Below are 144,179 nucleotides of genomic sequence, written 5' to 3'. Positions count from 1 at the left end.
CTTTGAAAACGTATATAGCTTTAAAAATAATCAAGATAATTGTAGAGGGCTTTTGTTTAAACTATATTTATTTATTTTGAATCAAGATGCTACAGTACATTTGTTCACCAGAGAGCATGTCTTTGGGGAAACAAAAGGGTAGTTTAAGGAATGTATCAAATAAAAAACAGTTGTCTTACCTTTTTTCCAAGAACTTACTGGCATACTATGTATTCCCTTTAAAAATAAAGTATTTCATGTAAAATAAATATCTAATCCCATAGCTGCCTTATTTAGATTTTTGCAGTCCTATTCTGAACACTGATTAATATCAGGAATAAGTAAATGTATATGCCAAATAAAGTTTATCTAAACTATACTGTCATCATTGAACAGAAAGTCATAAAAGCTGCTTTTGACACAATTTTTACAGTTTAAAATAGTGTGGCTGAATACTAGATTTACCAATTAACCATTTCAAGACAAATCTAATTGTACATTAGCAGTAGAACCCAAATATACACCAAACTGAAATCACTTCCTAAATTCTAGATGGAGACACAGTGGAAGTGCATAGACAACTTAGATGTGTAGGTGGGAAATTAGAGTTATAGAGTTTAAGGCCAGAAGGGTCCACCAGATCCTCTAGTCAGACCTCCTGTAGATCACAGGCCACTATCACCCCCAACGCCCACACACTAAGGGCTTGTCTACACTTACAGTGCTGCAGCAGTGCAGCTGTGCCTCTGGAGAGTTTCTCCTGTCACTGTAGTTGCTCCAACTACCCTAGAGGTGGTAGTTATATCAATGGGAGAACCCCTCCCGCCAACATAGTGCTGGCTACACTGAGGGTTAGGTTGGCATAACTACTTCGCTCAGGAGTGTAGATTTTCCACACCCCTGAGCGACGTAGTTATACCCATATAAATTCATAGTATAAACCACGCCTAACCCCAATCATTAAAATGTGATCAAAGTATTACAACCCAAAGGAGACTAGGATAGACTAGCCCCACAGGCAGAGAATAGGAGCATTTTATGGACTCTGATTCAAGCCCAAAATCTTAAAACAACTACAAATTAAAAGCACACACAAAACGGTATGAAAGGTCTGCCCATAAATGTAACCATCCCAAATTTCAGCCTCAATATCCTTAGAAAAAAGATAGGCTTTTTAGCACATGTGTGAGGTTAACAAATCTGGGCTGCAGCGGACCCAGGGCATGTCTACACTACAATCCAAGGTGCGATTGCAGCTCAGACAGACAGACCCACCTGAGCTTTACCCCATGCTAGTGTGGCTAAAAATTGCAGTGTGTGCTAGCAACCTGAGTAGGTCCCCAGGGTTTTTGGCGTGCTTGTACAGCTTGCACCGCCATATGGGTGAAGCTACTGCAGGCATGTTTCCTATACTCACACATTGGATTGCAGGATAGATGTACCCCTGGAGGAGAATGAAACCCTCCATTAAGGAATGCTCAGAGATCATTGTTCCAGCATCCCCTTCCTGTGCACGTCTGCTGATCTCCACTGTGACTGTGCAGCACAGGCGGAAGCTCAGGGTAACCTGTTCCCAAAGCCTTAGTGCAACGCCACTGAAGAGCACCATTCTACACTAGCTTCAGCATCTGCATGGTCACAAAATGTATCCCCATGTAGAGTCCACTGCAGCCAACTAATCTTTAGGTCATAAAAGCAAGGATACTTGTGGTAAAACTCACACTGAAGAGAAAAGGTTGCCCTCTTCTTGTCAGGTATAGATGTCCATTTTGTCACTGATGAGGAGGAGGAGAAGGAAAAAAGGGAGCTAGCCCAGGTACATCTATCCAAGATGGGAATTTTCCCTGAAAGCTGCTATGTAGACATACCCTTAGAGGGCTACCTCCTAAGAATGGTGCAGTGGGAGAATTATCTATAAGAGTACATCCCTAAGAGTTGGGAGGGACCAGAAAGTTGTGAAGGAAGGTGTTTCTGGAGGAAAAGGGCAGGCTGTGTATCACTACTACATCACAGTCAGCAATATTAGGCCATGTCTACACTCCCACTCATGTCAGCAAAACGTATGTTGCTCAGGTGTGTGAAAAAACACCCCCCCCCCCGAGGGGCATAAATTTTGCCGGGGTTAAGTGGTAGTGTGCACAGTGCTATGTTGGTGGGAGAGCTTCTCCCGCTGACATAGTTACCGCCGCTTGGGGAGGTAGGTTTATTATGTTGGCAGGAGAGCTCTCTCCCATCCGCATAGGGCAGCTACACAAGCAACCTTACAGTGGTGCAGCTGCGTTGGTACAGGTGTGCTGCTAAGCTTGCTAGTGTAGACATGGCCTAAGGAAATGCAGAGTACATTCTATTGACTTCCCATGCAGACTTGTTCAAACATTGGTTCAGGTCATGGGTTTGTGGGTTTTGGGTCACTTATTTCCTCACATCTGGAGGCCTCATTGTAACTGGTGTTTGTGTGGATATGCAGAGAGAGAGCACAAGCCTCCACTACCCTTTCTTCACCCTCCACTGGTGACTGTGGCTGTGGCCAGTCACAATCACAGTCTCTCCCTCTGAATCCCCTAGGATTCACCTTGCCCAAAAGGTTGCAGGGAGGGACGGGGTCTTTCTTGCTCTTCCTCTGCTCATGCTCCAGATTAGCCCATGAATGACCCAGGATAAGAGCAGGCTGCAGTTTATGTAGTCCCCTGTACACCTACCGATAGAATGTGATGAGTAGAATGTATATTTTAAGTGTTGGGACATGTGAAAAGATGCCTGCTTGTCTGGCAGGGAGGGAGAACAGCCAGGTGAAAAGCTGAGCCAGCAACCTGATCAGGTGAACAACTGGGTCAGCAGTTCAATCAGGTGAACAGCTTGGTCAGCAACCTGATCAGGTAAACAACTTGGTCAGCAAACCAATCAGGTAAACACCTGGATTAGCAAACTAATCTTAATGTTAGGCAGAAAAGTGTTTATACAGTATGTAATGAATAACTTTGTAACCATGTATTTAAGGTAAGCACCTGAATGTGGGTGTGCGCTTGTAGTTAACCCTATGTTGTGCCCTGTTTCGGTGGACTGGTCACTCACTGAAGCAGGAAATAAACAATGTACATCTTCAGCTCAAGAGTGTGTCTGTGAACCTGTGTGTTCTGAGTAGCGGGGAAAAGAACCAGTCAACGTTTTCATTCAACTCCTTTTGATTGGTATAGAGGGGCTCAGCAATAGCCATCACTCCAACTTGATTTAGATGTATGATGTAAAATTCCAGTTGTTCTCGGCCATTTGAGACACATTGCCCTTGTGTAAGCTGTTCCACTACTGGTATTTTTATGAATTACAGAAATATCTGGTGGGGGGACAGGACTGTTTCATTTGTAGTCAAAAGCTTTCCCAAATAGCAAGAAGCATTTTAATTGGCTATGCATTGGTTCTGCATTGCATCATATAATGTAGGAATTAAACTTTGCTCTCCCTGCAGATATCATCTCCTCTGAAGTTTCCACATTAGCTTATGAAAAATACAAGATAAGCAGAGAGGATCTTTCCCTGAAATAAAGCATACCCTAATAGATGTTGAACTGTATCTTTCTTTCAATATTTTTCAAAGTACACTATGTTTCAAACAGAGGGTCACAGCTCTGAAGTAGAGCTCAAATTCTGTGGGCTTGTTTGTGCTTGATGATTGATGATTTAATACAAAACATTTTTGCCAAGAGGTTGTTTTGAAGCAGCTGGGTATCAGAAACTTGACCTTCAACCAAGATCATTAGGCTTGGCTTGTCTGATCAAACAATTATTTTTTTATTTCCCTAATGATTTACAATGCTTTCAGTAACTTGCATAGCATTCAGTTTGACATAGGCCATTAAAGCAGTTCATAGAATTTCTTATGGATTTAGAGTGTGTAAAGGGAGAATGCAATCATAATTTTATCCAAAAATGATTAATTATTGTATTAACACACAACCAGGAACAGTTAATAAATTGAAGCTTTCATCAACCACGAAGAGAGGTAGATTGATAAGAAAAAGATTAATACAAATCTGAACACTTTTTAATTATCTTGGAGTTGTTCATTATCTTTGAACTGAAACTGAAATTTTGGTTCAAAAGGGGGCCATGTGTATCTTTCTTCTGAACTTGTTTACCTGATTTGCACCCCACAAATTTTGCTTTAAGATTAATCAAAAAACTCAAAGTGAAACTCAGCCAGAATTGCCAAGCTTTGCTTGGCTTGGGGGCAGAACACAGGTTTTAATGGTTTCCTAAAACCATAAATTAGCCTAAATTCACTTGAAACTTGGCTCCCAGACTTGCTTGAATTTTGCCAAAAGGTTCGGAAGGCTTGGTCTAAAACCCTGTTCCCTAAAATGGTTATAGAATGGATTCTTCCATCCACTTTGGCAAGAAAAGATATATTATGAGATAGAGCATTTCCTATGTCTGTCCTCAGTTACATGGATATTCACCGATAATAATAAAATAGTTTACTGTGCCATTCATAGAAACAACTTTGCGGGCACATAATTAAAAAGTGTTGAACATTCCGTTTTGGAATACATCCTTTTGAATATAAATAGGAAGCTGATGGACTAATGGTTATTTTAAATCATTCTTATTCTCTTTTAAGAACTGTATTATGTTGATAAAAAGTATTCTCTTTTCGCTGGTTTCAGAGTAGTAGCCCTGTTAGTCTGTATCTGCAAAAAGAAAAGGAGGACTTGTGGCACCTTAGAGACTAACAAATTTATTTGAGCATAAGCTTTCTTGAGCTACAACCCATCAGCCAGATCTATATACATTTGCAAGAGATATCTTCACTCTCATTCATTCTTCACTGCCTCCAGCTATAGCTCCTTTAGCCTTCCCCAACCCCGGCACCATATAATCTGCATGTGATTGCCTTGTCTCCTTCCTTTGTAGGTGTCTGATGTTCCCTTCAGCCTCTGAATGGTCTGCTCCTCTAGGATCATTCCATGGAGAGAATGTATTCACTTCAGATTTTGGGGCATTGTTTTCCTGGTTCCCATGAGCTGTCGCATTCTAGACTGGAAGACTCCCTGGCTCCAAGCTTCCCATGCCATTAACCGCTGTTTATTTCCTTACCTCTTCTTCTTGCTATCGCAGTGGACTCTTCAGTGAAGAGAGACCTATTAAACTAATGACCCTTACCCAATCTGGCTGTGAATGAACACAAACAGTTGCAAAGCTTTCCACTGAGGCTATTCTGCATAACAACGCCCTACATCTCTGCTAAATTACAAATGTGTACATCTAGCATGAAGAGCTTTGATTATCCAAAGCTAGATGATAAATGGGCCCGCTAAGATCTGACACTGCAAAACAATAGTTCTTTATTTTGTATAGCGTTCTCAGTGTAAGCTGCATATCAAATACGTTACGGATATACCAGAGGGGGAGGAATATGAAGGGCTTGTCTTCTCTTCTCACTTAAGGAGAGCTGGTTGAAACATTTTCAGCTGAAGAGATTGCCCTTGGAAAATGCAGTTTCATTTAAATCATATTTTGGCAGGAATATGTAAATGTTGATGAAACCTTACAGAAGCATCAGCTAACTGGGGCGGGGGGGAGGGAGCTGGAGTTAGAAAGGGAAGAGGGTACTCTACGTTCAAGCTACAATCAATTCACAGGAAATAAGGTACATTAGGGCAAATACTAACTCTGTCTTTGGGCCTGTGAATGGGGCTGTGTTAGTAAACATTTGCCAAATCAGTATGACCTAAACCTGAGACAGCTCTTATTAGTTACAGTGGATGAGCTTTTCTTCACTACTGATGGATGACTGTTCCATAAATGAATAATATTAGCCTTTTGTTTCTATGTATTTTATCATTACTTATGAATACACGGAGCCAGGGTGCTTCCTGCTGTTTTAAAAAATTCAAAGGCATATAAACAGAAGCTCTGGCAATTAGCAAGGCAATAGACTGGCTAATTGCTACAGTTTTAACAGGTTTCAGAGTAGCAGCCCTTAGTCTATGCAAAAAGAAAAGGAGTACTTGTGGCACCTTAGAGACTAACCAATTTATTTGAGCATGAGCTTTCGTGAGCTACAGCTCACTTCATCGGATGCATACTGTGAGATACAGCTCAGTTTCCACCGTATGTATCCGATGAAGTGAGCTGTAGCTCACGAAAGCTCATGCTCAAATAAATTGGTTAGTCTCTAAGGTGCCACAAATACTCCTTTTCTTTTTGCAAAGACAGACTAACATGGCTATTACTCTGAAACCAGCCCTTAGTCTGTATCCGCAAAAAGAACAGGAGTACTCGTGGCACCTTAGAGACTAACAAATTTATTAGAGCATAAGCTTTCGTGAGCTACAGCTCACTTCATCGGATGCAGCAAATTATAAACTAGGATGATTTGGTCACAGCATACATACCCAAAACTTTTTTTTTTAATTTACAGCTTCTTTAAAATGACAAAAGGATGTTATTTTAATGAGACCCTAACATTTGAACATGAAAGGTTATAGTTTAATTCTGCCATAACTTGTATTATCTTTTACAGGATGTCTTGAATTGGATCATCTCAATCTGTCAAATCTCAAAGCCTCCAGATTCCTGAATTCCAGAAGTGAGTTTACTGACCTAAATATTTGCATTTGGAATTTTTTTTAAAAAAAGTTTCTCCCAAAAAAGGAATAAATCTATCATAGGAGACACAGAAATGAAAATGAGCAATGGAATGAGCATGATTAGATTCATGTGAAGTGGATCAGCCTTTACATGTAAAGTTACAGCATCAAGACATATTTTACTGTAAATTAGCTGCAAGTGAATTCACAGCATCACAAACTGCTACTGAATATTTTCAACTTCTTGCCACATAGCATTCCCCAGAATTACAAATCAAGAATTTTAAATATCTTATGAGCCATACAAAGCGATATTTACATGGGACAGATAGATCAAATTATATAATCCCATACAGAAAGTACCCATGCTGCTGGGAGAGCTGCCGTATTATCAGCACTTGGAACATGTTGCCAGCATAGTGCAAGGTATCAAAGTAAGAACCAGCACAGCATACAGTGGAGCTCTTCTTAGGCTTTATCTACATCTACACTACAAAGTTTTGCCACCCCCCACCCTAGTCAGCAAAGTGCCTAGTGTAGACACAATTATACTGACAGAAGAGTGCTTCTAGCAATACTGTATAGCTAATGTCATTTGGGGAGCTAATGTAGCTATACAGAAGAATTCCCTCTGATGACATATACTGCTTCTCCACTAAGGGGCTTTACTGACATAGCTATACCGGCATAGCTATACCAGTAGATGCTCTGTAGTATAGACAAGCCCGAGAAAAGTGTAAATCCGCCTTAACTAATGCCACTAACAGTTGCTGCTCACTGCAGCATATCAACTAGCTAACTGCGAAGTTGGAAATAGTCCCACATACACAGACTGGAGATTTGGCTGGATCTACCATCTAGTACACTCTGTTTCTTGCATGGAGGGAACCAGCTATCTATACTGTCTTTCCCTTCTTGCACGTCAGGACTGAGCCCATAGAATATTAACAACAATAACTGTTTTAGTACTAACTGGTGGTTGGACATTGAATTGCGAAGAGTTTACCATGGCCATGTAAATTGCAGTTATATGCTTTGCAAATGGTGGTGAAACATGTTAAAAGTTCATAGAAAAAAAATAAGAGAGGTTCACTTTGAGCATACAAACCTCCCCTGCTGCACAGTGAGGATATCATGGCTATATATCACATGAACAAGTGTATACTGATTCTATAATATGTTCATCCCACACACAAGTTTGATGACTGATTGTATTTCCTCTATATACTAACCTCCCTTGTTCTCTTATTATGTATTGTCGTAAATTAATGCATTATTTTTTTAATGAGCATCATCAGCATGGAAGCATGTCCTCTGGAATGGTGGCCAAAGCATGAAGGGGCACACAAATGTTTAGCATATTTGGCATGTAAATACCTTGCAATGCCGGCTACAAAAATGCCATGCGAATGCCTGTTCTCACTTCTTTGTCTTAGCGATTCGCTGAGCTAGAAGTAGGACTGAGTGGATTTATATGCTGTCAAGTTTTACATAGGTTTTTTTTGTACATAATTCTATATTTGTAAGTTCAACTTTCATGATAAAGAGATTGCGCTACTGTACTTGTATTAGGTGAATTGAAAAATACTAGTTCTTTTGTTTCTTTTTTACAGTGCAAATATTTGTAATCAAAAATAAATGTAAAGTGAGCACTCTACACTTTATATTCTGTGTTGTAATTGAAATCAATATATTTGAAAATGTGGAACCCCCCCCCAAATTTAAATAAATGGTATTCTATTATTGTTTAACAGAGCGATTAATCACACGATTAACTTTTTAATTGCTTGACAGCCCTAAAAAATAGCAATTAAAGATGCAAAAACCAGATGTTTGCATCCATTGCTCAGCAGTGTAACAAAAGCAACACACAATCTTGCTAAACAATAATCATTTTAATTTAATTTTTTCTAACAGTTTCTCACATCTTTGTACTTTGTTAATTTTATGGATAAAATGTTACCCACACCAGACATTTACAAGGTTGTTTTATACTGCAGTAATCCCCAAATCATTCTCTTCTTATTTTTAATATTTTCCCCCGTTTAAGGTCTATGTAGCCAAAGTGGCACATAGTTCACATATAAACCATAAAAAAAGCAATTATGAATTAAGGGGCTATAACCCAATTAAGGTGTTTCTGGTCACATCATAAATCATGAGATCAAAGCTTGAGTGGTTTGTGTAATCCTCTGAGATGGAAAGGCCCAGATACATTGGTATGCTCCAGGAATAGCCATAAACCTGCCATAACCAGCGGCTTTAGATGGTTTACATCTGCTTTGCATCTCTGGATCAGTGTGAAAGAGCTGGAGTGTGCCCGTGAATCTGGCCCCAATTATTCCCAATGTGTCTTTTATTTATTTTGTTACACTGTTCCAAGTACAACCTGCACAAAATCCCACCCCTTCCGATGCACAGTAGTGCTGCTCTCTGATTCAGAAGCTCCATTGCTACGACCACCTTTTTCCCATTCCCCTATTTCTATCCCTTTCCTTGGTCTTTGTTGCTGCTCATCTTTCCCCCCTTCCCCTTCTGTGACCATTTCCTCCTGCCCTCCCCTATTTCTGCTTCCCTCCTCCACGTGGTTCCTGCCAAAACACCCATTTTACTTTGCTCACTGGCAGCCTGGCTTTCCTTCAGCTCTAGTTGTGCCTCTTCAACAACGTTCTGATCCACATACAATAAGTGAGGGCTCAATCCTGCCCCATTTAAATCAATGACAGTTTTGCCATAGACTTCAATGGGATCTGGATTAGACCCTGAGAGCCTTTCCATTGACTTCAGCAGGTTTGCCTCAGGCCCAAGCAGAGCAGCTCTGTGAGGAGCCCCAACCAACCAAGGAAAGGTGCTGTGGTGACAGCAGCCTTGCAGAAATAATTTAGCAGAGTAGGACTAAGAATAGATAAGGAAAAATGTATTTGAAGAACTACCTTTAAAAATCCTCTCTTGTGCTACTGTTCCAACGGTTAAATGATCCCCTCCCTCCCCCCCGCCCTTTGCATTGACTCTTCAGACAAATCTGAAATAGAACATCAGTTCTCTTCCTCTCTGCCTCCCCATTCCAGGGCCCAAATTCATTAATTTTCTTCCCAACTCAATTATTTCAGCAAGGCTGCTGTCACCACAGCACATTTTCCTAGGTTGGTTGGGGGGCCTCACAAACTATGATATGGGCTGTTCTGTTGAGGTGTGAGGCAAACCCAATGAAGACAATGGAAAGGCTCTCAGGGTCTAATCCAGCTCTCACTGAAGTCTATGTGAAAACTGTAGACTCCAGTTCTAGAACAAGATCACTGAGCACAATAAAAATCATGGCCTAAATTTTCAAATGTGACCATTGATTCTGAGTGCTCAACCTGAGGCACCTTAAAGGGGCCTGATTTTCAGAGGGTAAGTGCTTCATGCTTTCTGAATAACAGACCCCTTTTGGACATTGCGAGTAGGGCACCCAAAAAATGGAGGCACTCAACATCACTAGTCACTTTTGGAAACTTGGACCCACATATTTAAGTACAGAAACCAAAAATGTGCCCAAAGGAAAAAAACATTTTGTTCTGTAAACCACAGAAGACACTTCTCGCGCCTTTCATTCTTTTTTTGCAGGAATTATAGTATGTTGCATCTTATTTGTGGTATCTTGAAGGATTCTCCAAGGTGTCTTGGAGATGGCTGATTTTAATGCGTCTGCTCGGCCATTTTACTCACTGGATTCCTTACTCCCCCCCCAAAAAATTGGTTTCCTAAATCAGTGGCTCTCAACCTTTCTAGACTACTGCACCCCTTCCAAGAGTCTGATTTGTCTTGCATACCCCCAAGTTTCACCTCACTTAAAAACTACTTGCTTACAAAATCAGATATAAAAATACAAGTGTTACAGCACACTATTATTGACAAATTGCTGACTTTCTCATTTTTACCATATAATTATAAAATAAATCAATTAGAATATAAATATAGTACTGTCATTTCAGTGTAGAGTATTTAGAGCAGTAAAAACAAGTTATTGTCTGTGTGAAAAGTTTAGTGTATATGGACATTGGGAGTGCTTTTTATGTAGTCTGTTGCAAGATTAAGCAAATATCTAAATGAGATGATGTACCCCCTGGAAGACCTCTGCGTACCCCCAGGGGTATGCAAACCCCTGGCTGAGAATCACTGTTCTAAAGTACCGTTGCATTGGAGTTGTGCCAGTATAAGAGGGAAAAAAAAGAAAACACATCACTAACCAAAACAATTATACAGTTACAAAATTAGTGTGTAGAAGAGGCCTAAGCTGGTTTTATTTACCTGCTGAAAAACTGGTATAAAGTGTAATTTAAATATATACTTTAATTTATCCATTCTTACACCCTATTATTTGCTTTCCTTGTTAACTGCTCTGTTTCGGTCCCTCAGCACGTGAGCTAGGCCATCTGAGAGTCTCTAAGACTCAACGGGCCTGTAGACGACTTGACTCACCACAAGCATGCCCACTTGTAGCTGGGTGTGGCAGAGCAACTCTTTCCTCTATAGCACCCCCGCTGATGGTCAGTCTGGTCCCAGGGTAGCCTGCCTCTTCTCATGACTCAGCCCTGTAGCCAGGTCAGATTTTAGTCCCATCCCTTCTTGAGTAACAAAAAGCCCATCAAATAATAGTACCAATCCTTTCATCCAGTCTTTGAACCAAGGGGTCCGAGGATCATGGGAGCCAGAGCTGGAGCCAGAGTTTTCAGTCATCCTTATCTCCTCTTCGGGGATCTCATGCCACCTTCCCCAGGGGCTGGCAGGGGAACCCAGACCCTCCACGCCAATCGGTTCCAGCCCGTAGGCGCTATACCCAACAACCAGGTCTGCTCTTCAGACTCCTTGCAGCTGCCTCCCTGGACTTCTTCCTACCATAGCCTGTCAGCTTGCCTCTCCCACAGTGTCTCTAGGTTCCCCTTCTTTCAGGGCCAGGATTCACAGAATCTGGCAATAAATTCCCAAACTTAAGACAAGCTCTGCCCTCCTTGGGCTTGACCTTTCATCTTTCTTACGTTTCCCTTATTCTGTTCCTCCACTGAATACCTCCCAGGATTCCCTCTCTGGAAGTCCAGATCCTGCCTTATTATCAGGGCTCACAACCAGAGCCTGCTACATGTCTCTCCTAGCCTCCTATCAAACTTTTATAGTCAAGAGAGGATCCCAAGACCAATGCTCCCTCTGGGTTACCTCCTTTACTCTGCCATTTTCTCCACTCTCTCATGCCAAGAGGAGGCCTGTGGAGCTCTTCCCTCTCTCCCGGTAAAGCCCTTTTGCTCTAGACTTCCTCTCATTTTAGGAACCACACAGCTTCTCCCACAATTGGGCCTGGTCCACCACCCAAGCGCAAGTAGTGCATTAATTGGTATGTCCTGCTCCAGCTAACTTTTTCAGAACTGGGATGGTGTATACATCCCATCAAAGGCTGATATTTAGAGATCATCATGTAAAGAGGGAGGCAGTATGAACTACATGTTAGTAAACTGATGTAAGTCTAAGGCCTTGATACTGCAATTGGATCCACCTAGCTACATCTCCACTGAAGTCAGTGGATCTCTGCACTGATCCGATTGTAGGATCAGGGCCTAATTAAATCTAGGGTGACTCAAAGTCAGTTTAACATAACATATGGGTGCATAAAGTGAAAGGAAGTATGTGTAAGTTACAGCAACTTAAACTCCATCCATACTCGCCTCTGAATTTGATCCTATAAAACTAAATAAGTAATTTACATCAATATAGACCTCTACACTCCTGTTGTGCTTGGCATGGGGGGACAGATTTAACTACTCATGAGCTCATTTGGACTTTTCCATTGACTGGGCTGTTTTCTCCTGGAGGTCAACAAACAAAGCACTTTTCATTTCTTTTGCTTTTGTTAGTAATTTATTTTTACTATTTTAACATCATTAGATTGTGAGTTACCTGGACTTGATGTAATTTATTTGAAATCATATGCTATGACAAAACTTTTAAATTCTTGACTATAAAATTGAGGTCCATTACTAGTCATTACCATGTTGAAAATGCTGTGCTTGAAAAAACTGATTTAATTTCATTAATGACTGGTTTGGCACATGTGTTTTCTAGTATAGATATTTCAGGAAAATGCAAAAAATAATCAAGAACTATAACATACGCATGTCCTTTATATTAAAATATATCTAAAAACCTATGTTAGACCAAGGTCTTAAATTTTCTTGAATAAATACCATAAGTTGTTTAATCTGAGCATTTCTATATTTTTGACATATGTCACATTATTTTATATAATCAGCTATGTTTTGGTTCATTTGTGGCCAACACAGAAACTCTCTTACTCTACATTTACATGTATGTGTTTCAACATCTCTGCTGTTAATCCTAAAGAAATTACTACTCTATTATCTTTAAACAGAATTCCTTCAATTACTGATAAATCTTGAATAAATTGAAGCTATGGCTTTGGTATCATTTTTTATTATATCCTTTTTCAATAATAGGCATCCTTTTAATAAAAAAGTGGCATCCTTTCAAAATTGGAAGTTAAATCCTACTGAGGAAAATAGAAAGGAGCATAAACTCTGGCAAGTCAAGCGTAAAAGTATAATTAGGCAGGCCAAAAAAGAATTTGAAGAGCAACTAGCCAAAAAATCAAAAACTAACAGAAAAAAATAAAAGTTAAGTACATCAGAAGCAGGAAGCCTGACAAACAATTAGTGGTGCCACTGGATCATCAAGGTACTAAAGGAGCACTCAGAGAAGACCATTGTGGAGAAGCTAAATGAATTATTTGCATCTGTCTTCACTGCAGAGGATGTGAGATTCCCACACCTGAGCCATTCTTTTTGGGTGACAAATATGAGGAACTGTCCCAGATTGAGATGTCAGTAGAGGAGGTTTCAGAACAAATTGATAAATTAAAGAGTAATAAGTCACCAGGACCAGATGTCATTCACCCAATATTGAACGCAGTTCTGGTCACCCCATCTCAAAAAGATATATTGGAATTGGAAACAGTACAGAGAAGGACAACAAAAATGATTAAGGGTATAGAACAGCTTCCATCTGAGGAGAGATTAAAAAGTCTGGGACATTTCAGCTTGGAAAAGAGATGACTAAGGAGGGATATTGTAGAGGGCTATAAAATGGTGACTGGTTTGGAGAAAGTCTCTAAGGTGCCACAAGTACTCCTTTTCTTTTTGTAAATAAGGAAGTGTTATTTACTCCATCACATAACAAAAGAACCAGGGGTCACCCAATGATATCAATAGGCAGGAGATTTAAAGCAAACAAAAGGAAGTCCTTCTTCACACAATGCATAGTCAACCTGTGGAACTCATTGTCAGGGGATGTTGTGAAGGCCAAAACTATAACAGGGTTAAAAAAACCCAAAATAGGTTCACAGAGGATAGGTCCATCAATGGCTATTAGCCAAGGTGGTCAGGGATGCAACCCCGTGCTCTGGGTGTCCTTAGCCTCTGATTCCCAGAAGCTGGAAGCAGACAACAGGGAATGGATCACTCAATGATTGCCTATTCTGTTCATTTCTTGTGAAGTAGCTGGCATTGGCCACTGTCAGAAGGCAGGTTTCAGAGTAACAGCCGTGTTAGTCTGTATTCGCAAAAAGAAAAGGAGTACTTGTGGCACCTTAGAGACTAACCAATTTATTTGAGCATGAGCTCATGCTCAAATAAATTGGTTAGTCTCTAAGGTGCCACAAGTACTCCTTTTCTTTTTGTCAGAAGGCAGTATACTGGGCTAGGCGGACTACTGACCCAGTATGGCTGTTCTTATGATTTAATACACTTTAAAATGTATTGCCTTCAAGCCAAACGTGATTAGTCAGAGCAAATCGTAATAGTCTCTGTTGCGTAGTACTGTGCAAAATGAAGTGAAAGCTTCTCTGAGAAGTTAACATATTAAATGAGACAATATGTTTGTCAATTAGAGCATTCTGAGCAGTGACATTAATATTTGCTGATCTTCCGCTTAGACACTGCTAGACACCTCTGTGGTGTTACTAAGGTCTTTACTCCTTCCTATAGTTTAGTTATTTAACTTATCCTGTGGTAGTGAGTGCCAGAGGTTACTACTGAGGTATATAGGCTAGTATTTTTGCAAAAAGACAAGTTTCTTCTGCAGATAAGAAAAGCATCATGAGCTACATTTGATAATATAGGTTTAAGAGTAGCAGATATAAAAATTATAAAAAGCTAGTAATCCTCATTGCTTAGGGCCTAATATTATTATCTCTGTTGAGAAAGGATTTCCAAACTCCCTGTGCCCTCCATGGGAGAGCACTGGGAAATTAAGTGCATTATCGGGATTTTACACCTCTGAGGCATCCAATAATAGACCACTGTAAGTGATAGACTACCAGACTAGATGGATTGTTGCTGTGCTCTGGTACAGCCATTTACGATGACTATTATTCTTCTGTCCCTAAGTATTTGTTTGGAATGACTGACTGAATTTTAAATACAGGAAATAACTTCGCATCACCAATTACTTTGCTCTCCACAAGATTAACTGAGGCAAAAATCTGTGTGTGTCTTCGCTGGTCTCACAAGCCTGATCTTGCTGAAGGCTCAATCATCAAGCTGCTCAGCATAACAATTCAGACAAAAGGGTAGAAGGGAAAAGGAATTACAGGAAAAGGAGCCTGTGACTCTCAGGCTTTGGTACACTATGCAGCTTTTAGGGACACAGCCGTGCCACTACAAGGCACGCATTGTAGCTGCTGTTTGTTGGCAGGAAAAAGTTCTCCTGCCGACCAAAAACTTCCACCCCCCACGAGCGGCAGTGGCTTTGTCGGCAGGAGAGCGCCCCTGCTCACAAAGCGTTGTTCACATGGCACTTTTCATCGGTAAAACTTTTGTCTTTCAGGGAGGTGTTTTTTTAACACCCCTGAATGACAAAAGTTTTGCCGATGAAGTTTCAGTGTAGACGAAGTCTCGGAGAAAGTAGTGGCCTATGTCTTAGTGTTATAGGCTTCCAGTAACTGCTTTCATGTAGTGTTCAAACAGACAGACTCTGAGCTGGCATTCATCCTCCATCCATATTCATTCACTTTATTTCATTCACAGCTTTACTCTGTTCATAATGCTTGTTCAATATATTGTGATTCCCTTCCACATTGTGGCAACCTCAAGTTACTCTTAGGGGGCCTGATCCAATTCTCATTGATGTACTGACATGGGGAACAAATATTTGATACGGGGCTCTTCAATCTAGCAGAGAAAGTTACAAAATGATCCAATGGCTGGAAGTTTAGCTGGAAAGATTCAGACTGGAAATAAAGTGTACACTTCTCGCTGTGAGAGTGATTAACCTTTGGAACAATTTACCCAGGGTTGGGGTGGATGCTCCATCACTGGCAATTTTTAAATCAAGATTGGATGTTTCTCTAAAAGCTCTGCTGTAGGAATTATTTCGGATGAAATTCTACAGCCCGTGTCATACAGGAGGTCAAACTAGGTGATCACAATGGTCCCTTTTGGTGTTGGAATCTGTCAGTTGGAAGATTCCCATTTACTTCATTGAGATTTGGATTGCACTCAGGGAGCATGCTGGACAGGTAGAACGTGAATGCCCTTACTAGATGCTGCAGTCTACCCTTCCTCACAAACCACTTTAAATTGAAAAATATTATTTTTTAAAATGGCAGAGCAATTTGCTTTTTCATGCCTGTACCACAGTTGGACAGAGGTGTCCAGCAGTTTCTAAGCAGAAGATCATGATATATTAACATCACTGCTCAGTATACTCTGATTACCAAACATATTGTTTCATTTAAAGTTAACTTCTAAAAGTAGGTTTCACTTCATTTTGCAGAATACAATGCAACAGAGACTATTAAGACTTGCTCCGACTAATCATAATGTTTGTTTTGAAGGCAGTACCCTCTTTGCTCACTCTGAATCATCATGAGAATTAAGTGTATTTAATCCTCTTATTGTCATGGGAATAATGTCTATGGCTAAATAGTTTTTAAACAGAGCATTTCTGAACCTAGAAAGTGAGCAAGAGGGAGAGAAAAATATATTGTATGAGTCAAGAGAAACCAACAGGCTGGTTATAGCTATGCCACAAGTGATACTGAAGAGGCCAGCAGGACATATGAGCTTCAATTCAAGGGTCACTGAATCTGAGACCACATAGAATCATAGAATCATAGAATATCAGGGTTGGAAGGGACCCCTGAAGGTCATCTAGTCCAACCCCCTGCTCGAAGCAGGACCAATTCCCAGTTAAATCATCCCAGCCAGGGCTTTGTCAAGCCTGACCTTAAAAACCTCTAAGGAAGGAGATTCTACCACCTCCCTAGGTAACGCATTCCAGTGTTTCACCACCCTCTTAGTGAAAAAGTTTTTCCTAATATCCAATCTAAACCTCCCCCACTGCAACTTGAGACCATTACTCCCCGTTCTGTCATCTGCTACCATTGAGAACAGTCTAGAGCCATCCTCTTTGGAACCCCCTTTCAGGTAGTTGAAAGCAGCTATCAAATCCCCCCTCATTCTTCTCTTCTGCAGGCTAAACAATCCCAGCTCCCTCAGCCTCTCCTCATAACTCATGTGTTCCAGTCCCCTAATCATTTTTGTTGCCCTTCGCTGGACTCTCTCCAATTTATCCACATCCTTCTTGAAGTGTGGGGCCCAAAACTGGACACAGTACTCCAGATGAGGCCTCACCAATGTCGAATAGAGGGGAACGATCACGTCCCTCGATCTGCTCGCTATGCCCCTACTTATACATCCCAAAATGCCATTGGCCTTCTTGGCAACAAGGGAACACTGCTGACTCATATCCAGCTTCTCGTCCACTGTCACCCCTAGGTCCTTTTCCGCAGAACTGCTGCCTAGCCATTCGGTCCCTAGTCTGTAGCTGTGCATTGGGTTCTTCCGTCCTAAGTGCAGGACCCTGCACTTATCCTTATTGAACCTCATCAGATTTCTTTTGGCCCAATCCTCCAATTTGTCTAGGTCCTTCTGTATCCTATCCCTCCCCTCCAGCGTATCTACCACTCCTCCCAGTTTAGTATCATCTGCAAATTTGCTGAGAGTGCAATCCACACCATCCTCCAGATCATTTATGAAGATATTGAACAAAACCGGCCCCAGGACCGGCCCTTGGGGTACTCCACTTGATACCGGCTGCCAACTAGATATGGAGCCATTGATCACTACCCGTTGAGCCCGACAATCTAGCCAGCTTTCTACCCACCTTATAGTGCATTCATCCAGCCCATACTTCCTTAACTTGCTGACAAGAATACTGTGGGAGACCATGTCAAAAGCTTTGCTAAAGTCAAGAAACAATACATCCACTGCTTTCCCTTCATCCACAGAACCAGTAATCTCATCATAAAAGGCGATTAGATTAGTCAGGCACGACCTTCCCTTGGTGAATCCATGCTGGCTGTTCCTGATCACTTTCCTCTCATGCAAGTGCTTCAGGATTGATTCTTTGAGGACCTGCTCCATGATTTTTCCAGGGACTGAGGTGAGGCTGACTGGCCTGTAGTTCCCAGGATCCTCCTTCTTCCCTTTTTTAAAGATTGGCACTACATTAGCCTTTTCATCCAGACATGAAAATAGTCTGTTCACTCACTTTCTTTCCCGCTCCCTCACTTTCTCTCACACATACTTGTATACACAGGAATGTTCAGAATATGAATATTGTATTCATCTTGCATTTGGCGTGGTATATAAAATGGCAGTATAAATTTTGAAACTGAAATTATATGAGACCTCACACACCTAGACTCAAAATAATCTTCCATGAAGGTAGCAGGTATCCAGTTACTGATACATTTGTGCTTCCTTCCATTGATATTAAAGTTTCAGCATATTAAATATGCTGGTGAAGAATTTGTAGACTTGGGTATCTATACTGGACTCTAACCACATGAATAACTTCAGCTCATGTCATTGGGAGTTCAATGGGAGATCTGTTTGTGGCCTGGATTTCCTAATATCCCATAGTGTATATGACAAGAGGTATGAAATATATATGGATGAAGTGTTCAACTTTGTGCCTCCAGAACTGAAGCTGTGCCAATTATCTCACAGCATACGCACATCCTGGAGTGCAAAATTATGCATGCAGACACATGGATGTGCAAAATTCTGAGCACAATGTTAGAAGACAGTTTAAAGTCTCTGAAAATTTTATTCCCATTCCACATACTTCACTGCAGCCAACAGGGGTATTTGAAAAGTCAACAGTTATTGAGTGCTAAAGAGCTGTTCGGGTGTGTGTGTGTGTGTATATATATATATACACACACACCCCAAAGCAAGTGTCAAATTTGAATTTGATGTCTATGAGATTATTTTGTTGTCCACAATTTTTTGAGCATACATGCTTGCAACTATTTCTTTCTTAACATCACTTCTTTCTCAATGGTGCTGCATGGGTTAGTTATACCTTCTTTATACACTCCTGCAATGAGGTAGCTTCATTATAGATGGTTGGCCCAGTTCCAGATATGCCAACAAGGCAGGTTTAATAACTACATTATACAACTGTTTGTGAAGGACACACGCATTTTAGACAATAGTTATATTTCAAGGAATCTCATTTTTGGATAGCATTATTTTAATTACAGAAGTGCTTAGAGGCTCCAAATGAGGTCAGGGTTCACTGAACAGACACCAAGTAAGACACCAGTCAAGATTTTACAATCTAACTTTCCTTTAATTTTCAAGTCACTTTAGGAGTATTCTGCTAATCCCCACTCTGGAGCCAGAAAAGGCTTTGCCCTGAAATAAAGGAATAATAGTAATTTGAAAAATTAGGGAGATTAACTCCCCCATATTGTGTATCCTTAATAAGATTAGAAAGTCCTGTGTGTGAGGGTTAGCTTGCCATGAAAAGGCGTATTAAGCTCCTTCAGGACATGTGTCAGTATTGTGCTGTGAATATAGTTGATTTATAAGGTAATAGCCTTTATAATTGCTTCTAGCCTAGTCTCATCATATCACATTTAAAGGGGACCACTGCTCTCCTGGCTGTCTCTCAAGGTGAGCCTATCTTCCTAATGTCCTTCATTCCAAGGGATGTCCACTATTTGTGTCCCAAATGTAAGTATGTTCCCCTCATCTTTACTGTTGAAAATTATTCATATCAGAAGTAAAAAAAAATCATGACACTAAGTGTATGTCTACACTGCAATAAAAGGCCTACAGCATGGCCAAGGCTGGCCTGGGTCAGTTGACATGGGCTTGCCGGGTTTGGGTTGTAGGGCTATACAACTGCTGTGTAGAAGTTCAGGCTCCGAGACCCTGTGATGGGGGAGAGTCTCAAAACCCAGGCTCCAGGATGAACCCAAACATCTACACTGCAATTTTTAGCCCCACAGCCTGAGCCCCATGAATCCAAATCAGCTGACCCTGGCTCTGAGACTCAGTGCTGCGGGTTTGTATTTTTTAAAACCACAGGGTAGATTTAGTGTGAGGTTATAGAAAGAATTATTTATACCAAATGAATGAATCCACTGCATTTTAACTTGCCTGACTGAATAATATGTTGTGTCCTTCATTTTGTCCCTTTGTCACATGCTGCATTCTACATTTGGGACATCTAGGAAACTAAAGTTAAATGCAAAGAGGGTGTTTAGTTATAAATGGCTATACAATTATTGTTTACACTATCCTGCTTCTGTAGCACTATTCAGATATCCATTATAGCATCCACTGCCATCAAATTTGGTTCCATTTTTTTTTGGTAAAATGTAGCAGCTCTTAAGAAGTACAGTCAAAGTCCCATATGCAATTGCATTTTAAATTGTTTATATTTGATAGTTTATGTCAGTGGTTCCCAAACTTGTTCCGCCGCTTGTGCAGGGAAAGCCCCTGGTGGGCCGGGCCGGTTTGTTTACCTGCCGCGTCCGCAGGTTCGGCCGATTGCGGCTCCCAGTGGCCGGGGTTCACTGCTCCAGGCCAATGGGAGCTGCTGGAAGTGGCGCGGGCCGAGGGACGGACTGGCCGCCGATTCCAGCAGCTCCCATTGGCCTGGAGAGAAAACTGCAGCCACTGGGAACTGTGATTGGCCAAACCTGCAGCCGCAGCAGGTAAACAAACCAGCCCGGCCCGCCAGGGGCTTTCCCTGCACAAGCGGCAGAACAAGTCTGGGAACCACTGGTCTATGTTATCTCTAAACTAGGTGAGTTAATCTAAGTTCATGATTCTGCTCCTTGTATCTGATTGCTAGTATGTCTAATCTGCTGCATGCAGTAATTTATATCAAGGATTTTTGAACCCTATTAGTCAGTATTAAGCTCTAATAAGTTCCTGAAATATTCCTCCACTCAAAGTGCAGTTGATTTTCTACCTTTTTGCTTACATAGATCTGGAGATATGTGAAAGTTTTAGAATTGAAGTATATGTGAAATGTGCTAATTCACCTCCACCCCACTACGAGGTATTCCAGACCTGCCCAAAGAGGAAAAAAGAAATAAAAAACAAACATTGAGCTGGGTACACTTTAAGCACTATTTTACCAAAACTGCTGCTCCCAAATTATGATAGATCCTCCCCCACTCTCCCATTTTTTCAGACCACTTTAAGCACTGTCCCCAAGCCGCTTTCCAATACAATATAACTTGTTTCTTCTATTCAATAAATACGTTGCAAGATGTACAGACAGAATTGCCAATTCTGAGATGCAGAAAACCCAGCCTAAGGCCACCCCACCGTCCAGCAACAAAAAAGAAGCCACTGGCCAGCACCTACCACCAACAAAAAAGGTCTTAGTGCCAACAATAGCAACCAATTACTAAAATGTGTTAGAGAACCATTTTACATACAAAAATTATGCAATTTGTGATTTTATCGTTTTTCATACCTGCTCCTAAAATGCCACTGCAATCCAGACTCCCTGGTTGTGAACTGTAGATGGTCTGACATGTCCCAAGCTGCTCACTGAAAGGAACACCCACCTTCCACTGCAGAACCTGTAGGTCTTTACAGGCAGGCCAGACACCACCCAATCGGAATAGACTAAAATATTACAACTGTAACATAAGTGAGGCTCGAACTTCATGTCTAATTGTATAGTCACCTTACAGCCATCACTTATGGCGGGATGCTAACACTTCCGTCTGCAAATATATGGCAGCGAACAAACCTGAGCAGACTGTGGTTTCACCACTGTGAAACTGGTGCTCAGGGCTTGTATCACTGTGCCCTGAAGAGCAAGTGCCATAGGCACCATAATATTAGTGCTATTAGAATTTGGATCATGGTGCTGCCGCCATCAGAGTTACGTTCTAATTGCAGTTATATTGAAAAGGTTCCAGTGGGCTTTGCTTCACAGTTGCAATACACTAGGTAGGCACTCTGCAATTTAGCATGCTTTGAATGTTTCATTCTATTTTCAGATTTAGTAAGAGACTTGTTTTAGAGGAAATGAAGAAACACAGATATCTGTTGAATATTTAACCTTAGTTCCTTTTGGCACATCTCATTCTAAACTTCCTTGGGAAAAGATAATATCCTTACAGACAATTTCTTTGTTCACAAAAAGCATTATAATCAATTACATGACCTGATGCCCTCATGGCTTATGTGGGATAAACAGTAGACTTAGAGATAGCTTTTTATGGAAAACCAGTTTAATAAAAGTAAATAGGTCAAAATGTATAGATAACCTGTTACATAGAGCCAAACATTCTTAAACAGAACTAAGTATTCAACAGGGTTTCTGCATGGGAAGTTAAGGTGACCATTCCTGCTGCCACTGATGTCAATGGAAGTTTAGTCATTGACAGCATTGAGGGAAGGACTGGGCTCACTGGGCCTGATTCTTCTCTTTCTTTGCCTTCATTTTGTCCCATTAGTCAGGGTCATTGGCTCTTGTCATTTGTCTCCAAGTGTTCCTTTCAAGCTGACACCAACCTCCTTCAGCATTTCAAACCACCTTTTTCTGGGTCTTTGTTGTGGTCTTTGTCCCACGATTATTATATCTAGTACTCTGACCAACATATCCCACATGTCATCATTTCACATGACCCAACCATTTCAGTAGATACTACCTCAGTTTTCCCTTGGGGGTGTCACTCTGAACTCTAGGGTACAGATGTGGGGACCAGCATGAAAAACCCCCTAAGCTTATTCTTACCAGCTTAGGTTAAAAAACTTCCCCAAAGTACAAACTTTGCCTTGGCCTTGAACAGTATGCTGCCACCACCAAGTGTTTTAAACAAAGAACAGGGAAAGAGACCACTTGGAGACGTCTTTCCCCAAAATATCCCCCCAAGCCCTCCACCCCCTTTCCTGGGGAAGGCTTGATAACAATCCTCACCAATTTGTACAGGTGAACACAGACCCAAACCCTTGGATCTTAAGAACAATGAAAAAATCAATCAGGTTCTTAAAAGAAGAATTTTAATTAAAGAAAAGGTAAAAGAATCACCTCTGTAAAATCAGGATGGAAAATACTTTATAGGGTATTCAGATCCAAAACACAGAGGATCCCCCTCTGGGCAAAACCTTAAAGTTACAGAAAACAGGAATAAACCTCGCTCTTAACACAGGGAAAATTCACATAAAACAAAAGATAAACTAATCCGCCTTGCCTGGCTTACCTATACTGGTTGCAATATTGGAGACTTGCATTAGGATGGGTTGGAGAAGATGGATTTCTGTCTGGCCTCTCTCAGTCCCAAGAAAGAACACACACATAAACAAAGAGCACAAACAAAAGCCTTTCCCCCCACCCCCACCCCAAGATTTGAAAGTATCTTATCCCCTTATTGGTCCTTTGGGTCAGGTGCCAGCCAAGTTAGCGGAGCTTCTTAACCCTTTATAGGTAACAGGATGTTGCCTCTGGTCAGGAGGGATTTTATAGCACTGTATACAGAAAGGTGATTACCCTTCCCTTTATATTTATGACAGGGGGCTACTTGTGTCATGGTTTGTGCCATTTCATTGCATAGTCTATCAGCTCTCATCTTCACAGCATCCACCTGAGCATTCATATTTTGGCAGTAGTTATTCTTCTCTTCCTCACTGGCAAGCATTCCAACCCTCTACATCTAATCATGCTTTTTTTTTTTTTTTTTTTTAACTTTGCTCTTTGGTTTACTTGGCATATTCTTATTGCAGACAATTCCCATCCTGTGAATCCTAACATTGGGGGAGCATGGATCAGCATTCACGTCGCACTCCCCGTCAGTACCTGGGCTGGGCCAGGGAAGCGAATGACCCAACCAGTGCACCAAATTAGGTGATGAATCCTGGTCATGTGCCACCTGAAGCACTTTGCACATATGCTAAGAAAAAGACTCCTAAGATCCATATCCACATTCCAATCATAGCTCAGCACTGAACCAAGGCATTTGAATTGTTGCAGAGACTTTTATTCTTTACCCTCTGGTAGTATTGGCTTCTTTCTGTCCCTCTCAATGCTACATTGCATGATTTCCATCTTTTGTTCGCTGAGTCGTAAACCATTTTCTTCTAATGCAGCCCTCCGTCGTTCTAGATTCCTTTCTGGTTCATATTTAACTTTGCAATACAATATAACATCACCAGTGCAAAGTATGCTCCATGGTCCCCTCTCCCATAATGTCCTGCACCAAGGTGTTCATTACATCACAAATAGGAATGGGCTTAACAATGATCCTCTTTGTCGACCTATCCTCACAGTCAATGGCTCACTGCAGTGTAGCTGCTTCTCACTACTGTTGTGGTACTCTTGTCACGCCCATGATAGTCTGTACATATTTCTCTGGCAGACTGTGAGCCCACCGGCACCGCCATATCAGTTCTCTAGGGAGTCCGTCATAAGCCTTCTCTAAGGCTACGTCCACACTACGGAGCTTACAGCAGCACAGCTGTGCCACTAGAGCTGTGCTGCTGTAAGGTCTCCAGTGTAGCTGCTCTTTGCCATCATTAAAACACCCCTAACAAGCGGCATTAGCTCTGTCAGCAGGAGAGCCTCTCCTTCTGACATAGTGCTGTCCCCACCAGCACTTTTGTTGGTGAAACCTATGTTCGTCAGGGGTGTGGTTTTCTTGACACCCCGACTGACAAAAGTGGTAGTGTAGACAAAGCCTAAATCTGCATTAAATTCCTTGCACGTCTCCCTGTACTTCTCTTGCAATATTTGGGCTGCAAACACTGTGCTCTTCTTCCACTCAACTGGCATTTTTCCAGTTTAGAGAATTAAGTGGAAGAAGCTCATCATCACCACCACTCCCTCTTCTAAACATTCATTTTACACCAGTGTAACTGCACTGACTTCTGTATTAACACCAGGGGAAGTGAGAACTGAATCAAGCCCTGTCAAGGTTCCTCCCCCACTCTGAACTCTAGGGTACAGATGTGGGGACCTGCATGAAAAAACCTCCGAAGCTTATCTTTACCAGCTTAGGTCAAAACTCCCCCAGGGTACAAAATATTCCCCCCGTTGTCCTTGGACTGGCCGCTACCACCACCAAACTAATACTGGTTACTGGGGAAGAGCTGTTTGGACGCGTCTTTCCCCCCAAAATACTTCCCAAAACCCTGCACCCCACTTCCTGGACAAGGTTTGGTAAAAAGCCTCACCAATTTGCCTAGGTGACTACAGACCCAAACCCTTGGATCTGAGAACAATGAAAAAGCATTCAGTTTTTTACAAGAAGACTTTTAATAAAAAATAGAAGTAAATAGAAATAAAGAAATCCCCCCTGTAAAATCAGGATGGTAGATATCTTACAGGGTAATTAGATTCAAAAACATAGAGAACCCCTCTAAGCAAAACCTTAAGTTACAAAAAGGATACACAGACAGAAATAGTTATTCTATTCAGCACAATTCTTTTCTCAGCCATTTAAAGAAATCATAATCTAACACATACCTAGCTAGATTACTTACTAAAAGTTCTAAGACTCCATTCCTGGTCTATCCCCAGCAAAGACCAGCATACAGACAGACACAGACCCTTTGTTTCTCTCCCTCCTCCCAGCTTTTGAAAGTATCTTGTCTCCTCATTGGTCATTTTGGTCAGGTGCCAGCGAGGTTACCTTTAGCTTCTTAACCTTTTACAGGTGAGAGGAGCTTTCCCCTGGCCAGGAGGGATTTCAAAGGGGTTTACCCTTCCCTTTATATTTATGACAAGCCCAGTATGTTAACTTTTACTAAAATTGCCATGTTTCCATCCTATTCAGTTATAATGAAACTTACCATGCCCATTGCATAAACCCTAATGGGCTTTGTGCAGAATGAACTAAATGGAGGCGGTGCGGGGCACATAATCTACTACTACCCCAGTGCTAGCCCTACAGCCTCTCCAACTACTACTCCCCAGCCCATGAAATATTGGCCAGGTCCCCTATGCACTCCCTCCCTCTTATTATATTTAGGGTGCCTAACACTTTCTATTATAAAGGACTCTTGCAACCTTTTCTTTCAGAATTATAGAGGGAGCGGGTATGAATTTGATTCAGCCCCTTGTGCATATGCACTATGATCTTTAATTATATGATCACAGCTGTTTTTTCCCCACAAGACCCCTGCCTTTTTCAGTATAGAAGATGGGCATGCAAAAGGGCTGAATTAAGGTTGTACAAGAAATCACAAATCTGACATTTCCTAACTTTTGTGTGCTTGATTTTGCAAACTAAATCACACTCTTAATGTAGGTTTTTGTATGTAATGTAATGTTTATATGGAATGGCAAACAATGACTCCAAACAGAATCAGGAGCAAATTGTGCTAGATGCTGTACGAACACAGGAGGACATAGTCGCTATTCCAAAGGCCTAACAGTTTAGAAAACCAGAAACAGAGGAAGGTCAGGGACAACATACAGGCAAAGTGTCCAGGGTGATAATGGCTCATATGTTGGGGTAGGAGGGCAGGGATAAATAGAAAATGGTGTGGAAAGCAGGGAGCAGAAAAGGGACATGGGGGAGGGGGTGTATCTGGGAAAGTTGGACGATAAAGGCAGGATGAGGAAAGGGGTGTAGCAGGAAGATTGTGTGTGATTGCAGAAGTGTCCAAGTGTAGGTACTCCAATATGTTCTCAGAAGATGGAGGGTCTGAAGACTGCTCCTATTGCTGCTGTTGGGACTGGCATCCCAAGACTGCATCCTTTTATAGGATGCTACAGAAGCTACCTGATCTGGTGCTGGCTATGTGGGTGGGTGGGAAGGAGAGAAAGGTTGGGTGCTGCTGGTACCTCCCAAAGGCTGCTGCTTGTGAATCTAATGCAATGTTCAAAGTCACCCTGGGAGAGATTTTTCACACTGGACCTTGGTTCAAGGATGGTCTTAACATTTTTAAGTGAGTCTGTGAAACACTATTTTTGCCCTACTCCAAAAGAAATAGACTCCTGTGTACTGTGCCCATTCTGCACAGGAGTAGCCCAAGGATTTGCTTGTCAACATTTAAAAGTGTTACAAGTAAGCGAGGTGGGGGGCGGGGGGAAAGGGGTCTGTCAGGCCTGACGTGATTTTGTGTGCTTCCAGTGAACATTAGCACTTATTTAACACTTTACAAACAGTAACTGATTACTTGTCACAACGAGAATGCTGGAAGGGAAAAATTACAGATAGGAAAAATCAAGGCACAGAGAGGTTGCATGACGTGACTAAGGATTCAGTGATAGCCAGTCTCAGAGCCAGGATTAGAACACATGAGTTCTTTACTTGCCACCTAGTGCTTGGTGAGTACAGCAGGGTGGTTCTCACACTATTTAACTAGTTTCATGTTGTGGCCAGAAGGCACACTGGTGCTCAACAGCCAGCTAGGAGGAGCTAAAAGTGGCTGTAGCATCATTAACATCAGTCGTGGGGACACCCTTCCTTTTCTTGGCTACAAATTGGTCTAGACTCTAGGATCTAGACCCTAGAGTCAGAGGACTTGTACCTCTAGGTTTCATGTAGCCCAGAGATCAGCTCTGGGCAGCCATAGGATGGTCTATGAATCACCCAGGATCTTGGGGATATCAGTGACAAACTTTCAACCCTAGTGGTAGCCTTTAAAAGGTAAAGCAAGCTCCTTATCTATAAAGAAAATTAAGATTATCTATCAGTCTCTAAAATATGTGCAACTCCACAAAACTGGGGCTTCCTGTCAGAGTCACCACTGTACCAAAGGAGCAAAATGATCATTTCAAAGCAAGCTGCTAAAGGATAAGCAGCTAATGCAAAATTTATTTTCTGACACAAAATAGCTAATGTTCAACTTCTTTTGTGAGACAATTTAATGAACAGAGCTCATGAACTGTGGGTATTGGACAAAATGATTATCACAAAGAGTTTTAAAATGCATTTTGATGTCAAAAAGGACAAATTATATAGAAATAAAAATTAGAATATTATTGTGATTTATGCAGTTAATTTTGGCAGCTGAAGTGTGGGAACTGTACTTCAGGCAGATGTTCAGCAGAGATTTCTAGCAGCTAGCAGGAATGATGTCAGAACATTGCATAATTTGCCTTGTTTGTAACTGGTTGGAATAAACAGTCACATCTTTAGGTCATTTATTAGTATACAAATTCCACCCAAAGCTGCTGTGTTAGGAGCTGAGCAGTGCTGTATATATTATAGTTCATCTCTGTGACCTTATAAGCATGCAGATTTGGGACATCTGATTTATTTGCATAGACAGTGAAGTGTCTTCACAGTATGTAGGAGACATATGCAGGTAGCAAAGTAATCCATTATCCATATCTGTCTGTGAGGTACCGAAGATTACCCACCTACACCCTGACCCTGCAGTCCTTACCGAGGCAGACGCCCAAACTGCAGCATCAGGCCCAAAGATTTAGTTTCCGACAAAGCTGCACTATTTAGTACCTTGCTATATAGGAGCTATTTTCTAGAGCTTACTGGCTGCCCTGTTTAATGATGGTACATTCTCACATAACTACTCATTTCTAAATGACAATAGCACTTAAAAGCCAATGAAAAATGAGAAGGTTTCTATAAAGTCAAACCCCATGTGCTTTTAACAGGGCCCTTAATCCCTCCCCTCCACCTAACACCTCTATCTCCAGCCTCAATGCACTCCATTCCACCTTTGTTGCACAAACCCACAGAGAGAGCCATGGGTAGTGGTGAAGTAGAAAGGTGGTGTTATCCCTTCTACAAAACATCTGTGTGGCCTAGCAGACCCCAGGGCAAAGGGAGCCTCTAGAGAGAGGAGCTAGTGAACACACACATTATACAGCATAATCCCCTTATTAAAATTGTGTATGTTATACAGTAAAAAGTTATGGAAAGCTGAAGTTAACACTCAGACAGCAGCTGTGGGATAGCCAGTAAATGACATCTAGCATGACGATGTTATGTTGCCACGAGCCCATAGAATGAAGTAGAGAAGGAGGGGGAGAGAACCAGTCAGATGAGAGCTCATTGGTCACAGCTAGAATTTGCATACTGTAAAAAGGACCACACAACTCCCTGCTGATTGTGAAGTTACTGAGTGTGCATATGCAATCAGAACACTTAGCTCTCCTAAGAAACACAAAAAGAAAAGGAGTACTTGTGGCACCTTAGAGACTAACCAATTTATTTGAGCATGAGCTTTCGTGAGCTACAGCTCACTTCATCGGATGCATACCGTGGAAACTGCAGCAGACATTATATACACACAGAGACCATGAAACAATACCTCCTCCCACCCCACTGTCCTGCTGGTAATAGCTTATCTAACGTGATCATCAAGTTGGGGCCATTTCCAGCACAAATCCAGGTTTTCTCACCCTCCACCCCCCCACACACAGACTCACTCTCCTGCGGGTAATAGCCCATCCAAAGTGACAACTCTCTTCACAATGTGCATGATAATCAAGGTGGGCCATTTCCTGCACAAATCCAGGTTCTCTCATCCCCTCACCCCCCTCCAAAAACCACACACACAAACTCACTATCCTGCTGGTAATAGCTCATCCAAAGTGACCACTCTCCCTACAATGTGCATGGTAATCAAGGTGGGACATTTCCAGCACAAATCTAGGTTTTCTCACCCCCCCACACCCCCATACACACACAAACTCACTCTCCTGCTGGTAATAGCTCATCCAAAGTGACCACTCTCCCTACAATGTGCATGTCACTTTGGATGGGCTATTACCAGCAGGAGAGTGAGTTTGTGTGTAGGGGGGTGGAGGGTGAGAAAACCTGGATTTGTGCTGGAAATGGCCCAACTTGATGATCACTTTAGATAAGCTATTACCAGCAGGACAGTGGGGTGGGAGGAGATATTGTTTCATGATCTCTGTGTGTATATAATGCCTGCTACAGTTTCCACGGTATGCATCCGATGAAGTGAGCTGTAGCTCACGAAAGCTCATGCTCAAATAAATTGGTTAGTCTCTAAGGTGCCACAAGTACTCCTTTTCTTTTTGTGAATACAGACTAACACGGCTGTTACTCTGAAACCTGTCATTAAGAAACACAAAGAACTTTTTTTGTTTACTGTCACACCCTCATCTTGTTATACCAATAAAATAAAAGCCAGCAGAATCTTATTAAAGGGAAAAAGGCAAAATGCCACATTTATTGTGACTATAGAAAGAATCATAGTAAGCAGTTAGTTGTAGCTATAACATTCCATTCAATTTCATATTTATTCACACATTCATTCATACACATACACACCCACACACACAGGTTCTGCAAGGTTGTTATCATATTTACCAGCCTTAGAGTTGCTCATGCCAAGCCACTGGCCAGGTGGCCTGGACATGAGGAGGGAGCAGGGCCTTGTCAGATGCTCATCTGATGCTCCTGGAAGTCTGGTTCGAACTTTCTAGAGTCCATTTTTATAGGAATTTCTTCCTATGCCAGTCTATGGGAATTGCTTCATCATGCTGTTGCTGAATCAATCAGCAGATGGCACATTCCTGACGGCTCCGTGCTGCCAGATGTTATCTTGTTCTTTGGTTCTCTCATTCTTGAGGCTGTTGGGTGGATTCCAGTCTCCCCTCTGGGGGTCCTCTGGTTATTTCCATTTGATGCCTTCTTCAGCTGATGGACACTGGATTCTTAGGCTGGCACCTCCCTGATCATTCATTTATTATCCACACCAAGCATCCATCCACATACATCCTCTATCTCTATTTTAATCACAATTGTTAATAAAGCGAGATGAATACAACAAAAGGGTGGGGAGTTTCTGGGTGCTGTTTCTGTTGTTACAGAGTATTGCTTTGAGTCTCTCTCTGTGTGAGTAGTAGTTGTTACAAAGAATTGCTTTGAGCACAAACTCTGTCTTAGAATGTACTAACACAATTAGCAGCTTGCAAGTTTCACACATAGAGGGAGAGAAACAGTACCAAAAACCAAGAGTCCTCTTAATTAGTAATACCCTGGAATTTAAACTATGGGGAATCAAACTCATTTGTGATTTTAATACAGAACTTCTTTAATATGCTCCAACAATCTTCCCACACAGAAACATGCTGGACAAAGTGGGATTGCTAGGCAAAGACCTGGGGGGCTGTCTCCAGTCATGTGCTCAATAGGTTGTAAATAAATCATTCTTGTTTCAGTTCTTAAGAAAACCTACTATTTATTTTAATAACCATCTTCGTATAATGCACACACACCTCTGTCCTCTCCTACACAGATCATGACCCTATGGAAAGCTCTTCACAGGGTCACAGAGCAGGGGAGATTGAGGTGGATTCCTTCCCTCCCACCCCCCAGTCTCTGCAGAAGAGATGTAATCCACAGGGGACCGAAGGGGGCACAATTTGGCCCATTACTTTTAGTTATTACTGTTACAAGCCCCAAACCTGTGCTAGGACCTCTATTGGACAAATATAATGACATAGGCACCTCTTAATAACTAGCTTGGGCAGGTGCCAACAGAGTGTCAAGGAGCCAACTGCAGCAGGGTCAGCTCCTAGCAACACACTGGACACAACCGATCCTGACAGAGGCAGCCTGCTTAACTGCACTTCTTGACTGGTGGCAGGACCAAGGTAGCTACTATTTCACCCAGCAGTAGCCAAAGCATGTTGGCTGCTCAGTGTGTTCCACACCCACAGCTGTGCTTGGTCCTGCTACTGCTCACCTTGCTGCTGTCCCTGCTTCACTTCCTGCCCTTCTCCATCCCTGACACCCCTGTCTGAGACCCCTAGTCTCCAGCTCAGCCACTGGTTCTGGCATTTGGCTTCTTATCCCTGGCTCTGACCCTCACCTCTGCTCTCAGCTGGTGGCCTGTGATCCTTATTCTTCACTTTAGCTCAGCTCCATTCTAACCTTCAGGCCTGGCCACCCCCATGGCTTTGACCATTAGGCCCTACCACCCATGTCCTAGTCATAGTCCTGACACAGAAAAACAAAAAGCAGGGAAGGGATGGGATAAGGACGGTAAAGACAACAGCAACAAGACCATCCGGTTACACAGTGACTATTCTTGGGGACAGCATGCAGTGATTGCATCACCTGAGAGATGAGAGGCTAGGGTATTATTGTTTTTAATCACTTATGCCACTAAATACGTCAATATTTTACCTAGCAATTAGTTCTTGGTTAATCAATGTTCCAAACAAAGTTTAAAAGTTCATTTGTTATATAATACCATTTACAAACAGAACACTTGACATATTGTTCGAACATAAGATCTTGATTTGTGTGAGCCCTTTTTTTGTATAATTCATAATCCCAAGAGCTCCTTAGCCCTCCCACCCTAACAGTAATTCTGAAAGTCATTAGTTCCTGTGATATTTTTATCTGTGGTCTGTCCATGAACTGACTTTTCTTGCAACAAACAGAAAATGGTTTAAGTGATAACCTTTGAACATTCTTCCTGGTTATGACAGTGGGGCAGAGACTTCTTCTGAGCCTTGTAGTCACCAGATTAGTTTGCTAAAATCAATCATTCTCTGAAGACAATAAGAGAGCTTTCCCTGAGGAAGAAACCACAAACCCCAAGCAAGGTCCATGGGTAGATCATGGGAAACAGGTAGTAAAGTTATATTTAACCATAACTACACTTCATCTATAATTCCTCTGTTGACAAGTTTAAAACCTGTACAATATACATTGATAAGCTTCAGGTCAAGTGTTAGATTTTAAAGGAAAACTGGAAAACAAAAAGGCTACTAATATCCTTTTATTATAAAGACATAACATTTTGGGACAAGCTATTTTGGTGCTTGAAAAGAAATGTCAGGAAAGTGATGTCTTGAGGGGGAAATTTAATTTTAAACTAAAAGTTCACAGTATGTATAGCCATCTTGCTGAACCACTGAAATATCCATCTTCGGCTGCAGCTCTCGTACTTTCAAATGCATTATCTAATTTATAGTTCAGATATACCAGATGCTGGGACTGGCCAATAGCGGATGGATCACTTGAAAATTGCCCTGTTCTGTTCATTCCCTTTGAAGCATCTGGCATTGGCCACTGTCGGAAGACAGGAGACTGGGCTAGATGGACGATTAGTCTGATCCAGTATAGCCATTCTTATGTTCTTATAGTTGCCACTATAAAATGACCTAAAACTCATGTAATCTGTTTTATAGAGAAGACAATAAAATAAATAATTCCCCCCCATCAGAAACAATTAGAACATTTTCATTATTAGATATACCACTCAGAAGAGCATTACTAAGGTTTTAGTCTTTTTTTTACTTGAGGTAAATATCTATCCCAGTGTCTAAAATCGTCTGTATATCAATACACTGGTGAAGCTGTGGTTTAAGGCCTGTGTCTGCCCCTATTCAAGTCAATAACAAAAGTTGCAATGAGTTAAGTGGTGCAGGACCAGGATCTTATTAAGGAATAGCAAGGAATTGGATACTAGAGTCAGCAAGTTGTTTGAAGATGTGGGTTCTGTGGTTGTGTGTTTTTGTGTCAAATTTTCTGCTGGTGTAAACAAGTGTGCAGCTCCATTGTGAAGGTCTCCTTTGCAGTCCCCGTTCCTGCAGGCCTGGAGTGCAGGGCTGGTCACCCAGGCCAGTATAAGTCAGAGAAAGCTGAAAAATGGGGCAGATATGGCAGTCAGGAATTGGTGAAGGAAAGCCCTGGCCACATTCCCTATCATAGAACCTTCTAACTCCATCTCTGTGCCACTAGTGGATCGCACCACACTTGTTATGCCAGTAGTGTGGTGCAAAATGACCGTATCTCTCATGGGACACTAGCCATATAACTCTTTGCCGCTCCTTATATTTCCCCTTTTTTAAATGGCTGCTGTACAATCTCATATTAAATCCCAGGCATGCTACAATAGACAGACTTCCCCCCTTCTTTTAAATGTGCTTACTATAAATACATGAAATAGATGGTTCAACAATTTCTAGTATAAATATTTGGTCTGCAATTTGTCGACGTACAAGCATAACATTAACTAGCATACTTTTTGTGGGTGAATGTATTTACATTAGACACGAGATAATGCCCTTTTTCCATCTCAGTTCCATCGATAGACACATACAAATGGGAAATGACTGCCTAGGAAGGAGTACTGTGGAACGGCATCTGGGGGTCATAGTGGACCACAAGCAAAATATGAGTCAACAGTGTAACACTGTTGCAAAAAAAACAAATGTCATTCTGGGATTTATTAGCAGGAGTGTTGTAAGCAAGACATGAGAAGTAATTCTTCCGCTCTACTCCACAATGATTAGGCCTCAACTGGAGTATTCTGTCCAGTTCTGAGCACCACATTTCAGGAAAGAGGTGAAGAAATTGGAGAAAGTCCAGAGAAGAGCAACAAAAATGATTAAAGGTCTAAAAAACATGACCTATGACTGAAGATTGAAAAAATTGGGTTTGTTTAGACTGGAAACGAGAAGACTGAGAGGGGACATGATAACAGTTTTCAAATACGTAACAGATTGTTACAAGGAGGCGGGAGAAGAATTGTCCTTGTTAATCTCTGAGGATAGGACAAGAAGCAATGGACTTAAATTGCAGCAAGGGTGAGTTAGGTTGGACATTAGGAAAAACTTCCTGTCAGGGTAGTTAAGCACTGGAATAAATTGCCTAAGGAGGTTATGGACTCTCCATCACGGCAGATTTTTAAGAACAGGTAAGACAAACACCTGTCAGGGATGGTCTAGATAATATTTAGTCCTGCCATGAATGCAGGGGACTGGACTAGATGACCTCTCAAGGTCCCTTCCAGTCCTAGGATTCTATGGTAGAGGAGGTTTGGTGAATGTCAAACTAGAATAAATTAAAAGGGACATACATTCCAAACTTCCTCTGAATAAATGCATTGAATATTCCTCACCTGGCCAAAGAGCGGTGTTTAAATCATTCTATGTAGCTAATGTATCATCATTATGAGATCACAGACCATATCGAAGAAAACTCAGGTGACCAGCCGCTCATCTAGCACTATCTATTTATCGTGCTCCAATCACCTTGATATCTAGGTGTCAGTACCTTGGGAGGTTAAGGTTAAGCAGTTAAGGTGCTAGTCTGGGAGTCAGAAGACCTTTGTTTAATTTCCTGTTCCATCATAGACTTTGTTTATTTGCTTGGGCAAATCACATAGGGCTCGATCCACATAGGTGCTTAGGCACCCTGCCACTTAGTGGCATTCTCAACCCCAAGATACGCCCAGGCTCCCCAGTATGGGGCAAGTTAGGCACCTAAGGAAGGGATCTTCAGAGGCCAGCAAGCTAAGCAGAGAGCTGACTAAGGTAGCAAGGAGTGAAATGCATAAGAAAGGAGGATATTTAGGTCCAGGTCATCAAAGATATTTAGCTGCCTAACTCCCATTGATCTGGGCCTTAGATGTCTGACTGAGGGGCCAGAGATAGGCTCCTCCCTCCACACAGGATTCGCAGCTGTGAATCCTTCCCAGGAGTTAGGCACTTAAGTCAGGTCAACCACTTAAGTAGCCCATGCCCTAGCAGCCAAAACCTTTCTTGCAAAATAACCCGCAAACAACCAGCCCTCCTCTTCTCCCCCTTCCCCTCCCAAAACAAACAAACAAACAAACAGAGAGAGAGACACCTCCAGGCAAGAGTAGTTAGTAGCCCACCACTTAGGTCATTCACCTAGGATGCAAGAAATTTGACTTCAACCCACATCCCAGGCTAATGATCTAACCACCAGGAGACACATACACACAGAAAAATTCCCCAATCTGCTTGCCCCTAGCTGTCTTTTGCAACAGATGTCAGGTCTGAGGCATACTCAGAGTACACCTACAGGGTCAGGTTCCACTAGAAAGATACACAGGTAATGCTCACTTGGAGAATCACACTTCAGGGAACCGGAGGCTACAGCTTGGGCAGCTAGTTAGATGTGGGGGAGTGTCTGCACTTAGGCAGCTTTGCGAATGCCGTCTAATGGAAACTTAAGCCTCAGGTGACTTAGGCACCTGTGAGGCTAGGTGACAGCTGAGCAGCAGTTCTGAGACTGTCAGTGGCAGCTAAAAAGTGAATTTAGTTGCCCAAAGAGGCAGTTGGATATCTAAATACTTTGGGGATCTGTCTCTTAGCCTCTCTCTGCATAGTTTCCCATCTGTAAAATGGGGCTAATAGCATTTCCCTAGCTTAAGGGTGGGGGGGTTGTGTTGTGAGGATAAATACACTAAAGAATGTGAGGGGTTTTGGCAATGAGAGCCATAGGAGTATATACCACAGCTAACCACCACATCCTATAAAATTTTGATGTCCTGGCTCTATCCCTTTTGCACTGCTCAGGTAGTATAAAGAGACGGAAAGCCACCTTAACAGGTAACTGCTAACAGGAAAACTGTCCTATCAGCTATTCTGCATAAGGAAAGCACTAGGCAGCATAAAGCTGGCATAGTGGGCAGGGCAGGGGTAGGAAAGCATTGTGCTCAAGAAATACTGACTCAAACCAGACCCAGCTGACCCCCTCAGTCAGAGGAAGGGGAAAGTGTTACACAGTAACCCCTTGGCAAAGGATCCACTGTTCTTTGCAAACAACGTTCATCTCAGCCCTGACAAACTCACTACACCAAATATATGTCTTGCAGGATATTTTCCATAAATAACAACATGTAAGGTATCTACAGAAAACTGATCATTTTTCAAGATTCATAATCATTGTGAGATGTATGCATGTGTAATATCTAAGGAATAATGCAGTTATATTGAAAGCATGCTTTACATATTTAGAGTAAAAATAAATCACAAGGGAATACAATGTCTCAGTGATGGCCCATTCAAGCAGGAGGGAGTTGTCACCTCACCCTGGTTAGCTGCTGATGAAGTGCAAGGCTCAATTGTCTAGCCTTGCTCCAAACCAAGACTTTCAGTGGGGACCCATAAGCGATAACTACAAACAATCAAAACCACTTCGAGGTAAAAAAAAGAACATTATAACAGATAGCGATGGCCCTGTCTATGAATAGGGACACATGACTGTTTCAGTAGAACAGAGTTGGGGAAAGGAACTTTGGATCGTTTCACTGAGCAGACATCTTGGGGAACAGGGGTGTTCTTGTGAAAAATTGGATTCTAGTTCCTGCGAAGCCGTACTGCGCTATACTCTGACCTAATCTGCTTTATTGGATAGGAATGATAACTGTTAAGTTTTGACCCAGGTTCACATTTTATGATTTTGTTTTGTATTGTAGCCACTTGTTTCCATCACTCTCCGTTGTTTCTAGTAGAATCTCTACCCTTCTTAAATAAACTTTCTTTTGTTTTGTTAAAGTGCTGTGAGTTTCACTTGAGCATGAATTTACAGTAAAACTGGTAAACTGGGGTGTGCATCTCCTTGGGGGGACAGAGGAACTGAAATTTCTGTGAGTAGCCAGTGTCGGGGCTAACACAGGGGTGGGCAAACTATGGCCCGCGGAGTGGATCTGGCCCCTAGGGGCTTTGGATCCGGCCTGCGGGATTGCCAACCCTGTGGCGCCGCGGGCCCTGCACCACTCAGGGAAGCGGCCGGCACCACGTCCCTGCAGCTTTTGGGGCACGGGGCTCAGCACACTGTTCTTGCCTGCGGGTACCTCCTCCGAAGCTCCCATTGGCTTCTCAGTCATTTATGATCTTTTGAATATATTCCCCTTCATCTATAAAATGTGGCAAATTTAATTTTCAAAAAAGTTAAATTGCACGGGAAATACTAGATCATTGGGGTTTTAATAATTTTTCCACATCAACTGTGTTCTGATAGGTGAAGTGGTTTTAAAATATGTGATTATTTTTTAATCCATTAGGAAACTCTGGGTGCAAGCAGCCTAGTGACATCAGGATAAACACCTCAGGACAAAAAGTTTATGAAAGTATCTACCCATATTCCACCTCTGATAACCCTTTACTAAAGCAGACACAGCAGTATCAATTTTTCCACTGATTAAGGGCTGATGAAGTTTGCAGATCATGCAGAATACTTCAAAATAGCAAAAACTAATGAATGTGAGAGATGCGAGGATGCATGGGAAAGCACAAGGGCAAATGAAATAGAAGTTGGATGCGTGTAAAGTATTACGCGTTGGCAAAATAATTTGAACTTCTTACCCGCGCTGCTGAGCTCGAACTTGCAGGTTCCTCTGATGAAAACAAATATAGGGATTAATTTAGGGCAGCTCAGTGCACACAGCAAAGGCTAATGCAGATGGGATGCTTAAAACAGAAAATCTTACAACAATGTTCTGGAAATAATGATACATCCTAACTCTGGAACTGCATGTCCAAATTTGGTCATCTCATCTCAAGACAGATATATTGCATAAAAAAAATTGAAAAGTTCCAGAGAAGACAGTTGAAAATGTGTAACTACTGGTTGGATTTATTATAATGAGCAATGGCAAAAATGGTATTATTTAGCCTGGAAAAGGAGAGGCTTAAAGGAGATTTGACTGAGGTATTCAATGTTCATAAAGGCATAGTTACTACTGTTTCATCTCTCCTTTTTTTCTTGTCACAGTATGAGACCGATGAGATACTTTATTAAATTCGAGTCGGTTCCAACTTCCATTGAAATCAACTGAAAGGAGTTGGATCAGAACCGTAAAGATCTAGCACATTAAGAATCAATACAAAGAAATACTTACCCAGGCAGCCCACAGGCCACCTATGAAATTCATTGCCATCGGTATTCATCTGAATACCGTGGATGGATTTTAGAAGTATAGGATCATTTCAGAAGTTTATTATTGCAAGAAAGGATAGTATACAAAGAAAATCTAATCCAGTTAACACAGAGAAACTTTTCAAAAGTATTAAAGTCCACAAGACCTCTTCGAGAAGAATAGTCACAATTTAAACACCTCCTTAAAACCTCTTCCCGCCCCCCAAAAGAAAAGCTATCCGAAACAGAGTTCTGACCCCATAAAGGGAAGAGAGCCAGAAATTCAATGAAGTTCACTAGGGATTCCGCTATTGCTGTTGATTTTACTTGGGAGGCACCAGATAAAACTCTAAGATAGACAGATAACTGGAAACAAGAAAATACAAAAATATCAATTATATAAAGTGATTTTTTTCACAAGAAATCAAAGTATATAGCACTCTCAAGTATGATTGTATATAGTTAGAAAAAGTTAGCTGCCTTACCCTTATCAATAGAGGTAGTCAAACAAATGCTGAAAATGAATTACTTAGATTTCAGACAAAGATTCCTTAGTGTTTTTTAGAGAAGTCACGAATGCTTTTACATTGTCATAATCAAAATATATACCAGTTGCAGTCTTTAACAAAATAAGTTTCATGGGAGTACAAAAACAGGATAGCTTATAGCAACAAACTCAGATTTAGGAAGTAAACATTTATTCTTATAAGACTGAGTGGGTTTTGGCAGATCAGAAAAAATATATGCTGTAGTGTAGGGTGCTGAGAAGGTATCTTTCCTGAGGTTTCCCCAGAGATTTTTCACATAATAATTGCTCCAACAATTGATGAAGCAAATACAGCAGTTAAAAAAAGAAGGAAGAACCATCAGAATATATTTCACAAGGACAGTATTGGTAATCTAAATATTGTGGATATCTGGAGTAAAAGGCTCAAGGGCCATGTACAGAGGTGAATTCTACCCATGACAAATTTCAGAACAGACATTCATTTACAATTTTTTCCAGGCCTCCACAACACCGGTGTTATCTTTACAGGGGCGGCGAGTTATATGGGCCTGTGGTGCCCAGGCTCCAGCAATATTCAGGGCCCACGGGCCCAGCTCCACCAATGTTTGGGACTGGGTCTCTCCCTGGCCCTGCCTGCCACCTCCACACACCTCCTCCAAGTGGCTCCTGGCCCCCGCTTGCTGCCCCTGTGCGCCTCCCCCGGGTCCAGGAGCATCCCTGCCTCTCCCGTGCAGTTCCATGCTGCCTCTGCTCTGCTGGCTCCCGGCATCAACGGCCACCAGAGGGTCCTAGCACCACCCAATCACTAGTGCTGCTGGTGGGGGTGAGGGCTGGGGAGACGGGGAGTCCTCTCTGGCCTGGCTGCACCCAAAACTCCTCATCCCCAGCCCCACCCCACCCCAGAGCCTGCACCCACAGTAAAAGCCCTCACCCCTCTCACCCCAACCCTCTGCCCTAGTCCTGAGCCCCTCCCACACCCCAAACCCCTCATTCCCAGCCCCAGCCAGAGTCCTCATCCCCTCGCACCCTAACCCTCTGCCTCAGCCCTGAGCCCTCTCCTGCATCGTGAGCCCCTCATTCCTGGCCCCATACCACAGCCCTCACCCCACACCCCAACCCTCTGCCCTAGCCCTGAGTCCCCTCCCACACCCCAAACCCCTCATCACCAGCCCCACCCCAGAGCCCTCACATTTTTACATTATTTTAAAAAATATATATTGGCTTAGAAGGCAGCAGGATGGGGAGGCAGGACTTGGACCTGTTCTGGACACCACCAAAAATTATACAAACCTGCCACCCCTGCTTTTGTATAGTTTTCAGCCATCTTTTTTGTTTGATTAAGAAAGATATTGACTTTAATAATGATATATATTTGTAGTAGCAGTTTTAGGAGAGCTATTGTTTTGTCCACAATAACAATTTTCCAAAATTCTCCTCCCATTGCTAGCACCAGCAGAAACACTAGGGTTGACTGGCTGCTGCAGTTTTTAATCACTGTCATCTAGCGCTGGGTTAGACAACACAATGGTGGCCCAGGTTTGGATGCAGATAGATAATACCTTTAAAAACTTTGAAACAATGGAATAGGGATGTTATTTTTATTCTATTTAAATTGGACTATCATGTGTGTTATGGATTTTTTCTTTGTGATATTAGATGCTGGAGTGCTTGACCTGTCCATGTATCTAATTATGTTAAATAGCACATTATATTTTGATTTCTAATAAAGCCATGACCTTGAAATGCAGCTGGGTGTTTCTACTTAGCTGTAAACTTGGAACAATATTGCAGACTACGAAACTACAGAAGTGTGGTTGTTCAAGGATCAAACAGGTGTTTCCTGTTGGTAGTCCAAGTTCCCATGTGAGACTCCAAAGCCCATCTGAGAACAAAACTCATCATATCTTATTTACTTATAACCAGGGTGCTACAAAAAATTCACATCCCTTCCCTCTTCAAAAAAAAGTTTAAATAAAGCTCAGGTTGTGATATAAACCAGAAAAAAGCCAGGAAATTCAAAGATCAAGCTGATCTCTACTCTTGAATTGCCTTATTGTATCCAAGCATTGCTAGGGTCAGAGAGGAGTAAGAGATTGTTGAGTGCCATGTAAGATAAAAAAACATATGAGCTAATAACTGAAGTTTCAATTTATATGAATAAAAGTGTGTATGAGCTGCTATAATATTTGAGAATTGCCATCATAACCACAACAGGATGGCCTTTAGGGATGCTAGGGGTGTCACTGAGCTGGAATAGTCTGGAGTGGAGATTGGGTCCTGTTTTCTGGTAGATGGATTAGGGACAGAAGGAGAAACCCCTCCACAGTTTCAGTACTGGACTGATACCAATTCATTCTTCCCCCTACTGCCTCTGTCTTCATATACTTCCCATAACACCTGTTCTGAATTTAGTGCTCTAAATACAGTACCAAGATGAGGGTTCTCAAGAAAGAGGACCTCCAGATAACAGGAACAGTATGGGCAGGGGCCTTACACATTATCCCACATTTCCTCACCAACGAGGCCAAATCTTGAAATGGAAAAACAAATGGAGTTAGAGGGTAGTTAAATCTTCAGTTTAACCCTTATCTTCTCTGCTGAGACTGCCATTAAGGATTCTGTATCATGACTGAGGGCTAGTCTACTCTAGAAGTGCAAGAGTGGTGCAGCTGAACCGATGCAGCTGTGCCACTGTAGCGTGTCTGGTGAAGACGCTGTATGCCAACAGGAGAGAGCTCTCTCATTAGCATAATAAAACCACCTCTGCAAGAGGCAGTAGCTATGTCAGCAGAAGAAGCTTTCCCACAGACATAGCACTGGCCACACTAGCGCTTAGGTTGATGTAACTTATCATAGAATCATAGAATATCAGGGTTGGAAGGGACCCCTGAAGGTCATCTAGTCCAACCCCCTGCTCGAAGCAGGACCAATTCCCAGTTAAATCATCCCAGCCAGGGCTTTGTCAAGCCTGACCTTAAAAACTTCTAAGGAAGGAGATTCTACCACCTCCCTAGGTAACGCATTCCAGTGTTTCACCACCCTCTTAGTGAAAAAGTTTTTCCTAATATCCAATCTAAACCTCCCCCACTGCAACTTGAGACCATTACTCCTCATTCTGTCATCTGCTACCATTGAGAACAGTCTAGAGCCATCCTCTTTGGAACCCCCTTTCAGGTAGTTGAAAGCAGCTATCAAATCCCCCCTCATTCTTCTCTTCTGCAGGCTAAACAATCCCAGCTCCCTCAGCCTCTCCTCATAACTCATGTGTTCTAGACCCCTAATAATTTTTGTTGCCCTTCGCTGGACTCTCTCCAATTTATCCACATCCTTCTTGTAGTGTGGGGCCCAAAACTGGACACAGTACTCCAGATGAGGCCTCACCAATGTCGAATAGAGGGGAACGATCACGTCCCTCGATCTGCTCGCTATGCCCCTACTTATACATCCCAAAATGCCATTGGCCTTCTTGGCAACAAGGGCACACTGCTGACTCATATCCAGCTTCTTGTCCACTGTCACCCCTAGGTCCTTTTCCGCAGAACTGCTGCCTAGCCATTCGGTCCCTAGTCTGTAGCGGTGCATTGGATTCTTCCATCCTAAGTGCAGGACCCTGCACTTATCCTTATTGAACCTCATCAGATTTCTTTTGGCCCAATCCTCCAATTTGTCTAGGTCCTTCTGTATCCTATCCCTCCCCTCCAGCGTATCTACCACTCCTCCCAGTTTAGTATCATCCGCAAATTTGCTGAGAGTGCAATCCACACCATCCTCCAGATCATTTATGAAGATATTGAACAAAACCGGCCCCAGGACCGACCCTTGGGGTACTCCACTTGATACCGGCTGCCAACTAGACATGGAGCCATTGATCACTACCCGTTGAGCCTGACAATCTAGCCAGCTTTCTACCCACCTTATAGTGCATTCATCCAGCCCATACTTCCTTAACTTGCTGACAAGAATACTGTGGGAGACCGTGTCAAAAGCTTTGCTAAAGTCAAGAAACAATACATCCACTGCTTTCCCTTCATCCACAGAACCAGTAATCTCATCGTAAAAGGCAATTAGATTAGTCAGGCATGACCTTCCCTTGGTGAATCCATGCTGGCTGTTCCTGATCACTTTCCTCTCATGCAAGTGCTTCAGGATTGATTCTTTGAGGACCTGCTCCATGATTTTTCCAGGGACTGAGGTGAGGCTGACTGGCCTGTAGTTCCCTGGATCCTCCTTCTTCCCTTTTTTAAAGATTGGCACTACATTAGCCTTTTTCCAGTCATCCGGGACTTCCCCCGTTCGCCACGAGTTTTCAAAGATAATGGCCAATGGCTCTGCAATCACAGCCGCCAATTTCTTCAGCACTCTCGGATGCAACTCGTCCGGCCCCATGGACTTGTGCACGTCCAGCTTTTCTAAATAGTCCCTAACCACCTCTATCTCCACAGAGGGCTGGCCATCTCTTCCCCATTTTGTGATGCCCAGCGCAGCAGTCTGGGAGCTGACCTTGTTAGTGAAAACAGAGGCAAAAAAAGCATTGAGTACATTAGCTTTTTCCACATCCTCTGTCACTAGGTTGCCTCCCTCATTCAGTAAGGGGCCCACACTTTCCTTGGCTTTCTTCTTGTTGCCAACATACCTGAAGAAACCCTTCTTGTTACTCTTGACATCTCTTGCTAGCTGCAGCTCCAGGTGCGATTTGGCCCTCCTGATATCATTCCTACATGCCCAAGCAATATTTTTATACTCTTCCCTGGTCATATGTCCAACCTTCCACTTCTTGTAAGCTTCTTTTTTATGTTTAAGATCTGCTAGGATTTCACCATTAAGCCAAGCTGGTCGCCTGCCATATTTACTATTCTTTCGACTCATCGGGATGGTTTGTCCCTGTAACCTCAACAGGGATTCCTTGAAATACAGCCAGCTCTCCTGGACTCCTTTCCCCTTCAAGTTAGTCCCCCAGGGGATCCTGGCCATCCGTTCCCTGAGGGAGTCGAAGTCTGCTTTCTTGAAGTCCAGGGTCCGTATCCTGCTGCTTACCTTTCTTCCCTGCGTCAGGATCCTGAACTCAACCAACTCATGGTCACTGCCTCCCAGATTCCCATCCACTTTTGCTTCCCCCACTAATTCTACCCGGTTTGTGAGCAGCAGGTCAAGAAAAGCGCCCCCCCTAGTTGGCTCCTCTAGCACTTGCGCCAGGAAATTGTCCCCTACACTTTCCAAAAACTTCCTGGATTGTCTATGCACCGCTGTATTGCTCTCCCAGCAGATATCAGGAAAATTAAAGTCACCTGTGAGAATCAGGGCATGCAATCTAGTAGCTTCCGTGAGCTGCCGGAAGAAAGCCTCATCTACCTCATCCCCCTGGTCCGGTGGTCTATAGCAGACTCCCACCACTACATCACTCTTGTTGCACACACTTCTAAACTTAATCCAGAGACACTCAGGTTTTTCTACAGTTTCGTACCGGAGCTCTGAGCAGTCATACTGCTCCCTTACATACGGTGCTACTCCCCCACCTTTTCTGCCCTGCCTGTCCTTCCTGAACAGTTTATAACCATCCATGACAGTACTCCAGTCATGTGAGTTATCTCGCCAAGTCTGTTATTCCAATCACGTCATAGTTCTTATGTCGCTCAGGGGGTGGCTTAGGCCTGGTCTACACTAGTGCGGGGGGAATCAATCTAAGTTACGCAACTTCAGCTATGTGAATAACATAGCTGAAGTCGACGTACTTAGATCTACTTACCGCCAGTGGCGTATTAATGCCTAGGCCAACAAGGCCTAGGTCTAGGGTGGCAAATTTGCAGGGGCAGCAAATTTATAATAGCAGCCAGAGGCCGCTTCCCCTGGCGCCGGTTCCCGCCCTCTGCCCCCATCCCCGCCCTAACTCCACCCCTTCCCCGCCCTTATTGGTCCCCTTCCCCAAATCCCCACCCCAGCCCCACCTCCTCTCCTGAGAGCACCGTGTTCTCCTCTCTTCCCCCCTCCTTCACAAAGCTGTTTCGCGCACAAGCACTGGCAGGGAGCGGGGAGAAGCAGGACCAGGCGGCGTGCTCAGGGGAAGAAGTGGAGGCAGAGGCGGAGCGGAGCTGAGCTGGGGTGGCGGCGGGGGGAGGGGGAGGAGGTGGCAATTATTTCAGGGCCTAGGGGTGGCAAAATCTTTAATCTGCCACTGCTTCCCGCAGTGTCGATGGGAGAGCGAGCGGCAGTTGACTTATTGCATTTAGACTAGATGCAATAAATCGACCCCCGCCGGATCAATCACTGCCCGTCAATCCAGCAGGTAATGTAGACAAGTTATTCACAGCCCTGAGCGACATAAGTAGTAGTATGTAAAAGCCCTAAGATAATGTCAGGATTCACAGACTCCAAATTTGACTCCCTAAAATGCATTTCTTTAATAAATATTTCCCTGCTTGCACCAAAAAATAAAAAAGCTTCAGTTTGTAATAGTGCTAAAGACCCAGGGTGAATGGTTGCCTGTAGTGATGGTGAGAGTATGATGCAGGCATATATGTGTACATTGCATAATTGATTACCTCTTCTGGAAGCCTGCCACTTCCAACATTCACACGTAACTATTAGGAATAACAAACGTGTGACTCCTATTCCAGACATGTAAGAGGAGCTCCTACACATTCCCATATTCCCACCACCGTCAATGTCACGGTCACCATCATTACATCACCTCTGAATTTGCCTTAAAATTAACTAAAAATTTAACAGCCATCATGAAGAGACTGGTATCCATGCTGAAAGTGTAAACATCCCACGTATCTGTTCAGAAGGAGTGTGAATTACTTGGTTATCCTTTTATGGTATAGTTTTATTTAGTTCTCAGAATTGTTTGGAATTTCTTCCTAATTGTTTCCACTCTTTTTCCTCAAAGTGTCCATAAAATGATATTTGATACCCTATACTGACTCTCGCTTTACTTTGTTATGTTCTCTCAGCATAAAGAAAACCCTGCTGAATGTTTGTTTACCTTCTCTCAAGAGAGGTTAAGGAGAAGTTTTAAAGGGAAACAGCTGTACAAGCTTACATAATAGTGTAAATTTGCCCATCTTTTCATACAAGGTGCTTTAATCCTCTATATTTACACTTGAAGGAAAACAATATTCTGAACCGTGAGCCTTAATCCCTTATATTGACACTACAAAGAGGGAAAGATCTAGCACAAATGTAGAATGTTTCCTTTGTTATCAGCTACAGTACATTGCACTTCATTTTCTTCTAAATTCCTGGGAAAGAAAGCAATAGCCATTCATCCTGAGAATCTGGAAGAACTTTACTCCAGTACCTCTCCATGCTTTATAAGCACTAATTAAGCCTTTCAACTCCCTGGAGAAGCAGATAAGCCATAGTATCTCCACTGTACAATTGGGGAAATCAAGGCACAGAAGGCTTGGTGATTTGCTCAAGATCACACAGCAAGCCCCTGATCATGTAATTTAACAGGAGCAGTCCCTAGGGCTATCCATGTGACTTGTGATTACAGACATGAGTAAGCATGGCAGGATCCAGGGTTGAGTCTGTAACAAACTCAGGATCTCTAGTGATACCTTGATTCAAACTGCTTTGCTGTAATCATTAGCACAAACTCCCATTCTGAAGGCCAATGGTCGGCTGGTTTATTTTTGTATGAGTGGAGACAAAATGAGAGAAAGTCTGCCTTCACGTTAAACACCATTATAAAATATACTTATTTAATTTAACAGGTATTTTCTGAAGCTTTTAAATACATGAGATTGTGATGGGGCAAAGGCCTCAGACAGGCAAATAAAGGGTTAACAGGCAGTCTGAGGCTTCAGTTAGCCCATTCTGTGGCAACTGGAGGGGAGACAGGTAAGTAAGGATTAGACCCAGCTGGGAGGAACCAGACTGGGTGGTTCCTATAGAGGAAGTTCTGCAGTGTCACGAAAGGAGGAGAGCTGAAGCACAGAGCTTATACCATGGGACTGGGGCCCTGAAGGGAAAGGGCAGCAAAGGTGAAGGGGTTCTAGGCAGAGAAGCTAAGGGATGCCTAGAGGAAGCTCCTTAGCAACAGATTGGGAAAAGCTATATGAGGAGATGAAACTCCACAGACAGGTGACCAGAGAGCACAGCCCCACAACAGATGCTGCAAGCAGGTAAAGGTAGGAAGCAGTCCCAGGAGCTAGTGAGGGGATCGTAAGAAAGAGACCCTAGCCGCTCATCACAAGGGCCCAGGGCTGGGAACTCAAGGAGAGGGTAGGCCTGGATTCCCCTAACACTCCCTCACAAGAGGCGCAGTGTAAGTCTCAGGAAAGGAGCAAGAGCTACTAAGCCCACACCAGGGCTGAAGGCCTTCTACATGGTCTCTAGGACTTTAGATTTTTGTTTGTATTTCTTTGCTTACCCTGGAAAGGGACTGAACTGAAAGGTGACCTGGCTACAGGGCTAGGACATGGAAGAAAGAAACTGCAGCAGAATGAGAATGGGGGGAATATGAGGCACCAGAGGCAAAGAATCCCTACAATGCCATTTACAAGATGCTAGGAGCCACAACAGCTGTGGGGACAACAACTGCTTACACAAATCAATACTCAAATACCTCCCCTTATTTTGGGGCACAACACTTGGCCTCTAGGGTAGAACTTAAAAGACATTTACCTCTAAAGTTCTCAAAAGATAACTTCTCTGTGCTTTTTAAGTTAAGCTTTTAATACCACATTTAATTTCAATGGAAAGCCTCTAACAAAACCAAACTTATATCACCGTGTGTTGCATATTGAGACAAAGTAGGAATACCATTAGCACACAGAAGTTTTACCTCCAGTTTGAACTCCTGAAATCTTTCTCTCCATGTATGGTAAAGATTCAGCAATGCCTTTTCTGTTAATCTCTTCCAAAATGCATAAGTATTCTACGAAGTACAATTGCCTGAACCTGATGACCTTTCAAAAGAGACAAAAGCATGAAGTATAAATGAGAAGATTACCATTTCCCATACAGTTTTACTAAGGTACAGTGCAGGTGCTTCCTCACATCAGATGCCAATGAAGTGAGCTGAAGCTCACGAAAGCTTATGCTCAAATAAATTTGTTAGTCTTTAAGGTGCCACAAGTACTCCTTTTCTTTTTGCGAATACAGACTAACATGGCTGCTACTCTGAAACCTGTCGTTTACCACTGTTACACAAAAAATAGGAGTAAAAAAAATTAACCCTTGACCTGTTGCCATGGTCTTCGCTCATAGAGTGTACTGTCTTGCCTATTGGTTAGGGCTTAGGCCCTTCAACCTGCAGAGAGAATTTGGCCTGCACAGGCCCTCCCACTCCACCAGGCTCTGTCCCAGGGTCCTGTGAGAGCTATCAAAGGTCTGAAAGTCAGGGGCATCTTCAGGGGCATCATCTCCCTGGGTCACTTCCTACTACCTGATGATTGTCCAAAGCTTGCCACCTGTGACAAGGAGATGTGCATGGAGTCAGCTCACAGCTTGGCACCGCTTCATGGCTGTGCATGGCACGGAACCTACCTCTTTCAGGATGGCAGCTGCATCCCCCTGTGTCTTGGCCCTCAGCCAGGTCAGTTCCAAGTCTCTCCCCTTCAGGGGTAGTCCATGAACAAACTAAGGGGAATTAACACAAATAAACTGAGTCCATATGGGGGGGTGGGGGAATGCCTCTCTCTCAGGGTGTACCAGAAGCAGGTCCTCCCTTCCTTCAAAGAGGGACCTTTGAGCAATTGTAGGGAGAGATCCTTCCTGCAGGTCTTCTCCCAGGAGCTGTGAGTTGCAGATCTATTGAGTTGCAAAACTCTTCCCTGGTCTGCCCCCAAGTGAGCTACCCTGCTCCCTTTTACCTCCTCCTCCTCCAGCCTGTGCATCTCTTGCAGGCTGGGCCCAGAGCAGCTCCTTAACCCCTTGTTGCCCAGTGTGAGGTTTGTATACCCCATCACACATGGACTGTGACACAAAACATCTTTCATACCGAACATATTAGTACTTCTGAAACAGTTAATCACACTAACTTATAATCATCCCTTTGGGGCATATAGGCCCCAGCTGAGTGGTTCCCCTCTAATCAGCAAATAATGTGCTCAAATGCTTTGCTGAGTTGAGGGCCACAGTCCCCCCCAAAAGTGAAATTTTAAAATCCAATCATTCGATTTTAAATGACTCTTAATATAGAGCTTTAGAAATTCCAAATGAAAGCATCTTTTGAACATTCTTCATCTCCTTGTAGTCATTCTACACACAGACACTGAACACAGTGAATAGACTGGAAAATGTTTGACCTTACATTGGCTAGTGAATTAGAGACTCATTGTGTAGCCTACTACCTACTCACACAGAAGTCCACATTCTGAGTAAAATTATTAGAAGATTGCTTGGGGGAAAATTCTCCATCCAATGACATATAGCCACCACTTTGCCTCAACAAAGAGAATAATTCTCCTCTTCTGTCTCCATTGGTACAAGACTTGATCATGAATAATAGCTTTATGGTTCTCATAAATAGTATTCAGTAAAAGAGGTACAGCTTCTGTTTTCCTTTGCATGAGATCCAGTTCCAACTGGGGGACTATGCACAGTGAGTTGATGAGCATGCTAGAAAAATTAAAACGTGTTGTAAAAATTCCTCTTATATGACTAGAGAATTTTAAATGGAATGAACATACTCGTATCTAGCTCCCCACAAAATCAATGTTGGCACCTTTGTTTAGTAAAAACAACAAACCCTGGGCAATAGTTGAACAAGGGTATAATGGAGCCTACAGATGCATTATATAATAACAAACATTGTTATTGCTTACATTTTATACAGAATCTTTCAGCTTAAAGGATCTCAGAGTCCTTTAGAAACACATCACAGCAGTGAAATGCAATAGCTCTGGGGAGGAGATAAAAGGAAGATGGACAACTTGGACAAACCACACTGCACAAGATCAGTAGGAGAGGCAATTTTGGTCAAGCATACTGTGGTAGTCTATAAACAACTGTATCAAGAGTGTTCTGGGATCTTTCGGGCCTGATATTCAAAAATGTGTGCCAAATTACATGTGCAATCTAAGTAATTCTATGTGCAAACTAGGCAAGCAATTCCATATGGGGATTTAAAAAAAAATCAGACCTTTTTTAATGTACAAGCTGAGCTGACAGAACCAGTTTATGAGGCCTCACGCAAAACAGCCATGCACAATAACTGTCTGGGACTCAACTTATCAACTTCAAAAAGAATAAGGACAGCAAATCTTCAGTTTCAAGGACTATTTCTACCTGATGCTTACACCAGGAAGTCAGCCCATCTCGCAGCTCCCAGCCTTTAAAGCCCCAATTTCGTCTTCCTTTAGGTCTTTTTTATACACCAGAAGCAAAGAGAGCAGAGATGCAACTTTTTTCCCACGGTATATCATTTAAACAGGCACACACACACACACACATGATTTTTCCGTTCTAGTGAATTCAGATCACGTCAGTACTTCAGTTTATCCAACATGTAAAAACCTCTGTGTGTGCACCTGCGTGCATGTACATGCATTTACTTGGCACGACATCCTATAATATCAACTGGTCTAATCAGACCAGAAGGAAAGAAGGAAAAGTTAGTTTACAAAATCGTTGCTGATGTTAGCATTAGTATTTTAGCAGTCCGGAGGGGATAAGAAGGAAAGTGTGGAATAGAAAATGTATTTTAGTTATTAGCATTTGTTAAACCTCAGTAGGATCAGTTGACACCTATAATAATGTGACACTGTATTATCAATGTAGTTAAATATGAGGACTTCTACTTCCATTGAAATCAGTGAAAGAACCCACATTGACTTCAGCAGGAGCTATACTGGACCCATGAGCATGGAACTGATTAATACAGTTAAATCAATCTTGGACAGTGCTAATTTTTAAAATTTCAATGTTGATCCATAATTTATTGATGTGTTTGTAAATAAATAAAGTGACCATCCATAACTTGACCAGTGCCTTAGTACCCTTACTTTGGATAGTAGTTTACTCTTCTGATACCCACACTGATTCACCTACATAAATTTAACTCAGTATTTGAAATATTCAATGAATTTTCAATAGTAAGTACATGAAAGTTCAAGAAAAACTAGACACTAAAGGTTTCAGAGTGTGTGGTGTTTAGATGTTGCTTGTAATTATTAGATTTGGGAGCACTAGCTGTTGGGAGTCTGAAAGGACAGGAAACAGGAAGGATGGGGGAGGAGTTGAGAGGCTGGGAGAAAGCTACAGAGGGTGCAGCAGCAGCTTGGTAAAGAGGTTTCCACTTTGAAAATAAAGTCTTGTTGAAGCTTGTTAGTACCTTGCCTGGTTGATACAACAGAGTGGTAGTCATGTTAGTCTGTATCAGCAAAAACAACAAGAAGTCCTTGAAGGTTCAAGTCCTTGAAGGACTCCTAGATATTAAAGGTATCTAAGGTAAAACTGTCAATATTGTAAAGAGTGATCACTGTTGGGTCATACATTTAGCATTGTTTCTGACATGTGGATAAAAGAAGATAGAGACTAAACTTGGGCTCTCAAACAGTGGTCAGAAGGGACTGGGAGTGTTGTGGAAGTAAGGATGTGACAGCAATTCTCAGCCTCAGGTTACAGAGTTCATGCTCACAAGCACTCCGTGGAAATGGATTCAGAGCTTCATGACAGTCTAGACTTGTAGGAGACTATCAGTGTCCTCTACATGAGTCAGATGCTTCAAAGCAGTTGCTCTCAGCCTTTCCAGATTACTGCACCCATTTCAGGAGTCTGATTTGTCTTGCGTACCCCAAGTTTCACCTCTCTTAAAAACTGCTTGCTTACAAAATCAGACATAAAAATACTAAAGTGTCACAACACACTATTACTGACAAATTGCTTACTGCCTCATTTTTACCATATCATTATAAAATAAATCAATTGGAATATAAATATTGTGCTTACATTTCAGTGCATAGTATATAGAGCAGTATAAACAAGTCATTGTCTGTATGAAATTTTAGTTTATACTTACTTCTCTAGTGCTTTTTATGTAGCCTGTTGTAAAACTAGGCAAATATCTAGATGAGCTGATGTACCCCCTGGAACACCTCTGCATACCCACACCAGTACACATACCCCTGGTTGAGAACTACTGCTTCAAAGCAACTGTGGCATCTGCACAGAGGAGCTCAGAATGCATGGGTGGATGAAAGCCTCACAACTCAACCTCGTCAAAGTTATCTTCATTCAGAAATCCCCAGGATGTAATTGCTCAACCATTAGGCATCAACAGGCAATGCCACGTTTGAAAGGAGTAAGCCCGGGTTTGATCCCTTGTAGCAAACACAAAAACATAAGCAAATAAACAGTACAATGTTTTCTGGCATCCTAGTTTTCTTTCTGATCAATAGTCAGTGAAACTGTTACTACCCAGGTTTCAGAGTAACAGCCGTGTTAGTCTGTATTTGCAAAAAGAAAAGGAGTACTTGTGGCACCTTAGAGACTAACCAATTTATTAGAGCATAAGCTTTCGTGAGCTACAGCTCACTTCCTCAGATGCATATCGTGGAAACTGCAGCAGGCTTTATATATACACAGAGAATATGAAACAATACCTCCTCCCACCCCACTGTCCTGCTGGTAATAGCTTATCTAAAGTGATCATCAGGTGGGCCATTTCCAGCACAAATCCAGGTTTTCTCACCCTCCACCCCCCACACAAATTCACTCTCCTGCTGGTGATAGCCCATCCAAAGTGACAACTCTTTACACAATGTGCATGACAATCAAGTTGGGCTATTTCCTGCACAAATCCAGGTTTTCTCACATCCCCCCCACCCCCATACACACACAAACTCACTCTCCTGCTGGTAATAGCTCATCCAAACTGACCACTCTTCAAGTTTAAATCCAAGTTAAACTAGAACATCTGGGGGGGGGGGGAGGAAAAAACAAGAGGAAACAGGCTATCTTGCATAATGACTTAGCCACTCCCAGTCTCTATTTAAGCCTAAATTAATAGTATCCAATTTGCAAATGAATTCCAATTCAGCAGTTTCTCGCTGGAGTCTGGATTTGAAGTTTTTTTGTTTTAAGATAGCGACCTTCATGTCTGTGATTGCGTGACCAGAGAGATTGAAGTGTTCTCCGACTGGTTTATGAATGTTATAATTCTTGACATCTGATTTGTGTCCATTTATTCTTTTACGTAGAGACTGTCCAGTTTGACCAATGTACATGGCAGAGGGGCATTGCTGGCACATGATGGCATATATCACATTGGTGGATGTGCAGGTGAACGAGCCTCTGATAGTGTGGCTGATGTTATTAGGCCCTGTGATGGTGTCCCCTGAATAGATATGTGGGCACAATTGGCAACGGGCTTTGTTGCAAGGATAAGTTCCTGGGTTAGTGGTTCTGTTGTGTGGTATGTGGTTGTTGGTGAGTATTTGCTTCAGGTTGCGGGGCTGTCTGTAGGCAAGGACTGGCCTGTCTCCCAAGATTTGTGAGAGTGTTGGGTCATCCTTTAGGATAGGTTGTAGATCCTTAATAATGCGTTGGAGGGGTTTTAGTTGGGGGCTGAAGGTGACGGCTAGTGGCGTTCTGTTATTTTCTTTGTTAGGCCTGTCCTGTAGTAGGTAACTTCTGGGAACTCTTCTGGCTCTATCAATCTGTTTCTTTACTTCTGCAGGTGGGTATTGTAGTTGTAAGAAAGCTTGACAGAGATCTTGTAGGTGTTTGTCTCTGTCTGAGGGGTTGGAGCAAATGCGGTTATATCGCAGAGCTTGGCTGTAGACGATGGATCGTGTGGTGTGGTCAGGGTGAAAGCTGGAGGCATGCAGGTAGGAATAGCGGTCAGTAGGTTTCCGGTATAGGGTGGTGTTTATGTGACCATTGTTTATTAGCACTGTAGTGTCCAGGAAGTGGATCTCTTGTGTGGACTGGACCAGGCTGAGGTTAGTGGTGGGATGGAAATTGTTGAAATCATGGTGGAATTCCTCAAGGGCTTCTTTTCCATGGGTCCAGATGATGAAGATGTCATCAATATAGCGCAAGTAGAGTAGGGGCTTTAGGGGACGAGAGCTGAGGAAGCGTTGTTCTAAATCAGCCATAAAAATGTTGGCATACTGTGGGGCCATGCGGGTACCCATAGCAGTGCCGCTGATCTGAAGGTATACATTGTCCCCAAATGTGAAGTAGTTATGGGTAAGGACAAAGTCACAAAGTTCAGCTACCAGGTTAGCCGTGACATTATCGGGGATAGTGTTCTTGACGGCTTGTAGTCCATCTTTGTGTGGAATGTTGGTGTAGAGGGCTTCTACATCCATAGTGGCCAGGATGGTGTTATCAGGGAGATCACCGATGGATTGAAGTTTCCTCAGGAAGTCAGTGGTGTCTCGAAGGTAGCTGGGAGTGCTGGTAGCGTAGGGTCTGAGGAGGGAGTCTACATAGCCAGACAATCCTGCTGTCAGGGTGCCAATGCCTGAGATGATGGGGCGCCCAGGATTTCCAGGTTTATGCCCAAAAGAGAAAGAACGGTGAAATCTCATATTGTTTAATATTAATTTTAAACAGTTAAATTAGGCTGACTATCTGGAATGAGATTTGGAATAGTGTCTCAAGGGAAGTGGTTCAAGTTTCATTAGTTGAGATATTAATATTTGACTGGATAAAGCACTAAGCAATATACTGTATGAAATAATCCTTCACCATCCCCCCGTGATGACCTAATAGCTTTTTTCCATCTCTGTGAATCCTTTATTTACAGAATATATAAGAATGAAGGTTTCTCACTGTGGGTGAGAGAATTTATAATAACTGACCCACTGGGTGCTTGCACACACAGACTTTATTGAGATTATATTTTAATGCCATGAAAAATTCTGACTGATCAATTTAATATTTGCATTTAAGTGATTTTTTTCAAACCCTATTTAACATGCATGTATTTTAACCAGGGCAGTACTTTTCTTACATAGGAGGATTTAGTTACATCTCTTTTTATTTGGTTGCCCTAACTGTACACACAAAAGCTAAATTGTTTACCATTGACATTTTACATTAATCTAATTAAAGCAAAAATGTATGCTGCCATGCCTTTGAATAACAGAGCAGGAAATCAAACTGTATGGTATCTGGGCTTTGCATTTTCACCAGAAGACTTATATCTGGAGAGACACATCAACAGCTGCAGATTCTGTTCTGTTTCTCAGAAGAGCCTTTAACAGAATAAATTACGAAGCTGCAGCCTGCTCTCTATAGGGTAATGGTTGATCTTTGACCATGCTGACAGCCAGACTTCTTGTCATCCCGCTGAGCAGCAAGTCAAATTGGGCTTTAATTACTGTTCAGAGAACAGTGTGCAATTAAACATGCATGTCACAGAATCTGGTATGGGGGAAAGAAGGGACAAGGGATGTCAAGGAGTCACAAGACAAACCTCTTTTTGATGCTTTTCATTAAAGACAATGTGAGCTCTATATATGAAGAAAAAAAAACTCATAAAGGTTCACAACATATCATATAATGCCTGGAAAGTGTAATGATTACTAACTGTCTTCCAATAATAAGTACCTTAAACCATATTTTGATGAAAACTATACTAAATGCTAAGTTAAAGTGGATGATATAGCCCTGACCCAGTCCACCCAATTAAAATCTGTTGTTATTAGCACTCAGTCTACAAAGCACAATTACACTGAAAATTACTCTCTCTCCTAACCTAGGTTCTGAAAAAAAATTGAAATGAAATGATTTTGTAGATCCTGTTGGCTAAATTTTCAAATATCTTTGTCTCAGTTGTCCCACAATAAATGTTCACACATGAACTATCCTGGGAGAAAACCTATTGGCAAATGCAAGCTGGTATTTGTATTTTTGTCTATGCTAATATATAATTTCCACATGCAAATTGTAGGCATAAACAAGGCATCAACCTTGAATAATGTGGACCTGTTATAGAAATGAAGAGTTTTCCAGGAACTCCTAGTATGCACTGTGATTATGTAACCAAACTGTAAAAAGCTGGAAAATCACAAAATGCCAATCAGCTGTAATTAAGGGACAAAGCAGGCAAATTAATAGTAAGCACAAGGTCAAAGCAAGGTGCCCATTTGTAAACAAGATGCCAAATCCATCTCTGGTGTAACTCCATTGTGAGTAATTGAAGTGGAAAGGAAAGTGCTGCTTCACCAGAAATGGGAGAAACTCAAATTCAGAGATGGTGAAGTCACCTTTCTGTGGGAGAGAGGGCTTAAAATCTGAATAATTCCTAAGTAATCAGCAACTCTCAACCATTCAACAAGTGGCACGCCAATCTCATGATATTCAGGGGATTATTACTGACTCCCAATACTGCTTCTCCATTCTGAGCCCTGACTGCTGCTAATTTCCTAAAAGAAAAGCCTCTGAAACCCACTGTCCCCACTTTAGCCACTACAGTAGCCGTGAGGTATATCCAGTCACCATGGCCTCCAGGACCTGATATGATATGAGCAACTGGAGGAACTGATCACAGAATGATACACCATGGCCTGACTTGTTAGTCCCCCAAAGGCACATGCATACTTAGAGAAGAGCTGGCTGAAGCTTCTAGTTTCTCAGACACTGTAAGCTATATTTCACTATCATACATTCGTGGTGAGACAATATAAGAGACAGATCTCTTCTGCAGAAGAAAATACTCAAAGTCAAAACAATCATACCTGATACTTCTATAGCGCTTTTCATCCAAAGAAATCAAATAACTTTCCAAGCATTAATTGAGCTTTACAACACTTCCGGGAGGGACAGGGAAGTATTGCTATCCCCATTTCACAGATGGGAAAGTGGAAAGTGGAGACAGAGAGAGAATCAACTTGCCTGAGACACAGCAAGTCAGTGACAGACTGGAACCCAGGACTCTGGACTACTGCTCTTATAGTCTAAGAATGGTCCCTCTTGGAGCATTTCTGAACAGGGGCGTGGCCAGGCCTCGGACTGTCCTGCACACTGAGGTCCCAGTGCACAAGCAGTAAGTCTACTCACAGGTGCAAAGATAATAGCTTGCTTAAGCCCTGGTCTACACTAGGACTTTAGGTCGAATTTAGCAGCATTAAATCGATTTAAACCTGCACCCGTCCACACAGTGAAGCCCTTTAATTCGACTTAAAGGGCTCTTAAAATCGATTTCCTTACTCCACCCCTGACAAGTGGATTAGCGCTTAAATCGACGTTCCCAGCTCGAATTTGGGGTACTGTGGACACAATTCGATGTTATTGGCCTCCGGGAGCTATCCCAGAGTGCTCCATTCTGACCGCTCTGGACAGCACTCTCAACTCAGATGCACTGGCCAGGTAGACAGGAAAAGAACCGCGAACTTTTGAATCTCATTTCCTGTTTGGCCAGCGTGGCAAGCTGCAGGTGACCATGCAGAGCTCATCAGCACAGGTGACCATGATGGAGTCCCAGAATCGCAAAAGAGCTCCAGCATGGACCGAACGGGAGGTACGGGATCTGATCGCTGTTTGGGGAGAGGAATCCGTGCTATCAGAACTCCGTTCCAGTTTTCGAAATGCCAAAACCTTTGTGAAAATCTCCCAGGGCATGAAGGACAGAGGCCATAACAGGGACCCGAAGCAGTGCCGCGTGAAACTGAAGGAGCTGAGGCAAGCCTACCAGAAAACCAGACAGGCGAACAGCCGCTCTGGGTCAGAGCCCCAAACATGCCGCTTCTATGATGAGCTGCATGCCATTTTAGGGGGTTCAGCCACCACTACCCCAGCCGTGTTGTTTGACTCCTTCAATGGAGATGGAGGCAATACGGAAGCAGGTTTTGGGGACGAAGAAGATGATGATGAGGAGGAGGTTGTAGATGGCTCACAGCAAGCAAGCGGAGAAACCGGTTTTCCCGACAGCCAGGAACTGTTTCTCACCCTAGACCTGGAGCCAGTACCCCCCGAACCCACCCAAGGCTGCCTCCTGGACCCAGCAGGCGGAGAAGGGACCTCTGGTGAGTGTACCTTTTAGAATGCTATACATGGTTTAAAAGCAAGCATGTGAAAGGATTACTTTGCCCTGGCATTTGCGGTTCTCCTAGATGTAGTCCTAAAGCCTTTGCAAAAGGTTTCTGGGGAGGGCAGCCTTATTTCGTCCTTCATGGTAGGACACTTTTATCACTCCAGGCCAGTAACACATACTCGGGAATCACTGTAGAACAAAGCATTGCAGTGTATGTTTGCTGGCATTCAACCAAAATACGTTCTTTCTCTCTCTGTGTTATCCTCAGGAGAGTGAGATATAATTCATGGTCACCTGGTTGAAATAGGGTGCTTTTCTTCAGGGACACATTCCTGCTGAGCTGTTTGCCTGTGGCTGAACAGAAATGTTCCCCGCTGTTAGCCACGGGGAGGGGGGAGGGTTGAGGGGGTAGTCACGCGGTGGGAGGAGGCAAAATGCGACCTTGTAACGAAAGCACATGTGCTATGTATGTAATGTTAACAGCAAGGTTTACCCTGAAAGAGTGTAGCCACTGTTTTATAAAATGTGTGTTTTTAAATACCGCTGTCCCTTTTTTTTTCTCCACCAGCTGGATGTGTTTCAATGATCACAGGATCTTCTCCTTCCCAGAGGCTAGTGAAACTTAGAAAGAAAAAAAAACGCACTCGAGATGAAATGTTCTCCGAGCTAATGCTGTCCTCCCACACTGACAGAGCACAGACGAATGCGTGGAGGCAAATAATGTCAGAGTGCAGGAAAGCACAAAATGACCGGGAGGAGAGATGGAGAGCTGAAGAGAGTAAGTGGCGGGCAGAAGACAGGGCTGAAGCTCAAATGTCGTGGCAGCGTGATGAGAGAAGGCAGGATTCAATGCTGAGGCTGCTGCAGGACCAAACCAGAATGCTCCAGTGTATGGTTGAGCTGCAGCAAAGGCAGCTGGAGCACAGACTGCCACTGCTGCCCCTCTGTAACCAACCGCCCTCCTCCCCAAGTTCCATAGCCTCCACACCCAGACGCCCAAGAACGCGGTGGGGGGGCCTCCGGCCAACCAGCGACTCCACAACAGAGGATTGCCCAAAAAAAAGAAGGCTGTCATTCAATAAATTTTAAAGTTGTAAACTTTTAAAGTGCTGTGCTTAATGTGCTGTGTGGCATTTTCCTTCCCTCCTCCACCACCCCTCCTGGGATACCTTGGTAGTCATCCCCATATTTGTGTGATGAATGAATAACGAATGCATGACTGTGAAGCAGCAATGACTTTATTGCCTCTGCAAGCGGTGATTAAAGGGAGGAGGGGAGGGTGGTTAGCTTACAGGGAAGTAGAGTGAACCAAGGGGCGGGGGGTTTCATCAGGGAGAAACAAACAGAACTTTCACACTGTAGCCTGGCCAGTCATGAAACTGGTTTTCAAAGCTTCTCTGATGCGTGCCGCGCCCTCCTGAGCTCTTCTAACCGCCCTGGTGTCTGGCTGCGCGTAACCAGCAGCCAGGCGATTTGCCTCAATCTCCCACCCCGCCATAAACGTCTCCCCCTTACTCTCACAGATATTGTGGAGCACACAGCAAGCAGTAATAACAGTGGGAATATTGGTTTCGCTGAGGTCTAAGCGAGTCAGTAAACTGCGCCAGCGCGCCTTTAAACGTCCAAATGCACATTCTACCACCATTCTGCACTTGCTCAGCCTGTAGTTGAACAGCTCCTGACCACTGTCCAGGCTGCCTGTGTACGGCTTCATGAGCCATGGCATTAAGGGGTAGGCTGGGTCCCCAAGGATACATATAGGCATTTCAACATCCCCAACAGTTATTTTCTGGTCTGGGAAGAAAGTCCCTTCCTGCAGCTTTTGAAACAGACCAGAGTTCCTGAAGATGCGAGCGTCATGCACCTTTCCCGGCCATCCCACGTTGATGTTGGTGAAACGTCCCTTGTGATCCACCAGAGCTTGCAGCACTATCGAAAAGTACCCCTTGCGGTTTATGTACTCGCCGGCTTGGTGCTCTGGTGCCAAGATAGGGATATGGGTTCCGTCTATAGCCCCACCACAGTTAGGGAATCCCATTGCAGCAAAGCCATCCACTATGACCTGCACATTTCCCAGGGTCACTACCCTTGATATCAGCAGATCTTTGATTGCATGAGCTACTTGCATCACAGCAGCCCCCACAGTAGATTTGCCCACTCCAAATTGATTCCCAACTGACCGGTAGCTGTCTGGCGTTGCAAGCTTCCACAGGGCTATCGCCACTCGCTTCTCAACTGTGAGGGCTGCTCTCATCCTGGTATTCATGCGCTTCAGGGCAGGGGAAAGCAAGTCACAAAGTTCCATGAAAGTGCCCTTACGCATGCGAAAGTTTCGCAGCCACTGGGAATCGTCCCAGACCTGCAACACTATGCGGTCCCACCAGTCTGTGCTTGTTTCCCGAGCCCAGAATCGGCGTTCCACAGCATGAACCTGCCCCATTAGCACCATGATGCATGCATTGGCAGGGCCCATGCTTTCAGAGAAATCTGTGTCCATGTCCTGATCACTCACGGGACCGCGCTGACGTCGCCTCCTCGCCCGGTATCGCGTTGCCATGTTCTGGTGCTGCATATATTGCTGGATAATGCGTGTGGTGTTTAATGTGCTCCTAATTGCCAAAATGAGCTCAGCGGCCTCCATGCTTGCCTTGGTATGGCGTCCGCACAGAAAGAAGGCGCAGAACGATTGTCTGCCGTTGCTCTGACGGAGGGAGGGGCGACTGACGACACGGCTTACAGGGTTGGCTTCAGGGAGCTAAAATCAACAAAGGGTGTGCCTGTACATCAAGGAGTATTTCAGACAGGACTGCACGGAGGGTTCCAATAAGAAATGGTGCACCAAAGTTATCGTTCTTATTGGAACAGGGAGGTTAGCCTGGCCTCTGATTGATACATGGCTAGATTAACCTTGCTGCGCCTTCTCTGTGACTGACTGCAGTGTGATCTAGACAGGGGAGGAGGAAAATGAGTCCAAAACAAATCTGGTCTATGTCTTGTTCTGACCCACTCCATCGATCCTTTACATCTTTGGCTGGCAGCAGACAAAAAAGGCGCGAAATGATTGTCTGCCCTTGCTTTCAGGGGGGGAGGGAGGGTGGGAACGGGGTCCTGACGACATGTACCCAGAACCACCTGCGACAATGTTTTTTGCCGCATCAGGCATTGGGATATCAACCCAGAATTCCAATGGGCAGCGGAGACTGCGGGAACTGTGGGATAGCTACCCACAGTGCAACGCTCCAGAAGTCGACGCTTGCCTCGGTACTGTGGAAGCGCTCCGCCGAGTTAATGCACTTAATGCACTTTAGAGCATTTTCTGTGGGGACACACACACTCGAATATATAAAACCGATTTCAAAAAAACCGACTTCTATAAATTCGACCTAATTTCGTAGTGTAGACATACCCTAAGTGCTTTGCTGGATCAGAGCCTGGAAAAGCTGCGCTGGATGGGTCACTGGCTACATTTCCTGTGGTGGTGAAACAAATCCTGCAGTCCACTTTCCTTGCCTCAGCACCCAGCAGTAAGACATAGTACATCTCTTCCCCTTCTCCAACATCTCATAAAAGACATAACTGAGCTCTAATTTGGAAGGGATCAGTGGGATGCTCAATGATATTAAACATAGCTTTAAAATTCAACAATAAAGAGAATTAAAAGACAGCCAAGAAGTCAGTTGGACTAGAAAGACACCACGTGAAGTTAAAATGTAGCTGATAAAAAACAGGTTCTGATATCAGAATGCATTAAGGAAAAGTAACTCTCTTTTCAATCAATTAACTTTATAGCCTAAAATTTAGAATATTTACTAAAATTCAATAAAAATTAGACTGATAAATAAGGCTCTGGTAAAACTTGAAGTCAAACATATACATTAATTTTCTGTTCTAAGTCACCACTCAGGCTATGAACATTTGTTTTTATAATGAAGAAAATAAAGTGTTTGTTAATTAAATGCACCACTTAAACTTATTAATGTCTTATAATGCCTTTGAATATAAAAAATGCTATGTAAGAATTATTTTTACTACTAATAAAGATTATATCTCACAATAAGAATTTGATCCCACAAATTCTTACTCCTGGGAGTAGCACTTTTGCAAGCCCAATCAAACACAATGGGATTATTTGCTTGACTAAGGACTATTCATGTACGGATTTGTAAGTTTAAGACTTTATACACTTACTATTTCTTGATCATTTAACAATGAAGCACAACATTTCTAGAATGTTTTTATTTACCTGACTTTTGCCATAGAGTTTTCAGAGTAATAATACACAAAGTTGATATATGTCAGCCCTATATTTTCCCTCTCCCCTACGGGAAGGATTGAGAGAACAAGACATTAATGCAAATCCTGTGAAGGACCATAATACACCATAGAAAAAAAAATAAATAAAACTGGGTCTGCAAGTCAAACCATTAGAGTGTAGAACAAGTATCCCATTCAGTCTGATCAAATGCCATCTAAGACTCAAGACAGAGAACAGAGTCACATGATAAAGTGGCTTTTTAGATGAATGCATGAGACATGAAGAAAACTGAATGGATGATGATTGTTTAATATTCTCTAAACAATTTGCCAACTTCACAGACATTTGATATTACAGACTAATAATTTTGACCTAAAGGAGAATTCTTAAAAGATCTCTCTAAAGGAATTTTAAAGCTTCTCCACACATATAAGATAAAAGTCCGTCTATATAAAAGATTTCATCGACAAATCAATAACTTCCAGAGGTTCTTTTAAAAAAAATGGCACACTAATAATATTAAAATAAATAAAAAACATTATTTAGGCCATTTGCATCATGGATGTCTAATGTTCAATGTTTTAATCAAATGTCAAGTGTTCTCAGGAACTTTGCAAAATCTCTAACTAGTGTAAAGAGATTATAGATTTGGTGAAAAATACATCAATGCAATAGATCCCAGTCTATGCCATAACTCTTTGCCTCATTAAATTCTGGATATTGCCTCAGTGTCATGTGTTTACCTTATTTAGACTAGAAAACACACACAGGAGCCCATTCAATCACAGTGATTCCAGATTCATTGAATATGGTCTTTGTATCTTCACAAGTACAGAATAAGTATGAGTCTATGGGATATAACAGCTGTAGAGGAACAAAATATCACAGCACTAAAGATTGCTTTTGGTGGTAAGCATGTAATAGTCATAACACTTTCCTCCCTTGAAATAAAAACCAAATATCTTTTAAAAGCATATTCTCTGTAATACTTTATTATCATAACCTGAAATACTGCAAAGACAGGGTAAGTTATATGAACCCTGGGACTTAGTTAAAGTATTATTTTGCTTTGTCTCTGCATAAAACCATAATGAATTTAATCCAATTTAATGTTATGTACTATCTTGGCATTCTTCTAGTTGGAAACTGCAAATCTTCAAATTTAGCAGAGAAAGGGGATGCTGTCTCACGGACATGTGGTTCTTGTGGCATTCCCTTTAAATCACCCTCTTAGATTTCCTTTGTGTTTACCTCAGGAGGTGGTCCATTTTCTTTTTTGTTACATGTATGCAGGAGGAAATTAACATCTTCAGAAGAGAGGAGTTTAACAGGTTCTTCATAATGATTCTCTTACAATCTGAAAAAGGAAGGAAGGGAGGAAGGAGAAAGGAACCAGGGAAGAAAGCTAATCTTCCAGTTAAGACACAGAACTAAGAGTCAGGAAAGCTGGGGACAAATTCATTGATGGACTCAATGATGCTACCATAGGTATGAAATCAACTTCCAGCTTCTATTCTTGGTTCTGACCTCGACTTCCCGAGAGATATTGGACAAGTCACTTAATCTCACTATGCCTCAATTTTCCCAATTGGAAGTGATATTTACCTTACAGGGGTATTGCAAAGCTAATTCCCTTGATTAATGCTCATGAGGCACTTTAACAAAAACCCTTGCACGAAGGTACTCTCTAAAGGGAGGAAAAGCAGCTAACCATCTTCTTCCTGGATGTATGATAAAGTAGGCAGGAAGTATCTACCTTATCTTCCACTGTCTTGTCAGCTTTTTCCTTCCATCTTTTCTACTTGTAAATTACACTCATTTTGCCCACCCACTGAATGCAAAATGAGTGCAAGGTACTCTACTTTATCACTTCAACACCTGTTTTCTGACCAATTTACAGCTGGGGTGCAATCCTGGCTGATTCAAGTCAGGGAGACTTTTGCTACTGGTATCAATAGGGTAAGGCTTTCACCCTAGGTGCATAATTTATACAAACGTTTACATCACTGCTGAATTTGCCCAAGACATTTCCATGAGAGTTCCATCTGCTTAATCCAGGGTGAATTTACCCCTGTAAATTTCTTTCCCCTTCACATAGTCATGAATTAGTACAGAGTCTTCATCCCTTATTTTCTTCCCAGGAGGTGAAAATTATTTTTTATAGTTACCCAAAACAGGTCTTGTGGCTTCCAGGCTCATAAGTAAACATCTTACCATCAATAGTTCAGCAGACGTACATTTTGTATAACTAAGTATATTTTGTCATTTGATAAGATAGCAGGAAAGAAGCTATTTTCTGTATAACCTTCTATTTTGCCACACCCTGCCTTTTTTCAATTGTGAAAAGTACAAAACAAACTAGCTGTTTTGTTTTGTCCCTTTTCAGCAGCATTGCAAAAATTCAGCCACACTGTTTTACTGAATTATTTTTTCAGAGAAAATAAAAATCAGCCCCTTATTAACTCCCAACTTCACACAAGCTCTGTATATCTATATTAAAGGTTTCAGAATATTAAGCTGTACAAAAGGCATCACAATCCTGATGGATTAGGCTTACACAATGCAATAGAGAATGGCATCTTTTCTATAGAATTTTTATACTAGCCTACAAACTTGGAAGTCCCACTGAAGTTATTAATCTAATAGGAGAAGGGAGAGGTAGTCACTTGTAAAAGTCTATATAAAACAACAAAATAATAATGTCAGGGGAACAGGAAACCCTGTAGTTGGATATCGAGTGATGCCTTTATGAGCTTAAAACAGAAGCGCTAGATAAAATTGCCAAATAACTGTAACGAGTAGCAAGAGGAAAACAAAGTCACTATGCTGATCAGATGGGTAGCCGATCACATCAGACTAGATTCTTCAGTGGGTGTTCACTGAAAATCTCAAGACTGTTGGACAGCTTGAAGAATCAGGTCAAAGGGATTCATCCAGCTGTTGTAAACTTGTCTTAATTAGGATTAAAAGGTGTGTTGTTAGAACATGTTGAGTTGAAGTCTAATCTCCCCCTCCAGCCTTCAGCTTGACCTTCAACTTGACCAATTTAAAAGTAAACACTGCCTTCTTTACACTAGAGCTTTAGAACATGTGTGTTAGAAACAGCTAGTTAATATATTCCAACACTTTTAAAACCTAGTCAAGACAAAGCTAGTACCCTTAAGCACCAAATAAAGACCAGTTTATGAGAGAGTTATAAAGAAACTGCGACTGTGGAATCTGTAAATCAGGGCCAAGAACCCAGGACTGAAATTGTATAGCAGTTTAGAGGGAAAACACAAGCTCAGCCTTATCCTTCTGCTACAGATTTTGAAGACACATTATGCAGGAAACGGTACCACTGTTTTAGATCAGCATTTTACCATAGCAGTTCAGGAATCCAGAGAATCTGGTTTTAAATGTTTTAGTTCCCCTGATGGATCTGAGGCAACATATTATCTCTGTTTCAGGCTGAGTCATATCAGGACTGAAATGTCATGTAAAACTGGTCCAGAGCTTATGTCTATGGAGATATTTGGAATAACCCCAAAGTTAATGACAGCGTGTTATTCCTTTTGTTACAATGGTGGAGACCCATGCTTTGGGGCTGAGGGTTCTATCCCTACTGAGGTCCAAAAAGTCCAACCTTAATCAATTTCCTTTACCATACTAGTATTTGTATAAAAGACTGTATGATGAGAAAATGCTCATATAAACTAATGCAGACTATATAAGGTCAATGTGAGAGGTACCGCATATTAAAACACAGCAGACTACAGGTATGCTCATTTTGAACAGGAAGTGCCAAAGGAACTACATGACCCAGCTGCATTGTTCCAACTATCTCTGAAGCCTTCCACTTGGTGCAAGTTGGAGCTTGAAACAACTGACCACATGGTAGAATCTCCATAGTAAAGATAAGGGGGCTAGTTCTCCACTTTGTTACATCAGTATTATGTTGGTGTGACACCTGAAGGCTCAAAGATGGGTTTCAGATATACTGTAGAATTCTACTTTAAATATACTCACAATACTGTATATTAACTTAATAATGAAATCATCTTTGTTTGTATTATACTCCATATTCTTGCAATTGTGCTTAAGTTAATATTTCTTGTCATATTTAGAAATCTACAAGAAAAAACATACTAAAAGATCTCAAGACTCTGCTGCTCAGACAAGGTATAAATACTAAGATTTTCCCCATAGAATAATGAAAGGTTCAAATGCACATTGCATGAAAAATATAAGCATACTTGTTTGTAAGAAATTTTAGAGCTACTCTCTACTCATCACAAATCAAAAGGAGAAACCATTTGAAAACTCAGATGTTAGTCACGACAACATGTATTTAGCAGGCATAATATGTATAAAAAACATCCTCCCTTGAGTAATAAAGGCTTTGGACAAAGATTATATTAGAAGGAAACTTGATATTTATTTGGTTAAGAGAAACGTCAAAGATAGAAATTTCTATGGAAGTTGACATCCCTTAAAGTTTACAAATTCTTAATTATAAGAAATTAATCCCATACTATGAACTGTTGAATAGAATAAAGAAAATCTCAAATTAACTACAGTATTGGCTCCAGCAGATACAGGAACAAATAAGAGAAATGTGATTTACTATTCTGCTAATCTGACAGACTATGAAATTGAACCAGACAAGAAAACATTTTTTTTTCTTCTGTTCATATTTCATTAAAAAGGAGAAGCTAGCTAGCACACACAGCCTATTTACAGGGCCCACAATGGAGATGAGTGGGGAGGTCACTGGATATTGAGAATTTATAGTTTACTCCCAATGCACATTCTTTCTTCTCTGAAACAATTGCAAATCACAATAGGCTAAATTCACTATGCTTTGGGGAAAGTCAGAAAATTCACAAAGAATGTTTACCATGTTCCAATCCTCCAGTTACTTACTTTAGATGTGGCACCTTAGAGACTAACCAATTTATTTGAGCATAAGCTTTCGTAAGCTACAGCTCACTTCATCGGATGCATACTGTGGAAAATACAGAAGATGTTCTTATACATATAAACCATGAAAAAATGGGTGTTTACCACTACAAAAGGTTTTCTCTCCCCCCACACCACTCTCACTTTAGATAAGCTATTACTAGCAGGAGAGTGGGGTGGGGGGAGAGAAAACCTTTTGTAGTGGTAAACACCCATTTTTTCATGGTTTGTGTGTATAAAAAGATCTTCTGTACTTTCCACAGTATGCATCCGATGAAGTGAGCTGTAGCTCATGAAAGCTTATGCTCAAATAAATTGGTTAGTCTCTAAGGTGCCACAAGTACTCCTTTTCTTTTTGTGAATACAGACCAACACAGCTGTTACTCTGAAACCTTACTTTAGATGCCAACTGAAACACTGTTTGAAACAGTTTTTCATCTTTAATGAAGATTCTCTGTACAGAATGTTAGTAGCAGTCTTAGTTCATACACTGTGAAGAACTGATTTCATAACCAAATAGGGGTTGTTCTACCTCTGCTTTTAGTCTGGGAGGCAAAGTGTATTATCTGTTTTTTGCTTTACATTACTCTGTTTATATTAATTCATTATCACGGAAGAGTTTAGGAAAATATATTTGTGGACTTCTAAATTATGCTCCGAGAGGATCCCTTCCGCGGTGATAAAAATCAAACAGAATGATCACAAATCAGGTGCAAAACAGAACTAAAAGGAGAGGCCAAAGTTGATGGTGCTGATCAGATAGAGCCAAATTGCCATGACTGTTGTTAAAAGCAAAGGGGCCACAACTGGCCTTCAGAGATGCACCTACAGCTCCCAATGTCTTTCTTTGGAGCTGCACATGTATATCAGAGAACAGAATTTGGCTCAAGATTTGCGGTGACTTAAGATTAAATAAAAACTCGTTCTTCAGCCTTACGCAGAAGTGTCATAAACCACATTATGTAAATATGTACATCTTTTTTCTCCTTCTCTAGAACACCTCAGAGTGAGCAGTGCTTCCTGTTATACAATTTGTCGAATCCTCAAGCATGTTTCTGGCTGACAATCAGATCAAAACAGAAAAGAAACTCCAGTTTTAAAGAAAGATGAGAGATTAATCAAGTCCACTATATTTATGCTTGAATGGACCTTATTATAGTTGTGTAACATGCATCTCTAGGAGAATTACTTTTAAAACAGGATGATCAGGATCAGTTTCCATGCCAGTCCTAGAAAAGGGACATCCCTGATCAAAGGTAAATGCAAATGCATCCAGGGCCAGATCCTCAGCAGGCATAAATCAGTGTATATCCATTAAAGTTACCAGCAGAGAATGTGAGGCTTGGTCCAGCAAGGTGCTCATCCCATTCTGGAAAAGTGCTTATGTTACTAGCAGGATATTCAGTGACTATTCAGACACTTAAAGTTAAGCACTTTACTGGATCGGGGCGAGAGCATTCAGCACCCTTCTGGATTGAGCACCTAGCCACCCACTCTTATTAAGAAGCTGTTTCTCCTTCACCGAACTTCAGAGAAGGGCTGTATCATCTGGCTACAGAAAGGTACAAGAGAAACTCCTTACCTTTGTCCACAACTCAGTGGAATGCTTTGAAATGCCCTCATCCGCCAGCTGAAGCAAGTGCACTTTTCTGAGAAAAGCAAACTCAAATAGAATTGAAATAATCATCATCTTTCATTTAAATGAGCCCCAGGTACAGTATGTCATGCTTTAGACTGTGGCCGTTATTTCCTGGAAAATACTCACTGACTGGCACAAGGGCTTGTTCTGAGAACATAAGAATGGTCATACTGGCTCAGCCCACTGGTCCAACTAGCCCAGTATCCTGTCTTCTGACAGTGGCCAATGCCAAATGATTCAAAGGGAATGAACAAAACAGGCAATTATTGCATAATCCATCCCCTGTTATCCAGTCCCAGCATCTCACAGTCAGAGACCAAGATCATGGGTTTGCATCTCTGACTATCATGGCTAATAGCCACTGATAGACCTATCATCCTTGAGGCATTGCTTGAAAAGGGAAGATTGTACATGAATAGAAAATACTCCAATTTAATGCATGAGCCAAACAGTCGTAAGTTTGTAGACAGTTTACTTCACAGGATGTTCTGTGTTTTTTATCCTTACAGATATAACTGTTCTGGTCTCTAGCAGGTGAATGACCTAGCTGAAAAATGTCTGGGTCAGTAAATGCCTTTTGATGTTGTTAATAATTAAAAACTGCCAGAACAAATCATCAAAAATTTCTGATAATGCACAACGTACATCTTGTCCAGATAATGTTCTGTCTGCACACAATAGTTTAGAATGCAGGAACACTGCCCCTCCTAGTCTCTGCCTGTGGCACATAGTAGTCTACTTTCCTGTGCGCTGCAGTATTTTAGCTTAATTTCAGTTGTTGGGTTTAGTGAGCGGGTACTGGGCTGTGTAGGTGACCCATGATACACAAGAGGTCAGATTCGATGATTTGGTGGCCTCTTCTGGCTTTAAACCTGGGCTCTTGAGCTCTCTATATAATTTCCTAATGAGTATGGGTCAGATCAATCTCTTTTGTTGAAAGCCCACAGCAGAGGACAAGGGAGGGCAGGCGTTGTACCTCCTGCTTCCCCTCATGGGAAGACAGTTTTAAAATCTCCTGGGGAATCCCATTTAGTGAAAGATGCTACAAAGCTGCTATGAGTCAGCATGTCCCACACATACTCCAACCATGTCCCCTCACCAGCCAGGTTTTTCACTTGTGGCACAACGAGCCCCAGCAGGGGTTTCTCCTACCAGAGGCCCAGCTCCTACAGTGCAGGCTACATAAACCAAAGATGAATTTAGCCCATTATCTTTTTTACCAGGAGTGAGAGACCTACTATGAGAAACAGGTTTTCTAGCTGTGAGGTCAGGTTTGGGTATAATCATCTGTACTCTAGCAGAGACTGTACAGTGTAGCTACCCCTTGCTGGTGGTCTGCAGGGAGTTGGCTGTTCATAAAGTGCTAGGTCCTTCTCCTTGATTCCAGTAATTCCAGCATTACAAGACAGCAAAAAGCCCACTAAATACTTGCCTAAAATCATATAATAGCCACAGGGACTTTATAGAGTTACAGATGGGAGGAGAGCTGGTCTCTGCAATTGTGAGTGAGAGGGCAGACGGACAATCACACTCCCTCTCTCTCTCAAACCCCCCCCCCCAAAAAAACGATAGAGGTTTATATCCCAGCAACATGATGAATAGTGGGAAGACAATGAATAATTGTTAGTCTCTTAAGGTTGCCTCAGAACTCAGAGCTACCATGCAGATAAACGACCACAAGGTCAGGAGGAGGTATCTAACTGGATAGGGCCAGTAATTGGAACATTATTGTACAAAGCTTGCCTGCACTGTGTCAGTCCTGTAGAAAAATAAAGGTTTCCTGTGTTGTCTTTCTCTGTGGGCTCAACTGTGCCCTGCATGGGGGTAGTGTAGAGCTGTACTGCCCCAGGCAAAGCACTGGGAAGTTCAGAGAAGCAAAAAGACCCCCAGAGTGACCTGGTGTCCACTAAGAGAGCTCCCACTGCTACATACTACAAAATACTGTGTGCCATTTCCACTCCTGCTCCCTACACTAATGCAACGGGGACTAGGGCAATGATCTTGCCCACTCCTCTTCTCTTTGGAAGCATTGGGTGCCCCTGGAGCATCCCCACCTCACTGCACACCCAAGTAAGGACCATGTTTTGTGAGCCTAAACAAAACACACACTATTCAGGATTGTATTCCACCTTCAAATTCTTGTGCATATGTTGCAAAACAGTTACTGCACCTTCGCATGTAAGTACAGTACTTAGCAAGGGAAATCCACAGAGCTGCAGGCAAGATTAAGCCCGACAGCCAAATTCTGCTCTCAGCTGAGATCAGTGGAATTGTGCACACGTACCCAAATGCATAATTTGCCCCGCATTGTTAGAATGCGAGGGTTATTTACTGTGGGGACTGAGTCTGCTGCCACAGAGACAGAGTTGCACTAATTTAATTAAGGTATGATATTAATCCAATTAAGCTAAACCAATTGGGTCAGGCTGTGCCAATATATATAGGGTTTAAACCAATGTAAGACTGTCCACACACAAAGAGGCACTGGTTTAAAGTGTTGCCAACAAGCGCAGTTTTGTCAGGAGTCTCACAAAATGTGGAATTTTTCTTAAAGCCCCACCTAGTAGAGTCAAGTGATTTTCTGGGGAATGTCAGTTTTTATTCCAAAAATAAGGTAAGTTTCTAGACCCCATGATTGAAGAGAAAAGCTTGAAAATGTGACCCCAGTGTAACCCTAAAGATTCAAACACCTAAAGAAAATTAAAAAGAACCACATTTTACTATTTTGAAAATCATGAGATCTTTAATGTCAAGTCTCATGTTGCGGGAGGGGGTGGCTCATCATTTTTTGAATGCTTGGGGTTGGCAATGCTGGGTTTGGCCCCCGTAAACAGTGTCTTGCAGCATACCTGGCAAGCACAGAAACCTCGTTGTGCCCACCATCTCTCCTGGGACTTGCACCATTCTTGGGGCTTGATCCGACTAACCTTTACTCATCTGAATAATCTTCACACACACGAGCAGTTGCACTGATATCCATAGGATTATCCATGCAAACAGAGATTTGTGGGACTGGTCCTTTACTGTGCAAATTCTGAAGCCCATTTTGGATTTACACCTGGGAAAATCATTGTTCTGTGTGTTTAATGTTCACCTTTTTGCACATCCATCTCTGAATTTGACCCAATGGCTACATAATAAGCTCACGGCAGCAATAATTACAAATCCTGTTTACACTTACTTCACTTGTACTCAGCACTGCTCCACCCAGCTTTCTCAGGAACAGAGATTAACCATTTTTCATAACCTACTTGACTCTCAGTAGTTCAGCTGGCAGAGCTCTTTCTATGACAGGCTAGACAGCAATTTACCCTCTGCCTCCCTGTTACAAATTAAATATTTTATTCCCACCAGAAAACCGAAAGAGATACATTTATAGAAAAATAATTATCTCCCATTGTCATCAAAAGGCAGAACAGATCTGAGCTGGCTGTAATCGAAGGTGGCTCTACGTTCCCTTATAAAGCTCCATCTTAAAAACAGTTCAGCCATTTGCTTCCACTACTCCTGTTGGGATTATATGACAGGGTTGCCTGTGATAGCAGTGGACTGGACACAGTGTGCCAGGATGTCCCATCCAGTTCTGTGTTTCTGTGTTCCCCGTTTTGTTTATAGCTGGTTGACACATTTGGCCTAAATACAAATTCTTCTAAGCAATGCGATATCTCTCACATGAAAGCACAGAAATCAACAAATACCACAGACAGAGCTGGTCAGGGGGACATGCAGAGAGTACTGTCACATACGTCACTCCTTGATCTGGGTTTCAGCTGCATATGGAGCCAAAGTACTGGGATTGGGGATGGTGGTAATAAAGTGACTCTTTATCTGTTACACAGGAAGTAGATGGATGGTGTAAGGCTGATAGAAACTTTATCAAGGGATGGGAGGTGAAGGCAGGAGGCAGGAAGGGGTGGGGGAGCTGAAGAAATTGTCCCCATGAGCAGATGTCACACTGCCTTTAAAAATTGTGCAAGAGCAGCATTCGCTGTAGGAGATCTGATCCTGAAAGTTTCTCATACATACAAAGAGAAGGATTAGGAATTTATTTCATTTCAGCTGTTTTTCAGCAGAGCATTCTCGAGAGCAGCCATGCTTGGTTGGTGGTCAGGCTGAGCTGGGTGGCCATTTATTTTCACATCTGGATCTGGGCTATGTAAGTTTTATCTCTGAATGGCTTTCTAGCAGAATGATGTTTCATGTATCGGTTACAGGAATCAGTTCTGATTAAGCCCACTGCTACACCACTCTGAAATATTCTAAAGGGTCAGTGAAGATATCTGCTCATTTCCAAAGATCTAGGAATACAGGGTAAAAAAGCTCTGGGAGGTTGTATATTTCAAACAATGTTACTATTTAACAAGGAATCTGGTTTTGAACAGTTGCTTCGGTATTCTTTATAGGAAGTGAAGAGAGAAAAACAACATACATTTTTCCTTACAAGTAGAGCTGGTTGAATATTTGTCAAATACGAATTTCAAGTACTTTTGCCTGTTTTTATGAAATAGTCTGACAATTAACTTTTCCAGTATTTAATCATATCTACTTATAAAGTGTCACACAAAGTGAAAGCAAACAAATAAAGTATTTCATTAAATACCATAGTTCAGCGCCAAGATTTAGGATCAAGAGGCGACATCAAGCAAAAGAACTGTAACTTAGTCTGGGCCTGATCCTGCAAGACTGACTCATACAAGTAGTCCTTACTCAAGTAAGGAGTCTTGCTGAATTCTAGGGGAGTGCAAAGGTCCCATTAAGCCTTGTGGATGCTTTCTTACATCTCTGTGGCCTCAGCTTTCAGCGTTCAGCCATTTTCTCTGGCTCACTTTGAGCCTTACTATTGTTCCACATAGGGCAGCAAAGGAGAAAATACTGGCCAAAGTAAATAGAACAAAGCAAATATTACTAATAATGTATGGACTAGTACCAATGTAAGCCATAAATATATGTGTTTGGCAGCACATGAATGGAACTGCATGATCCAGGTGAACAGAAATGAGCATGTAATCAGGAGGTATTCCCACCCTATTCCTATCACAGTTCACATAGACTAGATATGGTACAATCTTACCCCTTCCTGGGGTTTCCTGTGTTGTTAATGCAGGAAACAAAACAAATTTCAACTTGAGCTTGGCTCCCTGCAGGACCAATCTGTCCCTGCCCCTGATATTGCTTCAAGTAGTAGAAATAAGCTATACTTCAAAACATTCTACAGAGTATAAAGATACTTTTGATATATGGAGCTATGATATTCAGTTAGCAGTGGCATTTCTGTAACACATGCTACTCAAAACGCTTGAAGGATTATCTTAATGGGGGGGGGGTTGACAGCATCTGTTGATGTGTATGCACTTACACACAATCTAGCAATTAGAAACTCATTGGATCATACATACATACTTCATTTTCTAAAATAATTGGTGTGGGGTAAAAGATTTGTGCACACATATCTTCTCAAAGATGTCAAAGCCACATGAATATCGAAGGCATTATCAAACTGAGATGACAATGACCCCACATCATCCAATTCCCAATGCTGTGGCTCAGTGAAACCTTTTATATCATATGTCAGATATACGTAAGTAATCTGTGGAGCATGATATTGATGACATTCTTTCCTTCTAACACCAGACCTCCGTTGAGGTAGTGTTGGATTTACTAAGGCTATGTGAGCGGGTAGCTGAGAACGTGGTGCTCAGTGGATTTCACTGTGCCATATCTAGCCTCTGTTTATAAAAGCTTTCATATATTTCTTGCACCCCGGCTACCATTCAAGACGAATGTACATTTAGTATAGCAGATGATAGCAAACAACCATGTGTTGCCAGTGTCCCCAGTATCAATGCAAAATTAGTAGAGGAACTTGTTTTTTAATCAGTGCCAGATGACCATTAGAGAACTAAAATTTGGGATTGCCGTTTAATTTCATAGCCATAGGAATTCTATTAGCAGGCAGCAGTATTTGTTCACTTCCTGTGGTCCCATCAGAATTGCCAAAACAGCAATTAGTAAACAAGAAGAAAAGGGGGGCACATGCACCAGTATACTCTGACTGTTTGGACCATTCAAGATATGCAAAGCAGCCATACATTTCATTTAGTTAGTCAGCCAGTTTACTGCTCTTTCACATCACCAGAGCAGCATAAAGCGGCCAGACGTACCAGGGAATCTAGTCCCAAATAGCATTTGAAATTTTAAGGTGACCATTTCCTTACACAAGCAAGCAATAACACACATGGGGAAGATTTTACATAGCTTTTATTGCTTTTTGAGTATATAGAGGGCCAGATCCACCAGTGCTTTCTAGCTGTTTTGCACTGTTCCAACAAGGCAAAGCAGCATAAACTGAGCTCAGGTGATCGGTTAAACTGGGTTGCTGTTTTAAATTGCCAAAGCAGTGCGTACAAGCTGGAATATACTGGTGAATATGATCAAATGTATCCACTGTTTTTAAAGTTACTTCTGAAACGACTTCCTCTGGAAAATACTGCTTCTAGAATGAAATTCAGCACCTGTAACTCTGGTTTTATTAATGGCACTTACAGGAATTACATCAAATCATGCTTGCAATAGGGTATAATTGGTCAAATGTCTTGGGTCCTTTGTAATAGGGTCATATTTTCTTTTTCATTGTGCATTACAATGTATCTTTATTCTACTGTTTTACAGGAAAAGCAGAGCAGAAATAAACAAGGAATAGCCAAGAAGATAAGGCATAGCATTTTCATGGTGCTAATTAAAATGATAAGTTAAAAGTTAAGAGCAGAGCAGGAAAACAGATGTGCGTAAGATGTGAATATTGGCTAATGAAATACACATCTTTAGCAACTGTCCCATGCAAACAGGGGAACATAGCAGTACTTGTTTATATAATGTCACTTTGAGAGCACATTCCTGGGTGATTATGCTTTGCCTCTGCAGCCAAACTTAAATGAAGTGGCAGTTGCTCATTAATTGTATTTGATAAGAATGTTGCTGTTGTAAGAAGCTTGTTTTCTTTCGTGTTTCAATGTGTTCCCAAAGGAAATCATGACAGTGCGCTACTTGACAAAATTTCTTGAGACACTTGATAAGAACTAGAATTGTTCTGTATAGAGGTCCATCTTTCTCTAGCGGTGACTGACCCTGAGGATGCAAGGTTTCACTTTTGTTCTTTTTCTTGGCTAGTAAAGCTTAAGACTACACAGAGAGTAGCCACTGTCTAATGCTTTAGCATGTTCTGTTGCTGTTATTTCTTAGGAATTGTATTAATTGCATCATCATAGTGTTAACTTAATGGCATGAGACTTTTCCACAGACAAGTATGAGGGGGAAAGCAATAAACATCAGTGCTGAAGGTGGGAGTGGGTGGGATTACAATTTAAGGCCCTGATCTTACAAAGACCTAAGAACATGTTTAATTTTATGCTAGTAAAGTAGTTTCATTGATTGATTTTAATAAGACTGGGAAGGTATAAGGGATAGTATTCCTCTGGGGTCAGAGGCCTGCAGCTGGCTGGCTAATTAGCCCCACCCACTGCACCTGGGAAAATACCAGCAACTTAACTGGCTGATCCTCAGAAAAAGAGGAGCAGGGTGTGTGCACTATCTGCCAGAGGCTGGAGCAACTGCTGTGAAGAGCAGCTCCAAGAAACAGATGGACAGAAGGGAGACTGGGGAAAATCCTGTAATATCACAAAAAAGGCTCTGACGTATAAGCCTGGAACTTTTGGAGTGGTGAATTCGTGGGGTGAGGGACAGACTCGAGGGAAACGGACTTAACCTGTACAGACTTTATGGGGAGAGGCTGTGAAGCACTGGTCCTTGTTTACATTAAGAAGGCTTGAAATAAAATACACAGCAATTAATCTGACTGGAATCTACTCTCCCTGGATTCTATGAGAAGGGCCCAGACAGGATTTTCCCAGGGCGGGAACTGGCTCCACAGGCACAAGCCTGGGTCCAGCCAGAAGAGGGTGATGTAACTTAGGCCCCAATCCTTTACAAGGACTATTTGCGTACATAAAGTTAAGCACAGGCATAAATCTTCGCAGTTTCAGGGTCTGAGTCTATAACACCATAAGTGTCCCTTGATTAGACAAGCAGTCTGTCCTATAAGAAGAATTCCTAAACATTATGGGTCTGATCCTGGATGTTAAGCATTCATATGGCTTAGGCAGTGCTCATGATCAGGCCCATGAGGACAAAGATAGATGATGGATTCCAGTTTAAAACATAGTCTGGTAGTAATTCAGAGGCAATTTCACATCCCTTGAAGGGGTTTTGGCCACAGAAAGTGGACAACTACTGTGCAGCAAATTTCCTCTGGTACTGCTCTTCCTCATGTCTTCCAAAGTTTTCTTTTTTTAACAGAAAGTATAACTTGGAACAGGCACAACAGTGTCTCAGTTGCTACTTGAAGTTGATGTGTCCCTGACAGGAGGCTTGAAAATAAACCTGCCTGAAAAATAAGACATGTAGAGGAAATCTTTTATCCAATATCTGAATTTTCACTGTAGCTCAATAAATCACCATGTTATTTGCAAAGGATTTTTTTTTCAAAATGTGCACCTACAAGCATATTACCCATGCAATTACATGTTAATCATTACATAGTGCAAACTTCATGCACAACCCAATCTGTTTGCACAGCAGAGAACAGAAGTTGGTCCAGGGTGCTCTTTTTCTAAAAAGTTCAATATGTCTATTTTAAATAAAACCATGTAGGGTTCACCATTGCAGGGTGAAGGACTCCCTCTACCACTTCTCCTGGCCAACATGCGGAAGGGTTTGCAGCAAGAGCTTTGGTACCTTTGACAAGGAAGGGTTGGCAAAAGAGTTAAATTATCAGCCACATCTCTCTTCAGAGCTTACCACCATGATTGCACTTGTCTCACATGGCAACCCATATGGCACGTCATTATCCTCCCTTCCTGCAGATCTCATCTCTCTCCTTCTTGTTATTCCCCTTGCTACACGGGCCAGCTCACTTCATGAAGACAAAACATCCACATGATTTTTGTACAGTAAAGAATATTTTAAAACAGAGATAGTAAAGTTGCAACATGCTGCAAGGAAAAGCCACTTACCTCTGGCCCTGTCGGCATTCTGTAGTGGCTCTAAGGTCATCAGAATAATATATGGCATGACATGTCCTGGAGCAGGAACTGGCAATATGTGACTGGAGATTTAAAATGAAAAAAAAGTCACAATCAATTTTGATAGGTACCAAATATCTTTCCCCTTGTTATTTAGGATCTCCCTAACTTGTTAGTTATATTAAAAAAACTTCTAATCACCTTAAGTTAATTCTTTTGATAGACTTATTACAATTTCTTATCAAATACTTAAAATTCACTGCTATACTTCACAAGCTTCAAACCAAGTTATGTTTATTAAAAACAATGTTGTTATGAACTTGACAAGACAGTGGTGTTTAAAACCCACATGTTATTACAGAGTGATACTGTACTCTGGGGGTGTGCACTATTTGGCAGCTGGGTGCACTCTGCTTTGTCTACTGTGTTCTCTCTTGCCCTTAGACTATGAAAGCACATGCTGGGATCTTGCCTGCAGATTCCACTTTTGTTCATTTATAGGGTGCACTCCAAGATACACAACAGAATGCAGCTGGAGGCAACCGCCTGGAACAAACTGGAAGTAAAAACACTAATCCTTGGTGCATGTTGTGTCAGCTTAACTGCATCCAAGTAAAACAGTACTCTGAATGGGCAAATCCACTCATCTGCTATGTGGATGCACTAGTGGAGAAGAATATGTAAAGGACTGATTCCTGCCCTTGCTCCTGCCCATCCTAGGCAACAGAATGATAGATTGCAACTTAGGGTTTGTCTACACTGCAATTAGACACCCGCAGTGGGCCTGTGTCGGCTGACTTGGACTCACAGGGCTCGGGCTGCCAGGCTGTTTAACTGCAGTGTAGACTTACCGGTTCAGGCTGCATCTCACAGGATCCTAGACCCCAGGCTCCAGCCGGAGTCCAAAAGTCTACACTGCAGTTAAACAGCTCGCTAGCCCAAGTTCTGCAAGCCTGAGTCAGCTGGCACAGACCAGCCACGGATGTGTAACTGCAGTGTAAGACATCCCTTCGTGTTCCCAGATAGCTAGGCAAAGGAACCAGATGCTGGAAAGCCCTCTATGCTGGGAGTATTTTCCAGGTAGGCCACATGGATGCTTTGTGCCCACTTTGCACCAACATAGCTAGCATAAAGTGTCCCAGTACCCATGGCAATCATGAACTGGCCACTTAAATACCACATTGGGCCTGATTCACCACTGCTTTGCATCTTTGCTAGTCATTCATACCTGTGTAAAGTCACATCCACACGTGTGTGTGTGTTTAAATAGTCACCAAATCAGTATGTAATTGACCTTCTACAAGGCTGTGGAGAATCAGGCCCATTGCATCATCTATAGTTTCAAATGTAATAGTTTCAAGGGAGCTCCCACTCCGATTGCAAGACAACTGCAGATGGACTGAGACTAGCTAAGCAAGATAAAAGACATGGACTCACTTGTGCTACATGTAGAAACACATGTTCAGGATGATGAGAGGATAATGATTTCTGAGTGACATGCCAAGTCTGTGTACTTACAACAGGACTTTACTGTTTTGGGAGTGGGATTACAGCACAAACTTGTCAGTTGGATGCAGTCTCTGGGAAAAGGAGCAGCTAGAAGAGCACTTTGTATGCTGTTTAACAAAAAATGCTCTCTTTAGCTCCGACTTTAGAAGTGAGTGGATATTTGGTGAACTTTGTTGCTGCTTGCACTGTTAATACATCTTTACTCAGTAGGGTAATGAGCGATACGTGCACTAGGCTAAAACATGAAAATCTTAACACCGTTTTTCCTCAATCCTTATGCAGAACAATTCCATCAACTTTTCCTAGGATCTTTGTTTGAGTTTTGTGTAAAAACTGAGTAAAGGCCTCATGATTTGTACTATTCTTAATAAAAATGGACTAAGAAAGAATACGCTGTATCTGTGTCCTTATTTGTCTCCTGTCAGTGAAATAGCCCATGCCAGAAATCCAAATCCTTCTTGACCGCTTGGAAACCAGGACAATATCTACATAGAAAGAAAACAATAATCTAGCCTCTTAAAGGGAATAACCCTTGAAACAAAGAAATCAAACTGAAATACAATAAGTATAAAAATATATCTGTTACACCATTGCTTGCCTAACACAATACAACTGGCTCAAGCTGAGTTATGTAATCTAAAATAGTTTTGCTTTATTTCCTATCCTAGTTTTTCTCCTGAAACTCAAAATTTCACCTCTCACTGTCAGGTACAGCTGCTGTCTCAGTTTCCCTCTTCTTGCGAGGGTAGCTTAGGCTTCTGCCTAAATCAAAGTTACTCCTTCCCCTTCCCAGGTAAATAAAGTTTCAAAACAGAGTTCAACAAAAATATAAAGCCTTCCTCTCAGAGAAGGGCTCACTCTTTTGGTCCAGGACCAACAAGAAGTTTTTATTGCTGGGCTTCTTTCATGGTCCTTTGGAGGAGATGTATGAGCAGCTCCTGTTCTCTCCAGGTTTTCTCCCAAGTCTCTGTCTTTCTTGCCCAAAACACCATTCTTGTGGTACTTTCTTCAGCCCTTTGGCTGTTCTTCTAGGCCTCTTCCTAAGCTCTTCCAAACCCCTTCCTGTGGAGGAGAAGAGAGATTCAACAACACATCAGATTTCTCACTGTTCTGAGGCAAGGCTACCTTTTATATCCCCTTGGCAACCTTCCCATAATTCCTTGCTGTAACTACAGTGCCCAGGGTCCCTCTGGACTACAGCCACTAGAATCCCTCTAATCTGGGAACAGTCCAGTAACAGGAATGTGCTGCTGGATCTGGGGCGGGCCTTAAAGCACCACACACTCTGATAGAGTCCCAAATCAGAATTTATTTGACCAAATGACAACTGTTGCAACACAGACACATTGCTAGAAATTGGTTTATTGTTAGTTGGTTAGATATTTAAAATTTCATGTTACAATGACCTGCAATAGACTTGCCAGTCACATTAAACACTCTAACCTCAAACATGGGAGTCAACCCTGCTGAATATTTAGAGAAGTGTTTTCACAGCAAGTACTTGGCAAATCTCAAAAAGTTCAGACAAACTACCAGAAGTTTGAATGATTATCCAAGGCTGAACTTGTCCAAAGCTCTTTGTGCTTGACAACTTTGTCACATTAGTCTCTCTCAAGAACTTCCTGGGTTTGGCCAGTGCAAAAATATTGTAAGAATAGCAATTTCTAGTCCCAGCTGAAAGCAATGGCCTGTAACCAATTTTTAAAACAAATAAGCAGATTTGTTTGCTTAACCTTAGAAAAGGTTTGAACTCACTTCCATGTGAGTTTTAAGTCAAGATTCTGGTTGGTTCTCATATGATCCCATCGCTTAGTTATATAATAAAGAAGTCTATAAGGAGGTGAATCTAAAAAGCAGCTGGGAACCAAGAATACAGGTGCTTCATGCAAGGGTATGCGTTCAAAAGAATTTATACTATTGTTACATTGAACTTACATCTTTCTGCATATCATAGATAAACATATCAAGAAAAAAAGAGGTAGAAGGGGGATGAAGAGAAAGGAATGAGAAGGGAAAAGACAAAGACACACAAGAAGGGCAGAACAGAGAGGTCTGAGCACTAGGATTCAGTAGTTTGAGCTGTAATCTCCACTCTAATTTATTAACATCTCTGCCTTAGTATCCATCCTTAAAAAGAGGAAGAGATGATCATACCAACTTTCACCACCGCGGCAATGTTAGAGTTAAGTAGCAATTTGTAAAATGGAAAGTAATATTGAGCACTTTATATCTTTGAAAGACTATGCAAATATTGACTAGTTTGTCTAAACTAATTTCAAAGTACTAAGTAGTATGATGATTATTTTAGTAGACCAGAAGCTGCCAATAAAAATGTTTCCCCCCATGTGTAGAACATGTCATTTGTATAAAACAGAAACTGCCTGCTATGCTCTTTATGAAAACAACAGCAGTGCTTCAGACAATGCAGCTGAGGGTGGGACTATTAACAGTTATAAATACAACGTTAACAACGTCACTGTATTTCCCTTGACTTCCACACTAGAATCTCTGGGGAAATAAAGGCCCTGTTACTTACTAACTTGAATTCCTGTCATTGTACTTTGGGCATCAATTGCTCTAGACTAAAACCTACTACATATGCCCGAGGTTATCATCTTTGGGGGCATTCACAAGCACTGATGTATAGCTGAAATAAGTGGATTTTTTCCCCAAGAGTTTTGTCATAGATCAGAGTGAACAGCACACTGAGTGGTGGCAGAATGGGAGAGAATTCCCACAGGAATTTGTATTAAATATAACAATTTCACTGCCCTTGGATAATTGTAATTGTTTTCTTAAGTTTCTCAACTAATCCAAAGTGACGACATGTCAAGCTTTACAATAGTTCCAGCGCTATCATTTCCTTCCCTCTTCCCCACTCACCTATTTTTTTGTAAAAAAAAAAAAAGCTGATGAGAGCAAAACCAACAAACATATACACTAAACTTCCAGTCTAGCTAAGACCAGTGGGTGTTTAAGTCTTAGCATTTGCTAAAAAGTGTCTCTTTATAGACACAGATATATTATTGGGATCATTCTGATATTTTTCCTTCTAGCTTGCCCCTTATTCTGCAAATACCTATTTTTGTTAAGAGAAGGCGACATAGATTTTTTTTGGTCAGGTGGATTTTTGTTGCCCATGAAAGTCTATGATTGAAAGCGCTACCAACACTTAGACACTCTGTGAGTAAACAAGGGATGGGCAAATCAGTTCAGACAAAATAACGTCACAACACAGCCAAACAATCTTTATGAATCCTTTCTGGAATTCCAAAGTTGTCTCAAGCAGGGACTGTTTCTTCCTCATGATTGTCATTCAAAACATTCTAGCAAACATGCACAAACAAGCTGTGATGCTGGCAGACCAGGTGCCAGCTTATGCCAAGGGCCCTAGGCCTCACTAAACACTTACAACCGCACAACTGGAAACCAGTCTTGCTTACCTGCATGGTAGTATTATCAGAATAGATATTAGAGTTATAACAATGTGTTTAGACTTTATGGAATGCTTGTAAGGTGTACATGTATTAGTCCTCCTTATAATATAGGTAATTTTCACTTCATGCATCTGAAGAAGTGGGGTTTTTACCCAGGAAAGCTTATGCTCAAATAAATCTGTTAGTCTTTAAGGTGCCACCGGACCCCTTGTTGTTTTTGTGGATACAGACTAACACGGCTACCCCCTGATACTTGACTTATAATATCTGTATCCCATGATATAAGGTAATGTTCAAATGTTTGCTCCATAGGTATAAAAATGTTTAAGGCTAAATTCCCCCCAGTCAGGGGAGAAACATTACCAAGCATGAAATATTAGTTTACCCCATGAGGTGTTATCTCCTGCTCATCAGGAAGAACTATTGAATCCAAATGTGCCAAGCAAAGACTTTGTCGCTAGCTCCCCTACCCACCGAGGAAGAGGTTACATGCAGGAGTTCTCGTCCCATCAGCTGTGATTTTGGGATGAGGGGGATAAAAATCCCTGACAAGGAGAACTGTATCTTTTATGCTGTCAGGCCTCTGAGGGGCAAAGATACCTAAACATAAGCAGGAGAACCCCATCCAGGTCAGCCCTAAACATATAGAGCTGCTTATTATAGAAGCACCAGGGAGTGGGGAAAAGGCTGCCTAATTTATAGAGACTGACTGTGTAGAAGAGTTCCTGTCCACCTTTGAGAGGCTCTGTGGGATCCACAAGGTCCCAGAGGATAAGTGGGCTGCCCATCATCTTGACCAGATTAACTAAGAAGGCAAGACAAGTTTTAAATGATATGGAAGAGGGTGATGCCATGGTATATAAGAAATTTAAAGAAAGTGTACTGAAAAGGTTTAAGATCACCCCTTAGTCCTATCAATTGAAGTTTAGAAATCTTAAAATGTTTGACAGTATCACTCATCTTGAATATGTGCCTAAAATGTGTAATTTTATGAGAAGATGGATAATGGGGTAGGGGCTGAAGATGATTATGAAAAACTATTTGATCTGATGGCCCAAGGAGAAATTGTCATGGGTAGTTACAGATGAGGTGACTGTAAGGCAGCCATCTGTGACAAAAAAACCTTCCAAAGTTTTTGAGGCAAAAATTGCTGATGAATATGTTGAGTCAAGGGCTTGTGGTGGGCGTAAATCCCAGGGAAAGAGAAATGCCTCTGGCCCACAGGGTAAGTGGGAGGAGGGGTCTGGCAATAAACCTACCCCCAACTTTAATAAAAACACCCAAGGAAGCCCAGGTTTTAAAATCCAATTCCCAAGTTAAGGCAGGTAGTCTGCCATCACTGTGAGCCTCCCAGCTATATAAAACCAAATTGTCCAAAACTTAAGGTCACATCCTAATCCACACACACAACCCTCAATGGGAATGCTGCTACCCTGGACCCTGAGATAGCAGAAGGGGATGTGAAGGACCCAGTAAGCTATTATAGGACTGAGTCTTAGGAAAGAAGTGAAGAATTTATTAAGGATGCTAAGATAAGTGGCATAGATTGTAAGGGCTAGAGGGACACAGCATCCCAAGTCACTTTGGTCAAGGAAAGTTTGGTAAGGGAGGAAGACAAACTGCTTGGTAAGAGTTTAAATATATTACCTTTGGTTGAATTCTCTGTAACTGTACCTCTGGCTAAGGTCCACCTCCAACTGTAGGATTTTAAGGGAGATGCCATTGTGGGCATCTGAAACCTGCTCCCTGTTGATATTTTAATAGGTAATAATACTTTAACCATGTCTAAGCAGGTTAATGGCATTACCCACAGCCAGAAAGAGTATGGCTCTAACTCACCTGCTTTGTTTGTGGAGAGCAGGGAGGGCTGCAGGATGGGGAGAATGACTGCAGTCCTTTCTAAGCTGAGAGTAGCAGTTTCTGCTTAAATGAGGAATATGAATATTTCACTGATTTGCGAGAGCCTGCTTTCAACTTAAGTGGGACTCAGAAGGAGTTTATTGAGGGTCAACAGGCTGATCAAGAGAGGGTTGCAGCCTATAGATATGTAGAAACCCTCACTGGACCTTCCAGGAATGGAAAGAAATATATACTTGTGGTGGATTCTGCTAGCAGGTACCCTGAAGCCAAAGCTCTCTCTCATATAGAAGCTGAGACTGTGGCTACTGCCCTATTCACCACTTTTAGCAGAGTAGGTTTTTCCCAGGGAAATCTTGTTGGACCGTGGTGCAAATTTCATGCCTGTAGTTTTCAAAAAGTTATGGGAGTTGTGTGGAGTGAGACATGTAAAGGCTGCCCCTATCATCCAGAAACTAATGATGTGGTGGGAAGATTAAATGGTACATTGAAAGCTATGCTGAAGATATATGTTACCAGGTGAGAGAATGACTGGGATGTGTTGCTCCCTTATTTGTTATTCACAAATAGCAGGGTTCCCCAAGAATCTACTGGCTTCGCTCCCCCTTTGATCTTCTTTATGGGAGACATGTGAGGGGACCCCTACATTTGACTGGAGGCTCGTGGGAGGGTAATACAGAGGAGACAAGACAGCATCTAGGCAAGTATGAAACTCATTTAAAAGAAAATTTAAAGGCTTTGATGGATTTAGTACTGCAAAACAATGAAAGGAGTGAGGTGACCCAAAAGATTTGGTATGACAGGTATGCTGAAGAAAGATCTTTTGACATAGGTGATTTGATGTTAGAGTTTATTCCAGTGCGAAAGAACAAAATGCAAGATTGGTGGGAAGGACCTTTAGAGATGATAGAAAGAGCGAATGAGGTCACATATGATGTAAGGAAGCTCCATGGTTGGGGAGCTCTGCAAACGGCACATGTCAACCGATTGAAAGCTTACCATGAAAGAGAGATGGGAGTGAATATGATTTGTTGTGCTGATGAGGGAACTTGTACTGTCCCCTTAACTGATTTGGTCAGTGAGAGTAAGGAAGAAATTTCTCTGGAGAGCATTGAGACGTGAGAGGGTTTAAACCCCACTCAAAAGCAGATGTTAGCCCTTTTGCAGAATCACGGGCAGGTTTTCCAACCAACCAAATTTAACTGACAAGACTGTACATTCCATTGAAACTACAGAGCCCCTCCCTACTCCTAGCAAAGCATATCATACTATAGGAGAAATGCAGAAACAAATTCACAAGGAAGTAGAAAGCATGCTGGATATGGGGGTGATTACTAAACCAAAAAGCCCCCGGGCAACTCCTATTATGATGGTATCTAAAAGGGATAAAACCATGAGGTTTTGTGTAGACTTTAGGAAGTTAAATGCTATCAATCAACCTGACTCATACGCCACACCCTAAATCGATGACTTGCTGAATATATTAGGGGGTGCAAAATTCATAAGCACCCTGGATTTGACTCAAGTGTGTTGGCAAATTCTCTTATATACTGATGTCCAGGAAAAATCAGCATTTGTAGTGGAATCTGGCCCATACAAGGTTAAGAATATGCCTTTTCAGATTAATTAATTCAGGGGCTACTTTTCAGAGGCCTGTCAATGAAGTGTTGCAGGGATTACATACCTTTGCCAGGGCTTATGTAGATGACTTGGCTACCTTTCTGACTCCTGGCAAGACCACTTAAACCACATGGGAATTGTGTTACAGAGGCTTAGAGAAGCCAACCTCACTGTCAGGTGCCCATGTGCAAGATGGGGGCTGCAGAGGCATCTTATCTAGGACATAGCATGGGCAGTGGATTTGCTCACCCTCACCCTTTAAAAGTAGAAGCTACTCAGGGTTGGGTTGCCCCACAAACCAAGAAGCAGGTCTGGCCAATTATTGGTCTGGCCAATTAATACCAAAGGTTTAGTGATATTGTGGCATTCCAATCTATCTTGCCACCAGACAAGCTGGACTATTTCATAGATGGACACTTTACACCAAAAATCACAAGAATATTCAGGTTACTCCCAGTCCCAAAGGAGTCAGGCAAAAGACCAGTCACTTACCCCGGGTCAATTGTACTCAGATCTCAAACCAAAGACAATCCTGCAATAAATTACCGAAGGTTTTATTAACTAAGCAAAGAAATTTATTTACAAGGTTAAAACAGGAAACATACATACACAAATGAGTTACAGTCTTAGATTAAAAAAAGGTAATATAAGCTGCTATAATAAGCAGCTCTATATTCCCTTTTGGACGGACCCATACAAAGGAGCAATTATTCTTGGCCCTGGGACCCCCTATCCTGTGCCCCTCACCCTATGTCTAAAAAGAGGACAGGCTTCTCTACCGTCACTCCTCAGGCCCCGCCAGACCACAGCAGCCCTCAGCCTCCTCTGGCTCATAGTCAAGAGGAAGTGGAAAGCACATATGGGTACCTGCCAACAGTTACCCCACATGGCTTACTCTCTGGGCGCATGTGTAGGAGCCAGTGGGCATATGGAGTACACATCTGGTGGAGGAGGAATGTTCGACTGTAGAAGGGAAATAAATACTGGGTAGGAGTAGCAACAAGCACAAGGCAATCAAAGGACTCCCTCCTATGGAAGCCTATTCCAGAACTCAACTACCCTAATAGATAGAAAAATTTTCCTAATATCCAACCAGCAGATTAAGCTGATTACTTCTTGGCCCATTTTCAATGGACTTGGAGAACAATTGATCACCATCCTCTTTATAAAAGCCCTTAACATATTTGAAAACTGTTATTGGGTCCCCCCTCAGTCTTTTTTTCCTCAAGACTAAACATATCCAGGTTTTTTTTAAAAAAAATCTTTCCTCACAGGTCAGGCTTTTAAAACCTTTTATCACTTGTGTTGTTGTCCATACTGTCTCCAATTTGTCCACATCTATCCTAAATTGGAGAGTCCAGAGGAAAGCAACAAAAAAATGGCCCTGCTGCACCATCTTTTTTCTGGACCCTGTAAACTTAGCTGGGACCCCATATTTTCTTGCCCAACCAGATCCAGGAAATGGAAATTTCACCACAGAACGTGTTCATATACCAGATTTGTAATTTAAATTGTAGCCAAGAGAGGTACAGATGCTACCCCAAACCAAATCCTGGAAATTCGTTCATCAGTAGGAGAGCAATTAGTTCTCACTTGTGTTTACGCATCTCAATCCTGTCCTACACACACCCCTGCTATTTCACACTGCACTTCTAAACCAAGAATGCCCCTTAAGCTAAGTTCATCCAAACTGTAATGTGGATTTGTTATCTTGACAAATGTCCAGTACACTCTAAATCGGTGCCAACAAGGAATTTCATTTGGGACTTAATCCAGGTCACAGCTTAGCTTTCCAGAATTTATCAGATGTACCCATTTCACTAGCTAGCCCTCAAACATTTATCCAGAAACCTTCTACCACAACTGCCTAACCCATATTTAGGCACCAGAATAAAAGCGAGCTGAGTTTTACAGGTGTTGAGCCCTCACAGCTCCTTCTACAATCAAAGGGAATTGCGAACACTAACTCTGAAAAATCAGAACACTTATTTAAGAAACAATGGCCTTGATTCGCCGATCTCTCTTGTGGGTGAGAAGGTAGGAAGCTGGTTGCAGCTAAATAATTCAGGGCCACCTAGCCCCTATATAACTTAGGGCAGGTCTATCCTTGCCATTTAAAGCAGAAAGAAGTCCCCTTCTTGAGCAAAAACCATGGGAGCGTCTACAATCGCCAATGACTTTTCCAGTGAAACAAAAAGAAAACCACCTCCATGAGAGACATACAGCTCTTACCAGTGATGCTTTTGCGGTGATGCACAAGTGAAGACACGTTCTTCCTGTTTACCCAGCTTTTAGCCTCTGGAGGATATCCCGCAGTGCCTAAGTGACCACTCTATCCAGCAGCTTTGCTGCTCTGTTGCCAGGTAAACAGACATCCATCCCTCCCCCTGTAAAGCCCCGGGAACTTTGAAACTCCCCTTCCTGTTTTCTTGACAAGTGCTCACTTATTTGGCCAGGTGACAATGCCTGCTCCATGGAGCAAACAATCCCCTGCTTGGAGCAATGCTGAGCTACTGGAGCTGATCAGTGTTTGGGGAGAGGAGGCTGTGCAGGGACCCAGGATGCCCCGCGATCACGCCTCCTCCACTTCCCACAAGACCCATTGTAAAACTGGAGAGAGCTGCACTGTGGGATAGCTGCCCTAGAGCACTGCTCTCATCCGCGATGGAAGTGCTGCTAATGTAAAGAGTCTCTGATGCCTGAGGAGTTAAGTGAGTACACAAACCAGCGCTCTACTTTCACCAGTTCCCTATCACCGGTGAAACTTACAGCGAAAAACCTGTGCAAGTGTAGACATCGCCATTACTTGACATAGCCATTCCTGGGTAACTGCAGTGAAGCCAATGGGGTTAAGCGAAGTAAGGATTTGGCCCACCACATCTAATTATCTAATTTGTGGCCGAGAGAACAACTCAACCACAGGCGTAAGTTGAAGCCAATGGGAATTGCATATACGTACACAAGGGTTGAATTTTGGCCAGTATTACAATTAGCCTGGATAAGAGAAAAAGCAAATACAAATGAAACTGAAAAAAGTTCCAACACTGACACTGAAATGAAGATCAATGAGAAGTTCATGAACCAGATCTGAAACTTCATTCAACACTGGCAACGGCACTGTTTATATTTCCAATTCACTATGTCAGCAAGTTTGAGTCAAAACTTGCATTCTTTGATCACAGGGCCAGCAGAGACTATAGATAATTCCTCAGGGAGTAAAGTCTGCTCCCTGTGCTGGGATTACTCTCCCTGGCATACCAGAGTCACAACAGTGAACAAACCTGTACAGACTATTAAATACCTGCCTTAAAAAAGGAAAAAGAAAGAAAGAAGTTACTGAACAGCTGCTCTCAAGAGGGAGATCAATGCAAATGAAGATGGATTTTGTGGTTGAAGGGAGCTCAGCACCTTTCCTCTATGAATCTGTCCTGCATAAAATAATAAACTTCACCTCATTCAGAATGAGCTAGATTTCTCTCAGCAGCCTGATTGGCCCAAATTTTTCACTTTTGTACACTGGTGTAACCCCAGTGCTTTCAAAGGGATTTCACCAGTGCATCTGAGGGCAGAATTTGGCCAATTGCCCCCAAAACTGATGTAAATTGTCACGTCTTATATCATTAACTATGGGCCAAACTGTGACTAGCCACTCTAAGGCAGCTGTACAAGGGAATAGGAAGTAGTAAGGATTCCCCTTCCTGCCACACACAGCCACGTTAGACCCACAGTTTAGCGCCATGTGTGGGATGCAGTGCTCCAAATGCTCCCTCTAGGGAGCACTGGGGTGGGGGGGTGGTCAAAAGTAGGCTACACAATGGCTCCATCCCACTCCCGACAAGCTGACCAGCAGAACTAGTTGGCCATGCAGTGGAAGACCAAGCTACATACTGAAAACATACTGGTTGCAAAATACACTCTTCCAGTGCAACAAGGGACCAGGCGACACTAGGTATAGCAGGGTAGCTCTGAATGACACTGCCTCCTGTTGATCCACCCAGGATAGCATGCCTACGCACTGCCCCATACTCAGGGCTGAGCCTATAGGTTCAATCTAGCCTTACTCACATGAATTTAAAAGTTCTTAGGTCAAATCCTGCCCTCAATGCCATTTGTGCATTCCCAGTGAAGGCAGTTTAATAAAGGTCGTCAAATTCATTCCACCTCCCTTCCGTGCCAGAGCCAGAACTTGTCTGGATTTAGTGATGGTGGTAGGGTAGCACAGGTGAAACTGTGGGTGGAACTTTCCCCCATGCTTATAATTATAAATACCTCATACATTTGTTACTCGACACAAGCCTATCCACCAAACGTTGGGCCCAAATGTTTCCAGCCTTTGGAAAAGTCCAAATCTGGATCCAAATTTGTGTCTTAAGCCCATCTCTAATTATATATTATCCCATAATTGTACCAAATAGCTAAAATTATATTTTGGCTTTTTGATGTATTATAAAGAAACACGGCTATTAAAACACAAGGGCAAGTGCTACACATATGAAAACAAAAGAAGGGAAAAACTTCCCCAAAGTCCCATTCAAGTCAATCAAGCTTCCTTTGGGTCAAAGTGCATTTTTAAATTTGTAACTGCTTTGCAAACAAACAAAAATATCAGATGTTCGACTTAGTTTCAATATTTTTACATTTCTCAATCTTTGCGGGCGGAGAGTTATTTTTTTGTGGGTGTTCAAAATGCAACTGATGTCTTCAGCATTACTTAAACAACCACAGTCTAGCAAAAGATAACATTACAATTTTTTTTAAGTATTAATGTCTGGCAAAACATCAAAGTTTGTTTCCTTAATCTAGAGAATCCTTTACTTATGAGTTATTTATTATATCTGGCTTTTCTCCAGAAGTTATGTATCCTACACTGATTTATTTCTTTTAGCGTCACTGTTTTTAACTGTAAGAGAATGGAACTTGGCAAAGCCATTTCATGATTAAGGACCCTATTCCATTCGTCAGGAAGTCAATGTGATGTTCCCATTGACTTCCGGGGGAGCAGAATTGGGCTCTAAATAACCTGAAATCAAAGCCAAGAAAGAGTCGGTTGTTACCACACACACACACACACACAACGGAGATCAGAGAAGTGTTTCCTCTTGGTCATGAACTGGGAATATTAACCCATTTGAATAAAAATATCTGTTATATTCTGCATCTGATTCAGGAGATGGAACCAGAATTTGGATGTTGAAGGCAGACAAGCAGCCATGGTCTGGAGTCAGTGATCTGAATTCACTGGTGGCTTGAACAGTGGTGCAAGATACACACGGGGTGTTGATTAGATGGCAGATGTAGGTGGATGAAAGTGATAAAATAGTGTAACTTGGATGTATCTGGCATCCCATGGGTATGCAAGATTAGTGCAATTTACATGCCAAGGGGACAGAAGAAGCTGGGGAGTATCAGGAAAAGCAGCTAGCAAGTGTAAAAAAAAAGCTGCTCCCTCTTTAAACTTATGCATGCACTGTCCCAAACACTTTTAAGGGTAAATTCAGTCACAGAGAGTCCCCTTCATGTGTGCAGGGGCTGCCGAGGCAGCCCCTCCCCAGCACCGCACAGATGTCCTCCAGCAGGTGTTCCACGACCAAGGAGCTCCGCAGAGTTCTGGCAGCAGAGCCAGAAACGAGGGACTGTAGCCTGAGAATGGACACCTCTCCTACTCAGAGCTATACTAATGTGTGCTGGGTCCCACTAGGTACATGGACACCCAATCATTGGCAGCATGGGTACTATAGGAGCTCCTATAGACTCAGGCTGCCAGAGGGAGAAGGGTCATTGGAACAGCAGCGAGACAACCACCCATTTGGAACCCTTGTGAATCTGAGAAGGTCCCCAAGATCTAGAGCGTGCAGGCACCTTGTTTCTTCCCCACTCCACAGTCCCTGAATCTCTCCTACTTGAGAAGGCAACATACAGGAAATTCCTCAAGGTTCTTGTCCATCTGGCCCTCTCCCATGAGTTTCCTCTATATAAGGGGTAAAAAACAGTACAAACTTGTTTTTATCACTGAGTCAAGCAGCTATGACTCAAAATACACACAGGGAGCAGATCTGCTGGTGAATATGTGCCATCGTTACACAGTCACTCTTCAGAGAAAAACCACACTGTAAATGTGTCTGGCACATGGACAGAGATACAGCAAGTGGTGTTCATTTTGGAGAACCAACCAAAGATCAGGGTACTTTCCTGAGACACCTTGAACCCACTGGGAATGTAGAAGTTCATGACGTGGCATAAGCAGATGCAACTCCTAATGAAGTTGATGAGAGCTGCAGAACAGGTTGAATTGACTCCCACAGTGGTAAGCTACTCTAATTTAGGGAAATTCAACCCTGTGCAGAGGGTGAGCACAAAGCCTATGCACTACTGAAACCCTATTCTCAAGGCTTAAGTGGAACTCAAGAGGTACATAGAAGTTGTGTTGACCCTCTGAAGAGAGGTGAATTTCACCAGTTTTGCACTGAATAAGGAACACATAGCAATCTTGCAAACATAATTTTGTTGCTTACAACATCTTGCATCTGCACAGTAGCATTATTTAGAGATGTAGGTGTGCATGGTGCTTAGTTTCCTTCCATGCTATTGAAAATCACCACCTGTCACGGGGGAGGAGGGGAATAGAACATTAAAATTATGCTTAACCCCACCTACATGAAATCTTCTTAAGAAAACATAACTGTACTCAACAATAGGTACGTGATGGAAACCAGACATTTATGCTCCTACTGAAAAAGTTAGAGAGGGAATCTGGTTTCCTAGCTGCACTGTTCCCGTCTGTTCTAAAGGCAAAAAATGTGTGTGTTGGTTTTACGTTTGGATAATTGCATTTGCAAGTCCAAAATCCGAGACGAGATGAAAGCATCATAGTTCTTGGACTAGCCACCGGGTAAGGAATGGCATTAAAAAACTAGACTCTTTTTCTTAAGAGTAAAAGCAAGCACTGGAATAAAATGCTGAGATCAGAATTAGGCCCAATTACGCTGGCAAAAATTTAGGAATAACCTCACTGAAGTTAATGGGGCCAGATTCATCGGTGTATTCTGGTGACACTGAGCAGCCATAAACCCATTTTCACTGCTCTGCACCACTTGGAATGCACTGATGACTCTGGCCCTACAAATGTCTGACACCATAAAACTGGTGATAAGAATTGGGCCCCATGTCCTTAGGCATACATCGACCCGGAGATATTTGGGCAAATTAGCTGTTATTACACAATCACAGCAGAGAAACTTAGAACTACACTCTTAAATATTACGGGGTCATCTCTTATCTTCTTTGGCCTAATTCTCATGGCTTTTATGCCCTTTGGCATAATACAAGTATGAAAGATATGCACATCCCAGACTGCATTCAAGATATTCACAGGAAGGGTCACATCAATCTGAAGACACCAGAGATTGTGTCAGAAAGGATATAACTTGCAAACTCCTTCATTTTATTAATTTATTTAAAATGTTTATCCAGGAAATTCCCATTGAAAAAAAGCATTTTGTTTCCATTCTGTAGCCAAGAAAGAGGAAGCAGCAATACACGCTCACGTCATTACAGAAGTCAAACAAACTAATTCATAGGAAGAGAACATGGGTTAATGGGTTATCATTCTTTCACTTTATTTTTAACATATTAGTGACCAGTCAGTACATACAGATTAATCTGTATGAATGGAGAAAGTGTCTCAGATAAAATGAGATCCTCTCTGACTCTTCACCTCTATTTGAACCAAATCCACATGGAATCTTTTGATTTTAATTTTTTTATTAATTATTATTATTTTTCTGTACTGTTTCCAAAAAGAAGTGATCAAAGGCTACTATTGTGGCATTTCTATCCTGGCCAAAAGCAGAGTACTGGAAATTTAACAAGACAGCAGCTAATTTTCATGAGCTTCTACGTTTCCAATGGGTTCAAGATGTTTCAGAAAAGTTTCCTAAGCTTTGGTTGCTTACCCAAAATGAACACAACTTTATTAATGTGATTTTACTTTGAAAAGTGACTGTGTAACACTGGCACATACTCTCCAGCAGATCTGCTCCCTGTGTGTATTCTGAATCATACCTGCTGGACTCAGGGACAAAAACAAGGTTGTACTGCTTTTTACTTATGTGAGCATGGCAGAGCCAATTTAGCTGACAGAAAGTGAATTGGATTCTATTCCTTCCCATTCCTGTTCATCTTTCCCAGAATTGTATGCAGTGTAGTTGTAGCCATGTCAGTCTCGGGATATTAGAGAGAAAAGGTGGGTGAGGTAATATATTGTATTGGTGCAGCTTCTGTTGGTAAGAGAGACACGTCTGAACAAGAGCTCTGTGGAGCTCGAAAGCTAGTCTCTATCACCACCAGAAGTTTGTCCAGTAAAAGATATTACCTCACACACCTTGTTTCTCCAGAACTGATTACTAAGCTCCAATCAGCAACATCTGGTGTCAGCCTGAGTTCATATTGGCTATTCATATTGGCTAAGTTCATATTCTTGGCTCTGGGAACACTTTATTATTTCAACTACACTGCAGACATAGAAATGTGACTTTACAGCTTTCTCTGTTGCAAAGAGTGCAGAAGAAACTGGAGCTGCTGGTAAATTGAGGCACACCCCACCCAGTTTTTTGAGACTGCAGGAAGATTGGCAAATTGGGGAATGGAAGCTGGATGCCCAGCAGTGGACACAGACTGGGAGTGACAGAAGTGATGTAAGACAGGGGAACCCTAAAGGTCTAAACTAAAGGTCTTTTCTACTTGCAGAGTTTCTGGGTCCTGTAAGATGACCTGCTCCTTTAAGAACATGGGAAACTCTAGGTACCTTTATGTGGAAAGTCCTGGGGAAATTAATTCCCTGAACAGAGAGTTTGTGGCACAAGGAACTCAACTGGACTGGACCCAGAGTTTAGGATTCTGTTTGATTTTCAGGGTCTTTCAGAAGCTGGAAGTTCCGTCTCTGAAATTAAAGACACAGGCCTCACCCAGGACAGCACCCTTGGCTACAGAAGTACAGCCTATCCTGTGTACAGTGACTGAACCCAAGCAAAGCTCTAGGGAGACCCCCACATTTGACAGGGAACTCAAAAGAGGCCTGGCATAAAGCAAAGGGAAAGACAGGGGCAAGGAAGGACAAGTACGGAGTTGGGGTTTTGGGGGGTGGTGGGAAAACAGAACACATTAAAAATCACTACCTAGGAAGAGCCTGGACTCTGGGGAAAAATGAACAAGGGGAAGTCTAGGGTCCCAGCAATAAGCAAATCAGGAAGCAGTCCCTGTGGTCTAGAATTAAAAGTGGGCGGATAGCAGCAAAGTTTGAACTCCCATTTGGCTAGAGTAGAAATCCCAAATCTGCTGTCATCCTAGGAACCCATGAATGCGAGGGACTTGTATAGCCTGGTTACAGATCCCTGTCAGACCCAGAAGCCTGGTTTGGGAGTATATTTCTGAGTTGGATAAATCAAGTGTATTTGGAGCAGCAGGTAGCAGAGATAAAAGGGAAATTGGAGGCTGAGGCCAGCAGGCTCCAGAGATTCATTAGAGAGACAGCAAGGTCGCACAGCCTGGCAGTGAAAACTAATAGATGGCAACTAGGGGCATCTGAAGGCCCCAGTGCCGAGAATTCTGGCCCAGAACTGAGAAAAGGTATGCGAACAGAGCACAGAAGCATCTGTGGAGCTGTGCAATAAGGTTGTGAAATCAAGACAAGAGCAATTCTGAGATTGGGGTCAGAAGTACCTAGAGACCAACTGGGTCACTGTGTAGATGTTCAAAAAACTGGAAGGCCACCAATGGAGTGGTTATCAGACAAAACAAACACAGATGTATGCGTGGTAGATGTAAGAGTGATGACAGTAGCCCCTACAGCCACCCAACTAACCTCTCCAGTTCTTCACTTGGTTGATCTAGAAGACAAGGTTGCCAATGCCTACAGAAACTGGGCTGAAATCCCTCATAACTTAACAATTTACAGAGTCAGTTGACACAGTGCTTCCAAGAGCTGGAAGAAACACACTCCTCAAGGGATTAGGTTTTGGCACAAGCCATGCAGACAGAGTAAGAACTGTCCTGCTTCAGAGTAAAGAGAAAGCCTTTACTCTGAAGTTGCTGCAGGCAGATGAGCTGATTAGGTGCCTTTCTGAAATCCTCTTGAGCTCTTTACAGAAAAGAATGCGAAGTTGGAGAGCCTTGAGGATGAGGCAGCTATCTTAAGAAAAACAACTGAGCACTGAGGTACTTCAGAAGACAGGGCCTGTGGTGATAAGCAGAATGACCAACCAAACAGAAGAACCATTGTGTGCCTAATAGAGAAGCCCAGGATGATGCACAGAAGAGTTGTGAAGGGAAGAAGCAAGGGCCCCATCTGTAAGCAGGAGTGGGGAGGCTACAAGGCAAAGCCCATCTAGGACACATTTAAGACAGAGATGTACAGAAAGAAAAATGGGTCTGCCCAAGGATGGGGGCTGGCTCAGAATAATTATTCAGGAAGTTGCATGGGTAGAAGAGGAACAGAAGTGGGGTTTGTTACAGGCTACAATGGAAATTGCAAGGATGGGGCTGTGAGTCTTAGTGTTGGAGGAATCCAGGCAATGAAACGGACCTTATAAGGGATATCCTATACCTCAAAGGCTGCAGGCAAAAGAGATAGCACTGCACTAATTTCATTCTGGTGAAAACCCAGTCTTGATGACTGTAGTGTAAATGAATTGGCCATCCCGATGCCTCGTGCCTGAGATGCTTCTGCACTGCCCTGCTCTTTATTCTCCCTCTTCTGGACCCTTTTCACACAGACTCCATACCACCCTTACAGAGAAGGGTTTTTTTTAACACTACACCCCATATTCTTCATAGTGATATTAATACGAGATGGTTATAGCATAATTTTGATCCATTTTATGCAAGATAAGTCATGTGAGGTTTCATTGGAAAAGTTATGATTTGCTGAATATGACTGTCCTATTTGTATGCATGTATCATTTTTGTATCTGAAGTTACGAATATTGACTATGTGTCTGTATTTCAAATGTAGTTACACCTGGGTAATGCCCACTAGACAAGATGCTTTCAGTCTAGAGAGCTGGTGGGGAAGGGTCTATTCAGGACAATGGGTCATTAGAAAGAACAATAGGCCTTAGGAGAAGCTTATCTCCCACCTGGTGGGCCTTCCTGAGAACGTTACAGACAGCCTGTGAGTGATGGCTGCTATGACTCTACAAGGACATGTGACTAGGCCACATGATACTAGACTCCATTTTGAGATGTCAATATTTTTCCACAAACTGGTCTGGGTACCAAGCTTTGGAACAAAAGGTTCCCGCCATATGAAAAAGCTATATAAAGGAGGGAATGACATCATCTGGTGCTCTTCATTCGCCATACAAGAAGGCTCCTGGAAACATCTGAGGAACCAAGACTGAACCGAGGGAAGTGCTGGACCCAGGCTAAAGGGATCTCTAGCCTGTGTGAGACACCTGTGTGAGACACCTTAAGAATCTGCAGCCTGCTTGTATCATCTCTTAAGGTGAGAATCTGCTAATTCATATCCAGTCGATCTAGTATAATAAGCTTAGTTTGTATTTTTTTATTTATTTGCTAGGTAATCTGCTTTGATCTTTTGTTATCCCTTATAATCACTTAAAATCTATCTTTTGTAGTTAATAAACTTGTTTTTATTTTAATCTAAACCAGTGAGCTTTGACTGGAGTGCTTTGGGAAAATCTCTGCTTGGTTACCACAAGTGTGCCTTGTTCTCTTCACGGTGAGGGAGAGGCGAACTGGGTATTAAACCCATATACTGGCCAGTTTTGACCAGGGCAGGACAGTACTGCTCTGGGGGTCCCAGGCTGGGAGCCTGGTGGTTAGAAACCTTGTGTGTAACTGCAGCTTGGTTTGTCCCTACCTGTATGAATGCTGGTTAAAGTGCAGGCTGGAAGGCTTTGCAGCTTGTCACAGCAGTACAGTATGAGAGGGAGCCCAAGCTGGTGGGTTAGGGAGCTCAGTGGTATCCCAATTCCAGGTGGCACTTGGGGGGAACTCATCACAGGGTTGATTCAAACAAAATGAACTGAACAGTAAAACAAAGTCCCAGAAGTCTGTCCCAGGGCCTGGCTCTTACCTCAGAGCCTGGAGGAGCAAAAGCGTTCCTTCACAGGGTCTTTTTATCAGTTCTTAGGAGGCGCCCAATTCTGGGGTTCCGCTTGCAGCTGACCTGCTCAAAGCTGGCTCCTTTGCAGACTTCCCAGAGTCAGCTCCCTCCAAGAACTGCTTCAGCTCTCTTATAGGGAGCCAGCTGCTTGGCTCCTTTAGCAAGCCTGCTCCAGGCTTCAAGTCTCCTACAGGCAGCTCCCTCCCTCCCTCTGCACTCTCACAATTAGACATTCCTGATGCAGAGCATGTCACTGAGGACTATTAAAGCCTAAATATGGCATGAGTCCAGGACTGAAGATTGGTACCTTCCTTTGGATTTTGATTACCCCAATGGAGATTTAGCCAGAGCGCCAAATCATTTTATATAGTCCTATGGTTAAAATGGAGAGAATGCAGTTCACATGCGACTCCCAGATAGATGGCCAGAAGAGAGATCATCCTTCAGAGAGATGGAAGGAAGGAGGGCTGAAAGCACTGAAGGGAAAAGGTAGATGTTTAAACATCATGTGTCCTGAGCCTAGGGCCTGAGAAGAACTTGTGCAATTCTTTACCGAACCTTCCTGGGCCAGTGAGAGAACCAGTGGCTCACATTTGTACAAATTGCTTTGAAGGTAATGGTGTTGCGCAGATGTAACTAAAGCCTACTTTTGCCTGCAGAACCTTTTTTACTGATGCACATCAGCGAAAGTGCCCAGCTTGGCAGTAGGATCAGATCTTCAGGCATGCCAAAGCAATGTTGGGCACACGTGGCGGAGAAAGTATCAGCCAAGATGGCTTTGACCTATCTTTGTGCTCCCCCAATCCTGTTTGCAGCTGGGGGCCAGTTCTGGCCCCTGATAAAAGTTATAGCATCCTCAGGGCTGCTCTAGCTTGTGCTAGCCTATAATAGCCCCCTACTGCTGGACTTTGCTCACACCCTCACTTGCCCTCAGCATGCCTCCCCAGGCTTAGAGCTAACTGCACTGGTCTTAAACCACCCTGCAGTCCCCACACACAGTGGGGAATTCCCAGCTGCCTTTAAAGGGGATCTAGTAGAGTAAGGAGCTGCTCTTCAGACTGTATGTTGATTGCAGGGCTAATAATTAGAGAAAACATCTTTTCACTTGCCTACTGAGAACATTTGCAGTGGAAACAGTGAGACACAATATACATCCCTCTGCCCCTGATGTAGTCTTAAAACCACATTTCAGAATAGACCCACACTTCTAACATTACAAGGAAAACATGTGCCTACTAAATAAATGACAATCATAATAGATGAGAGAACAAAGTAACATTTTTTTTAAAATATGATAAAATCCTATCATGCCATAACCACCAAGTAGTAAACAATATTTAGTCTGTACAAAATACATTCTGGTAGAAGTGTTATGTATTTGCAACTCAAGCTAATTTTAGAAAATAATGTAATTCAATATTTTGAAGCCAGAAACATCTTAGTACTGTCAAAAACAAAGTCATGATCTTGAGCCTCTCTCCAGAGGCCATTTTCTATAAAAAGAGCATCTGGAGACAGAATTCTGGTTTCTTTTTGGCTGATAGTATGTATTCCTCTGGTACTAAATATAGATGTGTGTACAATTCACACATGGAGTTGGAGCCTTTACCATATAAGGGGAGAAGTAGGTGTTACTCTATGACCACTTTTTTTTTTTAAATTGGTGGAGACCACATTGTGTTATAAACCTGTCCAACACCAATAAACAGTACATAATTTTGAAAGAACTAAGTACTGGTCACTGCATGCCCCTGATGAGCTCTTTAGAGGATCTGCAGTGACAATAACTCCAGAATGTCTGTGCAGAAGTACAAACATTCAGAGTCTGATCTTTTAGCAGTATCTTAAGAGATGTTGGTTTTTTAGTTCAAGTAACACTCAACAAGGATCTAAATAAATGTGCCGAGTTTGACAAAGAACAAAAGGTAGGGCTCAGTGCTGATCTTAGACCTCCACATACACAGCGTCAAAAAAGTGGGATGGGTCGATGGTCCTGATTCAGCAGAGATTTGGGGTCCTCCTAAGAGGTGCTGAGCAACCTCAACTCCCACTGAAATGGAGCTCAGGAGGTGCTCAGCACTGCATGGGAATGGCTCCTAAAGAGGTGACAGACTATCACCCCCCTCCCCCGAATACTGCCACCTTCCACAGAGTGCATTAGGATAGATACAGAATACATGTATATTGCTAGTAAGCTCCAAAACAACAACTGACGCGGTTGCAGCATTACACACAAATTATCTACATACTCCTGACTGAGACTAACATATCAGGAGTGCATTTTTGAGTGCAATATATCTGCTGGGATATACTTTGCAGAGGAGCCTCCTCAGATGCCTGATTAATGCCTGACTGCCCACGTGCAATTTTTACATATTTTAGAGACCTAACAAAAAAAATTGAGCACACAGGGACATCATGAAGGTTTGTTACCCTTTCTGGGGTTTTGTGAACCAATGGATGGATTCTAATAATCTATGTGAGTAAAAACATGGTGGGTGAGGTTATTGGACCAACTTCTGTTGGTAGATGAGACAAGCTTTCAGGCTTCACATAGAGCTCTTCTTTGGGTCTGGAAAAGGTAACCAGAGTGTCACAGCTAAATACAAGGTGGGACAGATTGTTATTTTGCTCTGACACTCTGGTTACCTTTTCCAGACCTGAAGCAGAGCTCTGTGAAGCTGGAGAGCGTGTCTCTTCCTCCAACAGAAATTGGTCCAATAAAAGATTACCTCACCCATCCTGTTTCTCTCATATCCTGGGACCTATACAGCTACAACAACACTGCGAACACCCATCTAGGTAGCATTGTAAACTGTTAAAGTACATAGTGGGTAATAGCCATTGGGGCAGGGGCGGGCAAACTTTTTGGCCTGAGGGCCACATCGGGTTTCCAAAATTGTATGGAGGGCTGGTTAGGGGAAGCTGTGCCTCCCCAAACAGCCAGGTGTGGCCCGGCCTCTGACCCCTATCCAACCCCCCTGCTTCTCGCCCCTTGACAGCCCCTCCAGGACTCCTATCCCATCCACCACCTCCTGCTCCCTGTCCCCTGACTGTCCCCAAACACGCCCCCCCGCCTCTGACTGCCCCCCACTGTCCCATCCACCCCCTCCTCTCATTCCTGACTACCCTCCTGGGACACCTGCTCCCATTCAAACCCCCTGTTTCCCGCCCTCTGACCGCCCCGACCCCTGTCCATACGCCCAGCCCCTGATCACCCCCTCGAACTCCCCTGCCCTCTATCCAACCCGCCCCCGCCCCCTTACCATACTGCCTGGAGCACAGATGGCTGGCGGTGCTACAGAGCACCAGGTCAGGCCGGGCTCTGCAGCTGCGCTGCCCCAGAAGCTTGCAGCCCCCCCACCCAGAGCATTGAGCCAGCGGCGCAGTGAGCTGAGGCTGTGTGGGAGGGGGGACAGCCAGGAGCTCAGGGGCCGGGCCGTAGGGTCCCGCAGGTTGGATATGGCCCGCGGGCCGTAGTTTGCTCACCTCTACATTAAGGTATCCTGTGCAATCCTTTTCACTTAAGGTTAAATCCTGCTAATTTACTTGGGTAAGTAATCCCATTAATTATGCTGATCGATCATTAATTCTCCTTCATGGAGAGGAAAGGCACCAGCCATGAGTAGGACTGCAGCCCTGAGTCTTGAGAAGAGGAGGATATTCCCCATTCATCCCCAACAGACATCCCTAGCAAATAGTCTGGCTACTTGGGATTTGTGCTGCATTCCAGGTTTTGTTTGTCCTTAACTATCTGATTTCACTGGGGTGGAATTTTTCAGGAGAATCATTTCAGCTTTATACACTCACATCTATGCTTTCATCTATGTGACAGTTCTGTTCATGTTAGAATAAGCTTTCTACAATGCTTGAGAAAAGCAGGAATAAGTGAATCATGGTAGCTCAGACATAGGATGTCTGCTAGATTTCACCATTACTTGGTAGGCTTTCCTAAAGTAATTTGTAGGTAGTAAAATAAACAATAGATGGTTGGCTATCACATCCCTTGAGCCAGCTCATACTTTTCTCAGTCACAGATACATTCCCAATGGTTCTTTATGACTGACCTTATCTAGGCTTCCAGGAAGAAGAAGATCCAATCTTATGCTGCATCTGGAATTCAAAAGTAAACACGGTCACCTTCATTTCTGAAACAAAAACAGATTGCATTTCAGGTTTTTCAATTACTTTCCATCAAAGATTTAAGTGTGTACATCTTCATCCATGTTGTAAATGCAACATTTCAAACAAGACAACTTAAAATTAAAATGTATAAAAGTGTGCTGGCTGCATTGATTTTAAATATCAGGGGGAAAAGAAAAATAAACGTTGTAATGATATATTGAGGGGGGATTGTTCCCCTAGGACAGGGATTGGCAACCTTTGGCATGCGGGATGTGCTGGCTGCCACTTCCCGCAGCCCCCATTGGCCTGGAGCAGCGAGCCGCGGCCAGTGGGAGCTGCAATCAGCCGAACCTGTGGATGCGGCAGGTAAACAGACCGGCCTGGGCCGCATGCCACAGGTTGCTGATTCCTGTACTACATAATCATATGACGTTACATGCAGAGACAAAGTATTATTTTTATGCCCACACCCAGTTCATTTAGAACGTTTCTTCTCTTTACCTATTCATTGGCTACCTAAGACTTTGGGGCAACATTATGTCTTTCATATTTTTCTTTTTATTTCCCAAGTTTTCTATCCCCTGTAAAAATAGCCAGGAAGAGGAGCAGGGAGGATTGTCCATTTAACAACTCTTGCTATGTCTATCCTAGGATTTTTTTCACCGAACATTTCCCAACATTGTCGATTGAGCTCCACTAGTGATAACAGAGGAAACCTACTGTAGGCAAGGTGCTGGCGGCCGATAGCATTTTAAGTGCTATGCCATGTAATGATGTAAACCTCCTCTGAGCAGGACAGACCACCTGGTGCTTAAAGTACCAGCAACTGTCTGGAATCCTGGCTGCACTAGCAGATAGGTTGGTAACTTGTTGAACTCCACAAATTTGAGGCACAAATAATGAAGTTTGTTAACTTGCACAATACAGTTAACTTGCAGGGTACAGGACTGTCCAGTGAAAGATGTGGTGTAACTCCATTGATTTCAAAGCTTCTGTAGAGTTAATACAAATTTACACTGGTGTCAATGAGAGTGGAATTTGGCCTGTGGTGTTATAACTGCAAAATACAAAATTGTGATTTGATCCTGAAAACCATTACTTTAGTGAATCCCGTCCAGCTGGGCCATATGCTGCTCTCATTTACACTGGTACAAATCAGAACTGATTCCTGAGACTTTATTTTACAACTGATATAAAAGAGGGGCTGAGCAATCAGTCTGAAGCCAGACTATGGAGAGACTTTAAAAAAACTCAGTTTATACAGTGTTTCCCTGACACATCACAATTTATGTGAAAGCCATGAGCCACTTACATAAATTACAGTGTTTCCACACACATGCTGATGACAACAGAATTTGGCCTTCAGTGTGATTTAACTGAGATCCTAGATAAATAAGTACTGATGTTAGAAAAGGTTTTTAAATTGAAGTCTCTTTAACCAAACACAATATTCCTTCTAACTTTCAGAGATTGTTTGTGACTTTTGGAAGAAAACATTGCGTAAATCTATATGCCTCCTAAGCTCTAATAATGAGCCCCGTGACTCCAGCCCCTATTTGAGAACAGTCTCTAACGCTGCCTAAACTGGCAAAGAGCTAATCAGATTAGCTGGCTGTAACTTAGTGTAAATCATAAGAAAATTGCTTTTAATAAGAACATCATACATAACACCCGTCATCCCACAAAGCGCTTTAAAAACCTACGGTACTAGCCCTGCACTCCTCTCTCTCAGGCAAACCTCCCATCACTTTAGGCTCTTACTCTTACCAGTAAATACTGCTGAGGCAAGGGGTGTTGGATGTGGGGCATGTGACAGCTATTGTAGCACACAATACTACACAGCAATTTAGAACCAAAAGTAAAGGCTAAAATATTCAACTGAAAAGGCAGAGTGAATATCAGCAGAAACTCAAACTAGAATCTGGGCAAAGCTGGAGTCTAGCGGTAACATGACCCCTTTTCACTAGTTAAAGGTACGAGATGGTTTTTAGTAATAAAGAATCTCATAAAAAAATTATTATTGGGCTGACAACATGCTCAGGTCATTCCAAGACTCAGATAGGAAGACAGACCAAGAAAGATACATTCAAAGGCCCAGAACAAGGAGTCATTTGATTATTTTGCCCCATAATCTGGTAGACTAGTTGTTACTGTATTTAATCCTTTAATATTAAATATGCATATTTAAGACAGGTTGTCAGTATGGTTATGTTAGAACCCAGTTGCAAAAACACAACCTGTTTGGTTTCACCAACAGTGTTTAGCAAATGCAGCAACAGCCTCCTGGGTGGTGATGGGAGAGAGGGGGAACGCAGTGGCCCCTCCCTCAGGGCCACCAGCAGTGATTGGGCCCCCCCGGAGATACACAAGCTGGAGAAACAGGTAGCCAGTGAGTTCCCCACCTTCACGGGAGCAGTGGGTGGCAGGCTCCAGCCACAGTGCTTCAGGCTCCATCCCCTGGGCTCCATTCCCTGGCTGCAGGGTGGCAGGCTCTGGGCACGAGCTTCCCCCCTCCCCATCACCCTTGGCTACTGCTGCCTCCCCTAGGACCCCATTGTCCCTGGCCCCAGCTGCTCTGTACCCACCTCCCCATCCTGGGCTTAATTTGTCCCTGGGCTTGCCAGGACTGTGTAAGTCTGCTGTGAAAAGTGATATTTGTATGTTTGTTAATATCACTTTTCACAGCAGACTTAGTAGCTAGCAAGTCTTAAAGAAATAAGCAACCAAAAAGGCAAAAGAAACAAGAAAAAAAAGACAAGAAAATGCAAAGCACCTTATTTGTGTTTCTATTCTATTTAGGGTCAGTAAAGAATAGAGAAAACTGTATATTATTTTTATTGTTGAGTTTGCAAAAAAAAAATCCTACATAAATAAATTACAATGATTTGGGCATGTATATGTGCATATTTATTTGTTTTTCCTAAAGTTAAGTATTTTAGGAAAAATTATCAGACTGGCCACCAGCAAGAGTTGGCCACCAAAAAAATGTGTTGTAAGAACCTCTGCTCTAGGAACCTAGAAGAATTGAATTAACTTTTTTTATTTTATTTGTATGTGGCCAGATCATTTTAAAACTCCCTAACCCAATACGAAATCAACCACTTAACCGGCCCATTTAGCTGGCAGATTTGGCCACAGTTGACCCTTACGTGCCTTTGCTAGCAGGAAACTTTCTGTTGATGCTCTCCAGGCATCTGGGGGAGCCAGAGTCTGGCAAAGGGACAGGACGAAAGTTTGTTGCTCTGTAGGAGGGACTCCGGGTGGAGTCTGGCAGTGATTGATGGGAAAGATGTGACTGAATTTAAAAAAAAAAAACAACAACAAAAAAAACGATTCGCCTAATTTACTGGATTTAGGCGCACACCAAGAGCAAGGAGAGGCTGCTTTGCTACCGACAGCCACTTACTCGTTTCGCAAGAGCCAGTCCCTCCTGCGGCGGCAGCGCCAAGCTGCTGCTAGCCAGGCAGCGTCCTTCAGAGCGCGGGTGCTGAATCGCAGGCAAGCGCTGGGAAGCAGGAACCAGCCCTTGGCAGCTGCTTTGTGCTGGGAGGATTTGAAAGGTAAATAGATGTTTATAGCAAGCTGAGGACGAGCCACTGGACACGCGTTTTCTTCCCGGGGGGAGAAAAGAAACCTTGGGGCTTCTCTTTGAACTGATAAAGGATGCGGAGGGGGCTCAGAGGAACCCCCTCCCGAGGGACGGCGGTGAGGGCTGCAAGCCTGGGCAGCTAAGGCGGCGGGGCGATGCGGTGGGAATCTCCGTTCCGATTGTTTCTCGGGTTTTCCTCTCGCTAGTTGCGATTGACGTTTCCGCGAAGGTCGGTGCCAATCGGCACTTCACCGCCTGTATTTCGCCGTTTCCAGACCTCGAGCGCGCCCGCCTCGGGCTGCGGGAGGGAGATCGCGGCTTGCTCCCTCTCTGAAAGGGGCATTGGCCGGGACAGGGAAGGAAGTGGGGTTTCCGCGGGGCTCGGTGCGTTTTGCAAAGGGGGGGGGGGGTGGGCTGGCGCCTCTCCTTTTAAAGCCTCCCCCCGGTTTGGCAGGAGGGACCCCCTTCTGAGCCGCGTTAAATGTTCCTCTCCCGGCTCTTGCTCAGTGCGGGGAGAAGGGCTCCCCCCCGCGTGACCCGGCGAGGGTCCTACCGGAACGTCTACACTGCACAGCCCCAGCCTCTTCCCCGGAGCCGGAGTCAGCCCGGGCCAGCCGCGGGTGTCTCGCTTGCCGTGTAGACAGCCTGTGGCGGCGGGGCTGGCGCTGCGCCTGGACACCCGCGGCCGGGCTGATCCCCGTCTCCTGGCTCTCTGTTGCAGGGTGACCCGGCGCCGCTCGGCTCTGCCCCGCTCCCGGCAGCGGCATGCACCGACCCGGCCTCTGGCGCCTCCTCGCTCCCGCGCTGCTGCTCAGCTGCTGCGCCGCCTGGGAGGAGAAGGGGTCCCCGCGCCCGGGGGGCGCCCCGCAGCACAGCCCCCTTTCCCCGGGGGCCGCGGTGACCCACACCGCCCGCACGCCCGGGCTCAAGGGCTCGGGCTCCAACGCGTCCGGCTCGGCTGTGCCCGGCGGCGGCCGAGGCCGCTCGCCGTCTCCGCCCATGTGCACCGGGCAGACGGAGGTGAAGGAGACGTTCAAGTACATCAATACGCTGGTGGCCGGCCTGGTGTTCGTGCTGGGCATCATCGGCAACGCCACCCTGCTGCGCATCATCTACAAGAACAAGTGCATGAGGAACGGCCCCAACATCCTGATCGCCAGCCTGGCCCTGGGGGACCTGCTCCACATCACCATCGACATCCCCGTCAACGTGTACAAGGTAAGGGGGCCTGCGCCGGCCTGGCTCCACCCGCCCGAGCCGGCGGATAGACCGGCTCCCCGGCTGAATGGCCGGTAGGTGTCTCTCCCCCACCCGGACAGCCGAGGCTGGCAGAAGTTGTTCCACAATGTGCCAGGCTAGGCAGCAACAGCGTTACCCCCTCTGGGCCGCACGCTGTCCTACAACCATACAAAAAGTAAAAATAAAGGTGGAAGTGTATTAACACCGGCTGTCTCAAAGGGACAACTACCACCCTAGATCTGATACAAATCAATCAAGAAAGGGGCCGCTGATTTTGTTCCCCCCCCTCCGTAGAGGGGTAGCAAAAAGAACATGCATTCCTTAAATGTGCCTGTTGGTCCTGTGCACCAGGGTGAATTTCAGCCGCGGATGAAAGGGGGAGGGGGAGGGGGGTTTCAGGTGCTTAATTTTAAGCAGGTGAATAATCTAATTGGCTTACTTTGCTGATTAGGGATGGGTTTACTCACCTGCTTAAAATTAAGCAACCTGTTAAGTGCTTTGCTGAAGGTTGGCTTCCTTCTGGAGAGAAGAGGCAAAGAAAAACTGGCTTAGGCACATAGCAATGGCAGTTGCCCCTAAATACCTGCATGTGGCTCTGGGCCCTGGTTCTCAAATTGGAGGGGGAATGGTGCTCCCTTAGCCCTGTAAAGAACTTACCCTGTGCCAAAGCCCAGTGGCCTGGCCTGGCCTGAGATCTCCTCTGCAGCTTTCTCTTTCCCACCTCTGCCCCAGAGCAGGGAGTGAGTGAAAGGCTTGTTCTGAGTGGGACTGTTCTACCTGAATGTCAAGTGCTGCTGCCATCCTTATGACTTTTACATAAAGCTGTAATAAAAATAGCAGAGAGTGTAAAAAAATCTTTCTATTCTACCCCGGTCTCTGTAGTGTATGATTATTAATTCATATTACTGGTCCATCCAGAGTCTCTAGTCAAGATCAGGGCACATTGTGCTGGACAGTGAATATACAAAAGATAGTTGCTGTAGTCTAAATATCTGAACACCTTACAGAGGTTACTCAAAGTAAACAAGCAGATGTTTTCTCCACTCCTTTCCCCACCAGCAAGTTAGAAGTTTTGGACTTGGTTCTTATTTTAATTTGGGAATGCTATGTTGAAAAGATGGGCTTTTAAGTTAGTCCTTGGTATGATTTGTGCTCACTCTGAGAGGTTGTTGAAGGGAATCCCATAATCTTAACCCTTCTAAACATAGAATCATAGAACTGTAGGACTGGAAATGAAGTCAAGAGGTCAGCTACACTCAGAGAGCCCCTGCACTCATGGCAGGACTAAGTATTATCTAGACTAGACTATCCCTGGCAGGTGTTGGTCTAACCTGCTCTTAAAAATCTCGAATGATGGAGATTCCACAATCTCCCTGGGCAATTTATTCTAGTGCTTAACTACCCTGACAGTTAAAGTTTTCCTAATGTCCAACCTAAACCACCCTTGCTGCAGTTTAAGACCATTGCTTCTTGTCCTGCCCTCAGAGGTTAGTTAAGGAGACCAATTTTTCTCCCTCCGCCTTGTAACAATCTTTCATGTACTTGAAAACTGTTATCATGTCCACCCTCAGTCTTCTCTTCTCGAGACTAAACAAACCCAAATTTTTCAATCTTCCCTCATAGGCCCTGCTTTCTAGACATACTGGAGTATTCTTTCAGTGGCTGTTGTAGACTTTAGAGTCAAATTCATTAGAATTATACCAGGGATGAATTTGACTCAGTGTTTTAGACCATCACTGCACTGTATATTTATCGGCCTTTCTACATAAGGGGGTGGTAGTTTTCTGGCTGCAGGTGGTAAGTGTTAAACAATAGGTGTTTAATTTTTTTAAAAAACTGCTTTGAAAAGTAAAAACGATGAACGGACAAAATGACAACTACCCTGTATAAATCCAAGAAAAACTGTCAGTAACATGACTTTTTGGTACAGGAATTTGATGTTCTAGTGACACTGACATTTTCAGAAATGAAAAATCACCTGGCAAGGGCTGTCACAGCTTACCTCACCCCCATCCCCCAAGCAAAAATATATTATTCTTATCTTGATAGATTTTTCATGAAATATATTATCATGTAGGAGGACAGAAGGGTCAGAGAGCATACTAAGTTATACCAAGCACATTGCACATTCAGGACCTGCCATTTCAAAAAGGTCCTACTATTGTCAAGAGCTGCTCACCCTTTTACTCCATGTTTTGTAAGCAAGCTCCCAAACTGAAGTGATATTTAATTGATAATATTTAAAATTATATTATAAACACATTTACCTGTATTACTAATGACTTTAGAGCATTAACCCCTATGGAGAATTTTTAAAAATCCAGTTTATTCTTCTCTATTTTGTGTGTTTGAATGCTTTTTGCTGTCCTCTTTCATCTTGGGCACTGAAGTTAGTTTCCCTTTAAGATTCTTGTGGCCACAGCATTTGCAAACACCTCAGTGTACTGTTTGTTTGTTTAAAAACAACTGAATCCAATGGAATTTTAAAATGAATGCTAATGGAAACATACATTTCTATTAGTCTGAGATTTGGTAAAAGCTTATTTTACATAATGTAAATTATGTGCCAAATCTGAGTTGACAGTGTCCATTTACCAACTTCACAATCCTGTTAATTCAGTTGCAGAGATGAGCCCAAAAAGCCTTATAACATTTGAGACAGATTATAGTGAAATGGCCTGTAATCAAAATCTCCTGTCACTTAGTGGAATGAGAAAAGTAGAGGCTAACAAAGTGTTCATTTTTGTAAAGGCAGCAAACTCATCAGTTTTAACTCATGATTTGGAGCAATTATAATACCACTGACCCAGACCTTTAGAGTGACATTCAGAGAGGGCACCTATTTGGAAAATAATGTGAAGGAAATTGCTGTGTTCAAAAACCTACCATTGCTAATAGCTTTCTTAACAATGCTTACAGTAGCCAATGTGAAAGTGAAATACCACCCTAGTGCATGAAAAAAGTACCTAGCAGAACTAGACAGATCCACAATAGATACTTCAGAGTTTGCTCAAAGCACAGATTTTGTGTGAGCTGTTCAGCATGATGAATTCAAGATACTGTTTGCAGTGTTGCTGTAGCTATGTTGGTCCCAGGATATGAGAAAGACAAGGTGGGTGATTCTGTGATTCAGTTCAGTATCTTTTATTGGACCAACTTCTGTTGGTGAAAGAGCTGAGCTTTGGAGCTACACAGAGCTCTTCTTCAGGTCTGGGAAAGGTACTCACTAAATACAAGTTAGAAGAGATTAACATAAGTAGTTAACAGGTTTCAGAGGGGCAGCCGTGTTAGTCTGTATCAGCAAAGACAAGGAGGAGTCCTTGTGGCACCTTAGAGACTAACACATTTATTTGGGCATCAGCTTTCGTGAGCTAGAACCCACTTTATCCGATACATGAACACACTGTAAGAACCATTCAAGGTGAAGTGGCCTGTTAACACCTCACCGGTCATAGGACAAAAAGGGGGGTTAGGGGATTACGAGATTGTTGTAATATGCCATAAATCCAGAGTCTTTATTAGGGGCATGATTTTTCGTGTCTAGTAAAGTTATAAATTTAATCTCCCAGGCTCATCTTTTGAAGGTATTGCACAGGTTTCCTTTGAGGATGAGGATTGGGAGGTCAGAAATGGAGTGAACATTTTGCGAAAAGTGTTTGCCCAGAGGTGATATTTTGTGTTTTATCATTTCTCTGCGTGAATTCATTCAAGAGTGAGTGATTGGTTGATTTCACCCACATAGATGTTATGGAGGCATTAGTGCACTGGATGAGGTACACCACATATTGCGATAGGCAGACGTAGGACCAATGGATCTTAAAAGGTGTGTTGTGGGGAGTGTTGATCATCATAGCAGTGGAGATATGTCTGCAAGTTTTGCATCGGTTGTTATGGTAGGGTCTGGTGCCGCTTTGAATTGGTGTGTCCTGGTTTCTGGGGAGCTTACTTCTGATGATGAGCTTGGTGTGGTTAGGTTGAGATATTCTTGTCTAGTAAGTTCCTAAAAAGCCAAAAAGTTCACAGACACCTGTGCCTGTCTTGAAAATTCAAATCACTTATCCTGAAGCTATCTAAAGATAATCAAATATCAGCTAAGCTATGAGACAAAATAACATGTAATGGGTAAAGCACTTATTAATATATTGCACTTGATAATAGAATATTGGCTAAGTTTTTAAAGTGGGGCATTATGAAAAGTGGAAAACATTGCACAGCTCAAGCAAACAAGAAAATATCCACAAAAAATGCAGACGGGGGATTTGCAGGACCCGGGGAACAGTAAGGCTGTGGTTGCAGATCTACTACTGCAGAGTACAGGGAGGCTACCACTGCCCTATGCAGCAGTTTGGCCTTTTGGAACTATGGTGTGCCAACCATATCTCTTCCATTTTCCAAAGTGCCAGGTGGAGCCCTCTGGAGATGTCCTTCTGCATGGCCCACGAGCATGACAGAAACACAGAAGTTTGGGGAATTACAGGGCCATTTAAAGTGTGGGTCATTGAGTGTTATAAGTCCCCCTCTGTGCTCAATCCACAAAGGATGAGTCTGACAGCTTTCAGCCTAAGAGTGTAGTTTCGGAGGTTCCTAGGCCAGGCCCAAGCACTGGCTATGATGACAGCTATCAGATAAGCACTCTTAGATAAAATTTTTTAAAAGATGCTAAGAAACATTAAGTGAAAAGTGGAACACCCAAAAGTCTACAGATTCCATACTTATAGTTGGATGCACAGCGTTAAGTCTACCTCTTGTGTGTATTCATTATGATGTTTAATTACATAGATACCATTTCACAAATACCATAATACAATCTCATACAATTTCTTCTACAACTTTCAATACATGTGTTGTAGTTTGTAATATTCATTCTCTTATACTTACATAATATTATTATGTTCCATTTGATTTTATTGATTTAGTCTTCCGCACAGGGGCCTCTTGTGCAGCTTCCTGGACCTTCACTCTTCACGACTGCTACTTTCCCAGATCAGAAGTGGGTGGGTTGGGATGGAGCCTTGACTCTGCCCTCCCCAGTCATGCACTGGCTGGCAAAACTGAGCCAACATGGGGCAGGGGGGAAATCTGCACCTGGCAAGGGACTGTCACAGATTACTTCCCCCCAGAACAAATGTGGGGGAAGAGTAGAAAAACAATTGGCACTCTTCAGTCACAAGTACATTCTGGGGCTCTTCCTGGGCAGCAAAGCTAAGGGGCCACAAGGTTTACTACACAAACCAGTGAGCCACGGCACAGTCTGGCCTGGTATATGATAATCCTCTTTTCTGTGATTATTTTAGCACTCAAAAGTTAGGAAACACCATGCTTATAGTTGCCGTGCAACTTTAATTTGGCCCTATGTTCATCCAGTCTGTTCACGGAAAGACACAGGGGTCATATGGAAAATCTAGTATGTGATCATGTAGTCAAAAATCATAATGCATGTACACAAAGAGCCTAAATTAAGGTTGCCTGGGCGATAATCAATTTGGCATTTCTTAACTTCTCCAAGCCAAGGTACTTCTCGTTAGTGAGGACTATTACCATTCCAAATTTTAGCTATTAGCCCCCAGTCATTTCAGCTGTAGAAAAAGTTGTCATTTTTTTCTATAATGGGAAATGTACAGTATTTTCACTCTTTGCAATGTCTGCACCAATTCTGTTGAGATTTTGCAAACCTCAGCTCTAGACAGAGACCAAGCATGGAAAACTTATGCCCCCAAAGACTACAGTTTTATGCTGCTTTCTCTATAATATAGGTATTTTCATAAGAGCAAATTAAGGGCTTGAAGTGTAGCTGCTCAGCCCCAGGCTTCTTTATGAGCTCATTGGAGGTTTTACCTGTGGCCTGGTCTAGGCGGGGACATTGACCAGAACAGCTATGGTGGAATAAATTATTTTGAAATAGCTATTCTGGAATATTCCCCATATGGACACTCTGTCCCAGAGTAAGGGCTTGTTTACACTACCACTTAAGTGAATGTCAGTTATGTCCCTCAGGAGTGTGAAAAAGCCACCCCTCGGCGTGACATAGGTTACTCTCTCCCACTGACATAGCTTCTGAGGTGGAGTAATTATGCTGATGGGAGGGTGCTCTCATGTCAGCATAGCATGACTTCACCGGATGTGCTCCACCAGCGCAGCTACATCAGTTTAGCTCCAACAGATTAGCTGCACTGTAGATTAGCCCTAAGACTGGCTTTAGTCTGGAGCAGTGCAGCCACATGGAGAGCTGTTCTTGGACAGCTATTCCAGAATAATTTATTCCACAGTAATTATTCTGGTCAATTTCCCCATGTAGCAAAGGCCTATTTGTGGATGCAAAATTGGGTCCTATGTCTCTAACATATCAGATTTGGGACATTTCTCCATGCAGTGTATATGCCATTTTCCAAGGAACTTAATCTGGGTCATTTATATTTGTAAAATATCATTAGATTTTGTAAATTCAGTGTAAAGTTTTTGTCAGCTTATCTGTACACTGATTCACTCATTACATATATGCCTGTGACCACCACCAATTCTCATCTCCTGCTTATCCTTTTGGCTTCTCCTCTTGTGTTTGTGCCTAATGGCAACACAATTCAATGAGAGCCGACACATCCATCCATGCTTCTTGTCCAAGACTGCCAGGGGAATGTAGGTTCCACAACTGTTTACCTTTCAACACCTCTCCTTAGAGTTTATAGGGTTCTTTTCTCTTTGGGGGTGTCTGCATGTAATTACCCTTAGAGTAATAATCTTAACACAAACAAGAATTATAAACAGAGAGAAAATGAAATTAAAACAAAAGAAATGATTTTCTGAACATAACTAGATGTACATTTCTCATCAACTAGACTAAATAAGACACCCTCATCTTGGTTAGAGAAAAAGAAACCCATCTATGTCTAAAAAGCAAGTCCTGGCTCCCAACAGCTAAATAAATCTTAATAAACTTAAAATATTAAACAAATGCTTCAATTAAATATTGTGTAATTCATCTCAGTCATTAAGAATAGTTTATTGGCAAAATCTATAATTTGAAACACTTGTTCCTATGAAAGACTGAAAAATCCTTTGCCTTCATTGTCTATCTTGGTATTCAGTACATCAGGTGGAAACATATTAGCCTTTTCAGATTTATGTATGTACATGGATTGTGAGGTGCAATTTTGTTCATGAATTCGGCACACAGGTGCATGCACTTTTTTGCACATAGCTCTGGGCTTTTGAAGTTTTGAAAAGCAAGTGCTAAATAACTGTTCGTTTGTACCTTTGGCTACCCACCTGTATAAGAGAATAAGAATTCCTGCTATATACAGTCCTGCATGGGCTCATCAGAGCTTGGGTCTAGGTACATAGGAGCAAGCAGACACTACATATCTGCTTAGCATCCTGCCAGAGAAAGAAGACAGGAATAGACGGAACCTTGGCACCAACCCCCTAATTGCGGGCAAGCACACCTGAGCCAACATACGGGATATCGTAACCAGCAGCAAATTTCTAACATCCTCCTTCCCACACAGAACAAAGAGGATGTGGGGGAGGAGTTATAACTCACAAGCGGGGCTGAGTCACAGTTCCTGTTGGGACTCTCCCTGGAGTTGTGCAGTTTACACATTACCCCCCTACTCAGTGCTGTACCTAAATACACAATCTAACCCTTTCCGAATATGTATTTACTATGACTGGTTTAGATACAAATAAGGCATGTTTAAAAGAACGAGGTTTCTTAGGTATGATTTACATCATTCTGTAATGCATCCTCTCCTTTTTTTTTTTGTATTAATTTATTCTTTAAAAACTATGTGGCAATCAAAATATCACCAACATAAGTTGGGTGAATATAAAGTGCTAGTGGAGACCACTTTGGCATATAATGAATTATTTTTGTTTTCACTTCAGTTTGGCTCATGAAAATATTTAAATACCTGTATTTCTGTTTCTTTCCCATTCCCAGGAATATACTTCCTATATCCAAATCTCCTTTAGGAAAACAGTCTTCTCTTTTGTAAATATTCCATTTTGAATCTTATTAACATTTTATTTATTACAGTATAAAACTTCTAGTGGAGTAAGTACATATATGGCTCTACTTTACTAAGAATAAATACTGTTATGTACAAACATTATTTTCCTGAATAATGTTTACTCTGGATTTGAGTTAAGAATAATTTGATCCCCCTATTACCACAAAATTTACAAACTAGAATGCTTCATTTATTCCCTGGTTATAAGCCTAATTCTGAAGGAAACATCCCTAACTCTGCAACTCAGTTGAGAGAGAAAAAAATAACGGAGGGATGTAATTCCTTGTTGGCAGTGACTGCTTCGTGTTCCTGAGCTTCTGTATCTTGTAGATCACAATCTACAAGAGGCACACAAGACATTTGTAGATAGTTATGAATATTAGACCTGTTCAGAAAGGATTCAATAACATGACTACTTACCCAATCTCAAAGAGTCTCTTTTCCTGTACACTCTCTGTCACTATCCTTTCTGGTATTTCCTCTATTGTGGATGGACTTGCTTCAATGAGGATTTGAAAGATTTGGCTCATGCTATGACATAAATCTGGACCATCAGTCCAGCTTACAGCATAGTATGATGGTTTTCAATCTGTGGTCCCCAGACCCCAGGTCCACAAAAAAGGATCCGCAAAAGTTTGTCATTACCATAGAACAGTGGTTTTTCAACCTGTGGTCCATGGATTCCTGGGGGTCCACAGACTATGTGTAAGATTTCCAAAGGAGCCCACACCTCCATTTGACATTTTTTAGAGGTCCGCAAATGAAAAAAAGGGTGAAAACCACTGATATAGTAGATACATCGGGTCATGTTAAACTAAAGTTGCAGCAAATAGCTCATCAGTTTCAGCTATGTTGAAAACGCTCTCTGAATCCATGAGCTATTTATTCCTGTAGTAGGCCTGTTCTTCCCAATGACCCTAAATGTGCCCCTCAGATTTATTATGACTGATGTATGTAACATAAATAATCCTTTCTAATATGACCTGGCAGGAAATTTAAAATATATCAAAGTGTGAGACCCAGGAAAGCTACCAAAACAAAAATCAAAAACCATCTCTGTGTTATCTTATTCTAAATGTACTCTTGGAGATGGTGTGTGGTATATACAGTCTCACTGGAAAAATGTTCAACAAAAGACCACTTGTATCTGGTGATAGAACTTTCTGAGTTATGATTCATCTCAGATTACTTCCTGCATTTCTACCAAATAGGGACTGGTCCTGATCGTTTGCAAGAGGGAAAGCAATGAACACTCAAGCCAAATAAGGAGCAACATCCCAAGGTCCTTCTCCACCAGCAGGATGATTACTATTAAAAATGAAGGTGGAGAAGTTAAAACTGAAGGATCCAACTCATTATCCTTCTGACTCCAGTAGGTCAGGGCTGAGCCCTCAATGCACATCCCAGTCAGCAGCACCAACATTCTAATTTGTTGGGGAAGGAGGCAGCCCTCCCGCGAGTGCACATCCCCTCCCTGCTCCTCCGTACTCCCCGCAGCATCTTCTCCATGCTGTGGAGCTGTTCCGCAGCAGGTGAGAGGTGCTGGGAGAGCTGGGGAGGTGCTAATCGGTGGGGCCACTGGTGGGCTGGAGATGTTGGGGAGTGCGGGGGGAGCTGGCTGCCGGTGGGGGCTCAACACCCACCATTTTTTCCCCATGGGTGCTCCAGCCCTGGAGCACCCACAGAGTCGGCACCTGTGATCCCATTCTCCAATGATGATTCATGCTAATTCAAACAGAAGAAGGAGACACTCAGTTGAGACCAGCTAAGCACAGCTCCTATCAAGACTGCCAAGGGAATGTACCCTTTGTATTGCCTGGTAGAACTGTTGCATAATGATCATACAAATCTTGCTGGTATATTCTAAGGCAGTGATTCCCAAATATATAAGTTCCCTTTCCTAAAGGGCTTCATTGAATGTTAAATACACTAAGGGTATGTCTACCCTACGAAATTAGGTCGAATTTATAGAAGTCGGTTTTTTAGAAATCGGTTTTATATATTCGAGTGTGTGTGTCCCCACAGAAAATGTTCTAAGTGCATTAACTCGGCGGAGTGCTTCCACAGTACCGAGGCTAGAGTCGACTTCCGGAGCGTTGCACTGTGGGTAGCTATCCCACAGTTCCCGCAGTCTCCGCTGCCCATTGGAATTCTGGGTTGAGATCCCAATGCCTGATGGGGCTAAAATATTGTCGCGGGTGATTCTGGGTACATTTCGTCAGGCCCCCATTCCCTCCCTTCCTCTCTCCCTCCCTCCGTGAAAGCAAGAGCAGACAATCATTTTGCGCCTTTTTTCCTGAGTTACCTGTGCAGACGCCATACCACGGCAAGCATGGAGCCCTCTCAGGTAACCGTCACCGTATGTCTCCTGGGTGCTGGCAGACGTAGTACTGCATTGCTACACAGCAGCATCAACCCATTGCCTTGTGGCAGCAGACAGTACTGGTAGCCGTCATCATCATGTCTGAGGTGCTCCTGGCCACATCTGTCAGGAGCGCCTGGGCAGACATGTACGCAGGGACTAAATTTGGAGTGACTTGAGCAGGTCATTCTCTTTAGTCCTACAGTCAGTCCTATTGAACCATCTTATGGTGAGCAGGCAGGCGATACGCATTGCTAGCAGTCCTACTGTACCATCTTCTGCCAGGCAGGCAAGAGATGAGGATGGCTAGCAGTCCTACTGCACCGTCTTCTGCCGAGCAGCCATGAGATGTGGATGGCATGCAGTCCTTCTGCACCGTCTGCTGCCAGCCAAAGATGTAAAAGATAGATGGAGTGGATCAAAACAAGAAATAGACCAGATTTGTTTTGTACTCATTTGCTTCCCCCCCTCCCCCGTCTAGGGGACTCATTCTTCTAGGTCACACTGCAGTCACTCACAGAGAAGGTGCAGCGAGGTAAATCTAGCCATGTATCAATCAGAGGCCAGACCAACCTGCTTGTTCCAATAAGAACAATTACTTAGGTGCACCATTTCTTATTGGAACCCTCCTTGAAGTCCTGCCTGAAATACTCATTGATGTAAAGCCACCTCCTTTGTTGATTTTAATTCCCTGTAAGCCAACCCTGTAAGCCATGTCGTCAGTCGCCCCTCCCTCCGTCAGAGCAATGGCAGACAATCGTTCCGCGCCTTTTTTCTGTGCAGACGCCATACCAAGGCAAGCATGGAGGCCACTCAGCTCACTTTGGCAATTAGGAGCACATTAAACACCACACGCATTATCCAGCAGTATATGCAGCACCAGAACCTGGCAGAGCGATACCGGGCGAGGAGGCGACGTCAGCGCAGTCACGTGAGTGATCAGGACATGGACACAGATTTCTCTGAAAGCAACAAGCACAGACTGGTGGGACCTCATAGTGTTGCAGGTCTGGGACGATTCCCAGTGGCTACGAAACTTTCGCATGCGTAAGGGCACTTTCATGGGACTTTGTGACTTGCTTTCCCCTGCCCTGAAGCACATGAATACCAAGATGAGAGCAGCCCTCACAGTTGAGAAGTGAGTGGCGATAGCCCTGTGGAAGCTTGCAACGCCAGACAGCTACCGGTCAGTTGGGAATCAATTTGGAGTGGGCAAATCTACTGTGGGGGCTGCTGTGATGCAAGTAGCCCACGCAATCAAAGATCTGCTGATATCAAGGGTAGTGACCCTGGGAAATGTGCAGGTCATAGTGGATGGCTTTGCTGCAATGGGATTCCCTAACTGTGGGGCCATAGACGGAACCCATATCCCTATCTTGGCACCGGAGGACCAAGCCGGCGAGTACATAAACCGCAAGGGGTACTTTTCAATAGTGCTGCAAGCTCTGGTGGATCACAAGGGACGTTTCACCAACATCAACGTGGGATGGCCAGGAAAGGTACATGACGCTTGCATCTTCAGGAACTCTGGTCTGTTTCAAAAGCTGCAGGAAGGGACTTTATTCCCAGACCAGAAAATAACTGTTGGGGATGTTGAAATGCCTATAGTTATCCTTGGGGACCCACCCTACCCCTTAATGCCATGGCTCATGAAGCCATACACAGGCAGCCTGGACAGTAGTCAGGAGCTGTTCAACTACAGGCTGAGCAAGTGCAAAATAGCGGTAGAATGTGCATTTGGACATTTAAAGGCGCGCTGGCGCAGTTTACTGACTCGCTTAGACCTCAGCAAAACCAATATTCCCACTGTTATTACTGCTTGCTGTGTGCTCCACAATATCTGTGAGAGTAAGGGGGGAGACGTTTGTGGTGGGGTGGGAGGTTGAGGCAAATCGCCTGGCTGCCGGTTACGCGCAGCCAGACACCAGGGCAGTTAGAAGAGCACAGGAGGGCGCGGTACGCATCAGAGAAGCTTTGAAAACCAGTTTCATGACTGGCCAGGCTACGGTGTGAAAGTTCTGTTTGTTTCTCCTTGATGAAACCCCCCGCTCCTTGGTTCACTCTACTTCCCTGTAAGCTAACCACCCTCCCCTCTTCCCTTCGATCACCGCTTGCAGAGGCAATAAAGTCATTGTTGCTTCACATTCATGCATTCTTTATTCATTCATCACACAAATAGGGGGATGACTACCAAGGTAGCCCAGGAGGGGTGGCGGAGGAGGGAAGGAAAATGCCACACAGCACTTTAAAAGTTTACAACTTTAAAATTTATTGAATGCCAGCCTTCTTTTTTTTGGGCAATCCTCTGTGGTGGAGTGGCTGGTTGGCCGGAGGCCCCCCCACCGTGTTCTTGGGCGTCTGGGTGTGGAGGCTATGGAACTTGGGGAGGAAGGCGGTTGGTTACACAGGGGCTGTAGTGGCAGTCTGTGCTCCAGCTGCCTTTGCTGCAGCTCAACCATACACTGGAGCATACTGGCTTGGTCCTCCAGCAGCCTCAGCATTGAATCCTGCCTCCTCTCATCACGCTGCCGCCACATCTGAGCTTCAGCCCTCTCTTCAGCCCGCCACTTATTCTCTTCAGCCCGCCACCTCTCCTCCCGGTCATTTTGTGCTTTCCTGCACTCTGACATTATTTGCCTCCACGCATTCGTCTGTGCTCTGTCAGTGTGGGAGGACAGCATGAGCTCAGAGAACATTTCATTACGAGTGCGTTTTTTTTTTCTTTCTAATCTTCACTAGCCTCTGGGAAGGAGAAGATCCTGTGATCATTGAAACACATGCAGCTGGTGGAGAAAAAAAAAAGGGACAGCGGTATTTAAAAAGACACATTTTATAAAACAGTCGCTACACTCTTTCAGGGTAAACCTTGCTGTTAACATTACATACATAGCACCTGTGCTTTCATTACAAGGTTGCATTTTGCCTCCCGCCACCGCGTGGCTACCCCCTCAGCCCTCCCCCCTCCCCATGGCTAACAGCGGGGAACATTTCTGTTCAGCCACAGGCAAACAGCCCAGCAGGAACGGGCACCTCTGAGTGTCCCCTGAAGAAAAGCACCCTATTTCAACCAGGTGACCATGAATGATATCTCACTCTCCTGAGGATAACACAGAGAGATAAAGAACGGATGTTGTTTGAACGCCAGCAAACATACACTGCAATGCTTTGTGGTACAATGGTTCCTGAGTACGTTTTACTGGCCTGGAGTGGTAAAGTGTCCTACCATGGAGGACGCAATAAGGCTGCCCTCCCCAGAAACCTTTTGCAAAGGCTTTGGGAGTACATCCAGGAGAGCCACGAATGCCAGGGCAAATTAATCTTTTCACATGCTTGCTTTTAAACCATGTATAGTATTTTAAAAGGTACACTCACCGGAGGTCCCTTCTCCGCCTGCCGGGTTCAGGAGGCAGCCTTGGGTTGGTTCGGGGGGGTACTGGCTCCAGGTCCAGGGTGAGAAACAGTTCCTGGCTGTCGGGAAAACTGGTTTCTCCGCTTGCTTGCTGTGAGCTATCTACAACCTCATCATCATCATCATCTTCTTCGTCCCCAAAACCCGCTTCCTTGTTGCCTCCATCTCCACTGAAGGAGTCAAACAACATGGCTGGGGTAGTGGTGGCTGAACCCCCTAAAATGGCATGCAGCTCATCATAGAAGCGGCATGTTTGGGGCTCTGACCTGGAGCGGCCGTTCGCCTGTCTGGTTTTCTGGTAGGCTTGCCTCAGCTCCTTCAGTTTCACGCGGCACTGCTTCGGGTCCCTGTTATGGCCTCTGTCCTTCATGTCCTGGGAGATTTTGAGAAAGGTTTTGGCATTTCGAAAACTGGAACGGAGTTCTGATAGCACGGATTCCTCTCCCCATACAGCGATCAGATCCCGTACCTCCCGTTCAGTCCATGCTGGAGCTCTTTTGCCATTCTGGGACTCCATCATTGTCACCTCTGCTGATGAGCTCTGCATGGTCACCTCTGCTGATGAGCTCTGCATGGTCACCTGCAGCTTGCCACGCTGGCCAAACAGGAAATGAGATTTAAAAGTTCGCGGTTCTTTTCCTGTCTACCTGGCCAGTGCATCTGAGTTGAGAGTGCTGTCCAGAGCGGTCACAATGGAGCACTCTGGGATAGCTCCCGGAGGCCAATACCATCGAATTGTGTCCACAGTACCCCAAATTCGACCCGGCAAGGCCGATTTAAGCACTAATCCACTTGTCGGGGTGGAGTAAGGAAATCGATTTTAAGAGCCCTTTAAGTTGAAATAAAGGGCTTCGTCGTGTGGACGGGTGCAGGTTTACATCGATTTAATGCTGCTAAATTCGACCTAAAGTCCTAGTGTAGACCAGGGCTAAGAGAAAATCATCCCAGAGAAATGTTCATGTTATATTAGCAATTTCAGTGTTTATAATTACATTAATCATACCTGGTATTTTCTTTTCGCAGCTCCTTGCAAAGGACTGGCCCTTTGGAGTTGAAATGTGCAAATTGGTACCCTTCATTCAAAAGGCATCAGTGGGCATCACTGTGTTAAGTTTGTGTGCCCTCAGTATTGATAGGTGAGACCTGTTTCATTGTTACCAACTCTATATTTTCTTTTAAAGGCATTTAGATAATACGAAATACACCCATACAACCAACTTCTGCTCTCTGTTCAGCTGATACGACAGCATTGACATGTTTATATCAGTTGAATAGAGGGCATAATTTAGCCCTTAATGTAATAAGTGTCCACTGTTGATATTTAGGTATCGAGCAGTTGCTTCCTGGAGCCGCATCAAAGGAATTGGAGTGCCAAAGTGGACTGCTGTAGAAATTGTATTGATCTGGGTTATATCAGTAGTCTTAGCTGTTCCTGAAGCTATAGGTTTTGATATGATTGTTATGGACTATAAAGGAAAGCATCTTAGAATCTGTATGCTTCATCCCACACAAAAAACATCCTTTATGCAGGTAAGATATTTTCTCTTTTAAACAAGTCCTTTCTCTTAAACAATATCTGTATCTAGTTTGGTCAACGGTCTAAAAGTACAAAACTTACTAAGTTTTACTTCTATTAATTTTTAAATTCAGTGTTTAGAAGCAGGGTGTACAGAAACTCTGTCACTGACTTATTGTGTGGCTTTTGGCAAATTCCTTAATCTCTCTGTTTCCTCATCTGTAAAAAGAGACAATAATACTTATATCTCATTCGTGCTGTTAGAAGGATTAACAGATGGTTAATTCAGCCTTGCAAAATGCTGCACATTGTTTATGTATAAATGTTCTCTTTACTACACCCCAAACTGAACGCCTAACACTTCTGATTGTTTCCCCCCTAGTTTTACAAGACAGCTAAAGATTGGTGGCTGTTTAGCTTTTATTTCTGTTTGCCGTTGGCCATCACAGCACTTTTTTATACTCTGATGACCTGTGAGATGTTAAGAAAGAAAAGTGGAATGCAGATTGCTTTAAATGACCACTTAAAACAGGTAAAAATATGCACATGAAAACACTGCTGAGTTTTATATGAGATTACAGTAGAAGCTTCACTAATTCAAGCACCACATAATTAGTGCACACTGAAATTGCAGGCTTCACCTTGCTTCTTAAGAGATGTTTATGAGTAATATTGCCAACCCCAACTGTTCAAAAATTGTAAATCAGGCCTCAAAAATTATGAGATTGTCTTAAAAATCCTGAGACTTTACTCACTTTTGAGTTGTTTTTGTCTTTTGTAGTTAGGGTCTGTAGGGTTCACATTTTTAAGCTTTTTTCTGCAACCGTGAGGGCTAAAACCCTTTTTATATGAAAGCTGAGATTGCGATGCGTTCACATGACTCCAGAACTTGGGATTTAAGAAAGACAACCAAGTATTGTGGGACTCATGATAAAACTGTGAGTTGGCAACATTGCAGTGCTGTAGTCAGGTATCATATTAGCAAAAACCTCCATTCCAAAATACATTACAGAATGTTTACTAGCATACTATGAAGAATTATAAGTAACTAAACCTAAACTACATTTTTAAAATAAAATATATTTGAAATTTTTGCTTTCTTCATTGTTTGTTAGCTTGTACACTAATTTGCAATGTCATTAGTGTAAATAAGAAAGGTTCACCTATATGAATATATTTGTAATTTATGTCTCTTGAGATCTTTAAAAACAGACCAGAGAGAAAAGCACTAGATAATATACAAGTGAAAAAAATCTGTACTTTGAAGGGGGATGGACTGGATAACTAACCTCTTTTCCACCTGTAACTTAAGTGAGTGTATGTATTGACCCCTTGAATTTTCACAGTTGATCCATGAACATGATCAGATATGTTATAGGTATGATTAATTTGTGAACAGCAGCTACAATGGTTAAAGATCTCAAAATTAATTAAAATTTTAAAAAATTACAATGTTCTAAATGTCACTAAATTCCCTCTAAGCTGTGCAGCCTCGCAGCTGCCTATTAAGCCCCCCCAGAGGGGCTTAGGGCTGTGGTGGGGAGAGGTGCCTCTCCCCCAGCACGGACCTACCCCAGTGGGGAGGGGTGTGGCTCCCCCAGGACGTACCTGCAGCGACACAGAGAGGCACCCCTCCCCACCTGCCCCAGCGCAGACCTGCAGCAGCAGGGAGAGGCGCCCCACTCCACCTGCCCCAGCACGGACCTGCCCCGGACTTGCCACAGGCAGAGGAGAGGAGCCCCTCACCTAGCCCAGGCCCACCAAAGGTGCCAGAGAAAGGAGCCCCCTTCCAGTCCCGCCAGAGCTGTTGGGGAGAGGAGCTTCTCCCGCAGCCTAGGCCAGCCCCACCAGAGCTGCTGTGGCTGGGGAGAGGGTCCTTTCCCCCAGCCTCGAGCTCCTGCGGTGAGATGACTGGGGGGGAAGGGCTCCTCTCTCCACACCGCAACCCCGGAGCAGCCTGCACCCCAAATCCCTCATCCCTGTCCGCACCCCAGAGCCCACACCCCCTGCACCCCCAACCCTCTGCCCCAGTCCTGAGCCCCATCCTACACCCCAAACTCCTCATCCCCAGCCCCACACCAGAGCCTGCACCCAGAGCCCTTATCCCTCCACACCCCCAACCCTCTGCTCCAGCCCTGAGCCCCCTCCCACACTCCGAACCACTCGGCCCCACCCCCACCACATGAATTTTGTTATGTGCACCAATATGAAGGTGATGTGTCACACATCACCTCCATATTGGTGCACATAACAAAATTCATTCCGCCCATGGATGTACAAAATTAGAGGGAACACTGAACTTCACCTATGTACCACATTGATATTTATTTTTGCACTTCTATGGTATCATATATTTTGGTTTTAGAAGCGAATAATAAAAGATCAAGAGAGACACTTTAACCCAGTTCCTTTCAATTTTGTTTCCAGAGACGCGAGGTGGCCAAAAATGTGTTCTGTCTGGTGGTTGTCTTTGCCCTGTGTTGGCTCCCCCTTCACCTAAGTAGGATTTTGAAGCTCACTATATATGATCAAAGAGACCCCAATAGATGTGAACTTTTGAGGTAAGACTGTTATGGCTGAATAAGATAACAGGCTTGTAAGGAAAATACCCACCCAGTATTAACTTTATATATTCTCCCTAAGCATGCTTTTGTATTTGGTTTTCCTGATGAAAGGATTTTCTCTCAGTGGCTGAAGATCCCTCTGCTTTACACCCTACGCGCTGGACATTTTGACATTACTATTTTTTCCTGGCTTATAAAGACTGGAGGGAGCTTTAGTATTGCTGACCCCCAAGGGTTCACATATCATGAGCCAGGCCCTTCAAAGTCATGACTGTTTTAGAAATAAGGGGATTTTATAAACACATGACATTTCCAGTTCTGTTGATTTGTGTTCTGGTTTTTGAACCTTTGAGGCACGCTTGACTCACTTATTCAAGCTTTTCTCCACAACCCTGAAGACTAGAAACTTCCCTTCAAAAAAAAAAAAAATGAAAGCCAAGATTCTTATATATTCACATGACTCCTGAAGCCAGGGTTCTAAGACAAGAGCCAAATATCATCAGACTCACAATAAAATCATGAGTTGTCAACAGTGAGCTTCCTTGAGAGGCCTTACTCATTTCTCTAATAAAGCCAGAGGAGTCACTCATGAGCAACATGAAGCAATCCCTCCTCCCTCAGGGTAACAAAAGACTAGGCCCAGGATTTGAACCTAGGGCTATGGCTACACTAGAGACCTTACAGCAGCATAGCTGTACTGCTGCAGCTGCAAGATCTCCCCTACAGCTGCTCTATGCTGATGGGAGACAGCTCTCCTGCCGGCATAATTAAACCACCCCAACAAATGGCAGTAGCTCTGTTGGCAGGAGAGCATCTCCCACTGACATAGCGCTGTCCACACCAACGCTTCTCTTGGTGTACCTTATGTCAGTCAGAGCCGTGTTTTTTTCACATCCCTGACCAACAAACGTTTTAACAGCAAAAGTGCTTGTGTAGACATAGCCTAGGTCTTTCCCATGACCTAAGTTCCCTCTAAGCTGTGTGGCCGTGGAGCAGCCTATTAAGCGCTGTGCAGGTGCTCAGGGCTGCGGCGGGAAGAGATGCCTCTCCCCCAGCCCTGGACCTGCTGCAGCGGGAGAGGCATCTCTCCCCACCAGCCCCAGCCCAGCCCTGGGCCTGCCGGGGACGAGGCACCTTCCCCCAGCCCCAACCCAGGCCAGGCCAGACCTGCCACGCCCCGCCGGCCCCAGTCTAGCCCCAGACCTGCTGTAGGCAGGGGAGAGGTGCCTCTCATGCATCCCTAAACCAGCCCTGGCCCAGACCTGCCAGGGGGAGGCACCTCTCCCGTGGCCCCAACCCTGGAGCTGCCACAGCGGGGAGAGACACGCTCCTTCAGCCTCGGAGCTACTGTGGCTGAGGGAGAGGTGCCTCTCCCCCTGAGCCCAAGTGATGCTGCAGGGACAGAGAGCTGGGGGGAATCCTCTCCCCGCTGTAGCCCCGGGGCAGCCTGCACCCCAAACCCTTCATCCCTGGCCCCACCCCAGAGCCCACATCCCCAACTGGAGCCTTCACCCCTCCCCCCTGCACCCCAACCCTCTGCCCCAGCCCTGAGCCCCTCATCCCCGGCCCCACCCCGGAGCCCGCACCCCCAGCTGGAGACCTAACCCTTCTACACTCCGAACCCATCAGCCCCACCCCTGCCACATTAATTTTGTTATGTGCACCAATATGGAGATGATGTGTGACATATCACCTCCATATTGGTGCACATAACAAAATTCATTCTGCAAAATTAGAGGGAACACTGTCCGTGACTGTGCAGTGTACTGTTACTAAGCAGCCTGGCCAGCGGCATTAGACAGGCAGGCTCTGGGGGAGGGAGGAGAAGAAATGCTCCAGTGATCTGATGATAAATATAATCCTTTACTTCATAGTTAGAGATTGACCCTGTCATTCTCAGGATCCATATGTGAAGGGGTCTGTCTGCCTCAGTGGCAGCACTCCCCAGCCTGCTTCCCCAGGAACCTGCAACGGGCATTCTGTCAGTCCAGAGATCCATGCAGAGGGACAGGGTAGGCTGGGTTTGGGATCAGGGAGACGCATATCATCCCCTCATTGCTGCCCTGAGCTACTGGAGGGTGAACTAGTGCAGTCCAAGGCAGAAAGCAGTGCAATTCCCCCTTTAAGGGGAGTCCTTATTGTGTATTAAGGTTGTGTATTAAGGTCGTGGTGAGGTACGCCAAGGACACAGGGCCTCTACACAGATGGCCCTAACCAGTGGAATCTATACTGTAGGATTTGTGGGCCTTATTACTGATTCTGCAAGGCAAAATCCCTGCCTCCCCTTCTCTTCCCATTAGAACAACTGGGAATAAATCTCCATGAAGAAAACCTCATGAAGATTTTCTCCTCCACATCTCCCTCTGACGGGTTGAGGTGATCAGGCCCTTTGTAATCATACATGTAATCAAACCATAACAAAGACTGAGTCCTCCTATCCAAAACTATGAGGCACAGTATTTTCCTCTGAATAACTCATTCACATAGTTAGCCAGCATTACTGTTACCATACTTAGTAGTAAATCATGCCAGGGTTGAGCATGATGTTTACAACTGTGACCCTTCAATAAGCATGATCAGGAAGTAGTGTATGAATCACATTTACTTTAATTTTCACACAGCTTTTTTCTTGTATTGGACTACATTGGTATTAACATGGCTTCGCTGAATTCCTGCATTAACCCAATAGCCCTGTATTTGGTGAGCAAAAGATTCAAAAACTGCTTTAAGGTAAGAGGCCATCTAAGGCTGCTTTTCATCACATTAGAAAAACATGTTCTTTCTGCATGAAATTCATTCCATGCAGAGGGACATGTGCCAGGACTTACCCCTTCAGATTCAAACAGAACTTTAAAAGTTGCACAGGCCTAGTACAGGCGTTCTGCATAGGACCTGATCCTGCAAGATGCACCTGGTTCACGTGCTGCATTTCACCCTTTGTGAACTATAAATTATGGTCTATTTGCCCTTTTTGAACTGGAACAAGAACTCACTCAATAGTTTGATGTGGGTTTCATGCATGGTTAGGGCAGTTCAGGAGTGTATGTTTTGGTCATTATTCCTGTCATACAGAATGAGCCTTAAAACTTCACGAGTCCAAAGACAAATTATTAGGGCTGGTCAGAAAACAATTCTGTTACATGAAAAGTTTCAAGGTTTCGAAAAATGTCAAGGTTTTTAGTCATTTGGGGAACAAAACAGAGCCTTTCAAAAACTGTGTGTGAAAGAGATCAACCCACCTCAGAATAGCCACATGGTTAGGGCATCTCACCTGGAATGTGGGCAACCTCGGTTCAATCCCTGTTCTGCAAGTGAGCACTCTAATTACCAAGCTACTGGGTTTCCCACATCCCATGTGAGTGCCCTCGTCACCTGGCTATTCTTACATGGTCTCTAGTTCTTTCCCTGTTTTCTTCCCCTTGCCCCTCTCAGACCAAAAAACCTTGTTCATAACATTTTAGTTTGATGAAATTTCATTTGGTCAAACAAATTGCAACCCACTCTTGTCTCATTTACCTCCTCTGATTCAAGAGAATATAATGTCAGATACTCAGTGGTTTGAGCATTGGCCTGCTAAATCCAGGGTTGTGAGTTCAAGCCTTGAGGGGGCCATTTAGGGATCTGGAGCAAAAATTGGAGATTTGGTCCTGCTTTGAGCAGGGGGTTGGACTAGATGACCTCCTGAGGTCCCTTCCAACCCTGATATTCTATGATTAACTGTCATTACGTCTTAATGAGATTTTAGTGACTGACTCCAACTGTCTTGTGGTCCTATCTGTAATGATGGCCCAGTTCTGAAAGCTCTCCCCACAAATGGACCACCCATTGAAATTAGGAGCATGCAGCATCAGAACAGACTTGTAGGATCAGGTCCTAGGTTTGGAAACTGCTGGACAGTGGGAGAGAAAAATTCCATGAGGTAGGGAATTCTTCACGGTTTACAAGTTGTCCCCAACTCCCACAGACCAATCCTGCATTGGCAGAAGGATTGAATGGAATAATTTCTCTTTCCTAGCTTTAGATTGAAATAGAAAGGGGGAAAGCACACAATTTTTGGTAAAAATCACAATCAAGTGTGAGAGGTGCACTCAGGTCTTATAACACCCGTAGGTATAAAACTAAAAGAAGGATTACAGGAAGAATGAAAATACAAAATCTCTCATTCCATTTCCAGATACATTAAAAATTGCCGGCCACATTCAACCCAGGCTTTTAGGGTGCTGCATATTGTTCTTTCTACTGTACAACAGTTATAATGGCCCCTAAATTCTCAGTCGAGGCTGGGTAATAGCAATATTTAATGCATTGTGCAAAAATGTGCATAACAGAAAGATGTAAAATGATGATTCTTTTTGTTTAAAACAGTCATGTTTGTGTTGCTGGTGCCAATCCAAAGACATGCTGTCCCTGGAGGAAAAACAATCCTGCTTTAAGTTCAAAGCTGATGATCATGGATATGATCATTTCCGCTCCAGTAATAAGTACAGTTCATCATAAAAAAGTGTATCCTGTGAAATTAATTTCAGTGCCTTTATTTGACTCTGAGTGACAATTGCTGTTATAGATTAAGATAGTAGAACTTTTGAAAAATCTAGTTTTCTGTTTGCACAAAAAGTAAATAAAAAATTGATTCCCCACAGTTACATAACATTCATAATTATGCATGGTATCATTAGCCACTTGCAAAACACGAAGAACAGCAGCAGAAACAACAACTAAGTCTTAAAGCACTTAAATTCTGTGGAGTCAGCAATTCGAGACTATCCTCAATTCCAGTATATCAGTCATTTGTGTTCATTATAAACTCCTTAGGAACTGGAGTCACAATTCTTAGTAAATAGCAAACCATATCTTTTGTTGGATCAAAGCCAATATTGTATATAACTCAGTGTATTATCTGTGTAAAGCAGATTGAGTGTCTAAATTGTTTTTTAAAAAATTCAAATCCAAACTACTTCATAGCACAGTTCAAACAAAAAAGAAAAAAGTACTTTTATCAGGAATGTTATGCTACTAGCTGAGAACAATACTAATGGGATACAGTCAAGTTAAAAATCGCACTTATGTCTAAATATTTTTACCTACTACTGTCACAAGTAACATTTAAGGTTACGACAAATCTTGTTCTCCCTTATCAGTTTGCTTATATCTTGAATTTGTGGCAGCACTTTTAATAGTCCATTTCACTGTTTGCCCAGTTATCTGATATAGTGTTTCACATACTAGAGGAGAAAAACATCTTTAAATGGAGGAAAATAAGATTGCAGAACCACAGAAATTCTGCATAGTAGCTGAAATTAATGATTTTTTAAATTGATTAGATCTCAAGTTTACAGCACCCCTTTTAAATAATGGGCCTTTGAGTAACTGACTGTAGTTTAGCCAAGTTTACTTTTCTAGAGATTACAAATGAAATTCATTTGTCATGGGAAAAATCAGAAGCTATCTAAATGATGGTTGGGAAAAAGAACCCTTAATGTAGCAGATAGTACAAAATGTAGCAGAGGTAGACAGAGCATTTTGGGTTCTAATTGTACTTAGTTCTGCTAGGTCTTTAAGAAAATAGTCACAAACTGTACTTAAAAGGCTAGTACTACGTCATACAGTAATTCTTGACATTGTTATGAAATGATTTTTCTTTCCATGTGTTAATAACATGTGTGATTAGTTTCTACATCTGTAAATATATTTTAGTGAAGTATAATTAAATGTAAAATATTAAAATATGGGCAGGACCCTACAAGAATATAGAGAGAAAGATGCCTGTGGTAAACAAGATGTGTATTGCCAGGAGCAGTTCACATTTTGTGTATGCATAGCAGACTAATGCTTGTCTTTTAAAATATTTTAATCCAAGCAACTCATGCGTTAAATCTTTTGCTAGTACAAGTTACCAATATTAGGCTTAGTAAAAGCATTACTCTTTGGCTTTGCATCTCCAATTGATTTGTCACAGATTCCCCAAAAAAACTTATTAACACATTTCAAGCAGCAAATCATGAGCGTTTCCTACAAATATCAATAGAAAGCATTTTGAAAGTGAGAAATGTTTTCAGCACACACCATACTTTATTATAATAGAGTATTTGTCAAACTCAGGAATTTTCCTACCTTCAAGTGTAAGAATTCCTTGTACACCTTGTCCACAAAGTGCCTTAAATCTTCTCAAGATAAAAACAGTTTGGATCAGATCTTCAACCTGTGTAAGCTGGTGTTGCTCCACTGGAAACTACTGGAGTTATGCCTATTTACACCAGCTGAGGATCTGGGGGGTGAGTGGGTGGGGTGTGTTTTCCATCATTAGGTAGCTGTTTTCATCACCCTTTGCCCATAAACCCAACTACCATAAACTTAATGGAATGAACTACATGGGGGGTTATTTCTTTAAACAGAAACAGAAGTCATTCAAGATGTGTTCTGCCAATTCCTAAAGTAGAAAAATAGGTTTTTTAAAGTAAAAATAATTCCTTTTCTTGTGCACAAGAAGTCAATAATTTGACTAGTATACCATGTAAATATTATGAATGTTCAACACACTGTTTATTTTATCAGTTTTCACATTGAGACGTGAATTAATGCAAATGAAAAACAATTATTTCTGTGAAATGCATTTCATATATTAAAAATGGGTAACCAACTAAATCCTAAATTTGATACTGGTCAGTGTTATTTTCATAAAGTTATATCATTACAATATTGTACATGTATATTATTTTTATTTCTGTGTGAAATGTAGCTGTTGTATTCTACAACTGTGTAACATGGTTTTTTTTTGTTTTTCCTGGACTAGTTCCTAGTTAAATTGAATCCTCATAGGCCCAGACGTTTAGGTATTGTAGACAAAGGGCATGTGCACTGCCTACTTTTCAGAAAATAATATATACTTAATAGAAAACTTTTTGTAACTTCCAGTATTTACAAAGCAGTATTTTTTCCAGCAACTATATTTTCCCTGTAATAACAAAACCTGCTGCTTACATGGGTTAAAAAAAATACAAGGGAAAACACAAGAGAATCTGTTCTAGCTAGAAACCAAAATACAAAGGATGGGATTTTCACTAGTGCTCAGTGTTGGCAAGTTAATGGAAGTTTAACTATTGGCTTCGGTAAGAGCAGTTAGGCCACCACTTGGAGCTTTTAAAGTATCCAACAGCAATTTGCTACCTGTCCTATCATCCTTGAATAAATAGTAAATGTAAATTTTGTTTTCAAGCATGAAGAGTTATCTATATTAGTGATGAGGTGAAAGGAAGTGAAATTAGCTCTGGTGTAAACCTCTAGGCTGGCAGAAATCTCATGTATCCTCTATCAGCCATATGGGCACCTGTACACCATTAGGTACCATGGAAAAGGTCTGTGCACTATCCTGGCACAGCCTGGCATAGCAGGCCAACATGATGGGGAGCCAGAGAAAGGATCCCAGATCCCTCAGCCCTGGTATCCTGTGCAATGTCCACAGAGGGACTTAAAACTCTATTTCAATCCCTAGGCTAGATTAACAGCCTCATGGGTGGCAGGTGAACCCCGCTTCAGGGAGGCTAAGCCACCAGCCCTACCCCTTCTGCCTGCAGCACCCCCTCCCTACAGCTAGAGACCCGAAGCCCTCCCACCCCAAGTGACTGGAGGAGCCCTACCCCAGCCACCCCAGGCCACTGGCCAGCCCCAGCGCTGGGCCAAGCCAGTGGCCTGAGCACCGGCCACTGGCAGGCCCAAGCTCCAGGCCGCCAGCTAGAGCTGAACTGTCACCGGCTTCAGGGGAGAGGGGGAGAAAGGCAGGGCCTCATGGCAGAACATGGGTAGGGCCATGGCCTGGGGATGGGGAAGCTTAGCCTGCCCTGGCCTTTGATACCAACCACCCATGGGAGCTACGCAGGAGCTTTGTGCTTTGGCCATGAGTTAGCGGTTGGATTTCACCTCCTCATCTTCTCTGCGCTCCATCCACATAGTGCCTTATGTGAGTGAAGTGGGTTTCATGCTGGGTCAATTGCACTGATACACTGGTACTGCATTCAGGAAAAATCAAATGCAAATACAGTGTTAGTACATAGTCTCCATTGTATGTTGTTGGTATTTCACTATCCCAAACAGCTTTTAATAGACATGTACTGGCTATACCAAGACACAGATGGTTCGCAGTGGAATGTTGTGTGTACCTGCATGAAAATGTAAAATCATTTTTTTTTCTTTATTGTCATGTTTAACCATGTAAAATAATTATATATTTTGCTTTTTATGGTCACTAAAATAGCAACTTTTGTGGTTGCTACAGTGTAAACAATCTGAATTACCAATAAAAATATTTTAATTGCTTCACTGACATTCTTTGATCTTTCTTTCTCTACAAACACTCATTTATCAAGCTGGCTTACAATGAAATTGATGTCAAAAGAATCAAGCATTTCAGAGTTAAAAATCAGTGATCTCTAAGGAAGGGTGAGGTTATTCCACTAAATCAGTGGTTCCCAAACTGGGGTTCATGAACCCCTGTTACCAGGGGTTCGCCAGAAAAAATTCACTCATGGCGGCCAGAGGACCCCAGGCTTTGGAGGCAACAAGTGGTTTTTGCTCAAAAATGTCAATTGCAATCTCTTCCCACACACCCATACATAGTAATAAACTTGTCCTGTGTTAGGAACATAGGTTGAAACTATAAAAGAAGGAAAGTTTTACTTCGTTATCCTCAATGGTGCAGCATTCAAGGTGGAAACATAGCATGCATTTATACGATGGTGGTATAATATTTTTCATAGTTTTAGATGTTCCACGGGTTTACTCATGTTTATAAATTCCTATGCTCACCACTCCTATACTCCCCAAATCTATTCTTTTTTTATTTTTATGCAAACAGTTTGGTTCCCCTGTGTTTAAAGGGCTGCCTATTCCATTAATATAGGTCCTCCCTTCTCCACGTTCCCAGGACTTTCATTTCCCCTATGCATGGAACAGAGAGCACTTCCAGAGGCTATTTTAGAGACTCCTTGAACTTAAACTGTCCACGGCAGTGATCATCAGATGGCAGTGGTTCGGGATCCAAATTAGAGATCAACATTACCCAAAAGAGCCATAGTCGTGTGAATTTGTTGTTTCATTTACTGTAGTACTATGTATTCATATTTAAACAGTATGAGAGGGGAAATATTTAGTTTATATTATTCTCACAGCAAAATGACTAATTTTAAGTATTATTATATCAATTACAACTGGTTAATAACATAGGGAAAGCATCCTGATTGGTTAATAATTAAATCACAGTGTTTTAATATCATGTGTGGCAAAGGCACAAATTAAATGTAAGATCATTAGTGCTATTTTATCCTCATCCTTTTTTTTAATATATGTCAACACAATGTTGACTAGTTCTGAATTACACAATATGGTTTATTGGTCCAATAAAACATTACCTCACCACCTTCTCGCTCTAGATCTGAATTCCTGGCTCTGTTAAATAGTTTTATAAATATGTTCTTTAAGAAGACTTTCAGTTTCAGTTTGTGTGTATCTTTCATTTGTAGAGCTTGAAAGATTTGTTGTGACTTAAAGACATCAAATAAAACTAAAGAGTTTGGATAGCCTTTAAACTACTTAAATTGAATGTACCTTCTACTCAGAGGCTACACCTGAATATTTTATTGACTTAATGACTAAAACACTAACCCACAATGTCAAATTATAATAAAGGACAGTAAAAATATCATATGATATTTTAAGTTTTTTCCCATTCCCACAAAGTGTGAATAATTAAACATTTTATTGCAAATAACGGAATATAAATAGTTTACAAAAAATTGAGTATTTTGATATTCATAAATGAAAACTCTAACTGAGATTATGTCCGCCTCTACTTTAAAAAGCTAAATTAATCAACAACATAAAAATGTGCTCTGGATTATTAATGATCAAGAAAATATTGTAGATGTTCAAAGAAAGATACTGCGAAAGAAAAATAGATATAACAATTGTCAGAACAGAATCTCAGGGATCTTACATTGCCAAAACAATCAGTTGGTATGTTTGGATTTCAACTTGACTTTAATTGCAAATGAAAGACTTGAAAACCAGTATGTTCATCCTGATGCAACAGATGCAAACAAGTATAATTGTATTCCAAATCTTTCAGCTCATGCCAAAAAAAAAAATCACAAAATTATTACTTAAAGAATAATTAAATCCTTAATTGGATTTATTTAACATAATTTGGTATATTATAGCTTTAGGGCCAACCTCAGCACAATTACAGCTGCTGTAAAGGTTGTGGATTGATGGACAACTACAACTGATAATTAGGGCTCCGTCACAGATTGCTTGACTTTCCGTGACCTCCGTGACTTCTGCAGCAGCCAGTATGGCTGACCCCAGGGACACCCAAACAGTTGGCTCCAGGGCCAGCTGCTCCAGCCCTGCTGGAGCAGCCCCGCAGCCAGACACTCGGGCAGCCCCATAGCCAGCCACACCGGCCACTGCTGGAGAGGCCCCAGAGCCAGCCACTGCTGAGGCAGCCCCGGGCAGCTGGCCCTAGAGGACCACCCGAGCAGTGGTCCCCAGGGGCAGCCGAAGCAGCTACTGCTCGGTGGCCCCTGCAGCTGGTGCTGCTGGCCCCGGGGCCCCCCCAGCAGCAGCCCCCTGGGGTGCCTCGCCCTGCAGCAGCACCTCCCCACCCCTAAGATTTAGTCAGGGATATTTATAGTATACATTATGGATAGGTCACAGGCAACAAACAAAAAGTCACAGCCTGTGACCTTTACTAAAGATGGAGCCAACTGTTTGGGTGTCCCTGGGGTCAGCCATACTGGCTGCTGCAGAAGTCACGGAGGTCACGGAAAGTCAAGCAATCTGTGACGGAGCCTTAATTATCAGTTGTAGTTGACCATGACTTTTACTAAAAATACCCGTGACTAAATTGTAGCCTTACTGATAATACACTAAAACTATACAGAACAATACTCCTCTGGCAACCAGATTTAAGTCATAACTATTTCTATCAGCTTCCCTGACTTTTCTTTCCTTTGGTCTTGGGGCAAGATCCTCACCCTCGCTCTGGTCCCTTTACACTGGTAAGAGGGGCAGAGTAGTGTAAAGGAGACCTAAAACCTCCAAAGCTAGCTGGGTGAGGATTCCTCCACTACAGGTAGAAGACATCCATAAAGCTGTCCTCTGAGGATAACTTCACAAGCCCTGGCATAGCAGGGCACATCAGGGCAGAGCCACAGCAAACAGCACTGTAGAGATTCTGGGCAGCACTGCAGCTCATACGGCATTTTAAGGTGTCTGCTGTAACGGCTGTCTAAGTTATGCCAGGGGCCTACCTAACTCTCAGAGCAGTCCAGGAGCTGGTGGCTGCAAAGATGGGTTAAAGCCATCATAGACTACTCAGGCTGTGGGTTCTGTGCTGCACCTCTTAATGTCACAGGACAGAATCTCATCTTTATTCAGATCCTTTTCAGCAGTGTTTGTGTAAAGCCGACAGACCCTGGTTGTCGATCAAACCTGGGACTTCTGGAGCTTAATGCATGAGCTTCTACGGCAGGAGAAAACACATGTCACTTAGCCCAGGCTGTATCAGGCTCATCAATCGCTAGCTGGTATACGAGCCACTAGAGGGGGACAGAGTGCCACATCAAACAGGCATGGGTTCCATTTGCTCAGCCATTTTCTACACTGCCCCTGATAATTTCTTTATTTTCCTCTCTTCAGTATGTGCTCAGTGCATTTAGAGCCCATTGCAGGCTGTTGCCCCAAAGTTTTCCCCCCAGTAAGAGCTGTCACATGAAGACATGGAGGCAGGGTTGTCAAGTATTGTAAATCAATGAAGCACCACTGTGTTTATTGACAGGTTTCAGAGTAACAGCCGTGTTAGTCTGTATTCGCAAAAAGAAAAGGAGTACTTGTGGCACCTTAGAGACTAACCAATAAATTGGTTAGTCTCTAAGGTGCCACAAGTACTCCTTTTCTTTTTGTGTTTATTGAGTTCCACAAACTGAGAATTTGGCCAGGCATTAATGGGATGATGTAAAGCTTCAATCTCATTTTTTCTTGATGACTGACTTCTCGAGAGCTGTACACTGGCATCCCTAAAATAAAGCTGAGATGCTCAAGATATTAGAAATACTGATCCTGTTTATCACCTCACAGGAAATGCTCAGCATTTCGCAGGATCACTCCTCTGTCCTCGTAATGTTCTGTAATTGGTAGAACTGGTCAAAAAAAAAATTTGGCCAAGTAGTTTTCTGTCAGAAAATTCAGTTTTGTCAAAGTCTAAATGTTTCACAGGAAAGTGTCAATTTTAACAAAATTTTAGATGTGAAAAGTTTAAACGATTCTTTTTTTACTTTCTAGTTTAATTTCATTCATGTTGAAATGTTTTGTTTTGATAACATTGAAGCTGTCCTGATTTTATCATGGATTTTGTTTTAACTTTGATAGTATTTTAAAATATTGATGTTAGGTTTATTTCATATTTAATGATAAATATAATCTTTAATACTTTAATGTAAAAGTCAAAACAAAATTAATTGAAATTATCCAAACAAAATGTCAATGGTTCTGAACAAAAAAAAAATTCACAATTTGTGTTCCATAGGAAAATTTTGGCTTATTTGTTCCAATTCAGAACAATTTATTTTCAAAATTTTGGAATTTCCTGTGGAAAGGAAATTCTGGTTTCCAACCAATTCTAGTATGGTGTTAAGGATTCCGATGAGATGGGCTTGTACTATCACCTTTAGTTGCTTGACAGAGTCTGGAAGGGTGGTTATGTGTAACAGGATTGTAAGATACTCAATTATTTTATCTATATCTAAACTATATTTAACTTTCTAAACTGTCTAGATCAGCATGAGCATATGTTTCCTGCATCCTCATATCTGCGCTGGCTGCATGTTGTTTCCAGGTGGAGTGTGTGGTGTTGGGTTAGACACTTTTAAAGCCCTAAATGCTGAGCATCTACAACTCCCAACAGAAGTCAGTGGGAAATGAAAATTAGAGCTAAAGTGTCTGAAGTTGGTACCCCAAAACTGAGGCAACCAAAATTAGTGCCCATGTTGGAAAATGTGGCTCTATATCACTTAGGATCTTTCCTACGTAAAAGACTAACTTGCTCCTGTGTGACACTAGTACAGCTGAAATCAGTGGAGGGGCTTGAAGAGTCTTTTTGGTGTGCAGAAGGAGGAGTCACTGACAAGGGTTTTTTTTTTGTAAAGATCCTTCATGTTTGTACTTTTGTGCAGGTCACTAGGGAAGTTGAGCTGTGGGAGACTTGAGGATTTTGTGAGAGATGAGGTGGAACTGGGAAAGTTTAGTTATATTTCTGCTGACTGTCTTTTGTGTGCCTGTTGGCTATTGTGCTGCAAATTGTTTTTGCTACAGATACTGCTTTTAATGACATCTCAAAACCTTGAGTAGACTTTTAAAAATGTTTAAATAAATAAATAGACAAAGACATCATCTTCTGTTCCCGGGGAGCTTTATCTGTTGCTTCTGATCTACCCTACCACCCGTAAGAAAATCTCCCTGGATTTATGCTTATTACCCGCTGATGATGTTAGTACACAGATAAGTATAGAGCAGGGATCAGCAACTTTTGGCACGCAGCCCATCAGGGACATCCGCTGACGGGCCAGGACGGTTTGTTTACCTGCAGCGTCCGCAGGTTCGGCCGATCACAGGTTCCGCTGGCCCCGGTTCACGGTTCCAGGCCAGTGGGGGCTGCAATCAGCTGAACCTGCGGACACTGCAGGTAAACAAACCGTCCTGGCCCACCAGCGGATGTCCCTGACGGGCTGCGTGCCAAAAGTTGCCAATCCCTGGTATAGAGAGATAATTTAATAAGATTTCATTTATCAAAGGATTTTTTCTGTAATTTAACTTAAATAACATGAACAGAGAAGATATATATTCATAACAGGGAAAACTAGCAAAATAATACATTTGGAAGCAATAAACACCCTCATCTAATAAAGAGATGCAGGCATTTACAGGGACCTTCAAATAATAATTCGAGTGTTTGTAATCCTTTGATTTTACCATACTTCATGAAAAGCAGGACGGCAGCTCTGAGACACATGGTTATACCTACAGATGTCAAAAACAATTAATGGAGATAAGGAAACACATTCTTTACCATCAATTATACAGGTGGAGGGAACAAGTTGTCCATTTTAATTAAGGACTTCCACCTGAAAGCCTCCCTACCTGACAAGTGATATCAATTCCTTCCCCTTCAATGTAGCAGAACTTTTTAACTGTGTCCCTACACATAAGCCACAAAGGAAACAACACCAGCACTCTGTGTGTGTGTAGACTGGCAGTTCCAATGGCAGTTCAAGATCCTTTAAAAGAAGCACATGAATTATTCTGTGGTGTTTGTTTTTATACACACAAATCATGAAAAAATGGGTGTTTATCACTACAAAAGGTTCTCTCTCCCCCCACCCCACTCTCCTGCTGATAATAGCTTATGTAAAGTGATCACTCTCCTTACAATGTGTATGATAATCAAGGTAGGCCATTTCTAGCACCTATCCAGGTTTTCTCCATGGATGTAGAAGCCCTCTACACCAACATTCCACACAAAGATGAACTACAAGCCGTCAAGAACACTATCCCCGATAATGTCACGGCTAACTTGGTGGCTGAACTTTGTGACTTTGTCCTTACCCATAACTATTTTACATTTGGGGACAATGTATACCTCCAAATCAGCGGCACTGCTATGGGTACCCGCATGGCCCCACAGTATACCAACATTTTTATGGCTGACTTAGAACAATGCTTCCTCAGCTCTCGTCCCCTAATGCCCCTACTCTACTTGCGCTATATTGATGACATCTTCATCATCTGGACCCATGGAAAAGAAGCTCTTGAGGAATTCCACCATGATTTCAACAATTTCCATCCCACCAACAACCTCAGCCTGGTCCAGTCCACACAAGAGATCCACTTCCTGGACACTACAGTGCTAATAAATGATGGTCACATAAACACCACCCTATACCGGAAACCTACTGACCGCTATGCCTACCTACATGCCTCCAGCTTTCACCCTGACCACACCACATGATCCATTGTCTACAGCCAAGCTCTGCGATACAACTGCATTTGCTCCAACTCCTCAGACAGAGACAAACACCTACAAGATCTCTATCAAGCATTCTTACAACTACAATACCCACCTGCGGAAGTGAAGAAACAGATTGATAGAGCCAGAAGAGTTCCCAGAAGTCACCTACTACAAGACAGGCCTAACAAAGAAAAGAACAGAACGCCACTAGCCGTCACCTTCAGCCCCCAACTAAAACCCCTCCAACATATTATCAAGGATCTACAACCTATCCTGAAGGACGACCCAACACTCTCCCAAATCTTGGGAGACAGGCCAGTCCTTGCCTACAGACAGCCCCCCCCAACCTGAAGCAAATACTCACCAGCAACCACACACCACACAACAGAACCACTAACCCAGGAACCTATCCTTGCAACAAAGCCCGTTGCCAACTGTGCCCACATATCTATTCAGGAGACACCATCACAGGGCCTAATCACATCAGCCACACTATCCGAGGCTCGTTCACCTGCACATCTACTAATGTGATATATGCCATCATGTGCCAGGAATGCCCCTCTGCCATGTACATTGGTCAAACTGGACAGTCTCTACGTAAAAGAATAAATCGACACAAATCAGATGTCAAGAATTATAACATTCATAAACTAGTCAGAGAACACTTCAATCTCTCTGGTCACGCGATTACAGACATGAAAGTTGTGATATTACAACAGAAAAACTTCAAATCCAGACTCCAGCAAGAAACTGTTGAATTGGAATTCATTTGCAAATTGGATACAATTAACTTAGGCTTGAATAGAGACTGGGAGTGGCTAAGTCATTATGCAAGGTAACCTATTTCCCCTTGTTTTTTCCTAATTTCCCCCCCTCCCCCAGACGTTCTTGTTAAACCCTGGATTTGTGCTGGAAATGGCCCACTTTGATTATCATACACATTGTAAGGAGAGTGATCACTTTAGTTAAGCTATTACCAACAGGAGAGTGGGTTGGGGGGTGTGGAGAAAACCTGGATTTGTGCTGGAAATGGCCCACCTTTAGCTTATGTAAAGTGATCACTCTCCTTACAATGTGTATGACATTGTAAGGAGAGTGATCACTTTACATAAGCTATTACAAGCAGGAGAGTGGGGTGGGGGGAGAGAAAACCTTTTGTAGTGATAAACACCCATTTTTTCATGATTTGTGTGTATAAAAACAATCTTCTGTATTTTCCACAGGATGCATCCGATGAAGTGAGCTGTAGCTCACGAAAGCTTATGCTCAAATAAATTGGTTAGTCTCTAAGGTGCCACAAGTACTCCTGTTCTTTATTCTGTGGTGGTTGTCATCTGTCTATACAGAGTGCCTAACAGTCAATACATTATTTGAACACAGTGTAACCCAGGAATTCTCAAAGATGAGTTCTGTGATACCCAGGCAATCATTATCTGTAATTTTAATTATGAGTTTTCATTTTATTTTTATATACTGACTTTTTATGTGGTCCATGTGACTATAACATCTGGAAACCCTGGTTTGGGCAGGCAGAATAAAGTAAGATGAAACCAGAGCATTAGAGCTGGAAAATTCCAAGGAAACCAAAGATACTTAGCAGGATGAGATTCCCATCCTGTAAACAATTCCTTTTATGTTATCCAACTGTGAAGTGGACACAATCAGCTGCTGAAAGGGAATGAGAGAAATATCCTGGTGCAGTCTCTTATCTACAGATGTTTGCTACAGACAACAAATGTGCAAAGGATTTTGTTTTTTTAAACCATTACTCACAAAAGAGTTGGCCATTTACATGACAGTTATTTCCTCTAGAATACAAGTGATGTGGCCCCATCAGCTGCAGTCTCTCTTCAAGTATTTCTCCTAAACTAATACTTCCTGGAAGTAGGAATATCACATTTATCAGAGCCCAAGTGCAATATTCAGCTAAGAAAATTAGAGATAATATATCAAAGTGTAGCTGATGTATGAAGGGAACAATATATGCTCTACTGCTTAAGCCTTCACAAAGCATCAGATACATAAATCACTTCAAAATGCTAAAAGTCAAAATACAGCAAGGAAAATACAGCATCTCAGCAAGGATGAGATTCTCCTTTCCTTAGGAGAATCAATCACTTTGTGGAGTGTCCAATTTATTTTAGAACAAGCAAAAGGCACCTGCACGTGATCTACAGTGAATTGTACATTTGACAATCAATGATAAACCGCAGTGTTTGCACCCAAATAAAACAGAGAAAGCCATGCTACATTTCAAGGGTCATGACTCTCAGATGCATCAGGCATTCTGCCAGTTTCATGATTCTGAAGATGAATGTGCTTTTGCTCAGCCCAATGGGGGCTGAGAAACTGAAAATATCCTATCCACTGTTACTCTGCATAGAAAGGGAAAGCAATAAAAAGAAACATCATTGTCACTAAGCAACGTATCGCACATGCTCTAAACCAGGGGCTCCCCTAACAAATATTTTGGTGGCCTCAGAGTGCGACCACCAATTCTTGCTGGTGGCCACTCTAACAGTTTTTCCAAGCTGGAGTCTCACTGCCCTGGGCTGAAGCCTGGAGCCCCGTAGCTGGAGCCAGGGTGGGAGGAAGATGAAGCCCAGAACCCCAGGACTGAAACTGGAGAGGAAGGGGCTCTGAAGCCAGAAGCCCAACCCAGAAGCCCCTCCACCCTCTGGAAGGTGGGCCAGGAACTCACCTGCTGCCTGCAGAGCTGAGGGTTCCTCCCTCACTGAGCACATACCCTGGCCTCACATGTCTGCAGATGTGCTACCTGGAGCCCACAGTGGGCTGCATGGTGAATGGTGCCGATCCCCTGCTGATGGTGCCAGCAAACATCAAGGCAGCGCATCCAGGACCAACGGTTGGATGCGGCAGGGAGGGGCCACTGCTTTGTCATGGTGGCAGCATTTGAGAAACACTGCTCTAAATAGCCAAAAACTTATGTGAATGTACTGCTAACAATGAGAAATTAAGCCCACAAAAACCCTGGCATTCAAGAGTTGAATTTCTAAATCACCATTAACTAAACGATGTAACACCTATATAGATTAATTTTGTACCTGTTAAAGAAAGGTATATGGGTACCTTAATATATTGTTCAATAATATATCATTTGTGCAGCATGGATGAGTAATCATCGCTGTAAGAAACTTTGGCTTGGGGTGCTTAGTTTCTCAGATCTGATGTTTGATTAAAAAATTTTTTACTCCATTTTCCTAAGTAGCTATGAAGGAATTTGTAAGAAAAGAAGAACAAAATAGGATACCCTTTTGCACCGAAGGACTCAACTATTTTGTGGTGGCCATAAAATGTTGCAGCCTAAAAGAAATGAATAATAAATCTTCTGTTGTAAATGAGCGGACACATAGGGCCAGAATCGGACATCAGTAACATCACCATCAATCTAGAATAACCCCATTTATTTAAATGGCTTTACTCCTGATTTACACTGGTGTAAATGAGATCTGTTGCTAACCCATGATTTCATAATGGTAAAATACAAAACTGATTTTCTTAAATTGTGGCTGGATTTTCATCTCTCAGGGAAGACTACAGTTGTGCTTTGTTCAAACGTTAGAGCTTCAGCAGCTGCAATTTATTCTAAGTCTAAAAGTTTTATTTTTGAGAAAGAGATGAGGACACATATATATATATATACTTTTTCAAGTCTTAGAATACAGTACCTTTAGTAATAAGTGCTACTATTAAGGTAATTGGGCAACTAGCTGATGAGAAAGAGGGGTAAGAGTCAAATTAATATAAAAGCTTGCTCGCCTCCAAACAGTTCAGTTGCAGAAAGCTCAGGAAACCTGGAGAGGAGAGGAGGGGATCTCGGGCAAGTGCCTTCACCATAAGATTATCTTCTCCCTGCAACTGAAACCACCACGGATCTCAGC

At 42.8% G+C, this 144,179-nt stretch overlaps 2 protein-coding genes and 1 long non-coding RNA gene across 8 annotated transcripts; 2 read left to right on the top strand and 1 right to left on the bottom strand.

Annotated features, from left to right (window-relative positions):
* Window positions 1-32,642: 32,642 nt before the first annotated feature.
* On the bottom strand, window positions 32,643-107,456 carry LOC144930662 (uncharacterized). Of its 6 annotated transcripts, none has more exons than XR_013635965.1 (7): window positions 105,944-107,456; window positions 102,480-102,525; window positions 80,070-80,436; window positions 77,857-77,948; window positions 63,460-63,565; window positions 37,959-37,990; window positions 32,643-33,479 (listed from the first exon to the last, which is right to left on the bottom strand). It is a non-coding gene; the product is annotated as an uncharacterized LOC144930662 (long non-coding RNA). The 6 variants fall into 6 exon arrangements; XR_013635966.1 differs by having other exon boundaries at window positions 80,233-80,436; XR_013635969.1 differs by lacking the exons at window positions 32,643-33,479; window positions 37,959-37,990 and adding an exon at window positions 62,936-63,072.
* Window positions 57,095-63,442, top strand: LOC140907190 (uncharacterized). Its single transcript, XM_078851779.1, has 3 exons — window positions 57,095-57,945; window positions 58,522-58,731; window positions 63,348-63,442. The coding sequence occupies exons 1-3, from the start codon at window positions 57,363-57,365 to the stop codon at window positions 63,440-63,442; spliced, it is 888 nt and encodes a 295-aa protein (XP_078707905.1). The 5' UTR covers window positions 57,095-57,362.
* On the top strand, window positions 105,906-133,541 carry EDNRB (endothelin receptor type B). The gene is made up of 8 exons (XM_073347298.2): window positions 105,906-106,097; window positions 106,848-107,344; window positions 122,166-122,278; window positions 122,468-122,672; window positions 123,041-123,190; window positions 125,086-125,219; window positions 127,844-127,952; window positions 129,588-133,541. Exons 2-8 carry the CDS (start codon window positions 106,892-106,894, stop codon window positions 129,717-129,719), a joined length of 1,296 nt encoding a protein of 431 aa, XP_073203399.1. The 5' UTR covers window positions 105,906-106,097; window positions 106,848-106,891; the 3' UTR covers window positions 129,720-133,541.
* The last annotated feature ends 10,638 nt before the right edge of the window (window positions 133,542-144,179 follow it).

The sequence above is a fragment of the Lepidochelys kempii genome, chromosome 1 (assembly GCF_965140285.1).
Source record: "Lepidochelys kempii isolate rLepKem1 chromosome 1, rLepKem1.hap1, whole genome shotgun sequence".
Classification (NCBI taxonomy): Eukaryota; Metazoa; Chordata; order Testudines; family Cheloniidae; genus Lepidochelys; species Lepidochelys kempii.
The sequence above is the reverse complement of the archived record's forward strand: the minus strand, read 5'-3'. Positions and strand labels throughout refer to the sequence as shown.

Bases quoted from the DNA above. Each gene is read 5' to 3' on its own strand.
- LOC140907190 (XM_078851779.1), top strand. From the start codon at position 57,363: ATGCAGAGCTCATCAGCACAGGTGACCATGATGGAGTCCCAGAATCGC. The intron at 57,946-58,521 runs GTGAGTGTACCT...TTTCTCCACCAG, and splicing joins AGGCGGAGAAGGGACCTCTG to CTGGATGTGTTTCAATGATC. The intron at 58,732-63,347 runs GTAAGTGGCGGG...GCATTCTTCTAG, and splicing joins GAGATGGAGAGCTGAAGAGA to TTGGAAACTGCAAATCTTCA.
- EDNRB (XM_073347298.2), top strand. From the start codon at position 106,892: ATGCACCGACCCGGCCTCTGGCGCCTCCTCGCTCCCGCGCTGCTGCTC. The intron at 122,279-122,467 runs GTGAGACCTGTT...GTTGATATTTAG, and splicing joins TGTGCCCTCAGTATTGATAG to GTATCGAGCAGTTGCTTCCT. The intron at 125,220-127,843 runs GTAAGACTGTTA...ATTTTCACACAG, and splicing joins AATAGATGTGAACTTTTGAG to CTTTTTTCTTGTATTGGACT.